At 35.5% G+C, this 144,179-nt stretch overlaps 5 protein-coding genes across 7 annotated transcripts; 2 read left to right on the plus strand and 3 right to left on the minus strand.

Annotated features, from left to right (window-relative positions):
• Positions 1–36,956: 36,956 nt before the first annotated feature.
• On the minus strand, positions 36,957–80,305 carry LOC137404377 (serine/threonine-protein phosphatase 6 regulatory subunit 3-like). Of its 3 annotated transcripts, none has more exons than XM_068090576.1 (22): positions 80,284–80,305; positions 77,989–78,108; positions 77,755–77,834; positions 75,123–75,209; positions 71,418–71,604; positions 71,197–71,334; positions 70,940–71,112; positions 66,209–66,325; positions 64,652–64,678; positions 59,509–59,638; positions 58,126–58,281; positions 57,844–58,023; positions 52,865–53,045; positions 52,248–52,423; positions 49,612–49,661; positions 46,024–46,078; positions 45,440–45,543; positions 45,199–45,341; positions 42,301–42,719; positions 39,188–39,261; positions 38,997–39,056; positions 36,957–37,681 (listed from the first exon to the last, which is right to left on the minus strand). In XM_068090576.1, the coding sequence occupies exons 2-22, from the start codon at positions 78,043–78,045 to the stop codon at positions 37,615–37,617; spliced, it is 2,661 nt and encodes an 886-aa protein (XP_067946677.1). In that variant the 5' UTR covers positions 78,046–78,108; positions 80,284–80,305; the 3' UTR covers positions 36,957–37,614. The 3 variants fall into 3 exon arrangements, with proteins under 3 accessions (XP_067946677.1, XP_067946675.1, XP_067946676.1); XM_068090574.1 differs by having other exon boundaries at positions 49,612–49,712; XM_068090575.1 differs by lacking the exon at positions 64,652–64,678 and having other exon boundaries at positions 49,612–49,712.
• A 109-nt stretch (positions 80,306–80,414) lies between these two features.
• LOC137404124 (SIN3-HDAC complex-associated factor-like) lies at positions 80,415–95,544 on the plus strand. Its single transcript, XM_068090278.1, has 6 exons — positions 80,415–80,460; positions 86,138–86,297; positions 87,231–87,319; positions 87,413–87,587; positions 88,142–88,265; positions 94,231–95,544. Exons 2-6 carry the CDS (start codon positions 86,159–86,161, stop codon positions 94,415–94,417), a joined length of 714 nt encoding a protein of 237 aa, XP_067946379.1. The 5' UTR covers positions 80,415–80,460; positions 86,138–86,158; the 3' UTR covers positions 94,418–95,544.
• On the plus strand, positions 89,437–90,449 carry LOC137404114 (uncharacterized). The gene is made up of 3 exons (XM_068090268.1): positions 89,437–89,522; positions 89,972–90,043; positions 90,359–90,449. Exons 1-3 carry the CDS (start codon positions 89,437–89,439, stop codon positions 90,447–90,449), a joined length of 249 nt encoding a protein of 82 aa, XP_067946369.1.
• Positions 95,545–95,875: 331 nt separating the features above from the next.
• On the minus strand, positions 95,876–104,898 carry LOC137404313 (polycystin-2-like). The gene is made up of 12 exons (XM_068090502.1): positions 104,885–104,898; positions 104,614–104,779; positions 103,942–104,058; positions 102,284–102,403; positions 102,009–102,170; positions 100,648–100,811; positions 99,679–99,837; positions 99,456–99,567; positions 98,825–98,968; positions 97,532–97,671; positions 97,242–97,374; positions 95,876–96,315 (listed from the first exon to the last, which is right to left on the minus strand). The coding sequence occupies exons 1-12, from the start codon at positions 104,891–104,893 to the stop codon at positions 96,149–96,151; spliced, it is 1,593 nt and encodes a 530-aa protein (XP_067946603.1). The 5' UTR covers positions 104,894–104,898; the 3' UTR covers positions 95,876–96,148.
• A 288-nt stretch (positions 104,899–105,186) lies between these two features.
• Positions 105,187–110,375, minus strand: LOC137405266 (polycystin-1-like protein 2). The gene is made up of 5 exons (XM_068091492.1): positions 109,454–110,375; positions 109,200–109,332; positions 107,385–107,541; positions 106,693–106,907; positions 105,187–105,292 (listed from the first exon to the last, which is right to left on the minus strand). The coding sequence occupies exons 1-5, from the start codon at positions 110,373–110,375 to the stop codon at positions 105,187–105,189; spliced, it is 1,533 nt and encodes a 510-aa protein (XP_067947593.1).
• Between the last annotated feature and the right edge of the window lie 33,804 nt (positions 110,376–144,179).

The raw sequence follows: 144,179 nt of genomic DNA on the forward strand, positions 1-144,179 counted from the left end.
TGACCCACCTACAGCATATCCTAATATTTCAATCTTATCACTGAACTATCATCTTAGCAGCTTATCACAAAAAAACTGCATGGGAATTAAAATCCAAGCTTCATATAGCAAACTAGTTGCAATATAGCAACAGAATTGCAAACAGTGCTGGCTAAGAACTTGAAACACTGAGGTTTACCCCTTGCCACAAGTTCTAGTATGTACAAAAAAGAAGAGTAAGAAAACGCCTTTCAAATTAGCTGAATCCAATATTGTAAGATAGATCAGATAAGCTACCAAATTTGCATAAGTGACATGGTAATCAGCTATTCTGCATTACACATACATGTAGTTTCTTCCAGCACAACATAAAAATAAAACTGAGCACAATAAGTGAATTTTTATCTGACAATCACAAGTAAGAATGGCATCAACTTGATGTTAGTCCTATCAATACTCTAAAAGATGTCTCACACAGAAACCCAAGAGTTCAACACAATCATTTACTAATTATTTGCATCTATAAAATATTTTGCCTTCTAGTTAAAATCTGTTAGGCTATATTCATTTGGCAAAAATAATGGCAGTTCTATATTTTCTCAGTATTCCGTTCAAATTGTGTTTTAATACAACCGCAATGTATTACTACAATACAAAGTTCTAATATCGTTTTACATTAACTAAAAACAAATTGCCAGTAAATAGCGCCAAAAAAGCTGTAACCGTCAAACGTAAATTATAAAATTGAAGAATGCTTATACGCAGCAAAAGACCTGCTTGACCGACGGAAGTTTGCACACCGTTTAATGAAGGATGCGGCAGGTATCCTTCATCATTACTTTCCTCACCTCATCCTGTTATGTCTGGAGTGCCTCAAGGTTCATTCTGGGGGCCCCTACTTTTTCTTATATTTATTAACGATTTGCCTAACTCAATATTCAAGGATAGTCAGCTTAGTTTATTTGCTGAAGATGCACTACTGTACAGAATAATACGAAACAACAGAAATAGTCTTGCTCTTCACACTGATCTAAACAATATTGTCTCATGGGCTAGTGACTGGCAAATGAGTTTCAATCCTAGTAAATGCCAAGCTATGCGGATCTCCAATGAATCTACATTAGCTTGCAAATACTATATAAATCAAATTTGTCTCGAATCTGTTCAAAGTTTTACATGCTTGGGCGTTCTGATCAGCTCAAACCTTGCACCAGACCTTCATATTAACCATATTTGTGCTAAAGCCAATAGCACACTCCACATGCTCATGCGATCCTTGAAATCAGCTGCTACTAAAACAAAATCTGTTGCCTATTTTACTATTTGCCGTCCCATTGTTGAATACAGCTCAGTAGTGTGGTCGCCATACATTCAAAAGCATATAAAACAACTTGAAACGATAAACCGTAAAGCATATCGTTGGGCCTTCCGCAAAAGAAAATATGATAAAATAACTGATCAAATGTATATGGATGGCTGGCCTTCTCTTGAATGGCGTCGGAGACTTACTGACATAACAGTAAGAGAAACAATTCTAAGTAAATCTGTTTCAGTGGATACTGAAGTTTCTGCACAGCATGTGAGGCATATCCGTCTACTCTAGTAGGTGGAATTAAATCCCACATAAGTACAGAGATTAAGAGAAACTTCTTCTTTCATCGAACTGCACGCTTATAACGTATTGTCTTGTTTTACAGTCTTTAACCACTTGTATACTAGTCACTAACACCATCTGGCAATCTAAAGTTTTGAAAAAAACTATTGACCCCAATTTCTAGTTCTATAGGATATCACAATAAGGCTTCTGCACAGGAGCGGATGTGATTAGTGAGAAGAGGTAAAAAAATATAATAGTATATATATAATAGTTAACATTTGACAACTCACAAGTACAAGAGTAAAACTAAAGTCAGTCATTTTACAAATAGTTCGTTAATAAGGACTCACAACAAAATAAGAATATCAATTGAAAAAATATTATTACGTTACTGGATTCGCTAAATATTAATAGCCTTCGTTTTGTCGAGATGCAGTCAGTCGGGTTTTGGCAAGAAAATGGGGTATGTATTTTGCAGACGATACGCTTAATCGAAAGTCGTACTTACCTATTTAGTAAAGGTAAAAGAGAAAATGCATTTCTACTCAATGTATAAATAAAGATTATAATATTGCTGTAAGATATACATTAGAGTTACTGCTGGCTGCAAATAGTAAATGGTTTAATAAAGCTCACTTGACACTATGTTAAATCATCTTAATGAAAGGTTATTTTCCTAAAAGTTTGTTATGATTGTAAAATGCTGTAACTAACTGTTTATTAAATTATTGGTTCGTAACTTTCTCTTTATATCAAACACTTGTATTTTAGCATGTCAAAAGTAGATTTATTTATGTATTTGTAGATTATCAGTATTTGGACTCAGGTTTCCACTTTCCAATGACTTGTATGCCGCTTTTTATTTTTTGTAATTCATGAATGTCCACCACATTGTAAGAGGCAACCGATTATTACGGTACCTTTTGTAGTACAGTGCAAGTAGTAATCGATAACTCTCACCTCTAGTTGGGTTATACGTTAGTTCCTTCACTGGTCGCTCACGAGTACCTTAAAAGCCCATAAACTACATAATTTTTTATTGTATATTGCAATACATCAGAGTCTTGGCTTTTGAATGAGCTATTGTTTGCCATGGTGAGACAGACATTGGTTGGTGTTATAGGATTTCCCCAGAGCTCTACAGCAAAAAGTTAACTGGCATAATCTCAAAAATTGTGACGTCACAATTCTCATATTCGTTGTTGTGTGCTCTTACCGCTGCTTATTTATCAACCACGATAATAACGCTAGTTGCAGGCGAAGGTAAGACAACTCCAGAGAATCAATGAAGATGACAAAGGAATCAGTGTCATTAGTTCTCCATGTACAGATTATTTCTATGATAAATAACTTAGATTCCAAGCATCATACTATGTTTTCCCGATGATATTATGCACTAGCCCTCTCATTTTATTGTGATGTTGAGGGTCGCGACTGAGATTAATTAGTTTCAAGCATTGCGTTATCTCGCGAAAGTGCGATTTACATGTAGTCTTAGGGCCACGCAACCAGAGGTGACAATTTAATCGATGTGCTTTCATTACCTTTATCAACGACAGTACATTTATTGAAGCATAATTAATTAACCCAGAACATGTGTTTGTATTGGTCGGGCGTTAGCGCGATCCCGGGCATTGTTGATTATCTAGAATCCTAGTTTATTATTAGCGCTCTCCGGGTTTAACAGCACTGATCGTCACAGAAAAACGCAGCCTCAATGGCAGCGAAAGGGATCGACGACCTAAGGCTAAATGAAAATTATGACATCGCATTTTGAGTACCTGAACCGAGTGTTTTTTTTGCAGGACATACTTTTAATAACCCGTTTTTCATAGTTTATTGTTTTTTGTGTATTGAATATAGGCTCATTCGAAAGCCAAGACTGATGTATTGAAATATATAATAAAAAAATTATGTAATTCATATGCTTTTAATTGGAAGCGAATTAGGCGAAGCTGTAGCGGCCGAGTCGTCAAACGAATGTTACTTCAGAGCACACTTGGTGCGATATCTTAGCTTTATCCTTTGTTCATCGCCCTAGACTGCCCTTCTCGAGGTCACTTCTCGGTCACGGCTGTCAAGGCTACGCCCATTACACCACATCTCCCTCGAAGTGTACAACTCCATTGTTCATGACAAGTGCAGTCTCCACGGTTGATACTCCCTCAAAAGGCCTATTAGGCTCGGCCCAAAATCTTGTTTTAGGAGGGGGTTCAGGCCATGGGGCACTGTCAGTGAATTTGCTACTTTAGTGGGTGTTTCCACAGCCAAGCCAGTGAAAGGGCCCATGTTTCTCATAGCTAAATAAAATTTACTAAGTTTTACTGAACAATTTCTCTAGAAAGTGCATCTGCCAGGACTAACTTCTCACCCGGTGTGTACAAAATCGTATAATCATATGCCAGCAGCCCAAGTTTGAATCTCTGCACCATTATTGAAAGTCCAGCCAGCTCTTTAGTTTCTAATATAGAAATCAGTGGTTTATGATCTGTTTCGATGCTAAATTTCCTCCTTGCTAGGAAATGATGAAACTTGTTACACGCCCATGCTATCGCAAGAGCTTCCTTCTCAATTTGAGTTTACTTGCTTTCAGTTGGTGACATCGTTCTAGAATCAAAGGCCAAAGGCTTCCAGTCTGATCCTGATCAGTGCTTAACATTGCTTCGGCCTTTAGCCTGTATGGTATTAAGGTAATGTAGCTGGCGATGACAGCTTATTCTTGAAGTTTTGGAATTGCTGTATCTGTGATGCTTCCCAGACCCATTCTCTATCTTTCCTGAGTAGTTCTTTAAAGGCCGAGGTATGTTCGGCTACTGAGGGTGAGAATTCGCCGACATAGTTTATGATCCCAAAGAACCTTCTGAGCTCTTTCCTGTTTTTCGGTGCTGGGTACTCTAGGATGGCTCTGGTTTTCTCAGGATCTACATGTATTCCGTCTTTGTCGATGACATGTTCAAGAAACTTGACAGAGTGTATGCCGAACTCACATTTATCTGGATTAAGCAATATCCCAGCTGCTTGAACCGTCTGTAGCACCCATGATAGAATTGCATCATGTCCTTTTTTAGTAGGTGCACATACCAAGATGTCATCCATCTGACAAATGACACCAGATATCCTAGCTAAGACCTTTTCCATTTCTCTCTGAAAAATCTCAGGCGCTGATGAGATACCGAAGAGTACACGCTTGCAGTAGTACCTACTAGAAGGCGTGATGAAAGTTGTCAACGCTTATGCTGACTCGCTAGGTTTCATCTGGAAATAGCCACTGTTAGCATCTATCTTACTAAAGTATCTTGCATTTGCCAGTTCACTTAATGTTTCATCAGTGGTCGTCAATGGATGATATTCTCTCAGTACTGACTCATTCAACTTGGTAAAATCAATGTAGACTTTCATCTTTTCATTTTTCTTGGGGACCACAATACATGGTGCACACCATTCAGTTGGAGATTCTTTCTTTTCAATTACTCCTAACACCTCCATTCTATTCAATTCTTCTCTCATCGGCTCTCTTCTAGCTGCCGCTACTCTTCTTGGTACAGCTTGTGCAAACAGTTTGGCGTCTGGCTTTTGGGTGATGTTCGCAACTGTTTCCATTGTGTCAAGTCCTTGAAACAGTTTTGGAAATCCTTGGATCCATGGTAACGTAGCGATCTCATCTGTAAACTTGACTAATTGAAGGCTTGAGATTGCTAGTTTTCCGAGTGGTGGCGTGAATAAACCCTCAATGGAATATGCCATCTTTTCAACGTGTCTTCCTTTATACTGGAGATTAGCCATGGCATACCTTCTCACATCCAAGTCTTGATTACCAGCAGCCTTGAGAGTTTTAGCTGGCTTCTGTAACTTTAACCCAAGTCCTTTGACTAATGTTGATGGGAGGGCAGTGGCTGACGCACCCCTATCGAGTTTGAATCTCACCTTCGAGGTGTTCACTTGAATTTCACAGTACCATGCCTTTGACGTCTCTGTTATGCCGTCAATATTGTCTTTGCAGTGGCCATATATGTAGTCACAAGGAGTCTGACCCCAAATAACGCCGTCAGCAAACTCTGTGTTGAAGGCTCCTTCAGATTCATCAACTTCATTTACAGGTTTTGCACTCTTCTTACATACCACGGATCTGGCCCAATGGCCTTTCTCCTAGCCTGTCTTGACAAACTGTTGTTTTTGCAGAGTTGTCCCCCGTTGAGCGGGTGAGCAACACAACAGCTTGTCACAAGACGTACTGCACCTGATGCATCAGCTGCACTGAAAGGGAGTTGTTCTCTTCTGTCTATGCGGCTGGCTGCGATGTTATGGCGATCGCTCCATTGGTAATCATAACGGATTTGGCGCATAAATTTATGTAGAAAAAAATTAAATAACAACGTTTAACCAAAAACCAGTCTCTGTTGTAAACTTTAGTAGAACTTAAGTATCAAATAAATTGAAAATAAAATCCATAAGAACAAATAAAACTGACTGATACAAAAATATAAATAAAACTGATTGAGCGCACAAATAACGACATGTTTAGTCGCTGTTGTTGCCTAAGTTCTCAAGTTCTACTAAAGTTTACCGCAGAGACTGGTCGCTAGTTAAACGTTGTAATCTTATTTTTTTCTACATAAATTTTTGCACGAAATTCGTTATGATTACCAATGGAGCGACCGACATAACATCGCAACCAAGCCGCATAGACGGAAGAGAACAACTCAGTATAAGTGCAGCTGATGCATCAGGTGCAGTACGTCTTGTGACAAGCTGTTGTGTTGCTTGCCCGCTCGACGGGAGACAACTCAGCAAAAACAACAGTTTGTCAAGACAGGCTACCTTTCCCCCCACAGGCTTTACAAGTCAAAGTCTTTGCTGGGCACTTCCCAAATTTATAGAAAGCACCTAAACAAGCTTTACATAGCTGGCTAACTGAGGGGAACTTGTTTTTCTTTGCTGACCAGTGGCCTTTTTTGGAAGAGTGTCGGAGCATATCAAGATTATCAGTGAATGCCGCTGGCTCACTGAATTTAGGAGTCGGCATGTGACTCGCCACCCACTGCTTTGCTTTTTGGATACACTTGTTGAGGTCCAAGTCCTCCAATACTCATAAGGTAATCTTTCAGCTTTGGCTCCTCGACTCTCACCACTATAGGATCACAAATCAAGTAGTCTTTTACAGCACCATAATTGTAAAAGGCTGCCTGCACCTGGAGATCTACAATGAACTGGTTAATACTCAACCCACCCTGCCTCATCGTATTAAATTTGGCCCTTTCATAAATGATGTTCTTCACGGGTTCGAAATAATTTTTGAACATCCTGATAGTGTTATCCAATGTCTTTTGCCTTCCATCCTCGTCTTCGTCATACACGAACTAAGAGTAAATGGGTACGCTTTCCGCGCTCACCTGTACAGCATGCTTGCTATTTGTTGTTTCTCAGACATCTTTCTGTAGTCTTTTGCAAGCTTGTAAACATTAAATCGCATTTTAAAATTTTTCCATTGTATCGCTAAATTTCCAGTGGAAAAATCAAATCCCTTGACAAATCTGCCATCTTTGGTGTTACCTTGACTATTACCCATATCGAATATTTATTAGAAAGGTAAATACGCACACTACCGTTCACTGTATCAGTCAATGACACCGACAAATAATGTTAATTTCCTTTCCCTAGATAGTGTCTGTGTTATTGTTCTGTAGGCTGTTTTGCTTCGTTCAGTATGTAGAATTTAGTTTATTCTGACACTAAGTAGTACAATAACAAGTAGTAATTAATAACTCTCACTTCTAGTTGAGTTATACATTAGTTCCTTCACTGACCGCTCACGAGTACCTCTAGCTTTATTCTTTGTTTGTCCCTCGCTCTAGCCTGCCCCTCTCTAGGTCACTTCCGGGTCACGGCTGTCAAGGTGTTACACCACACCTTTGATTAGTGTAATAATACATGTAGGTGTATTAAAATAGTATTAAGTGCACTTGATACAGTTAGGAGTGCAGAAATTATGTTATACATAACCAATCCGAATCCACATGTTGTATAGAAGTCTTAGCAAAAGCAGATAGCGTAATGGAGAAAGGCCTAAACATCAAAGACACATGCAATATTACAATGAACATGACACCTAATACATTAGAGAACCATCAATAAAGACAGTCATCATATACTCATCTACGAGCAGTTTAGAAACATTATGGAAGTAACCCATGAGGAAAGAGACATCAATTGACATGCCAGGAAACCATTACAAATACCAGACCTGTACCAGACACGACCAAAACAATTAGAGTTAGTGATCATTTCAAATCATTATACTCCCATGACATACTTAAGAAGACAAATTCACTCAATTGCTAACCCTGTGCAGCATAAAGAACTGAACCTGAGCACCTAAACACCTCACAGGCTAACAGGGACATCTATAAAAGAGAACAGCTTCAATGACTCAGCTTTTAACGACTTCTCAAGGACCTGCTGAGGCTCTCTCTGCCTCTCTGCTTCTGGAGCCTCCCTCTCTTTTCCATCTGCTTCTAGAGCCTCCCTCTAACTTTTCTCTGCCTCTGGAGCCTCTCTCTCTTCCTCTATCTATGGAGCCTTATTCTCCATCATCAGCTGATCCTTTTCCACTTCCCTATCTCAACTACCGAGCCTCTATATAATGTACAAAGACTGCCATGACTCTCGTTTGACTGTTAAAACTCGCAGCCGTATGGACCGAGCAAGCAAACATGGATGACCATTCAAGTAACAGTGTAACTTTTATTGGCTGTGTTAACCTTTTTTCATTAATATTATTGTTTAGAATTTTGTTAGTTGTGTATTTTAATTGTTGGACTTATAGAATAAAAAAGTATCTTTTACTGGTAAATATCAGTATTGCTTACAATAGCTTAACACCTTCTCTTGTATCTGCACCAGTAATAATCGAATTAGTTCCTACATGATAAAGCAAAAGTACACAAACTGAACATAATCAAAATAGAATAAAATGACAAAGCAAATTCAACACAGATGTCGTGTGTGAATTCGGATTAGTTATGCATAAGATAATTTCTTCACATCCACCCACACACACACAGACACACACACACACAACATCAGTGTTGAGTTTACTTAGAAATCTAATTCTATTTTGACTATGTTTAGTTTGTACACTTTTGCTTTGCTTGTGGGAACTGAATTGATTATAACCGATTCAAGTACTAGTTAAAGTGTTGTTATTGCAAGCAATACTGTATTTTGTAGTTTTGTTGTGTGTCGTAAATGTGTTACTTGACACGCTAATTTAATATTGTAAAATTGGGTTTCTGGTATACTTTGTGCGGCTGTTTATTATTACATGTTATACATGTACCTTACATGCATAAAGCTTTATCGAGTGACATCTTGTAGTAAACCTAAAAATCAAGCGAGATATTCTAAAGAACAAACTCTATAAAAAGGGTGGTGGCCATGGGAAGAATAACTCCAAAAAATTGCCCTATTTGAATGCTATCGGTACCAGAGACGTTAAGCTTAATGAGACCGAGAGGATTTTGGGAAAACTCGGCAACTATCCTGGAAGCTACTTCTCTCAACGGAGTGGGCGTTGTCCTAAGCGAGTTGGACGGGCGCCACACCGGTCTCTTGGCAGAGGCCTTGGAGAGGGTGCTCTTCTTTCTTTCGGTCTACTAGTACACAATGGCTTTGTGGGCGATGTCTGTGTGACCCTGGATCGCCGTGCACTCCTTCTGTATGTTGGACTAACATCGCCCCGGTGGCGAAGACCCTCTCGCAAAAGGGACACTTGAGCTTTCTGATGTGGCGCCTTTCATGGCGTCGCAGCTCTCTGAGTGAGGCGAAACGCTTCGGACACTCGGCGCAGAAAAGCATGGTGAACCGATCAAAGGAAAAGGTGACCTAGCCGATTTATATATAGAAAAAGGACTTTTGAGACAGTGGTTGACCTAGAAAAGATAACAGACACCATGTATCACAATTTTTACGCAATGAACAATCTTTAATACTTTTATCACTTATCACTTTATCACTTATTACTTATATCTTTCATAATAATCCAAGTATCTGTTCTAATTAAGTATTAGTTGTTTATGTCATTTAAATAATACTGTTTCTGTTTTTGCTGATACGTTTTCTCGAGATAAGATTTTGTAATTAGTCCTTTTTATTACCAAAATATGTCTTATTGTTTTTCTACGAGTACTTTCCTCTCCTAGTATAGGTAAAATTTTATCGACTTTTTGTTAGTGTTTAGATTGTTACACTGCAATGGCTCATTGTCACTCAATAATTTTTTATTGTTACGAATGTGACGATTTTTCGAAAGTCAGCAGTCAGCAAGCCGATATGATTGGTCGGTTTGAATGATACCCGGCAATCGCTTATGCATTATAAATACTGACACAATTTTTTAGGCAAGTCAGCTTGTGTTTTGCTCTGTAAATAGACACATGATATTATAATAAAATTGTTTATTCTTTGAAGAAATATCATTTCTGATTGTTATTAACAGACTAGCAGCAAGCTCTGACAAAATCGCAAGAAATAATTAGATAACTAAAAAGTTATTATTCTTACAAAAATTGTGTTCTCTCCTGTTGGTTTCAGCAAGTTGTATAGTCGGCAGCATTGGTTCAATGCACTCTGTTGGTTTCAGCAGAGCACAAATGAGTTGGGTTCAGCTTCCTCCTGTTGGTGTCAGCAGGTTGTATCCTCGGCAGCGTTGGTTTCAGCGTACTCTGTTGGTATCAGTACAGCGCAAGTAAGTTGACTTCAGCTCCCTTCTGTTATTTCAGCAGGTTGTATCGTTGGCAGCGTTCGGTTCAGCGCACTCTGTTGGGCTCAGCAGAGCACAAGAGAGTTGCTTTCAGCTTCCTCCTGTTAGTTACAACAGGTTGTATTATCAGCAGCGTTGGGTTCAGCGCACTCTGTTGGGCTCAGCAGAGCACAAGTGAGTTGGTTTCGTCTCCCTCCTGTTAGTTTCAGCGGTTGTATCATCTGCAATGTTGGGTTCAGCACAGATACACTAGAAGTAAGGGTTGTCTCCACCCTACTCTTACAAGTTTTCTTCAATCTGCTACACAAACCATGACATGACGTCGTAGGGAGGATTGATTGAATGCCGTCAAAGAAGGATTAAAGACAAACAAACTTTTAATAAATTGAGTTGTTGTTTTAGTACTAAATAGAAATTTAAGTAATCGCCGTGCCTGACTTCAAACTACCTGATCAACTAGACTTCTCTCACAGTCAGGAAGCTTTGATGTGACTAGATTAAAAGGTTTCAACGGCACCGCTGCGCATGAGGATTGGATGAGAAAAATGTTTAATGTTAAGTGAACACATTAATTTATATTATGGAAAAAAGGCTGAGAAAGTTTACGCACAATTACAAATCTAAAGGTGACGTTATTACATTTCTAAATATGTTATGTGATAGAACAGTCAAGGCATTTGAGAATTACTTCAACCCAACCAATAATACATTGCATCATAGAATCATATTGATTAGATATTGGCGGCAGATTTACCAAGTAAATGAGCAGTTTATCGCAAGCTGCACGAAATGAGTGAAAAATACTAGTTTGATGATCAGACCAAGTCTATGATGAACAAGATGCGGCTACTGGCTGCAATGCGAAACAAGATTTATCTAGAGACTTTTGGTTAAACTCAACAATCACTGTGGAAGCCATGAAGGCCAAGATGTGTGCAAAGGAAATAGTTCTGAAGAATAAAAACTCGCAATATATGGAGAAGAGGCCATAGCAACTATAACTGGGTGTGAGTTTCATGCCACCACTGCAAAACCATGCTGATATTTAGAGGCTAACTTGGCTAGCCAAAAGTCCTTGGTCAGGAGTGGGGGAAGCAGGTCAAAGCACAGCTGAAGGAAGAAATATAACTAACTGCACATATTGCGGTGGCAGTCATTTATATAAACAGTGTTCTGCATATGGTAAGCGATACAGCAACTGCAAGATTTTAACCATTTTTCTAGAGTGTGCCGACTGAAGCAGAAACCTGTCAGCACCAAGTTTAGTGGTACACGCATTTTGAATGCTTGTTCAATCGTAGCTAATAGATCTGGTGATATGTTTTGAAACTGGTAGTTCTGAATTTTTTATTGGTACTGTAAATGACAGCACATGGCACAAAAATCTTTTGGTTACTGGCAAATACGCCTCAGTTAAAGTTGACAATGGAGCAAAAGTAAATGTGGTATTTAGGTCTGTGCTAAAATTTGTTTGTCAGCAAGTTACAATGAAGTCCAATAAGTGGCTAGTGAGATTTACAGGGCATAAGGTTCCAGTTGTAGATAAGTTCACTCTTACTGTTGCCAACCCCCAAACTTATTGCTTAGGTCACTGTCTCTTCTACATTGCGCCTGATAATAATTTGGCTGCCAAGTGCACAATTTTGGGTTTGCTGGCCACTCGGCAACTGGGCATAATCGATAGCAGTGTGTTTGAGATTTCTGTAAACTTTGAAGAAGTATACGCAATTGTTAAGAAATTTGGCAATATTTTTGAGGGAATGGGGAAGTATACTACTCCTGTTTCACTGAAATTGAGGTCTACTGCTGTTCGTAATGGGGTTCTTTTTTTATCAGTTCCACATTGTAAGCGGGCACATTTGAAAGTTGAGTTAGACAATCATGAATCTCAAGGATTTATTGTAAGGGATGACAAGCAACTTGAGTGGTTGTGCCCAGTAGTTTTGACAGAAAAGCAAGATGACTCTTTAAGGATTTGTTTAGACCCCAGGTATTTGAACACACAGATAGTTCGTTCTCATTGTCATATTCCAACCACAACAGAAATTTTTGCTGGTATTTGTGGGAGTTAATTTTTCTGTTGTCTAAATGCAAGAAAATATTTTTATCAAGTAGTGCTAGAGGAGGAAACTTCAAGGCTCTTTTGCTTTGTAACTCCATTTGGAAAGTGCAGATATATGCGTTATGCGCCCATGGGATTTGTAATGCTCCTGAGATGTTTCACCAGATCATGTCTGAAGCTTTGGAAGGAGTTTTGTTCAAGAACACCCCAGACGTTGCAGTCTTGTGCTAGAGCGCTTGCAGGCAGCTGGTTTGACAATGAACCATGGCGAAAGTGTATTTTTGAAGGAATCTGTAGAATTCTTGGGTCCAAAGCTCACAGAGACTGGTGTGCAGCCTCAGTGGTCTAAGGTTGAGTCTTTGAAGAAGATGGTTCCTGGTGATAAAGAGGCTGTACAAAAATATCTTTGTTACATACCTGCGCAGGTTTATTCCCAAGTTGTCGGAGTTGGCATTTTCCCTTTGAGAAGTTTACAAGAAAAGCAAAGAGTTTATATGGGAGGTTTTACAGGCTGAGGCATTTAATAGAGTTCGGCAGGTTGTGGTTCATTCTCAATAGTTGGCATATTACAATGCGTCTGCTTCAGTGGTAATACAATGTGATGCTAGTGCTCATGCTTTGGGACTAGTACTCATGCAGAATGTTCACCCAATCGAGTTTGCGACAAAGTCATTAACCGACAGTCACATGGTTGGCATAGTATTTCCCATGGCAGTTATTACCGCCAGTTTATACCGGTTTTTACCACTTCAGAAAAACTCATTTTTGTCCAAAAGTGGGAAACACTAAAAAACCTTTTTTTAACAAGTTGACTAATGCTTAAGCAAAGAATAACAATACACTTATACCATTAGCTGTCATAGAGCTTCTTTATGGCTCTTTAACAGTACACAGGCTAAAAAAGCGCATAACATTTATAATTGGTTTATTTATTAAATACTGAATAAAAAACCAGATCACAAGATAATATTCGTTCATTTATATACATTAAATAATAATATTGAATGAAAAGCAAAATTGGTATGTGTGAAACATGACAGTAAGCATAATACAACAATTAGAAAATAATTGAAAAATGAAAACATGAGAAGATAATGCCAAGTAGTTGAGACCGGTGAACTGAACAAACGGATTAGAGTATTGAGAATTGACTGTCTAAGAAAAGTTAATCCTTGTATTCAGCTGAATCATACCCTAAAGAAATTGTTTTTAGGTTTTGGTATCAAGCTACCAGTTTGGACGCTTTTTCCACTCCAAACCTATTGCACAGCTTGGTCTGCACTAAGGAAAGAGTTAAACATATGAAGTTAAAAAGTTGTTTGACAAAGTTTGAAAACCTTTACAGTTGTTTTTTAGGTAGAATGGCAAATGTTGTTATATGTTAAATACAAATCAATTTTCTGTTCACAGACTTTTTTACTACCTAGGCAACGCTGGGTTGTACAGCTAGATGTATTAGCTTACACATATTTCCTTTTAAACCTAACCAGTTCGTATTTCGTAATTAGTTTCACATTTTACAACAAACATTTGTAAGATTACTGTAAGATTTAGTGTGTAAGATTGCAAGTATCAGTTATTCCTCACTCTCTTATATTTACATACATTTACATACTTTGAGAAATAGATATATAAATTTACATTCTGTTTACATTCTCTTATTACATTTATAAACTTCTTACAACTTTTGAAGTTTACAATATAAGGTCTTTAAAGTTTGTTTCAATCGTCGTTATTATTTCAGTAATTTGAGTAATTTCAGTAATTCAGTTAATTTGAGTATCGTGTTTGAAGTTTAAACATGATTCATTTTCCTATCACTGTTATTATTACTTGATTAGTTTCCAATCTTTATTATTAATAGTATTCCTTTATTCAACCATTTTTGGCAGACATTGTTCTAATAAAATTTCAACTACAAAATACTACCGTATTCTGTCATATTTTTTAGTATCGTCGTATTCAAAGAATTGATAGATAGCTTCTGATGGAACAGTAACCTTTTTATACCCACACACTTTTATGCAAAAATTGCACTTATTAATTCAACATATTCACGAATTTTATTTTGTTTTCTCAGTTTTATTAATTGTATCATTACTGTATCATCTTTTATTGTCATTGTTGCAAAACCGACTTAATTTAGCTATTACTTGCTAATTATTTTACATTTACATCTAATTCCTTTTACAATTGTTTTACTTTTTTTAATCTATTAGACCGGCAAAAAAAATTTTCCTCATAATATCAAGTTTGAAGGTTACAGTTTTTTGACAAAGTTTGAAAAACTTTACAGTTGTTTTTATTTTCTGTCAAATTATTTTAACTACACAAAACACTTTTCTCATGACATGTAGTTTGAAAGTTAGAATGGCAAATGTTGTTATATATGTTAAATACAAATAAATTTTCTGTGCAAAAACTTTTTTATTACCCTGCAATGCCCGGGTACAAGTAGGCCTACAGCTTATGGTGTAAAATAGCAACTACAAGTACAAGCTTAGCAAGTACAGCTTATGGTGTAAAATGTTGAAAAAATACTTGACCGAAGCTGTTTTCTCGCTTTGGAGCAGATAAAAATTTACATATTACAATTTACATTTCACATCGCCAATGGCTAATTTGAGTGAGTTTACTAATAAAAGCCAAACACTTGCTCTCATTAGTTGAGCACGCATAAAATTACTCTTCCGCTCTCCATGACGTTGCGCCATCGTGTTGCGCCGTAACGGAGAGGGGTAGCGTATTTGCACCCATATAACTACATATATTGCCTGATGAATCCATCTAGAATCTAGATCGTGTGGCTTATTTAGTAAGGGCTTGGTCTGGCAATTGGGAGGGTCTGAGGTCAAATCTTCTGCCATATGTATTCTTTATTCCAAGGTTTTAGTAGCTATAGCTGGACAAACACAATTTTGTAGATATACGGTATATATATATAAATTGACCCACCAGGTCACATCAAGGTAATAAACAAATCTTTTTTTAATTCTTAATAGGTACCATTATCTGTAACTTATTTCTTTACCATATCCAACAAATTGTATTGTATCTAAAGCTTCAACAACCATTACCTGTTCTACCAGAAAGTTAGTTTTTTCTGGCTGGCAGAACAGTAATTTCAGCGAGCAGGTGTTATCTTTCTATTATATAGCCTATTTAGTATAATTTTATACTTTTTGGGATTTCAATAAAACTACCATTTAAATTTTTCTTAAATTGAAGGTAAGAATCATTAGACTGATTATTTATCTTTTCTAGCTTTAGTGTAAAAAATGCCTTTTTCGCTTAGCCTATGAACATACTTCATGGTTGTATTCTTTATTCCATGATGTATTTTATAAAGGATATAAAGACTCACCATCATTGTGAGAATGACTTCTTCAAGCCGAAAATTATCTTCCAAATCCTGTGGAGGTGGAACAAGTGCTTCATATATCAACAGTTCACTACGAGCATCTGATGTTTCTGGCAGAGTTGTCAGTTCACTTTTCAACCAGAGCATTTGCAGTACCGCTTCATGGACAACTGCCACCGAGATCAATCGTTCTACTAGTGTCTTATGTAAGAAAACTCTCGACAAAGAGATTTAAAATAGCTCAACAGACAACCTATGAGATATAGGACAGTCTACTTTAATGTTGTATTTCCAGTTCTATTTGTTTGTTAGTGGCACTTAGCCTCCAGTGAGTTTCCTACTTTGAAGATACACCCAAGATGGTCTATTGCTTCACTTGTTGTTTTAGGTCTGGCAAAAGGCAGAGGCAAAGCCATCTCAGAAACAGGTGTTGCTAGTATGGATCTAAGGCGCAACATCCTTAGAATATCTCAATTCTGTGATGACCAGTTGTTTAGTCGGCTTATGACTCAAGTTCACATGGTGGAGCCAGCAGAGGTAACATTTTTGCAGATCAAAGTAGCTAGCTCATTTGTATGTCTGTATTTTTGTTGAGTTTAATGAATTCTTGTATTCCAAGTAATAATCTCCAAAATTTGCTGCTTTGCCAATTCCCACTAAAAATAGTATAAGCATTCTTCATATGTTCTGCATGTTTTTCAATTTATTTCGCATTGTGCTGATGTTGAAATGACACTCTTACTCAGATTGTGGTGGCATCAACTTTAAAGGAGAGTTCAGCACTGGATGATATGTTTGAGAAATTAAATCGAAATTTTTCTACTGCAAAAGTGCAAAGCGTGCCGAGAAGGTACATGAATGAGATACGGGGCAAAGAGTTTGTAAAGATGCTTTGCAGTAAAGATTCATCTGGTGTCGAGGTGGCTTTGCACTCAAAAGTCTATGCACTGCTTGCTGTTTCTGGACTACTCAACTACATAGAAGAGTCTCTGAGTGTATACCTCGCTCCTCATACCCTCAGAATGGTCTACCATAGCGGTGCAAATTGCATGCTTATGGGTGTGTAACCTTTATCCTTTCACTCTTTTTTCTCTAGTCTCATTATATTATTTGGTTTAAAAGTTTTTTTTGGGCTGTTGCTCAACCAGGTTGTGACTTAATGCTGCCAATGCAAACTTTATAGTGAATAGCTTTAGGGTTTTGCACATTTTTTTAGATCATGGAACTGCGGTGAACCTCGAGTTATTGAAAAGCACAGCCTCATGTATCGGAAACCGAGTGTCTCAATCTCTATATAGTGTCATTAACCACACAAATACCCATACTGGGAGCCTCACTCTTCGATCCAATCTCCTTGAGCCTCCCACAGGTAACATTTAAAAATTTTTGTACCTTACCTTTTTATTAGCCTTACTAAATTGTTTCTGTTTGACATCATTTTACCCATATTACATTTTGGCGACCTTATACTTCCTCAAATAATATTACTAAATGTTGCAGACAAAAACCTCATAGAAGCCCGTTATGATGCAGTCGAAGAGCTGACAGAAGATGTTGAGATGTTCACTTCTCTACAGAGTGCGCTTAACCGATTTCCTGATCTTGAAAGAGTCATTTCTTTAGCTATCCAAATACCAAGGTAGTGATGCAATGCACTGCACACACATCTGATGACTTGACCAGATCTGTATGAATTTATTTTAAACTTGGCAGCATACATTTGGCATCTTTGCTACAGGCAGGAAAATCGAATTTCATCTGAAGCAAAGATTAGAAACTGTTTGTGTCTTAAGACAGCGCTTGATTTAGTGCCTTGTATAGCTGAAGTTCTCAGGCCAGCTAGCTCAACCCTTTTGAAGAATTTCAGACAGGTAAGTTAACACACGTGAACACATGTCTACAGTAAAAATCAATGCAGCGGTACCAAACCAATATAATTTATCTGGTATGAGGAAAGTGAAATATACATGTTCAGTTGTTTTTTGTGTACTTTTTCATGCTACTTTATTATTATGCAATCCGATGACCTGGTAATCTTGCATGTTTTTGCTTTGCTAGTGGCATGTTTTGCATTGTAAAAAAAGCAATAGTTTTTAGCCATACAACCAATGACTAACATTAATAAATGATTAAAAATCAAGTTGTTTAAACAGAAAATCAATGCTGATGAAGGCATATCATTAAGTAGAAATACATGTGCTAATAAATGGTAGATGTATGGGCACTTGTTCGTGTCCAATTTTATAGCATTCCTCTCGAATACTTTCACAAGTTAATACACATCAGCAGCCAGTAATACGTAGTTTTAATTTTTATACCATTTTGTATCCTGTAGCTATTATACATGTGTATATGAGCATACAAAGAGGCTTTAGTAACAAAACTGTTTATGCATAGTTGACATGTTCATTAACTTTATTTGCCATTATTGTTTCTGTGTGAGGATAAATAATAGTCTTTGTGTGTATACTTATTTTTAAAGCATCTGTAAACTGATTTTTTTAGAAAACAGTAAACAATATTTTTAGAACCTATTAAATGATGGCTTGGAGAGGGTGCTTCAGATCATTATGGAAAAGCTTAACTCAAATGCTTCTATCAGCACTGGCACTCTAAGTATGAAAGGACAAATAGTATTTGCTGTTAAGACTGGCCTTGACGGTTTGTTATTAACATTATAAATTGTATAATAACTTTGATATTGTCTTGATATATTTATTGAACCTTTGTTTTCTAGCTATTGTATTCCCTTTGCTCAGGTGCTTATATTTAGGGGCTCTCAGATTCCCTGCTCATACATTACAAAAATACCCGATAAGCATTCAGTTAGTCCAAAATATACCGATAAAATTGGAATAAGCCTTCACAGTGATATCTGACTGACACAGTAGTTGTTATTAGCAAGTGTTCAGTTATGGTACCCTTAAACATTAAAATATTTATAAAGATCTCCGCACTTAACTTACCTGTATTGTCCCTAGTGTATCCTTGCGTAACTCAATCAAGGCATAAACTATCATGTTTCTATGAAAATTGTGAGGAATGTGCAGTTGTAATTCTAACACCTCACTTGTGCCTCGAACCATTACCCGTGTGCATGGAGAATCTAAAATAATATTTAGCTATGGATGTGTTTGATTCAACATTAGATTTAGTGTTGAACTGTGATGGGTCAAAAAATAGAAGCCAGTTTTGAAGCCGGTTTTGTGGGTTTTTTAAAGGTCACATAGTTATCCACTAGCTGTGTGAATGCTTTATTCTAGAGCCTCAACAATCCCTTACAACTCTACCATAAGGGTTGTTCTGAACCTGCATTACTTTTTGAGTAGGAACCATTTGCCATGTTTTACCATGTATGCACTTTATAAAATTATAAAATCAGAACCTTTATTTATCTGGCAAACAAAAATTCTATTTTACTACCTCACAAGTTGTATATTTCCGCTTATAAAACTTTATTTTGGATGAATATAGTCTTGGTCAAAAAGCATAAATAAACTCTGGCAATACTGAATCATTGTTTAATCGTTGGATCTGTTTAAAGCCTTTTACTTGAAGTACGGTTTTGCTTATTTGCTAATATCAATTCTTTTACAAAATATAGCGTTATCTTGAAGTTCTAAAATAGTGTAGTTGTCTGTTTTCAAATCTTTGTGGAGTTTGTACCAAAATCTCATGTTTATGGTTGAATAGTTTGCTGGAAAGTCAATGTCTTTCTTTATGAGGCTTAATTATTACCTTTTTGGTTTATCAGGCTGACTGTAAGCTGGACAGTGGAATAAGGGTGCTTTAAATATGGTCTCTAAATTTATGCTGAATACCAAATCCAAGATAGTTACTGTCATCCATTTTACTGTATAATGCTATCATTATAGCTACAAACACATATATTCTTCTTGATTATTCTCTTTTTATATTATTTACTTTGCTATCAAATTTTGAGAAAATGCATTTGCACCTTCTATTTTCGGTACTGCCATCAGGTACAATATAACATTATTTGCACTTGTGACTTTGAAACCTCTTTGTTAGAGTTTTTATGAATGAGTACTGATGGTAATGCAATGAAAAGTACAATTCAACAAATACAAAGTATAGTGATGATTTTGGATGGCGTCCTATAATTGTTAATGCAGAAATTATTTTATGAGTAATTTACAAAACAGTTTTTAAAGCCCGAATTCATTGTTAGTTTTTTTAACCACAATTAGTGGGACAATTCTTATTCTTTGGTTTCAAGTACCTACTGTCATCAAGTAGAATAAAAATATGCATTTTCAGGGACGAACTAGATTTGGTATAAAATCAATGCTTTTATAAGTAGTTCTTTATCGTTAAGAATATTTCAATAAAACTGACAAACATGCACTTCTAGATTTCACATCTGCGTTTTACTGGCAATGCTGATTAAAAATTCTGTAAGTCAACCCTTTCCCCACATTTTGATGCGTTATTTTTTGCAAATTTCATATAGCTTTGACAGTTGTATTTGCTATAATGATTTGAGAGTTACATGTGTGTAAAAAATTCTTTTGATGCACATAGCATTGTGTATGCTCTTGAAAATATGAATATTCTTTCTTTTAATAATGGTGAGTTTTATACTTAACTGGTTATTGCACCACAAAAACACAAGACTAATATGCTTAACTGCATTTGAGAGTCAATTGGCGCCATCTTGCAACACTGGCAGATTGCTGTGTTGCGAACTCAGGATTGTCGGTAATCGCATTTGCAAAACAAAATGAAGTTGATGACATTGATATGAAAAAGCCTAGTCAAGAACATTGTCCAGAATGTTTTTATCCCAAACTTTCTCTGTGTTTACTACATTTCTTCATAATCCCACACAATAACTTGAAGTTATGTTTTGCAGATAGTCAATCATCATATACCCTAATAATGGTTACATCATGCACATATGGGTCATATGCCTATTTTTCATCTATGTGTATGAACCTGGTATTACAATTTTTAATTTATCATTTTATCGCAATGATGACATCTTTGCATACTATCATCGCTATATACATATATGTTAGGTGTACGGTCAACTTTTAGTGTTACACTGCGCTATCAAATGATCATATCATCCTCAGCGTCATTGTCATCCTAAAGTTTTAAACTGTGTTATGTAGAAAAATATTTTGCCGGATGTATAAAGAAAAATCGTTATTGGATGTTATCTTTGTAAAATTCATTAGAGAAACAGGCAGCTACTGAGTAAAACAGTGAGTGGTGCTCTGTCAGTATGTCAAAATCACTTTAATTGTGTATTAAATTTCATCTATTTCATTGACTTTCATTTTTTGCCATAGCTATTAAGTTACAGGTTGATCTGCTAATGTAGGTTTATGACAGATAATTATATTTTAAAGAATTCAGTCAGCATCTAAACTGACCTAGCTGCTAGTAAGTAATTGACTTGCCATCTCCTGCATTGGTGCAATTCGCTTCTTGTTTATCAGACAATTTTGATGTCATTGTACAATTTTCTAGCCAACTTACTCGTCATGTATATATTAATACCTAAATTTTTATTGTCTCCCTAAACATTATCTCAACTATTTGTTGCTATCATTTTAGGTAAATTGGATGCAATGCGTGAAGTTTATAACAATCTCATAGATCAAACTGAAGGTAATCCTATCATTCTATGATTTTGATCTTATAGTGTTGTTTGTGATTAACCAAAGTATTTGAGTTACTGAGCTTGTTTTCTTATTTCCTAGTGGTTAAACAATAATTTGGTTTCTCTAATATTCTTGCATAAAATAGTATCCATAAAAAGAGCACTCGAGTTATTCTGTAAATGTTTTCATACGCTACTAAAGCCACAATGATATTAGCTTCTGAAAAAGGTAGAGTTCCATAACCAGATATTTTATTATTCTGTCAGTTGAAAAAAGAGAAAATCCAATTCGATTTGACAGACAGTACGTTTTGTAATGGCCTAAAGTAATTTTCAAAGATAATCACTCAAAATGCTCTACCTGCTCACATGTTGGAAATCATCACCATCCATTCAGTCTATATATACCTCAGAGGTGCACTATAAACATTGCTACAATCACACATTGACATATGAAGTATACTATGTTAAAGCACATATTCTAATAAGATTACACTGTATTTTAATTAATTCAATCCATAACACTAAAACATATAAATTAATTCTTTAGATACACACAATCTATATAACATCAAAACAAATGTATTCTCACGGTATGTAAAGAAATAGCCATAAAAACTAAATTTTAGGTTAGAAACTGATCAAATAAAGTAATAACAAATAAGGAGGTTTCTGTTGTCGCTTTATTATTTTTTTAAAGCGTGCTGACAAGGATGTAGCTTTGGGATATATGCAATGCTGTGTAGCATTGCATATATAAAGATGCTGATAGAGCTTCAGTACTAGTCTAGCTTAGATTACATTAACTACAAAATCACCATTTTTTTCGTTTATTTTATTCGATATTTCTCCCATATTATTTTTAATTATCACGTTGAGCTTCTTCACTTCTATTGTTGTTTTGCTCCACTTTTTTGGTATGAATAGATGCTAGATGGCTGCATAAATTTTTTAAATAATTGATCCAAAGATACTCGCTCATGTTTTTCTACAATTTCTTAATATAAATTTAAGGAAAGCATTATCTTCTTCCTTTTGTCATTACTTCTGCTACCACTTGTGCTAATCTTGGAATATAAAATTTAAAAACAAAACAAGGAGAACTTTCGGCGTTGCATGATTATTAAAAATCAGCTTATAAACAGTGATAGCAATGCCACCTTTATAAACTCAGCTTATAAACAATGCCACATGCCATTAGCCTGGCACATTTTCAATGGCTAATTTAAATAAGTTATCTCCGGCTCTTACTAATTTATAGAATGACGTTGCGCCGTAATGTAACGTATATCGCTCAAAGAATCCATCGATCTCGTCTAGCTAAATTGGTAAAGCATTTCCCTGGCAAACGTGATGTTTCGAGATCATATCTTCTGCGAAATGGTTTCTTCATTCCAAGATATTAATAGCTATAACTGGACATACCGAACTACGCAACTACAAACAGACAAATTTAAGATATATATATATAGATTAGGAGAGTATGAAATGCAGTTTACTATTATTCAAAGACTGTAGAACCAAACGCTGTGAAAAAGAACAGTAAGCATATGTATTGATTTACCAAACTGGTGGGCGAAACAAATGTTTGGAAAAATTTTTTGTCTCATGTCGAGAATTTGGGATCATACGTAAAGGTTTGACTTGCTATTGGCTTGACAGATTTTTGTTTGCAATGTACATTTTGTGAAGTTAGCATTTAACTATACCCAAAACTATATGACTAGTGTCTGTTTTTCTCTTTCATTCTGTAATTTATTTGCTCATGGGAAATCAACATTCGTTAATTGTCAGACTTCAAATGTTTCTGTTAGAAACAAACTGTACCAAGTATAAAGACCTTTTTTACAACTATGATTTTGTACAACACGTAACTGTAAAAAGCACAATAGCCATGCAGGCAATAACAGCATGCCTCCTATTTATTGATCAGCTGGTTAGGGACAGGTAGATACTGTATCGGATGGTCTAAAAAATTTTTGGACTTGTAAGAAAGCTAATGATAATTTATTGTAATGCACTGAGAGTAACAAGCTATTGTCATTGTGTTACAGAAATACTACAGTTTCTAGCCGAAACCTATCAGCTAGCTGTGAAGTTGACTTACACGCAACAAAGAGGCTTTCATTGTACTATGAAGATACCTAAGAATAGCGAAACACCCGTTCTGCCTGGCGAGTTCATTAAAATCTCTAAAAATCGTGGAATGTACAGTATGACTACAGACAAGTTGGTATGTGCCAGATTTGGTTCTCTAGAAGTCAATGCGTGTCTACTAGCCTTCAGTATCACATGGTTGAGGCTCCTCTACTTTGAGCTGCCATATGTTATCACGCTGTTGCCAGTCATTGAATGTTGGTCACTGTGCTGATTGCCATGTTTATTTTGTGTGTAGATCACGTAGGCTGTGTGTACACTTTTACACAGTATGAATGATTCTTTCCCATCAGGCCTGATCTTCCATATTTTTAAAATGAACAAATTATCAACAACAAAATCTTGCCGCAGCTGGTTCAAAGCTAATGGTTAAGAAGCATTTTCCGAATAGTTATTGATGTTTCGTGCAGTACTTGTGTGAAAGCAGTTGTAGTTACAATCCCTAGCGTTAGCTTTTTAGTTTCGTTGTGTATTTAATGGAATTCATGATGGTTTAAGGCAAAATTCATGATTTGATGACAAGTTATGACAATCAAAAAGCTTATCCAGTGAGCGAAAAACTTAAAAGCAATCTAAAAACTCTTTATGCGCTAGAATTGGTAGAAAAATCAATTAATTTTACTTCAAGGTCAGGTTTGCTGTGATTGAGTTCGTTAATATTCAAATATTTATATTATACCAGGTTGTTTTAAATGGTAAGTTTTCTTCAAATTGTGCTTTCTTATATATATTCTCTATATGTTGAATTCTTATTTGGTTGTTCAAATTTGGCAGCTAGGATTTTTACATCAGTGAAACACCTTGCAACACAGTATGTCTTTTGTTGGCTGTCACGGAGTTATCCATTGAACAACCTTGTGACATCATGTTAAGCTCATTTATTTCATTTGTTTATTTTTATGTTTCATTATGTCATAGATCGTATACTAATTTGTGTCATACGCAGAGCATTATAGATTTGTGTTTGAACAAACTTGATGACTAACTCTTACTATGGGCCCTACGGAATTTTTACAAGGCAATAAAAATGCTATGTTGGTTGCTTACAGCAAGAATTACTGACTGCATGGATTCCATATACAATCTTTCTAACAGGTATGAGTGTTATTTTGCGTATTTGGTGAGCTAATTTGCGGTCATATGTAGAATGTTTACTAATCCCCATTAACTGCGCTATATCTTAGAGAAAATATAATAATTGACTGCCCATAGTATGTGTTTACATACACCTTGCATATATTATCTTTTCATACAATCACAACACATTTCTTGAGCAAAAATATATTTATTCCATACAGGATTGTTTCACAGCTTCTCTCCGATGTACACAAAGAGATTACATGTTTGAACTCCCTTATTCATGCTATTGGCCACTTAGACATGCTAGTGGCTCTTGCTGCTGTTTCTCGACAGCCAGAATACAGTGAGTAACAATTGATTATCAATCCAACCTGTTACATGTACAGTCAGACCTCGACTTATGATCACTTGTACATACGAGTTTATGACCTCCAACTTAAAATCTGAGCAGATACTCATTACAACATTAAAGTCATTTCCAAGATACCATAGAAAAAAATATTCATATCCAAAAAATAGTACGGTTCTGTAAATGAAAGGAAAAAGCTGGTAAAAAATGAAACACGAAAATATGGAAAGTAAGTTGATTCAAACAATATTTAGAGTAAGTTGCACCGAGTATTTTAATTACACACTCTATCACTGAACGTATGCGTTACCGAGCATATACTTCCATTCATGTGTTTCTGATACAAATCAGCAAAACAAAAACTACCTGCTAATTATTACTCTATTCCATTAGCTTTTTACTTACAATTTAGTTTTTTTACATTTAGTTTTTAGATATTTGTTTTAGTGCTATATAATGTATAATTCCTAGTAATTATCTTTTGTTGGGCTACAGAATGAGTTAAGCAACAATGCAATGTGTTCTTATAAAAATATTTTTCCAAGATATGACGGCTTCAACATACGAAGCAATTATCAGATTGAATTAACTTTCTCTGTCACGGTTTGACTATATTATTTTTGCTACAAAACCTTGCTTTGGCAATAGAAACGGTTGAAGTATTCTTGCTCCAAAACAACCATGATAAATTCGGTAGCATTATGTAAGTTCACACAGGCAGCTTGTATGTAGAATTGTGTTACAGCGAGACCAGAGCTTGGTGATCTCCTTGCCATCAAGACAGCCAAACACCCAGTGGCCGAAGTGAAAGGAGGTCAACCTATCGTTCCTAATGATATTGTAAGTAATAAGATGATTTTCTTTACGTTTGCGCTACTTTTACCCTATTGTTTTAACACTTGTTACTAAACGCTGTTAGCAAAGCCAAGTGTTACTTTTCAATAATTATAAGTTAACTGTGTTGCTAAAAGAAGTGTCAGCTGATCCAAGTGGCTCATAAGCCCAATCAGCACGATTATGAAATGGATAACCATTGAAATTTCCATTTTAAACTTTATGCATTGCAATCAATTACAAGCCCATGAAAAAAGTTAATAAACATCTCCAATGTTAGTTTTAAGACAGCTATAAGCTCTTTCTCAACCATTTAATCAGTACGATGCTTGGTTTCTATGATGATGAGTGAATGAGTTTTCAACTCCTTCAAGGCTTTCTAGGCTGATAGTGAAAGTAGCCTACATGATCTCAGATATTGTGGTTAGAGTGAACCTGCACTTAAACCATAACTGCCACGAACAACTTTTATCGTATTTACTAGGTAAATCAGACACGCTGATTCCGATTTTGTAATCAAAATAAAGATTAGGCCACTAACTTTCAGAGTAATGAAGGATTTTTTATAGCGTTTTAATATCGGTCTCGAAAACAACACGATCCGGCATAACAAGCTCCGCCCATAAATACGTGACGTAACCTAGCTTTTTAGGAAAAGAAGTTACGTAGGGATGTTTAGACCAATTTAGAATAATAGAGATGGGTGTTTTAAAATCCAATTATATCTAAATTCAGCCTTAAAAATAATATCAGTCTTTTCTGAAAGGTAGATAAGCTATTTAGTATTGCATATTTAAAAAACGCGATAACAACGCTTGCTTGTGATAAAACCGTGCTTTTTGAGCTCATTTTTCTCGGCGTCCAGCCCATTTAAACGTCATGTAACAAGATCCGAGCAATTTTAAATAGTTTATATCCCTTTCATAAAAAACTGAAATTATTTTACAGGCTGGATTTAGATAATAATGGGTTTTAAGACACCCATCTCTATTATTCTAAATCGGACAAAACATTTTTAACTTCCGTTTCTGAAAAAAGCTAAGTTTCGTCACATATTTATGGACGGAACTTGTAATGCCGATTGTGTTGTTTTCGAAACGGATATTGAAACGCTTTAAAAAAGCCTAAATGACTTTGAAGGTTAGTGGACTAATCTTTATTTTGAGTACAAAATCGGAATCAGCGTGTCTGATTTACCTAGTAAATACGATAAAAGTTGTTCGTGGCAGTTATGGTTTAATGTCTTCATGCTACCTTGCAAGCAAGCTTGCACCCATTACAAACCGTGCAACAGCGCTAATCAAACAAGCAAAAGATCACTGAGCTGCTCACCTACCTTGAACAAACTATCTGCATGGGAAGTCTCTTCCTTTTGACAAGCAGCTCTCCATCGGCTTTTCAACAAGATGGGACCGTTGTTGCAGCTGTCAAAATTATATCCTCTCAAACTATTTCAAGACTGTACAGTAACTGTCTGGGAAGAAATGTACTGTGGATATCTGATTCTCTGCATTCCACATACGATTTAACCAAAATTAGCATGTTGGTAGACCATACCTATTTTACTAGAAAACAACAATCCATCACAGTTTTGGATTTTTTTTCATTTAATTAGATTATACCCAACAGCTATTGAAATTAAGAGCTTATCAATGCCCTCAAGATGTGTCATCCCATGGTACTTTCTTTACAGTATCTCACACCTGAGTCCAACTTTATGGTTATAACTGGAGCAAACAATGTAAGTACGATTGCAGCATTTGAGTCCAAATTGTTCTATTTATTTATATTTTTGTATGTGTATGCATACCCTATATACTCTCCCATTTTTTATGCATTTTGTCTCATTGTAAAACTCTCACCGGTGTTACTATAGAATAAGGCCAACCAGACCATAGCACAAGATCTAGCTCCCGTTAGTACTACACCTTGTCTACTGCTTAATTATTCATCACTCATTGATAAAACACATTTCATACATTTGTTAAATAAACAAATATAGCAACAAACACTTAATTTGTACATATATTAGAAATGGCCTGTAAAAATTATTGGATTCCCAATTACATTAAAAAAAGGAATAAAGGTACAAACAAACATGTTATCATGTATTTCAATACATTTGTTCTAGGAAAGACCCTTTGTACATCAACTCTGTACATGAACTGTATCCAAGAGATTGTGCTCTCTTAAAAATGAGCACTACATCTTCTATCAGAAACTGACTCTTTGTTAAAACTCCAACAACATTTTCAGTGCCATTAATCGATGATATCTTTTTCGGCTGATGGCAAAACTGATTTAGGAGCTCCATTTGCTTCCATTTATATGGACAGGTTCACATTTTTGATTGATTTGTGCTGTAATGGTGTGCCAGTTCGCCATAAAATTTTCCAACCTCCTTTCAATCAAGTAACTTGTTTGATTTTGCCCGTCACTATTCTGCTGGCCTTTTCATACATTTGACATTTGACTTTCATACATTAGTATCCCATTAAATCTGTTTCCAGATGAATGTGGTAACGAATGCTGGTCACGCGGTAGACCTCACCCTTTACCTGGGTCAACTACATTTGGCGGTAGATCTTGCTATTATAGTAGCACATTGGAGCTATGCCAAAATACAAATTAACTGTGTAAGCCTAGTGTATATGACATAAATACATATATCATATGACATATAGATAGACTTGAAAAAGGAAAAGCGATAAAGAGTAACATTACCCAGTCAGCACACATTTTTTCAGGTAGTGTTAGATTTAAATGAGTATAACAATGAGTTTGTACAACCTGTAATTGCCCTAAATAGAAATGTCAACAACTTAGGTGGGGATCTTACATCATTGGTTTTCCTACATTGTAGAGTGGAAAATCGTTTTACTTGCGTACTATAGGAGTGCTGCAAGTGATGGCGCAAATAGGTTGCTTTGTTCCCGCTTCCTTTGCGATGATTCGTGTTTGTGATCAGTTATTCTCTAGAATTGGAAGCGACAACACTACCAGCAACTTAGAATCTTCCTTTACAGTAGAGGTCTGTATGTGTTACTAAGTAGGCTTAGCATCAGCAAATAGATGCCTATCACGTACATGTACATTTAAATAGAGCCTTTAGCATTGACTATTGTCTTGTTTGATAATTGTTACTGCAAACATACATGTATGGGAGTGTAAAAAGGATGATGCTCTAGCATTACTTAGTAGCACTATGATGCTGTAGTGTTACCTGGTAGTACTAAACATTTCTTTTATGAGTTTTTTAGGTTAAAGAATGATCATGGCCTCACCTACAGAATTTATTTTGGAAAGATATATTGCTTACAGAACTACTGGAATCTCAATAGACAATCAATTCACCCAGTCATATTAGCCAAAGTTGATAATGGATCCTTGAACGAATCTACATTGTATTTTTAGTTATTCAGACTTCAGTTAAACCCTTTCTCGCGAAAATATTTGAAAATTCATTAAAGTCGTTTTCAAATTGTGGAGAAATAATTTAGGTTGTTCTTCGAGAGCCAATGGATGTTCGATTTAAGCTAATTCATTAGAGGCTTTTGTAGTATGATGCTAGGCTAGCTTAGAAGAAAAGCATTATAACAGGTGTTATACGCTGCAGTTGATTTTCTTTAGTACACTTTTCTATATAAAAACAGTCGGTAAATTTTTGGAAACATTTCTATCGGGAGATAACCTTGACAAGTTTCCTAAATCAGGGTAGATGGAAGTGAGAATGTCATAGAACAATAACGGTATTACTGGTCTATACTAAATGAGTAGCCATGATGACAACATTCCACATCCTTAAAAATATTGGATTTCAAAAGTAATGGAGGAGTTATTGAAATAACTGCTCAATTAGGTGATTTTCATTCTTAAAAAAGCATGAGAAGCACTTTGTGTATGAGAAGAGTGACTCCAATGATGCTCTTGTTATTGGCAACACTACTTACCACCCCTTCTGTGAAGAAGAAACTTTTTGGTGATCAATAACTTAATTGACTTTTCTTAATTATGATCAATAACGAGCTAACGTTTAACAGTCGCATAAAGGTTCTAACAGACAAAATAAACTCGCATATTCCTTGCAAGACCTAGAATATAAAAAAAATATTGCATTGTATGAACTAGCACAATGTAAAGAAAGTTGTACTTACAAGTCAGTGATACATCCAAATTTGATGTTCCTACGGCCTCATAACAGTCAGCATAGTTCCACAGCATGAGAGTTTATTTATGATTTCGACTTAGGCCTATTATCTAGCTTACTGATTAGCATAATGATGAATTGTTGTTTTTACCAAGTCTTGCTATCTCGATCAATTTTAAAATAGGTGTTCATTATATTCTACGACATTTGTTTACGTTGTTGTCTTAGATTCTTTTGATATATGGTGTAACCAAACGGTATGATAGATAACATTCAAGATTCAATGGAATAAGTTAGGCTGGATATCACATAAAATTTACATGAACACAAAGCAGTGTGAGATTCTGGAGCAGATTGCCATTCAGCTTGCTTGCTCTTACCAAATCATACATTGATTTGATAAGAGCATATTTTTTATATTTATATATACAGCATGTATTAATTTATTTCTGGCCGATTTCAGCACTTCCTATAGTGCTTATTGGATGGATGGTATTGCCTCATAAATAACAAGTTAACCAAAAAATCAATTTTGTAAGGTAAATCTAGTAATTTGATTTTTTCAATCTCAATGTGTAGCCCTATATTACAGTTAATTTTTTAATCCTTATATCCAATTAATCTACATGTACAATTAACTCTATCTGAAACAATTTTTCTATGCTAACACTTTCGTATGTTGGTACAAATCTTGCTATAAAACAAATTTCAATTCGCGCCACTCCTAAAAACATATGATGGCTCATTAACTACTGCGGCTGAATACACTCAAGTTTGAAAATAGAGATGAAATTAAAGATAAGCGGAGTAACTTACTCTGACTTTGATTTGGTAACTTAGCTCATATAGTTTTAATTATTTTATGCATACTAGTTTTAATTGTTTAAATCCTTGTCACTTCAAGTTATGAAGTTGTAATGTTTTGAAAAGAGACAATTGGACGAAATTACTTCAGGTGGAGAATAAAATAGATATGTGCTTAAATTTTACATTGTATATGGGGTAGTCATTAATAGTTTGAGAACTTATGTTATGAATAGGTAATTTATTAACTGCTTTATTAATTTAGTGAATGGTAGCTTATTATAGAATTTGTAAATTAATATAGGCTTAACTAATATTGAGTTTCTTGTTCAAAAATATTCAACTATTCAATTTTCAAGGCTGCATCGATTGAATTCGATAGCTGGATAAAGCCTTTTAGCAGTGCCAAATCTTAGTCTGGATTGAGCCAATAAGGCAACATATACCTACATTTACGTTTTGCTCACCATCTAGTTTTCCAAGTTGGCTTTTCTACTTTTGCATTATACAATAGGAAAGTACAATAAGAATTATACAATACAAAATTCATACTATATTTCCTAATACAACAATTAAGCTGTATAGTAATTGTTATGTAACATTAGAAAGGCAATCTGAGTACTTTTGGTACCTTTTCTTTGCGTAACATTTGTCCACTTGTTGTAGATGAAGGAGGTAGCTTTTGTATTGAAGCACAAAACACCTACAGCCTTAATAATACTTGATGAAATGTGCAGAGGAACCTCCACTCTTGAAGCGATTGACATTTGCTTCACCATCTGCCAGCAACTACTCAAGATATCTGTATGTATGCCTGAGATTCATCCTCCTTGATTCAGATCTCTGACAATGGGGGAATCAACTGCTGGCATCGCTACTTTTTGTCTCAAAGTCTATTTTCAAAGACTCCCAACACACCACCCCACGAGGCATTTTATAGCAACATGTTAAAAATCATCACCCATATGAAAAACTTGCCTTTTGCGTTTTGTCACAACACCCGACCTTTTCCCAAGCATCGAAAGGGCTGTCAGTAGCCATGCTGACAGCGCAAAATTAGCTGATGGCTATTTTTCTTAGGGGAGTACAGTATAAACAATCCAAGCAACTATCTCGCATACACACCAAGTCTAAAACTACCTCACACCATTCCAACTTGTCTCAATTTCTGTCACTTCACTAAACTGTCTAAAGTCAATGCCGGCTCTGAAAGTCATGGCCACAAAATTACTTTGAAGACTGATGTTAAAGAATGTTATATTTTTTCTAGGCCACAACTTTGGTAGCCCCATGTATACATTTACTACTTTTCACAAACTCACTGTAACAAAAAGATTGTGATGCACATGCAATTTTGATGGTGACTAGGTAGTTGGCTAGCTTTTGCTGTAACATGATTAACATCGAAGTAGGTTCAACAGTAGATCACTGGTGCTTTAGCTCATGCAGCAGCTCATTGATTTTTTGTTTTCCCACCTTGATAATCAAGTTGTCATATTTGTGGTTATGCCAAATTGTGATGGCATTTGTTATTGAAATTTTTAAAACAGAATCACTTATTTCACACTAACCAAACATCGGATCATTCTTCCTGTAGGATCCAATTATCTAACTTACTGCTTTTCACTTTTCAATGGGTATCTTCTTTTTACAATTAGGATATGACGAGCTGAAGTAATTGAGCAACGGGCTCCACAGTAGAATCCTTAAACAGCACTTCTCTCCTAAGGAAATGATAAACTGAAATTTGATCAAAACAGCCACGGATTGGTTGAGCAATTTTTGAGCCAGTTGTTACTAAGAAGCTCTTTCAATGTCTTTGCCATAGATGACTCTTTTAAAAACATCATGGTGCTACTTTACTCTAGCACATTTGCAACGCACATTCGCTCGTTGATATGAATGATAAAGATTTCACTATAATGCTTCATTCTCATTTTGCAGACTCAGTTTTGTTTTAGGCCTTCACACTTTTTGCAACTCACTTCAAGGACCTTTGCCAACTGGAGGCCATTCACAACAACTGCAGCAAGTAGGCGCCTTATTATCATAAGATATTTTCCATTAGATTTTTATACTTACTACTAATGAGTTTCCTTTTTCATGGACTGATGTGTGGCTATCGCTGGGTTTTACAGCTTTTGTTTCATCACTAAATATGAAGACATCGAAACAGACAATGTGGCACAGCGTGTTTTCAATGATCACAAACTAAGGAGAGGAATAGCTAAAGGCACTCGTTACGGTATGTAGTTGCATAGCTACAGGGATTGAACACAGAATGGGATATGGCTTTTCATGTAGATGACTAAAGATTGCACTTTCCATTTTCTTTTTTTTGAAGTAGCTAAGATTCCATAAATATTTTCATGGGAATAATTCAATCACAGACTGGTTGCTGAGACTTTGTCGTGAGAGAATATCTTATGTAGCAATTCTACAAAGACTAAGGTGAGCTTAGGCTACAACAAATTCTGACATTTTCAAAATGCGAAAAAAGTTGTACTATTTTAAATGCTAAAACATTAACAATCCATCGGCAGCATGTGAAAGTGGCAAAGTTTAGCACTCATTTGTTAGACTACGTTGAAAGCCAGTGTTTGCCTATTTTATTGAACATGTAAAAAAACTGTAAAACATTGACCTTGTAACCCGCGGTGCATCCGTATTAAATGTTTTTACAGAAAACCAAACCTCTGTACAGTTTAATCTATAACAAAGCTTTAGAAACCCCACTTGGACATTACCTGTACAAAATTCCTGCTGCTTGAAAATAATTGCACAGGTTTGCACGGGTGTTACAATTGGGTCAGATTTTTATTGCCACTACTTGGACAGTTTTACTATTGCTTTATTCCACTTTTGTGGTAATTTTTTAGTAGGTAATCTTTATGACATTGGTTGTAGGACTCAGACTTGCAGCTACAATGAATTTTCCCAAGGCGGTGTTAACCCATGCCTACAAAATAGCAGATGCATTAGATGGTGTTCAAAATGCAGTGAGTATCACTCCTTCACCTTATCTGAAAGTAAACTAATATAGTCCAAGTGCAAAGTTAACAGAATTGTCAATTGTAGTCATGGACTGATTCAGTGTGCCGAAGTGTGACATCTTCAGTGAGCGATGACCGTGAGAGACTAGTAAGCAAAATTTATGAAGAAATACTGCTCATCGCTCGGCATGGCGCCAGTTTACACGAAAAGACAAGACTACTTCTAACACTTAAGAAAAAATACAGCGGTCAAGTACAGTTATTGCAACCTAATGAGGTATGCCGCTATATGTTTAAAAGTTCATATGGCAATGTTCAGGTTTTCGGGAAATGCAATATCTTCGATTTAGTGGTTGTTTCTTGTGACTACCATTTCAGCCGTGGCTATTGTTTTAGGTAAAACAAGGCCTTGTCCAGAGGGAACAGCCGGGACAAGTTGAAACGAGGGCTGAAGAAATGATGGTGGAGGAACCGGGAATGAAAAAACAAATGAAATTAAACAAAGGAATGATGAGAAAATCAAAGAAAGTTAACCCAAATAGTGTGGAGCAACTGGATGAGGGAGAAAGGAACGAAAATCGAGTTAGAGAAAAAGGCAGGATGGAATCAAAAAATGAACCGATAGATGACATTTCTAAATTGGTTTCGATTAATGATACTAGTGAGATCAGTTCTGGTTTTGCTAGCATTGTTGGAACAGCACCAACTTCAGCTATTAGTGGCACCAGTGAACCATGCCACTTGCAAAAGACAACTTTAAATAAGCATAACGGTCTGTACGTTGGAAATGCGTGTACTAAAATCGATGGTGTGGATGGAAGCAGCATGATGTTGACGAATTCAACTTCTATGCTCGGTTTTTCTCATGTTAATGACAGCAGTCATATTCAAGCACTTCCTAACTACAGTGCATCTTCCATCAACATGTCTGGTTCTGTTGCGAACCATCCACACAGTGAAATTGTTTCAAATGGACATATGCCATATCGTGCATCAACTCGCAAGTCAATGGAGCTAATATCGCCAGTCCAAAGTCTTGCTTTCACTGGTACTGACTGCAGTATACCACAAATAACTGAATCTGATGGGGAACGCGTTGTTCCTTTCAACTTTGCCATTCCATCTAAAAGTTCTCAATCATTTACAGAAACTTTCGCTGGTAGCAGTAAGTTGGAGACTGATGGGCTCTCTTTGAGTGAAGAAGATCCATTTTTCACAGCTAATAAACAATTAGTAAAGACAAGAACTAATGGTTCAGTAACTAAATATTCAAAAGGCTTCTCCATTACCCCTCACTCGTTCGTGCTTGCTAGTCAATCATCAAGTTTAGAGAGTCACTTGCCTACTCTTGTTTCTACTTCATCATTTGGACTAGACAATGAAAACCAAACCTTGAAACCCAACCCATCTAATGTCATGATGCAGTCCAGTGACAATCATCAACAAAAAAATACTGTTAAAGCATCAAGTTCAGTGAATGACTTGCCAGCCAAGTCAATTGTAAAGACGCCTAAAAGCAATAGCAACAGCCCAACAGATATTCAGCAAGTGGCGGATTTCTCTAGAAAGGAGGAACTGATGGATATTCCTCATAATACCGAGAATAAAGGAGAGCATAACATTGACATTGCCAATATCTCACCCATTTTAGCGTCTAGTCATAATTTGCTAAGCCACTTTCAAGTATCTAGTGTGGATTCCTTGCTCATGGGAAATGTTGGTTGCTCAAATGCCTCTCCCCGATCAGCTTTAAATGAAAATAGTTGTCCTCCTCTAAACAAGTGCAAAGAGCCATCAACATTGAACAAATCCATCCATCTGAGAGTTCCTATGCAACAAGCAGATCGGTTTGCTGAAGCTGAAAACACAAAAGTTTTGATTTGTCAGTCAATTGAAAAAACGCCTATGGATACATTGGAGACTATAAAATCAATTTCAGATGTTGAAACAGAGCAGAGAGCTACCTCTACAACATTAAAAGTTCATTTTGCATCTAAAAGATCTAGCTTACATCAACAACATTCATTTTCCATTGTGCCGAACGTTAGCGGGGCCTCACTTAATAAATTAGAACATCCTGGTCAGGCTGGAAAAGGCAGTCAATCACTCGGGTCTAAAATTTACACTTACGATGATAAAGTAATTCATTCTGCTTGTAGCCATCGAACCATCATTTCTGGCACAAAGCGGAAAGATAAGCTTTGTGATACCAGATGTGTTTTTACCAAACAAGACCAAAGGAGCTACCAAGAAACATCTCTGAACCCAAAAGAAGCTATCGTTGACACCAGCGAGAAATCCACATCTGGTCAATTTAGTAATGAAAATGAGTCAAAGGGAGATCTTTTAGAAGATCTGTTACAAGCTTCTCGCCCAACACAAGCTTTAGGTGGTAAATTTAAGCCAGATTGTTACTCATCAGTAAAAGTGGAACCCAAGGTTTAAATGTTTAACTACGTTAAATATTAAAAGCACATTGGCTAGTTGTGCAAATCTTACAATTATAAAATTTTAGGTCAAGAATAGTTGCCCATTGCAGATTAACATCTTGCAAGTTTTGTAAAGTTAAAAAATCTTATTAAGTACCAATTTATAATGACTGCTATACAAGTCAAATTGGATTGCTAAAACATCAACAGATATAATAGCTATATAGCATGCTGTGCTGAGTCTTGACCTTTGTTGTGTTGCTAATGAGTTGCTGCTGTCAATTACCTTTTTATTGATCAAATGTGAACCTTTACATGTCATCTTTGGCTATATCATTTTAAGTTATTTCTTACATTTTATTGCCTAAAGCATATCCAGGTACTGACACTCATAAAGCCATGTTGTATCAGCGCTGTGGTATAAACAATCACCTAAGTCATGCTAAATCATAGCTTCTTCATTTTGTTTACTAACTTTTGACATTTAAATGTTATCCACAGTCTTATTTCAACATTAAATAAAGAATATTTTAATAGATGTTTAAATATTTCATACATTAGTCAGCTAGCAAAAATTAGACGAAACACATGTGAATTTGTGTGGTACATAACTTATTATCATTCGTTTGGTGCTTGCAATGCAATTTACGTCATTATTGTTGCAATTTAGGGTGATCTGATCTTGCACATGGAGATTTCTATCTATTGATCACACTGTTCTAGCCTCTATTTTTTGTTTGCACTTTAAGTACACTGCTTGGATGAGGTCAGATGTTCCAGGTCCTAAACATTGTATTTATTATTGTTCACAGTATTGACAGTAAATAGCAAAATATAAATAACCTGTTGCTGCAGCAAATGAGCAACAATTTTGTAGAGGTAATAAATATAGATGCAAAGAATTATTATTATAGTTGTTATAGAGAAACCCATGGATATGCAACAGTGCGCATATATGTAGTCAAGAAATGAGTAGCACTTGCTATCACTGTATTTCCTAAGTATCTATTCAAATTCTAGAAGTGATAAATGTTTGTACGCACCAGAGGAAGGAAATTCCACACCTCATGTGGATACAACTCCGCAATGCCCTACTAGGCACCACATCTTACTGCCACATTAAATATTTTATACAATTTTACATCAAACTGACACTGTACAATATCAACGAGTTCACAAACTAATCGAAGGAGACAATCTAAACTGCATAATCATTGTCTTGGCTAACCCAATCATGAGCACCAGCAAGCCATAGTAGCAAGGAATTTATGGTAGATAGTAGCGAGAAGAGCGTATATAGCCACCATGAGTGATGGAAATTAACCGTAAATACATTCTGTTGGTCATTAAAGCCTCCAGCAATAAGTGTAAAGCTCGAGTCGTGGAAACCCTCCCGTGGAATGATGCATTAACAGTAGCTGAACAGCTGCTTCTAAATAGGACCATTGCTTTGTTGCTCCTCTTCATTATCCTTCACGCATAGACCGTTTATTTCATTCCTATAAATATGCAAAGCCCATCCAACCTTTACTCAATTTTGCTTGAATAAAAGTTCAAGCAAAAGTTGCTTCGCCTACACTTTGGCTGCTGACGCATAGGCCTACTGACTGTTCAACCACAAAATGTTTAGGTAGAGACTCATCTAATCATATTTTGTGTATTCCTTATACAGTAGATGCTCCTAAAACGTAAACAATCCGTTCCGGAAATGTTTACGTTATAGGGATTTTACATTACATGAACAGTAAAACGCATGTAAACTGCCTAATCCGTTCTAAGATCTTCCCAAACTTATATATTTGGCCTTTCAAAAAGGAAAAAAAACTAGACTTAACTTTTTAGTTTAATGACTAGGGTAACTATAGTATTATTGGTTTGCATCTACAACTTTTCTCCTTCACTTAATTTTACAATAAGTTAGGGGAAGCACACCTTCAATGTCAATTTACATTGATCATTCCGTTTCTTCTAAAAATCAAGGTCTATTTTGCAAAGACAAAATGATAATAAATGTTTTGTATGTTTAAAAGTAAAACAAAAACATATCATTACAATACGTAAAAAAAGTGATGTCTGTCTGACTGTGCGCCTGCCAGTTGCCAGGATTGGACGTTAGTATGAAATATAGTTTTCGACAAGACTACAACTCGTAATATTCAGCTTGGCATTCCGACACTCTAACGCCTGCACAAATCAATCGCGTTTAAGCATTTTTGAATAATTGTGTAGCTACTTATTCTCCCTGCTTTATCGACACACTTGACGATCTCTCACCACTTACTAAATCGCCAGGTGATTTGTATATACAAATAGGGATGACTGTATACATCGTTTTCTCTCCCAAGTGTGGCAAGAGAGAAAGTGATATCTTAAGGCTAACTATAATACTCTCGTTATTCAAATCGAATTTGAGAATTTATCACAACTTGATACTTCATGTTAAGAATTTTTTTACGTGGTCCGAAGCAAAAACTTTACATAAAATAATTTACATTATGCCGAATTTACGTTATATGAATGTCTACTGTATTACATATTCTATCCAACATTCAACCTGGATAGCCCACAATCCCCACTCAGAAACTTTCAACCGCTTTATAATTGTTTAGCAAACGAGGTGACAGAAACTTAATTGGGAACACTCATTTGTAAAAGAACAGTAATTTCTTGTATCCGCAATAAGTAGCCGCAGTCCCTAATTTTAATGCGCGAGACACAAACCACGATGCTATTCAAAAATTGAAGCGACAAATGTTTATCAGTTACAAAAAAGTTAACAATAATCACTACTATAAATATTCTAAAGGCACTAACCTTTCGCTCCGGCTGCTGTCACCACCACCACTTTCCTCTGCTCCAGGCAAGGGTACTTCACTACAACGGTGTCATCAAATGTTTGAATATATATATTACACTAGTCAGATCTACAGTAACTGAACAAATACAATTCGGAGTGATGCTTTTATACTGCTGAACTTGTGATTTGAAAAATAATTTCTACTAACATTTCGGAGGACGGTGCAGGGGCTGGGGAGGCTAATTTACCGCTGGACAAGTCCGGTTCCATTGCCATTTCATCCTATAGCATAAAAGAATATACAAATATAGGATACATTGAATCCTGATAAAATAAGTAATGTAAAATTGTGTACTGAAGATGACAGGCTAAAAATAGAGGATAATATAGGTACTAGGCAGGGTTCTCCCCACCTAGGGTAGGAAGCGGACTGCCCCCATCATTTCTTGCCTGCTCCATCTAGCTTACCCTTTTATGACTGGCAAACGGCAGCGAATGTACTGTAAAGATGATTATATTCAGCATCGCAATTTGTATCTTGGACAGTCAATAAATGTTTATTGAAAGGCTGCAAAATTCCTCTATAAATGGATAATTTTGCTAGTAGCTAAAATATGCAGATCTTATATAGTTGCAATTTTTGGAGCTGTGAAAAATTCTTTTAATATTCTAAATTTAAATGCATTTTTAAATTTTATCAATATAGTAGATGAATGCCCGGGTAGTAAAGAAGTCTTGCACAGAAAACTCATTTTTAATTAACATATACAACATTTACTATTCTAACTTTTAAACTTCATATCATTAAAAAGTGTTTTTGTGCAGTTCAAATAAATTACGAGACGAATAAACAATGATCACATAGAAGTGCATGTATAAAAAAAGGTTACTGTTGCAGTAGAAGCTCGTTGTATTCAAAGTTTTGATGGATGATGCTGGTAACTCTTGATACTGGTACAAACTAGAAAAATGAGATGTCAGGCTTTCTTTGTCTAATACTTTGTCTGACCGAACAGAGAGAATGTTGAGGCAATCCCTACTCCAGATAATATAACTGTGAAAAGCATTCAACTTTTCAAATTTACTGAAACCGAAAATATGAGTGTAACGGCACATTTAGAATTGAAACGGCACATTTAAAAATTACAAATTAAAAAAAGAGCATGGTAATAAAAACGCTTTTAAACAAATTTCCAAAAATAACCAATGCAAAATGTAATATTAATAATAAAAAGAGCACATTTAGCGAAATCACGAATCACAATCACGAAAAGAATATACAGTATATAAGAGCAATGGGAATGATAAAAATGGCTTAGCCTAGTGGTTACGTGCGGTTGTTTGTTGATTTGCAATTTGAATGTCGCAAGTTTAAATTCTCAATAAAACAGATTTTTTCTTACTAAAACTTTCCCGCTATAACTGTACAGACAAATGACAACAGACACTCACACTTATATATAGACTAGCTGTACTAGTAAGTACTACGACCGGGTAATAAAAAAGTCTTTGGACAGAAAATTTATTTGTATTTAACATATAACAACATTTGCCATTGCTAGCTGTGCTACCCGACGTTGCTCGAGTATTTAAAATCAATTTATAAACAATGAGAGGTAATAAAAGTTGCCTGCCACTTGCTATTAGCCTGGCACATTGCCGATGGATAATTTGAGTACGCTTACTAATAAGATCTATCGCTTCTCATGTTGTTACGGAAAGCAGTATTGCCTAGCATATCTACCAAGCTCGTGTGACTTAATTAGTCAGGTGTCGGACTGGCAAACGGGAGGTTCTGAGATCAAATATTTTGCGATACGGGTTCTTTATTCCAAGATTTGAATAGCTATAGTTGGACAATGACGATAAATACACACACGACCAACTTTGAGAAGTATATATATAGATGTAACAGCGTTCTATGAATGTTGAGTGCACGGACTCATGTAGCAAAAACTAGATTTTTACATACACTGAAAATTATATATTCATTGCAAACCCAGTTTATATAATGACAGGGTTATTAAGCAGTATGTTACATATCCGCAAATTTATAAAATAAACAATAATCTATCACATGTCAAATAATAATTTATGCCGAGAAATATATAAAAGAAAGCGACATAAAGATCAATGTTTATATTAATTGCAAGATCTAAAATATAACCACTTGAATAAATTTATTTAGCATCATTAGCTTCTGCGCTGCCGCTGCAAGTTTCAGTCTCATTGTCACTTTCACTACTTCACCTTCTTTGGGTTTTCCAAGTTCACTTTCACGGTTTTTAAAAATCTTTTTATACTGCTGAACCAGTTCATCTCAGCGTCAAAGTCTTTTATTTTAACGGAGCTAGCATTTATTTTGGCCATCTCGAATAGTTTTAGAGAAATGAAAACGAAGCCTTAGAAGTGGTCACTGCTTGCACACGCCTACTAAGCACAAATAATGGCTCTATAATAGTCATACAGACTATATTGGTCACTGCTTGCACACGCCTACTATGCACAAATAATGGCTCTATAATAGTCGTACAAACTATATTGGTCATTGCTTGCACACGCCTACTATGCACAAATAATGGCTCTATAATAGTCGTACAAACTATATTGGTCATTGCTTGCACACGCGTACTATGCACAAAGAATGGCTCTATAATAGTTGTACAAACTATATTGGGGTAACCTAAGCTGAAAGTCGGTGGATATAATGAGAATTTGTAAACATTTAAAAAAAATCTAATAAGGTCTATATAATCCCAAATGTGTTGGGATTCGTCTTGAGGGCACGAGAGGACAACCCAAAATCCTGCGCCAGTCTTGAACTTTCCTCTCCTAGAATAAAATTCCTAGAGAGAACTTTGATGCCAGGATTAATTACAGTCAAATGTCAACTTAAAGTACTTCTGTCTACAAAACTTTCTGACATTCGAACAAACTCCTGTCTCAACATACAAAGTAGTTTGTATTATTATTTTTGAAATGTGGTTTGACTACATTTCCTATGAGCAATTTAGGAAGAAAAATGTTTCACCTAAAGGATTTTGGTGACTTTGGGTAAACCCCAAAATGCGTGCTTATGTAGAGATGCTTGCACTGTTGCACATATGCTTGTATTCTTAATTTTCATCTTTAAAAATAGCTATTACACAAATAACAGATAAAAAACTAAAAGGAATAGGTGAGCATGACCAAACTGGTGCAAGAAGTTATCTCGTAATGCTTAATGTGACAGCTGGAACAACTGTGAAATTACAGTTTATCAGACTGATATACAAGACAAGATCTGCATGCACGATTTCCAATATGCAATGATGTACCTACCACCTCCATGCTGACAGCACTGGCATCTTTAGTGGTAACAATTTGATCATTGGGCTGTATTACGCTGTCATTGCCTTGGCTAGTAGATGGAACTGTATTTTCATCTTGAGAGCACGAATCTGATGATTGGGGCAATTTGTCACTTTTAGATCCAGCCAGCTCTTCTTTCGCTACATTAGTCTGAGTTTCTGTGTTGGCACTAATCTCATTGCTGAGGGCATCCGGTGAGCTGACACGCGGGCCACCATCCAAAGCAGGCGCGCTATCGAGATTGCTAAAGTCCGCCCACCCTGTGCTATCACTACTGTTATTATCATCAGCACCTTCAAATGCAGTCCATTCTTCATCCTCGCCCCCGGCTTTGGTAGCCACCGTCTCCCACGGTGATGTGTCCATTGCCACAGGAGCTATGACTGAATCTGTAAAAAATACGACCTAAGCGTAACAATTGTTTCACATGTAGTTAGAAAACAAGATCCTTCCCATATCCGGCTTGATTAACCTTGACAAATCATTAGTTGACTTCATCTCAGAATTGAAGTCATCTTGGATTTAAAAATTGGGCGCTGCGTTGGTGCATAAACGTGCATTTACGTTAGGTTAGTATTAATCAGTCTTGGTTAATAATTGGAAAGTTTAACCCATGGCAACCATAAAAAAGCTGGTCTCAATTGAACTACATTAGCATTAGGACATAACTCAAACCTTTGAGATCTGTCTGATATTACTAACTCTATGCTATTCAATAAAAAGGAGGAAGAAACTAGATGAAAATTGTTATTGGCTCTTCTGTCTTCTTTTTGTTCTTTTTAATGAACAAGATATAAACTTGTACAGCAACTTTACAGCAGAAAATTACACACTTAAGCAAGCTGCCATGAAAAAAGAAAAAAACTTTTACTGCGATGAATGCAATAAGTACATGACACGCGCACACCTACACCGAGGAATAATTTCTAGCAAAAATTGCTGTTGCACTCTCGTTTGAATAACAATTTATTCAACGCCATCGCTGACTGAGAGAAATTCTCACGATGGACGCTAACCTATTTTCAGCTCCATCTCATACAGCTCTATACATTTAGATAGACTCCGTTCTAAATTCAGTAGATTATCACAGTGCTATTACTTCTCGCATGCAATTTTGATATTCATATTCCATGTAAAGTTTTGTTTATTTCTATAAAACTGTTTAAACCTTTCGTTGCCAATTAAATCGGCCGTAACTTCTGTAACACTACGAGAAAAATTTGATAGCTTTCGAAGCATTTTATTTGACTAGATATTTAATAATTTAGTGCATCCAACTATTTTAAAGTAATGCTCTAGCTTTCTAAACACTTACAAGTGACAAATAACAGATAACTCCAAATTATCCTCATGTAAGTCAAATAGCATGCTAACAATTTAAAGTAATGCTCTAGCTTTCTAAACACTTACAAGTGACAAATAACAGATAACTCCAAATTATCCTCATGTAAGTCAAATAGCATGCTAACAATCTGATTAGAAAATGGATGTCACATTAGTAATTTACAAAAATGGCTACAACACAAAAGTGCTTCCTATTTTCATAATCCTCTAAATTGCGAGTCAAAGTCATCACAAACTGTTTATCAATTATGTAGGTAAGTATAACATTCTATAGCAGCCGCTACGATCAAATTCAAGGCTCATAAATAAAAATGTAACAATAAATGACAGTGATGTAAAAAAAACGATTTTGATATGCAGTAACTTGCCATATTACTTTAGTAGCTGATAGAATTTCATAAAAAACTATTTGCAATAAACCTCGGACAATCAGCCAAAGACAGATATATTACATTTTAACTGCCTCTACTCTACAAGAAAACCAGACCAAATCGATCGACATGAACTAAGGCACAATTTGCGTTACTAATGACTGACAAAAACACTTGGCCTAAAGATTTATTTTATAGGAGAGCAAATCTAAAGTTTTTTTTATTAGGTTTTGGAAAATTAGGATTTTTTTCCTCTCACTAGGAGTAAGAAAAATAGAATCATCATAAATTTAACACGAACTTAGTCTGGTGAAAGCTTCAAAAATTTTTTTTCAATTTATGAAAATTGTAAGCATCATCAGATTTAGATGAAAAGTGAAAGATGAGTCGGTACATTATTATATAAAAATGATAGAGCTTTGTCCACAATTGGAGTAGCTAGCTTTACTGATACATAAAAGTGACAGCGGCAGTCTGTGACAATGGCGAGGAAACTCCAAATTTCGAGTAACACTGTGTGTGGCATAGAAAGGAACAAAATTCATTTTAGACCACTGAAATATAGCTTGGACACAACTGCTTCACCATTGCAGCTGTTTAACTAGGTTTTAGGCCCAAAAAGGCGAGTGGAAATTTACAGCAATTTGTGTGGAATGTATACTATTTATAAAGGGAATCAAAAGATCACTTATACATTGTTAATCTGTTTCTTATTTCTAAAAAATAATGATAATACAAAACTGAAAGATTTTAAAACTAGTTTTAATTTTTCCAAGACTGGTGAAGAGCTAATTATTAACCTGAAATTTTGACTTGTAATACAGGACAATTCACTCGTAACTTTCTGGAAACTATTCAACTGCGTTTCTAAGTAGTTTGGTGACAAAACAATTCTTGTTTCAAAATTTAGTATATGTAAGGCTTTGAACAATTTCACTTGTTTCCCACCAGCTGTCTACACATTCTAGCTACATTATGTGTATCAAAGACAACTTGCTACTGCTAATGAAATGATAAGACAGCCAGCGCAATTTGCTAGCAACGCACAATGCAATCACCACCTTTTAATCATGAAAATTAGGAGACATTCATGCAGTGAAGATGAGAGGCGTGTAGAAGAATCTAAATGTCTACATGACACGAAGAGACCGACCTGCATTGATGCTATCTATCTCCATTGAAGGCTCATTTTTACTCTTGATGAGCGCGGGGGAAGACACAAGTTCATCATCACTACTGTCACTGTCAGAACTAGGAAGTGCTGCTGAACTGCTTGGTGCAGAACCTACGCTTGCGCTGAAATAGAAGAATGAGTAATGGTACGAATCTGTGTGATGTAAGATGAAAAACATAAAAAAGATATTGACCTGACTGACACAGAGGTAGATACGTACTCAGCTCTGTTGAACACAACTTCCTTATCCTTCCACATGTCCTCATCTTCATCAGAATTGCTACCAACCATATCACATCGTGCCATGTATTCCTTGGGTTCCTTCTGCAGAGCAAAAAGCGCAGATGAGAATAAGTAGGAAATTACATGAGACATCATTGGACCACCAATATGAGACATCATTGGACCAACAATATTAGACATCATTGGACCACCAATACGAGACATCATTGGACCACCAATATGAGACATCATTGAACCAACAATATGAGACATCATTGAACCAACAATATGAGAAATCATTGGACCAACAATATGAGACATCATTGGACCACCAATATGAGACATCATTGGACCAACAATACAAGACATCATTGGACCAACAATACGAGACATCATTGGACCACCAATATGAGAAATCATTGGACCAACAATATGAGACATCATTGGACCAACAATACAAGACATCATTGGACCAACAATATTAGACATCATTGAACCACCAATATGAGACATCACTGGACCAACAATGTGGACCAACAATGGTCAAACGCAATTGAGAGAAGGTTATAAGCGAAGACTCACCGTTGAGGTATCAGGTGACCAATCCAATGAGAAGAGGGGCTGGTTGAATTGAGCTCTGCAACATGGAAGGCAATTAGTAATTTTGTGCTCAAGACTCAGCGCTTATTTGACATCGAGAACAATAACACGACAAAGCAAAAGCACAATGAATGAATCCTATGAGTTTGGGACTGATAAACCAAGTAAATCAAAACCCGGATGGCAGTAAAGTCTAGTTTTGCAAGAAGGATTACAAGATAAAGAACTTAATTTGTATCAGAGCACTTTTCTAATGACATGCAGTCGACTACCACTCAGCTATGTAAATAACCTTTTGTTACGGGAATGCAAAATTGTTATTTTGTTTATTCATTTCAAGGCATTTATAGAACTACATGTAAGACAGTCTAGTATTAGATGTAAGACAGTCTAGTATTAGATGTAAGACAGTCTAGTATTAGATGTAAGACAGTCTAGTATTAGATGTAAGACAGTATAGAACTACATGTAAGACAGTCTAGTATTAGATGTAAGACAGTCTAGTATTAGATGTAAGACAGTCTAGTATTAGATGTAAGACAGTCTAGTATTAGATGTAAGACAGTATAGAACTACATGTAAGACAGTCTAGTATTAGACACAAAAACGATTAATGTAAAAAATATAATTACGCGTTGCTCTGAGATTCAGGTCTACTATGTGCTAGTGTATGATCAATATTATATTGCCTTATTTTAAAAGTGAGCAATGTTTAATAATACTTGACTTTTGATTTTTTTCAGATTTGTTGCGTAAGCTGAGGAAGGTAAATCTATATATAGTTTGCAAATAAATAGATTAAAAGGTGATACTACAAGAAGTTTGTCAAGGTGCGACATCAACAAAAACTTGTTGTAAAAATGATCTTGAAGCAGACTTAATTTTAAAGAGTATTTTCAACTGCGCGATGAAACATTGACTTATGATTAGTACTAGATACGAACCGCGTAGCATTATGAGCCATGCTATATCGGTATTGTAACATTTCCAACATAAGCATATTTTGTATACAACTTTGGAAACATGAAAAAGCTCAATAATTAATAACTTCATTACATACGCTTGTGCTTGTACGAGTTAGCGCGTAAGCAGCTTTGAAAACTTATTTGATGTCATTTGGGCTGTCACGCCAAAGATCAGTCAATTGAATCGTAGACGTATCTCAAACTTTCAAAAAATCACGAGTTGCGCTTTTATATTAACTCAAAGTAAACACCACAAACAATAATAATAATAGACACCATTTTCACCCTCAACCATAAACCAGTTCAACCTTAAGAAAACAAGGCAAGCTTGTTAGTGTGTAGATTAGATGGGATTTGCAAATGGTAAAATAATGGTACATAAGTGGGCAAGGAAGGTGAGATGCATTAGGAAGACGATATGTTAGAATGGAGATGGATTAAAGACAAAAGACATCATAAACTATGTAATACAATAAGATCAATATTGGAAAGTGAGTAAATCTTCAACTAATAAACCTTCATATTTGAGTTGCGCAATAAAATTTATACTAATAAACAAGATTATTACTGGAAAAAGAAAATTTAGCAAACAATGTAAAGTTAAACTTTTAAACCCTTGAAAACAACAATGAAAAGACAAAGCTAGTTTCGTTGGTCTGAATTTAAAATATCTGCAGTGTAGGAGAAATTCAACCCCGGGCAAATTTCAAATAACGGTTACTGCTTATTTATTGGCTTGTGATTTACAGATTACACACCTGAGAGATGCTTTTCTTTCCTTAATGACCCCAAAATTAAAAGAACGATTTTGAAAATATTGTGATTATTTTAGACATAAAGTATGTTTATTTTTGGTTCAAAATACACTTTGTAACAACTTTCAAGTTCAAGTCTGTCAGCCTTAGTTTTCGGCATCAACATAGACCTCTACTAGGGATATCTCATGAAGTGTATTGCGTTGTGTGTATCTATCAAAAGAATGATTTGCCCGGGTACAAGAATTCTATGCATTTAAAAAACTGCTATTCGCATCAAATACTTGTAGGTTTAACCTACTATTGATTGTTCTGTTCATCCGATGACATTCATTTATCACTGAGACAAGTTAATATAAACAATATAGTTAAACATAAATACGACATGAGAATAATACCGATAAATAATGCCACATAAAACCAATATAACAACTAGTTTAGGGGGTAAAAGGTGTAAAAGGAAGCATTAGATTTTTTCTTATTATTAATAATAATTTTGTGCTTCCTATATCTTTTTATAGCAAGTTTATTTATCATATTAAGGTATTTCTTTTAGCAGTTACGCATGACCACCTTTGCTTACAGGAAAATTGCACAGTAAGTTATCTAGTCAAAAGCTTCTTTTCGCGTGTAACGGCTACAGACTTCTATGTTCAATGACTTCTTTTTAGGTGATCAATAAAATTTATTAACCTCAAGCTCCAGCGTTACGAAATCAGTACTGTAAATTGTAATCCCATTAAAGCATACTAACAAACCAGAAAACCACTAACACAATTTGTAAATAACGCGATAGATGGCGTTGGGAGTTAAAATGTCACGTCTCGTGTTGTCATCGAATCAATACTCATGTTTAGAGCTTACAATAGAGCTGGGACACACAAACCAGATGTATATTTTATCGTACTTCATGAGAATAATAATTACAATAGCGACTAGCAAAATCATGACAAACATGTAAACCATATAAGAGCATGACTACTCCGTACATATCAGTGCATTATGTGACAGAAGCGAACAAGGGCTATGAAAGAGAAGTACATATATTTTAGGAATACGTAGGGACATATATATATATATATAAGACATGACAAACAGCAAAATAACGGGTTTTTTAATTATCTGTTTCTGTAAAAACTTGCGCAACCTGTGTTTATATTTTAGAAAATGACATAGAATTAATTAAAATGCTATAGATAAAGGGACTAGGTAGAGACTGAAGACTGGAGTTACTGAAGACTGATAACAGGTGTCAAGACACTCGCAGTAATTGCTCAATATCAAGTTAGTTTCTTAGTCATCTTGTATTGCTCCAATCACTACGGAGCGCTTAATCTTTAGTAATGTTATCAACATATAATTACACAACTATTAGCTAACTTATAGTCTTTTACTTAAACAAATAAATGAATATATGTATTTGTACACAAGAACGATAATTTTGATTAAGTTTACAAGATGTTTCATTCCTTTTAGTATCTAGTGAGTGTAAAGGAATGAAACCATTTATAGTGTGAATCAACATCTCTTTTAGTTTAACCCCGTGTCCGTCTACGTGCATTGAATAGCCTGCTTTGAACACTATTGCCTGTGGTTTAGTTGCCCATACATAGAGTTACATACATGAAGTTAAATAAATATAAATACATATACATGTGTGTATAAACAAATATACAAATACATGTAGGTATATAAATTCTGTATTACATACATGTACATATAAGAGATACAGACTAACGTAAACAAAAATGCGGGACACCAGAGAAAATTAGGCGGACATGCATATAAACACAGAGATACATATAAAATAGACAGAGAGCTAGGTGAATAATGGACAGACATCTACTCACTCGATTCTGCTGTCAGTGGATGGTGCGAATTCTTTATCACTCAGGCCAAACTGGTCAATAAAAGTACTGGTCAGTTGTTGTATCTGATAATCAGAGAAAGCCTGGCAGTCCAGGCAGACAAGAGCACTGAGTCAACTGTTCGATTTAATGTTTTCATTTAAAGCATTCAAAGTATTTACACATTAGTCGTGACACGACATCTCTGTCACCATTTCTACTTAGTGACGCAGCCTGCAGGTGAGTGCACTTTACTACTAGAACAAGTCTAAAAGCTTGCAAGAGAGGATGAATCATCAATTAAATAATGCCTCTTGAACTTCCTAGCCCCATTTTTAGTGGTCTATCAAATAGTGTACTTTAAGCCTCAATTTATCAATATCATATCTATGTAAATTTATGATGACAACTACTTTTATAGAAGTTGGCAGTGAACCCACTTTGTCACATTTCACTATTTTAACTTGAGCAATGCATAGTTGAACATTTCTAATGATGTAAGCAAGAATGCAGTGCAAAAGAGACTACTTCCATACAGCGCAATTTAGGTCCTGAGAAACATCCCAAAATATGCAATCCCATGACTCAGTTTTGATAATTTAATTTTTAGACAAAAACATATTTGAGATGAAACAAAAAACTGCATAACCTAGTTAAAATAATTTCAAAGTCAAACATGGAACGGCTAAATAATAAGGGAGACTTTATGAATACTTGAATCACACTGTTTATTGTATGAGTAGCGTGAAAGTCCAGCTCAAGCTTATCGACAGCTATAAGATGAGAAGAGCTGTTGCTCTCATGTTTTCTATCCTATTAATGAAAGCAAACACCGGAGAGGCGTAGACAAACAGATAAAAATAGTTCAATTGTAAACGCGTCAAGGCGTTTATAGCTCTAAAGAAGTAAGGATGATATCTGACGTATTTCTATTTACAATTCACTTCACGAGGTACCTGTGGTAACTGAAAAACCGTTTGCCTGCTAACTTACAGCGAACCAGAATGCCGCAACAGCTAGTACACACGAGGTGTACCCTATTGAGTTAATCAGCACCTCAAGGGAGGAAGGTACTTGCATCTTAAAAGAAAGCTACTTATTGTTGAGTTAATCCAGCTGCTTCTGGGACAAAGGAAATAACTTGAAGACAAAAGTACTGCATGCCAAAGCTCGACATATGTAGCTTATCTTTCTTGACTTTGTCTCAAACTCATTGTATGTTGGACCAAATATTCAGATAAGAATTAACAGTATTTCATTTAATTCGTCCCTCAACTGAAAAATATTATAAATACTTCAGGCACAAAACAAATCCGCTATATTTAATCATGTAAAAGACTTCTTATGGATGATGCATAGGTAGGCGTACCGATAGAAATACGCAGCTAGCCTAACTTGGACTATACAAACCTTAAACTAACGTTACTTTTTGTCAAATATCAAATACTTTTGTACTATATGTTTCAAGTCAACCTTTAAAGAATTGAGTCGATTTCCACTGATGTTTTAATGCTAAAACAGCATAGATTGCCTTCTTCCTTGGTTTTCATCACTACTACTACTACCACTACCACTACTACAGTCATGCCTTGACATACAAGTGCCCCAACATACAAAAAATTGAGATTTGAGCAAATTTCTGCCTTGAGATATGAGATAACTTTAAAATACGAGCGGGTTCTCGATGCGGCTACTGAGTGACAAAGTATGCAAAAGGCCACTTTCAAATGTGTTTGAAAAAAGTTTTAAAAAGGCCAGCTAAAAGTGAAAACGAGACAAAAAGCGCCAAGCTGGAAAAAGATAATAAAGAGGTAAGTTTTATAAAAGATTAAAACTTGGCTTTAAGTGCTTGATAAGCTAAATTCATTTAAGTTAAATTCAAAGTTCCTGTTGTGTTACATAGTGTCACAAAGGTCTAGTGTGGCAAATGCGATGCTCTCGGGTCTCTCTCACACTACGTGTCTCCAAGGTAAGAACTTCATACAGTACTGTACATAATAATAGGAAATTTTATTGCAAATCATAACCACTAAATACGTATTTGTTACTTTGTGAGTGTAGGCAGTGAGCGAATTGTAATTAAAAACATGTTTTTCCACCGTAATATTCTGTTTTTGGAAATCTTTTATAATATGGGAACAAATTAATTTGTATTTAGTTATGTTGTATAAGAAATATTGCTCTGAGATACGAGAAGATTGACATGCAAGCTCAGTCCAAGAACAAATTAAGCTGGTATGTTGAGGTATGACTGTACTCAAGATGCCTTCTTGTAATTCATGACTAGAAACTAAAGAGAAGGAATGTAAGAAGCAGTAACTGCTAATTATCAAGTATTGCAGAGCTGAACAGTGTGATGGAGAGCTGTAGCGGCAAATAGCGGTCGAGCTGTAGCGGTCGAGTTCTGTCTCATGTCAAAAGATTTGTAGATTGAGGTGAGCAAAACCGAGGTTCGACTTTACTCGTTTACACAGGCATTGTGGCAGAGAGCTAGGTTGCAAGATAAAAAGATTGGCTTTCAGATGGGAAGTAGGCAGTTTTGAGAGAGGTGTATCCCCATATCCCCATATCATAGACAAACACTGCCTGTTCTCTCAACCAACTGTTTAAAAAGTACAACAGGACTAGAAAAAGCCTACCTGCTGCATTGCATCATCCTGAGGAAAGGGGATATCCTTGAAATCTGAATCTGACTCGCTACCACTGCTGGAATTGAGGGGATGTGCGCCCACGAGGTCTGATGTATTTTTCTTGTTTGTTTCTGCAAGCTGTGTGGTAATCAGCTCGGACCACACCCCTCCACTATCCTCCATATCTGCAGTGCATTGTCTCCAAATTTAGGAACAAAAAGCAGATGCCATCAGTTTTTCAGGATCATTCTAAACTTATATTTGTCGCACTGCCAATTTATTGGTCAACTGTCAAAAACAATGACTCGCAAGGCTAGGCAAACATTGCCAGATGGCTGCTAGAAATCGTATGTTTTTACTCGTGGCCAAACGTAGCACATTTTAGCCAGTTACGAGTAGTCATGCAGGCATGCGAGTGTTAATCACAAAAGCTAGCAACAGAATTGGAAGTTTTTATATATACAGTATATATATTTATCTGAGTAAGTTATTTTACACTAGCATGTTGGGCTATATATTAATCTATTTGAAAGCTAATACCTTGCAATATTTTCTTTTGTAATGGTGAGTATACGTGGCAGACCAGCGATAATACATGTAATTTGAAATAACAAGATACGACGCACCTTGTAGAAGAGTTGTAATTAGACTAGAGTGAGCACCCTTTTCTGACGCCGACACAATAGTGTTGCAGACTTTTGTCACGTGTCCCATATAACCTCGTCGCTGCGATCCAGCCGCAACTGCCTCCTCATTTTCTCGCCAGGCATCAACCATTCGACTGATAATTTTACAGTCTTTGAATAACTGTGAATGTAGCAGCAATAGAGTAAACTCAACATATAATGTGATGCATTGCATCTGAAAATAAAGTTACCAAAAGTCGCATTTAAGATGTGCAAATACTGTTTGTTGCGCAGTGTATTCATGGACCTATAGGAGAAACTAGGCTGGAGATCAGTCCAAATCAATGGCGATTTTAACATCCGAGTACTGAATTATTTCATTTGTTTTGAACAAATGTAATATGGCATTGGATTTGGAAGATAAATTAAGTGGTATGAGATTTGGATGTAATAAACAGATAAAATAAAGGAGCCTAATTTATTCGTTATAAAATGGAAATGAGAGTTAGCCCAACTGTTAAACTTCATTATTGGAAAATTACCATCAAAGGTACTTAGGAATACCTACATGCAACTGTCAGAACAACAACCAAACCAAATGATAGCGATTGTAATAAAAGAGCAATTGCCATTATATGACATCAGTGCATCACTATGACATGACTATGCTTCTAGCAGCAGTTGAAAACAGACAATACATAGAGAACTCATTAAATATTTGGACGAAAAAAATTACAAATTAGATTTAAAAATGTTTACCATACAATTATTTTCATTAAATTTTTTTCATATATATATAATATATATAGTGTATATATATTATATATAGTACACCTAGAAGGGTAATCACACTTTTAGGTGTGTGATCACACTCATATATATATTATACATGTATATATAGTGTATATAAAAGTGTAATCACACTTCTAGGTGTGTGATTTCACTCATACATATATATATATATATATACATCAGTCCAAACTATATTATATATTAGATAACTATATCAGATAACTATATTATATATATATATATAATACATGTATATATAGTGCATATATGAGTGTAATCACACTTCTAGGTGTGTGATTACACTCATATATATATATATATATATATATATATATATATATATATATATATATATATATATATATATATATATATATATATATATATATATATATATGAGTGTAATCACACACCTAGAAGTGTGATTACACTCATATATGCACTATATATACATGTATTATATATATATATATATATATATATATATATATATACAGTGAAACATGGATAACTCGCCCTTGGATATAGCGAACACATGGTTAGCTCGACTGGATTTGCTTGGTCCGCTCCCACGCAATGATAAATGGCTCTATATAACTCGAATTCAACACTGTTATAACGAACTGTTTTTTGCCCAACGGCTACCGAAACGGTTGCTATCGCTTTAGAAAATCACTTTATTCCAAGCCATAGAGGTAAACCTCAACTTTTCGTAATTCATAAGCGTCGTTATTACCTCCATCGGCAAAATATTTTTGTCAACGACTGTTCTAAAGGTTTGGTGAAATTTTATTTATACTGCTATACGATGAATAGAACGGGCTAGCCGGGTCACGGGCGCAAGGATTTTCGCCACGCACATACAAAACAAAAACAGCATGTTGTTTTTGTTTTGTATTTGCGTGGCGAAAATCCTTGAGTGCGTGACCCGGCTAGCCCGTGATGAATAGTTTTCCGACGTTGATTCCGTGTTGAATTAACGTCGGAATGTTGAATGTTTAAAACGTCTTAAAAATTGTTGAAATCAAACGTATACTTTGTCTTAGCTAAAAAAACCTATTCATCGTTTGACCTAAACACAAAATACGTGTGTACATTCAATAAGTATCCATTCAAAAAGCGTGAGTGATATACAATGTACCGTAAAACCTCGTAAAACTTTTAATTGAACTGCCTCGGAGTGTTGCTCTTAACGAATCCCAGGTAAAGTAAGGTAATCTTTCCATAAACTTCAAGAAAGATAGGCAAAATTGATCGTGGGTAAAACGCTCAAAAGAAAAAGATGTCTTTTCTTTGAGCATTTCAGCAACGATCAAGTTTTGCCAATGTCAATCTAAAAACGTCCTGGCAATAACATCACCTCAAACAACAAACCAATCTCAAGTGATAGAAAAATCTCTATACTTTTTGATAAAAACGTTTTAAACTTTACATTAGAAGCATTTAATTTGAAACAAGCCATTTGTGCTTTTGATTTATATTATAGTTTGTATATGTTCATGTATCTACTAATAAATAAGTAAATACATGGACTTATGACAGTACTCTGATAACTTGAACACTCTGATAATTCGAACACTTTTGCTCGGTCCCTTGAAGTTTGAGTTATCCGAGTTTCACTGTATATATATATATATATAATACATGTATATATAGTGCATATATGAGTGTAATCACACTTCTAGGTGTGTGATTACACTCATATATATATTATACATGTATATATAGTGTATATATGAGTGTAATCACACTTCTAGGTGTGTGATTACACTCATATATATATTATACATGTATATATAGTGTATATATGAGTGTAATCACACTTCTAGATGTGTGATTACACTCATATATATATTATACATGTATATATAGTGTATATATGAGTGTAATCACACTTCTAGGTGTGTGATTACACTCATATATATATTATACATGTATATATAGTGTATATAAGAGTGTGATCACACACCAAAAAGTGTAACTGCGGACCTATGAGTGTAACCAGATAACCTCAGCACTGTCAGAAATTGTAAGACCACCCAAATATTTTGCTTTTATTTTTGCACTGATGCTGAAGCCATGTTAATTCATTTAGTTACCACATAGCGCACATCATTTGATGCGGACCTTGTTCCTTATTCTAGCATATCAAAACCAGTCTTTCATTCTCCTTTCAAAGCAGAGGTGATAAAATTAATGACATAACTTATCTTTTCAGTGTCTGATAACAAATATTGTTATTAGCAAAACATGATGTCATCATTTTGGGTTCAATGTTCTGCAATTGTCCAGGGTCATGCAGTTTGTTAACGGGGTTAATTCTGCTCATTTGCCTTTTTTGTTACAAAAATTTGTATATAAACTCAGCAAATTGCTGGCAACATCATATGCATCGAAATGGCGCAACCCCCACATCAGAACAGTGATATTTGGTTATCCATTTTCATAAGAATAGACTTTCCCAGTGAAATACTGCCTCAAAGGTTGGATATTCCAAAAGCAAATGTCAAAATTATTAGTAAATGAAGCCTGGAAACCAAAAGACTGGATAAGAGATCTGGAAGAGGAAGCAAACAATCAACTACTAAACACCAGCATCTAACTCTGGTGTGATCTCTCCTCAGACGCTGTCATTCGACAAGCCCTGACTCACGGAGAGTTGAAAGAGTCAGCAGACGTTCATGCGGCTCATTCAAAATCAGAACAATGCTGCTGAAACAAAGCAAGGCAAACAAGAAACTAAAGGTTAACGAGTGATAGAGGAACACAAAACTGAACTAGACAAACCGCAAGTGACATGAACCAAGGAGAAGTAGGAAAAGGTCTGGTATAATGACCAAAGCGCGTTCACAATCCAGAACCACACGGGTAAGATTTATACCTGAAGAAAACCATCTGGAAAATTCAGCCCACAGTGCTTGGTGTCCACTATCCAACAACTGAATAATGTGGCTTAGAAATCCATCGCAACAGGTTGAATCGGTCACCTCAAAATTTGCGAATGAATGATGAATGCTACCTAAAATAAGGATGTGCTGCAGACAAAGATGCTGTCAATTGCCAGAACACTGTTTCAAGTAGATGACTGGGTGTTTCCTTGAGGATAAAGCACCTTGTACATTCATCAGGGATGCAGTGTCAATCATAAGTTGGCCAGCTTAATCTCCAGACCTAGTCCCTATAGAAAACTGTAAGCAAAGGATGTGCTTCATCATGGTAAAAAAAAGTCAACCAGCAAAAGAACGCTGACATACAGGATAATTAGAGCGTGGCACCATATTGCGATCATTAATAATGCGACATCCACTCATCAGCATGCTAAGACATTGTTGTCATCAGCAAGAACAAAGGCTGGCCTACCATCGTTTGATAGCTATGCAGGAACCCTGGTAACACCCAATGACCCTTTCAAGACCTCAAATTATCTCCCATTTTAATTTTGTGGCAGAACTATCACAAAATTAAAATGAAATAGTTAAAAGCATTGCTACACATTGGAAACTTTCTCCATATTATTCGCTAAACAATTCTGCTTCTAATGGTCTACAGTTCATAGTAGCTCCTAGCAAAACTAAGATAGTAAATCATTGCTACCAACAATCGTCTCCTAAAATGTGAAATGGTCTCACAATTTCCAACAGCGCTGTAACCAGATACCTAAGAGCGTAACCATATGAGTAACACAAGTAGCTACGTATCTAGGGGTGCAACCAAATAAATAGGAGCTAGCCAGATAACTAGGTGTGAAACTACAACACTAGGAGTGTAACCACACACTTTTGAGTGTAACCACACACTTTTGAGTGTAACCACACACATTTGAGTGTAACCACACACTTTTGAGTGTAACCACACACTTTTGAGTGTAACCACACACATTTGAGTGTAACCACACATTTATGAGTGTAACCACACACTTTTGAGTGTAACCACACACTTTTGAGTGTAACCACACACTTTTGAGTGTAACCACACACTTTTGAGTGTAACCACACACTTTTGAGTGTAACCATATGTGGGTACCTATGAATGTAATTAGATACCTATGAGTGTAGCCGCAAACTTAGGAGGGTAGCCAGATACCTAGGACAGTTATCACATAGCTAACAGAGAAACCACATACCTGAACGTGTAATCACATATTAACAATGTAGCAACACACAAGCAGAAATAATATAGATACTCACATGTGTAACTAGTGGTGTATCCTCTTCTTGAGTTACTGTAGTAGGAGTGAACTTTCCATTTTCATCATCAGACGATTTAGGACCAGCATCCATTCTAGCAGCCCTATTTAGCACATTGCTAATAGATAACTCCACCTGAGCATGAAGGAAGTTATTCCAAGTGTACTGGAAGAACAAGTCCTGTAAGAGAAGGACAGATGACTACCACGGGCACAAATAAGGAGAGAACTAAAAACTGTTAACACGCGTGACGAGGAAAGTGGTGATTAAAAAATGACCCACCAGTAACCGGTTCATTACATTGTTTTCTATTAGACAAATTTGGAGGTCCTCATCATCCACTGAGAAGAGTGTAGCGAATAGTCTGCAGACCTGTAGCCTCGTGTTTCCTAGCGGAGGGTCTAGCACCCCAATAGTAGTTAGCATCGGTGTCTGACTCTGCAACAAACAAATCAAGGATGTACATCAGTTCACTGGGAGAAACACCATCATCTACAGCTACAGAGACTATCAAAAGGCATCAGCGTTTGATTTGGCTGTCTAGGTAGTCATAGCAACTGAGAATGTCTAATTGATTATAATGGTTCACATCTTTCTGAGCATGACCACGGTTAACAACTTGACACCATGAGATATGGGACACCTGATCAAATAAACCCTTTACTACTTTTACAGCGATATAGTATTCCAAGCATTTTCTAATTTGCCAATCTATTATAGTAAGAGCATTCATTTTACTGACACGTTTGTCCGCTAATAAGATCAATAACGATGATGATGCATCATAGTTGAAATTACTTCATGTCTTGGAATGAATTGTTACAAAACATTTCCACTTATATGAAAGTTACTCATAGATAACATTTACATATGTTTTCTACGAGTCGAACTCCCAGTTTGTTCCCTTTGAGTATCAGTCCATAGATACACTACCATAATGAACTTTAGCGCTTACAAGTTATAGCAGTATTAAGAAGTAAACCATCGCATGAGGTTATATTATTTCAAGTACTAATAGAAATATAGACTCACTGATCATATAAAATTCTATTCACGTCTTTAGGATAATTGGTACACTTTGGACTTTGGTACAATGAACATAACTGATGGCAGTCTGGCGTTAACAAACTAGCACAAACGGTTGAAATAAAACACATCTTCATTTCCTGCTTTAGGTATAAAAGGAAATAACTGCAGAAATGAAATTCAAATAGCATCTCCTGTGAAAACACAGAATGCAGCAATAAAAATATGCATAAGTTAAGACAAGAAAAGCTTTGATTTGTGTCGCATTCTTAAAACCACCTAGTAGTTAGCAGCCGCTCTGCTGCCGAGTCTGGACGAAATTGATGCTTGCAAAAACTACAATAATATTTTAACCCCTCAAAGTAATAAAAAGTAGTCTACTAATCTTCAAGGGCATCAATGAGTCGATTCTCTCCATTTCAGGTATTTCAGGTATAACAGTTACTTTAAAAAGTATGTTAATAAACTTAAGAGTCATAACATCTTTTTACAAAACAACATCTAGACCAAGTTTTTATCCAATTCACAAATTGTAGGAATTAAAACAAGAAATGAGTTCAAAATGCTTTGAACTCACTTTGAACTTTTGAACTGATAGACACGAATGTGAGCGGAGAATGTTTGGAAAACGTGTCATACCTGAGGTGGCTTGCTAAGAATGGCCGCTAACTGAGCGATCCGAGGTTTGACAGCACTCAATACGTGCATGGTTGCCTTCCCCATTCTCTCTAATTCAACTTGAGGTAAAGGCTCAATACAGCCTTCAGGCCTGCAGCAGAAGCACGCATTTGTGAAAAATTTCTCTTCCCGATCTCTCTCTCTTAATTATGTGATAAATAACATACGCAATACAATACTCATGACATACGCTTCCTATGGTTTTATATATAGGTTTTGTACTCCATTGCTCAGTGCTATTTTCGGCTTGCATAGCGTGGAGGCATCACAATCTTGGTTTGCAAATTACTCTGAACACGCAGGTATAGATATGACTTATGAATGGCAAGAAATGGCAGCGATATCCAAGTTGTCTGTGATGCAATAAACTAGTGACCGATATCATCTACACAAGCCTCGATGCCTCATCCTATCACACATAAATGCTAAAGGAAATCTGTAAAAGCGAATCCTTTATTGGCTCAACTGGCACCAGAATTGGTAACATATTTTTTCTACATGTTGTTATCAAGGAAAACTGCTAGATGTATAGGACAAGTCTAAAAACTGATTTTCATGGACAGCTATCTAAACATTAGAAATTGTCAGTCTCGATAAAATGATTTATTTACAGAAGACACACCTCTCTCTGGATAAGAGCCAAGACCACATATTTTGAAACCGTTGACTAATAAATTTTTAGAATTGACAAATTCAAATGAATAATTGCAAATCATTGCAACCTTACAGAAATTGGTAGAAATAATTGTTATTTAAAAATATATTAACTAAGATTAGAGATTAGAAAGAGGACTGAATGAACTCTCCAGAGAGAATGTGATGGGGCTAATCATCGATTTACTACCATTTCCCTTTCGTCGAGCCAACCAATCAAACATGACTTTAGGGAAGGAATTGTTCTGCTAGGACTATTATTTATAGTATCATTATACATGAAAATCCAAGGCTAGAAAATCATGGTCAAACAACCTTTAAATTTGGTGCAACAAATAGACTTTCACTCTCGAACGTTTAAATGGTGACATGGTTCAAGAAAGAAGCACATTCTAAGTATCATTTATCATGTAGCTAATACAGAATTATTACATGATTACAAGAGATCTTTTGTTTGATAGATTCACTAAGGATTTTCCATATGTACATGTATAGGATCTTTAAGGAAACAATGAGACCCTGTACGCCAAGGAGAGGTACAGGACAGTAATTCAAAAGTTCACAGTGCCTATGATATACACGGGACATCAGAAACCATTGACATTTCAATAAGGGTTCCTTTGACTATTCTGCATGTACCCCAGAGGGGTACATGCAGAATAGCCTGGGGTACAGATATATTTATCTGTACAGATAAATATATCTTCATATATTATACATATTTCTTTGATGTATTCATCTATACCCCTAGAGGGGTACAGATGAATACATCAAAGAAATATCTCTCAATGGGTGATGGCATTATGTTTGCGAGTTGCTTTAAACGATTTGCAATCTACATGGTAATTACTTTATCAATTGAGGGACCACCGACGGACAAATCCAATAGTAACATTTTTTAGCAATCACCTAACATGTTGGTTATAAAGCAAATGTTGGATTACTATAGCCTTCAAACATTTACTATTTATAATCTACTCGGTCACGGTCTTTAATGATGGATCGAGAGGTATGGGCATATTCCCTGTCAACAATGCCTTCCCAACTCTGTTATCACAGACCTATGTACAATCTTGTAGCTCAATCAACACAAAAACTAATGTAACTCTTTTTCAATTGGGCTTACACACATACCCCATTCCATATAATAAGAGAATCTGAAACAACTCTCAGGGCTGCTTCAAGGTTCCCCGCGTGCGTGTGTTTGAATTCAAACCGCAAACCCTTTGCAAATGTGAGAGAATTGTGGTAGGTTTTTGCTACAGTTGGGGTAGACGAGGTAAGACAATAACTTAATCGGTAGGTCTGTCGACAGCGGATACAATCAGAAGGGACAATACGTCATTATAAGCTGAGACCCTAATAATAATATGTTAATGTTTGTAGGCTTTCCATATAACAGACATGCTAAGCGTAACCAATAGAGCAATTCATGTACCAGAGTGATGCGTATCACCCAACTCATTCAACGATATGTTTTAATACTTTGTCATTCTGACTCCTCTGAGGTCGGCGCAAGAAATCCAAAAGCACCGAACGTTCAAAAGTATTGCAAATGTCTTAAGGGCGCAATTAAATAACAAAGTCCACAATATACAAGAATGCTACAATATGCAATAAGAACAGACAATTCAACAAGAAAACATAACTCAGGTCATGGATGTGGTGCATATCAAAGCAAACACCATAAAGCAGTTTTTGATAGTGAGAGTTTACTAGGAGCTCATATTAGTCAAGGAAAGAACAGATGAGACAAGAGAAAAGTGCGGGTACAAAACAGGAAGTATGAGGAGGCGGTATAGAATATATAAGATGGTTTACACTCTCTACTGCTAAAACTACAAGCACCCTTCTCAATAGCAACCGTATTCAAAATGGATAAATCCTGGTACATACTAACTGTTCAAAATTAGATCCCGGGACTATGCATGGGCACACACAGATTGTTGATTACACACATTCAATATAGGTAAGATATATTTTTATACATGTACATGTGTATATCATTACAAGCCATACAAGCCATAATCTAGACAGTGAGCATGAATGTAGCGTGTTATCTCTCCAGCCCGTATACAGCGGACCCTCGACATACGATTTTAAATTCGTTCCAGTGTTGGCATCGTAAGACGAAAATGTAGAGATAGGTATAGAAACCCCTCTATAATACTACTTTAATTATCTAATGCAAAAAACCTGGTAAAAATCATCACAATTTTATAGACATACAGTACATATTAAAAACAGTAACAAAATAATATGTTAACCTTAGTAACTATAGTTAGCTAAAGTAACTTTAGTGTATTTAGTGGTTATGATCTGTAATAAAATGTAACATTGCAATGTACTATGTTCAGTTAGTACCGTAGGGAGCTCTTACCTTCGAGACAGACATATCACATATGTTTTGAATTTAACTTAAATGAATTTAGCTTACTAAATACAGTTTAGTAAGCTAAATTCATTCATTACAGTATTATAATACTAAAGCTAAGTTTTAGTATATAATTTTAATTATTTTACTAAACTTCAACATTGCCATCGGCTAAAAGTTTATCCGGTTTCGTTTTCATTATAACTAATAACAATAATAATAACATAAGGAATAATAAGTAATAATAATTATAACTAATAACGAATAAAGCTGAATTGAGAGATTTCGAGAATCGCGTCTCTTTCATGCATTGTGAGAGAGATTTCGATGAATAGCATATCGGCATATTCGTTATTCCGACATATTCAGCACACCGACTGCCAAATTTGAACTTTGAGAGAAATTTAGGTTGATATCTTATGGACGAAAAATATTTCGTATGGCGAGGGTGAAAGACATCATGCTCAACATCGTAAGGCGAAAAAATCGTATAACAGGGCCATCTTAACCTGAGGGTACACTGTATATTTTGATGTATATGTTAACACCTCTAAAAATACATGGTGCAATGCTCTGAACATACCCATACCATACCCATACCATACATATACGGAACATGTATTCTTTATTAGACAACTAAATCTTTTATCAGACAAGATAATATTAGCAGGCAGAATATTATGTACATAATGCATTTGTAAATATAGGTAAACACAATACGTGCATTTATACATAATGAAATATATGCGCACTGCACACCTACATTATAATCTGTATATTATGTATATACGCGTATAATACATTTAAGTACATACTAAGTTTATTAGCAATATATATGACGAATTAAACTAAGAACATAATACACACATTGTGTGCACACATGTAATGTACATACCGTAAATTCCGGCGCGCATTAGTCGAGGTCTAAAGTTTAGTTCAAAATCCTTGTTTTGATATGTACCTGCTGTATAAGTCGACCCTTCTCTGGCTCAAATCTCTTGATCGCTAATAGTTCAGCTGGCATAAAAGTAGGGCGATGTGTAGCTGAGGAAATGGCATTAAAAACGCCAATGTTTTTGGTACCATTGGCAATACAACCATTACCAAAAGAACGAGAGAAGGGATATCTAGTGAAGACTACAAAGCAGGAAAGACAGCACTTAACCATCGTACTGGCCCGCTTCACCAATAGAATGAAACTGCCGTCTCTGATAATACGCATTTGAGAGAAAAGCAATCTCGCAAAACAGATTTCTGTAGAAAATCATGATTTATGTACAAGTAAAAGGATGGTTGGATGATAGTGGTAGTGTCAAACAAATTACGAAAATGTGGGCTTGTTAGCAGATACTACGAAAAAAAGCATTAAATTAGAACACGTTATTTCAGAAGAAAATCCTAGCGATGATAATTTGAATGGTGAAGAATAGGACTTTGTGTTTGATTCATCTCATGATAATCAGGATTACTAGTATGTTACTATTTTATAAATAAATTCCCGTGTCATTTCATGTAATTTTTAGTTGCGGTTTTTTGAAGTTGAATTTTACTAGAATTCCTGACATAAAAAACGTTACCACTGTACAATTCGAATATGGATTTTTGGGCTTGAAATTTGGTATTAAATTTTCGCCTTCTCGATACACTAGAATTTACGGTATTTTTAGACACCAACAATATAATAACAAATGTGTAGTGTGAAAATATAATAATGGAAGCACATATAAGATCTATTATATAATGTATAGGAGTATATAATACATACATAGCGGGTGTGTAATGCACATACAGTCACACGAGCACACAATAACGCGAGCACACACAATTAAATGAGCACGCCTCAATGCGTGCATAAGCAATAATATGATAACACACAATTGGAGCCATACATAACGACAAGCACACACAATAATGTGAGCACACACACACCAACCTGGACACACACACACACACGTACGCACGCACACACACAACGCAAGCATGTATGAAGATGCATATTACAAGCGCATGAGGATTGAAGCGACTTATAGTGGAGAGGAGAAAGGCTTGGCATGGTGACTAGGTAGGAGCACTTACAGGGGTCGCCAGTCGTCAAATGAAGATCTGGAAATAGACAAGTGAGACACTCTCGAATGCAACAAGGAATACAGGTTTGGTGCAAGGTGACATGCAACAGGAAGTAGATAGCATATAGGGCACATCATGTGACAGCAATGTCTTATTACTAGTATAAAGAATAACAAACAGGGTGCAAGTGAGCAAATATCGGAGAATATCTAACATTGCATTAGCTGAACAAATCTAAATTGGGGGAAGATTAGACTCCACAGAAGCTCAGCTAATTATTTGGTAAAATATCCAAAATCAATATAAACTTTGCAATTGCCTAAACAGTCACACATCTACACATCTTACGTATATTTTACGTATATTTTACGTATATTTTACGTATATTTTACGTATATACACCATATGGTGATTGTTGAGACTAAATGTGACGTGAAACTGTTTTTATAGAAATGATAAAAAAGCAGGCATACTTAGACTAGTTCACTCATTTTCAGTTTCTGATTAGTTAAATTTTGACAAAATCCTTATAATGACCCTCAACTGAAAAAATGTGAATTTTTTAATGATCGTCACTGATTTTGAAAAGAATGTTTCCTCGTAATTATTGATTGTTAACGATCTACTTATAACTGTATTTCAGCGAGATAACTATTCTTCGATAACAAGGTGAATGCGTTGAACCGAAAAATTTTAAAGCTTGGTTTTTACACATCTCCAATGGCTTACAGTATCATAGTGATGGTATGGCGCAATGTTCATAAAATCCATTCTTATTAATTGCATACACAATATGTTCTCCTACGTGTCAACAAACCAACTGCTTCACTCACTCCACATTATTACCATGCTAAGATATTATCCTGTTTTCCATAATTGTTGCCACTGCTTGTTGCGTGTATAACCTTGACCGACACTAAGTTTGGATATAAGAATACGATTACAATGTAAACTCGATCGAATGAGAGGCATAGCCCTTGTTTCCTTTCCAGAAATGTTCAACTAATCAAACCCCCTTTTAAAAATACTGTGTTCCAAGTATGGCAGCCTAGGAGATGCCTAAACCCAGGCTTGTGTTAGAATGAGAATGCTTTTATATTCCAAAACATTCCTCGATGCAATGGTGGGTATAGCACATGAATATGTGACATGTTTGATGGTTTTATATTAGTATATTCCGTGGCATCAACTCGCAAGTTGAGAAAATATGTCGCGAATAAAAAAGAAATGTAGAAAAGCGATATTTACAGTCACCTGTTACCAAATACTGTACAAGTTTACTTCTTATTAAATATACATATACTAACAGAAGAAAGTACTGCATTACAACGACACTCGGGATCTCCCAAAATTTATTATAGACAGGTTCACGAGGACTAAAATATTTTGGGAGATGTTGGGATCTCGCATCTATTTAACACATACGAGATAACTAATACAGAATGAACAACTCTAGGCAAAGGAACTTACTCACTAGCACTGACCGGAGACAATAAATTTTGATGATAAACAGATAATATGACGGTCTGACAGAAAGTCTTACAATAATGTAAATAAAATACATACATTTGCCTCCTATACTCCAATATGGTCTGTATGACAAGTAGTCCATTTGTGATGACAGACTCGCTAGATGGTGTGTGTTCTAGCATATTACTAAGAAGGTCTCCGATCAACCTCTCACTAAAATATATCGCGCAAGCTAATTGCCAGTGTTTGGGAACCTGCTACCAGCAACATTCCAAAGAGCAAAGCGCGATAGAGGCCACAATACTGTTGAAAATGCAACCAGCTTCATGGATTTCCTACCGGAGAGTCAAACGTAACTTGTTGCTACAGCTTCAAAGTTGCTTCAAACACGCTACTACAGCTTGTTGCCATGTGTTGGTTTGTTAGGCAAAGAAAAAACTGTGCCTGTGGAGTAAAAAGGAGAGACAAGAGTGTTAAGTAGTAAGGAGGACTTGAGAGTATGGGAATATGGAAGGCTTTTATATTGGCAGTACAGTCATACTTCTAGATATGAATGCCCAACGTGCGAGAAACTCGAGATACGAGCTGACTTTTTAGCAAGTTTTTTCCATGAGATTCGAGTAATTTGTGAGCTACGAGCTGGTTCTCGATGGCCAATAACGACACTACATGGCCGAGCGTGGGAGAGCAGCATAGGCCCGTCTTTCTCCTCAAATTGGTTAAAAAAGTTTTTAAAAGGTTGGCTAAGAACTATAGTGAATGTGAGAGAGGCAAAAGCACCTAACCGGAAACATACTAAAAAATATGATGGCAAAATCAAAGTAAGTTTTGTGAAAGATTAAAACTTGGCTTTAATTGTGTGTTTAGTAGAATAAATTCGCTGAGGATAAATTCAAAGTATCTTTAATGTGAAGTCACAAAAGTTTCATGCACCGAACGCATTGCTTTCAAGTCTCTCAGACCGCCGTTATCCACAACGTCTGTCTCGAAGGTAAAAACTCCATACAGTAGTGTACATAGTGATGTTACATTTTATTGCAGATCATAATAACTAAATAAGCATTTGTTACTTTGCTATCGTAGGTATTGAATTAGAAGCACATTTTTTCACGGGAATAACCTGTTTAGTTTGCTTTTCATCATACGGTAATTGATTAATTTGTACTCAGTTATTTTATATAGGAAATAGTGCCTCGAGATACGAGTAAATTGGCATACGAGCTCAGTTCTAAAACACATTAAGCTCATGTCAAGGTATGACTGTACTGTATTCGTTTTGAAATTATTGACGGCAATTTTAAATTTATGAATGTTGATTTTAGCTGCTGCAGATTTATACAAATGCTGAGCCAGCACATAATGGATTACAGCAGATATAGCGTAAGTAAACGTTTTACATAATTCCACTTGATGTAAAGAATTTATGTAAAGTCATTGCTTCGTATTACATAAGAAATTCCAGGTAACAAAGCACCAAGTCGGTACATGTTCCCGTATTCCATTTGAATAATAATAAAAATATTGTTTACTCTCTTGCTGCCCTTGGGTTGCTGCCCTTGGGTTGCTGCCCTTGGGTTGCTGCCCTTGGGAGAGAAACGGCGAGTACGGATATCTCTGTTGTATATTCTAGTACCCTGGCTCTAGTGTGCTGTCATAGATCGTAGAGGCATGCCAATAAAGCTATGAGAATAAGTAGGTGCACAATTATTCAGAAATAAAGTGAACCCTCACCATATGATTTTAATTTGTTCCAGTGTTGGCATCGTAAGGCGAAGATTTCGTAAAGTGTGGCATAGAAACCCATAGTAAATATTTAATGCAAACACCCCTAGGTGAAAATCGTCAAAATTTTATACACATACTGTACACACTAAAAATAAGTAACAAAATAATATGTTAACCTTCGTAACTATAGTTTCCTACAGTAACTTTAGTCTATTAGTGGTTATGATCTGCAATAACAAGTAACATCAATGTACTATGTGCAGTACATACCTTAGGAAGTTCTTACCTTCAAGGTAAACGTATAGAACAAACGTTGAATTTAACTTAAATGAATTTAACTTACTAAACACATACTTAACGCTAAGTTTTAGTATATATTTTTAACTATTTTACTGAACCTCAACTTTTTCATCGCTAAAATTTTATCACCTATCATCGGTTTGTGGTTTCGTTTTCACAATAACTAATAACGCCGAAATGAGCGAAATCGAACATTGTGTCTCTTTCAGCCTTTGTTAGAGGGATTTTGGCGAATAGCATTTGTGTCATGATCACAGAAACCATGGTCAAGTCGTTATTAATAGATTTAGAGTTATCTGCATTAACAGAAGTAGAAAATTCTCAGTTATTTTGCAAAGAGAACTTTGATTCTAGCTTAAATACAGCAGATTTTATGGTCAATAAACTGCATGCACGTTTACCATCAGTGCGAAAACATAGTTCCGAGAAAACTGGTGTTAAAGTCTGAGAAACGAGAACCGATGCACAGTTTTGTTTACATTTCAAAACGTCATAGCAACCAATATTAAGAGGTTGTGATATTCATCTAGATTTCTGTCTTTATATCAAAAACATTATGCTGAATTAATAAATCTAAACAGATTTTGGCTGGTTGTCATAGAAATGGCTGTATATCTATAAGAAAATGTATTACCTAATTTTGCAGATATTAAAAACGGCTTGGCAGTGCCGCGATATTGAGTACAACCGTAGTATGATCAACAAAATGTTAAAACAATAATAACAGTAACATATTGCCCATCATCGGTCACTCTATACTTTGATCTTGCAAATTCGAATAATTTTCTTATAATCAAATCTTATAAAATCGAATAATTATTCTTATAACTAAATATTGTAAAAATCTTATAAGAATGGTTAGGAATATACCACGGTCATTCCCTTTATTTACACTGCTTTTGGTATTAGTGGGAATACCCAAGTACTCATTATAAGTGTTCAAAATGTCAGAATTATCCTTCAAATCGGCAAAAAAGAAACGATTACGTTTTTCAGACGCCATTTTTTAGTACTTCCTGTTTAGCATAGCAACGGTTTTAAGGGTTTTTTTCTGAGGTTTTAAGACATTTATTATCTAAACCGACTTCAGATACAAAAAGATCACGCTTTGATTGGTCCAGAAGCACGTGCTACAAAAATCCTTTCCAAATTTATAAATTCAGTTAGTGGAACTTTAAAGTCGAATAACTCAACTTCGTGATTTGCGACTTAACCATGGTTTTTGTGACCGCGACCCATATAGGCATATTTCTTATTTCGGTGTAATCACCAAACCGACTGCCAAATTTGAATTCCGGATAAATTTGTGTCGATTTCGCATGGCGAAAAATATTTCGTATGGAGGTGAAAAATCAGCTTGTTCTACATCACATAGCGACAAAATTGTATTTTAGACAAATTCTATTTTTTTGCATCATATACTTTGTTTAAAAAAGTGAACAAAAAATTGCTTTAGATTGACATCAAGGCATGTGGGTCCCTTGAATTTACTGTGAAATTACTGTAGACATGGATCCTAAAGCAAGTGAAGTGATAACAAAAAAGTGGTCCATACAAACCAATAATACCACAGTTACTGTAAAGTAATTAAATAAAAAAGGTAAACTTAGTTTTTCCCTTTTTGATGAGCCAAAGTGGTAAGCTTGGGAAGCTCTTGCAACGGATTAGGCAATTTATATGTACTTATATAAAAAGGATTACTCACATCATGGGGATGTCTACTATATATAGGAAGTTTGTGCTGATTCGCAGCTTAAAAGACCTTGCTGGAATGCTACACAAATTAAATGAAACCTCATTAACCATTTGAATGAAGCATCCTAAAGGCGTGGTCACACGAGCACCGAACCGACGTAGGATCAGTTCGGAGGCTGGTTCGGTTCGTGGCACATGTCACACGGCCACCGAAGTAACTTCGCTTCTTAGATCCAATACGTATAGAGACAGGACACGGTTTCATTAGTAGTTTTTATGTATTTGAGTTAAATATTTCTATTGTAAACAAAAAACTTTGAGGAACTATTATAAATCATAATTACACAGCAGATTTATCAGAAGATCGTTCAGCTGCTCAAAATAAATCACTCGATACAAAGATTTTGCTAACCCTTCCCATCAACATAATTATATTTTTTTAATAACATATGAATGTTTTTCTATGCTGAGTACATAACAAACAAAAACAGTCTTTATCATAGTACTGTGGTTTTACATAAATAAATCAGTCAACGATAGTTCATCAGGATGAATATGACTCATTACTTATATTCTACACGAAAGAAAATCACAACCATTCCCTTACATTTATGCAAAACTTAAGTGCAACATCTTACATTTATGCAACCCAATCACAAGTCCGGGTGAACCTTGTCGTAAATTGCTTCATGTTGTTTATTTAACGAAATAAAAGTATCGTCCCATTTCTTTTTTAACTTTACTCACACGCACGTAAGAAGAAATGTGACGCGTGCTCGCTAGAATTCTAGAATTTTAACCAGCCAATAAGAGCAAGGGTTCGGCACGAAATTTCGAGCAGTGCCGAAATAGTTCGTTTCGGCCAGAAATGTCCTCAGCCGAACTTTTTAGAGCTGAAAACGACGTCGTTTTGCGTCATTTAGTTCGGTTCGGTGCCCGTGTGACCACGGCTTTAGTTGACCGGCTTTGTGTTGTGTAATGCCCTAGCGGTCTCCTGGTCAAGGAGACGTACACAGCAATGTCTTGTGAATACATTTTGTAATGGTTGTGTCTGCCTTTTATAAAGATACAAGGAGAGTCCGCAGTAGCCAAAGAAAATGCAAATACCTTTCGATGATGTCAAGTAGAGGGTCTGCCTGAGGTACTTCACTGCCAAGTTGCTCCCTGCCGAACCTGACAATATCACATAGAACACTCGCAGCGTTGTAGTGATCCTCATCATCCTTATCTTTATGAATAAGTCCAACTAACTTTGGTACGAGCGCCTGTTCATCCATCCACTAGAAAACGCACTATAAGTGCACATGTTGGTGAGAAAAAGGTGTGGAGATTTGCAAATAAAAGCGGGTCTCAATAATACTTACTTTGAGTATTTTAGCCTTAGTTTCATACATGGGTTCATAGGTGACGAGCCGCATAAGCAAGTCCATGATAGCAGAAGTGCCAATGTGTGAAAGAAGATTGCCAAGGAAATCATCTTTAGAGGTGAGATAGTCAAAAAGCTGCAAAAGAAAGACTACTTAATCAGGAAAGCGCTGTAGATCTGTAGGATGAAACTTAGGAAAAAGATTTCAATCGGACTTACATAGTCTGCTTTTCGAAGAAGCAATAGTCCGAGTACTTTGGTGAAGAAGCTGGCTAGGAGAGGATTGAGTTGTTCATTGCGCAACATAAACGCATAGATTTTGTCTATGAGAATGTTATCTTCTACAAGTTTATCTAAGATCTGTGATACGTCGGATGTCAGCAGTTCACAGGCAATATTTGGATATCTGCAATACAAGTCACCAGCCATGACTCGCACTGGGCAAGTGCCAATGATCAAAGGTGAGAGAGATATATATACAGTGTATATACAGACAAACTTAACGCACAGGGCAATAAGAGAGATAGATATAGCATAGAAGGAATAGAGACAGGAAATCCCAATAATGAATCAATAAAGAGCTACTACAAATGCATTAGTAAAAAAAAACTAGGGAACTACTGAAGAAGTCTTTCTACTCCACAGCCCCAAGGTGATTGTACAAGTAACCTACAGTTACTTGTTCAACGAAATAGTGTAAGTAACTCTTTCGCTGTGATAAAACTGGTACTACACAAAGAATGATGTATGACAACTGAACAATTTTCACCGATGACCAGAACTGCGATGTCATTGAAAAAAAATGACATTCAAATGACAAGTGTTTTATGCTGAACCAATTATAGATTGATGTTTTAGATATGCCATAATTTGCGAAGCAGATGAAAATTCATTTTTGGCAATTTATTATTTGCTCTGGGTAATCATTTCAAAAAGTAAAAAACACACTATCCAGCATAAAGCCTTTATGAATGGTTGCCATGTAAACACACCTTTAGCAATTGATCGCACCAATTCAACGTACTACCAAAAATTTAAGTAAAACTCACCGAAAAACTATTTTATCATTTAGTTTTACATTTCAGAATGAGCAAACAACTGGATAATGAATCCGGTTTGAAATCATAATAACTCCAGACAAGCTGGTGCGTGTGCATGGAACATACACAGAAGGCGGTGGTCTTTTTGTATGTACATGTAAAATTGGCATTAATAATTTCAAACTACAGTCATACCTTGACATTCGAGTGTGCCAACATATGAGAAAACTGAGAGGCGAGGATAACTTTGAGCAGTTTTGTTGCTTGGAGATGCAAGACAAATTTGAGATACAAGTATACGAGACGGTTCTCGATGCGATCGCTAGGTAGTCGAGTATGGAAGAAGCCGCTTACAAGAACAGCATCACTCAGGTATTCTTGTCTAGATCAGTTTGAAGAGTCTTAAAAAGACCGGCTAGGCGTAAAGACAAAAGTGAGTATAAAAGCGAGACAAAAAGAGTATGGTGAGAAAAAGACGAAACATACGAAATGAAAATAAAAACTAAATTAGAATCAAGTTAAGAGTAGTGTAAGGTTAACACTTATTTTCAAATATGTGTATAGTATGTGTATAGTAAGTATGTGTATAGTAAGTATGCGTATAGCAAGTATGCGTATAGTAAGTATGCGTATAGTATGTGTATAGTAAGTATGTGTATAGTATGTGTATAGTAAGTATGTGTATAGTATGTGTATAGTAAGTATGTGTATAGTATGCATATAGTAAGTATGCGTATAGTAAGTATGCATATAGTAAGTATGTGTATAGTAAGTATGTGTATAGTATGTGTATAGTAAGTATGCGTATAGTATGTGTATAGTAAGTATGTGTATAGTATGCGTATAGTAAGTATGTGTATAGTAAGTATGTGTATAGTATGTGTATAGTATGTGTATAGTATGTGTATAGTAAGTATGTGTATAGCAAGTATGCATATAGCAAGTATGTGTATAGTAAGTATGTGTATAGTATGTGTATAGTAAGTATGCGTATAGTAAGTATGTGTATAGTAAGTATGTGTATAGTAAGTATGTGTATAGTATGTGTATAGTAAGTATGCGTATAGTAAGTATGCATATAGCAAGTATGCATATAGCAAGTATGCGTATAGTAAGTATGTGTATAGTATGCATATAGTAAGTATGCGTATAGTAAGTATGCATATAGCAAGTATGCATATAGTAAGTATGCGTATAGTAAGTATGCATATAGCAAGTATGCGTATAGTAAGTATGTGTATAGTATGTGTATAGTAAGTATGCGTATAGTAAGTATGCATATAGCAAGTATGCGTATAGTAAGTATGCATATAGCAAGTATGCATATAGCAAGTATGCGTATAGTAAGTATGTGTATAGTATGTGTATAGTAAGTATGCGTATAGTAAGTATGCATATAGTAAGTATGCATATAGTAAGTATGCGTATAGTAAGTATGCATATAGTAAGTATGCGTATAGTAAGTATGCATATAGTAAGTATGCATATAGTAAGTATGCGTATAGTAAGTATGCATATAGCAAGTATGTGTATTAATAGTAAGTATGTGTATAGTATGTGTATAGTATGCGTATAGTAAGTATGCGTATAGCAAGTATGCGTATAGTAAGTATGCGTATAGCAAGTATGCTTATAGTATGTGTATAGTAAGTATGTGTATAGTAAGTATGCATATAGTAAGTATGCGTATAGTAAGTATGTGTATAGTAAGTATGTGTATAATATGTGTATAGTAAGCTAAGTTTATTTAAGTAAAATTTTAAGTTTAGGTAATCTTATGCAATGCCCCTAAAGTGTAGGGTATCGCACGTGTTGCCATCAAGTCTCTCTCACACCGCTGTTAACCGCTACCGTTTGTCTCTAAGGTAGAACTCCATAAAGTACTGTACATAATTTTACATTTTATTGTGGACCATAACCATTAGATACACAACTGCTACTTTTAGAGCGTAGGTGTGAATTAGAACAATTAAAAACACATTTTTTCATTGTAATATCATGTTTTATAGCAATTCTTCAGAGGGTGGAAACAGAATAATTTGAATCAAGTTATTTTATATAGGAAAGATTGATTGGAGATATGAGAAAATTGACATACAAGCTCGGCCCGGGAAAGTATTAAGATCGTATGTTGAGGCATGACTGTAAGACTTGATGCTTTTGATTAGATTGAATCATACCGAACCCATTAACTAGTCTCCTTGTGATCGTGAAAACTATTTTGGTGGAATTATCCGTTGTGGATTTTAAATTAGACATAATTATTACAGGTATGTTAACAATGCATCGCATTCATTTAAAAAATCCTTCAATGATCAAAATAACATTCAACCATACTGTTGCTGCAAGATTTGCTCTAAATGAGAACTAATTCGACATGCAATAGGCTATAATATTTGATCCCGTTATGAAAACAATGCTCACCTAGCAACTTAGTGGTAGGTCAGCCTGCTGGAGCATCAACATTACATAACTTTAATAAGATTACATATGAACAAACATAATATATGCTGATTTTTGTCAGTTTAAAAATGTATACGTGTTTTTCATTACACTCTGATATGAAATTGAAGAGCCTAATGCTCCCAAGTGTACAAGTCATATTACAGAAAAAGTAGAGTTACCAAATGTAAAAACCATTTAAGATATTACAAAACTCATGAAGTTGAATGTGATCAGGCCTACTACGCACATCCAACAAAAACGTATATGTTAAAAATTAATGTCGGCATGCCGAAAACGTTATTTACATTTTGCAATTCCTTTTTTCTAAAACATGCCTTTGCTTCGTTTGGCACAGAGCCCTTCATTGTACAATTGATATTATTTGGTAACATGATGCATAGCATTACTTTGCCTTGTTCATAGCAAAAAAGAAACTAACTTGTATCGAACTTTATCCTCGACCTCTTCGCTTGGCTCACATGTGATGAGTTGTACCAATTCTTCCATTACCTCCGGTGTAATGAGACTATAAGAAATAAAAGGAATGTCATAACAAATCAGCTATTATCAAACCTAAAATATTGGAACATAACTCCCCAAATAGCTACCGTAAAACCTGTATTCGAATGCCACCTTTAACTGAATGCCACCTCTATTTGAACGCCATCGCTATTTGAACACCACTGCTATTTGGCTAGCACTATTTGACACTCTTAATCTTTATAAACCTATAATAACAATAACAATTAGTTCATTGTTTCTGTTCAGAACAAAGTCTGTCTTCCAACTCCTAGTTGTTACGATTTTCTAAAACTGTGAATGCAACACCATAAACATAATTAGTAACTGTATCAGGCTAATAGCACTTGCTCTTTTTACTCCGGTCTTGTTACCTCAATGTATGTGAAAAAGGTCTCGCACTTACGATTGAATCTGTGCTACTACATATTTTGAGGCTGAAAATGTGAAGCCCTTTTGATTACATGAGGTTTCTCTTTATTTGCGCGAGAAGTGTATACAGTAGATGCTCTTATAACGTATACCTCCTATAACAGAAATTCCAGATAACGTAAAAAATTTATGTGAAGTTTTTGTTTCGTACTACTTAAAAAATTCCATAAAGCATCAAGTGTCAAGTCGGGCGAGTTTTCAAAATCAATTTGAATGGTAGTTTAACTCGCTGCGCTTGTGGAAGAAAAACGACGTAAGTATAACACATAGCGTATTACCGTATATATAACTTTCGTGACATTCTAGTTCATCATAATAGATCGTCAAATGTGTCGACAAAACAGAGCATAGGATAGATGCGCTATTGTTCATAAATCCTTGAAAGCGATCGATTGGTGCAGGTGTTACAGCATGGGTGTACCAATCTGAATGTCACGAGTTGGAGTATCGTCGAAAGTTATCTGTTATCCTAACCTTGACTCCTGGATACAGATAGACGAATACAAGTAGAACCGCTTTTTATAGTAAAAAGAGTTTGTTGTCTAGCCTTATTGTAGAAGTACAAAATATTTGTTACTAGGTTTACTTTACAAAACAGACTTTAGAAAAAATAAGCAAATTGTTGTAAATGAACGTTGAAAATGTGCAGTACCCATGTACTTGTAAATTTACCGCAATCATGGTCTATGATACAACAAGTGAGATTGATTGATCATATAAAGGAGAAAGTTGTTGAGGCAAACCAATAATACTGCACTTACGGTACAGCATACAAATTAAAAGGCTCAAGTCAAGTTTTTGCATGGCCAAAGGGTTGAGTTTGGAAACATCTTGGAACGGATTAGGCAATTTACATGTATTTTACTGTTCTTATAACATAAATTCCCTATAACGCAGATGTCCCTGGAACGGATTATTTACGACGTAGAAGCGCCTACGGTACATGCATTTTAAAGTACATTGCATAAAAGTTTTGCTCTGCTAAAAAAATGTTTGGATGCTAATATCAACTAGCTCAGCTGTGCAGAGTAGGAGTTGAGGTCAGAAGACACTGTGGAAGGTATTGAACAGTCAGAATAATATGAAACGGTTCCAAACGGAAGCAACAATCAGAACGCAACTGGCTGAGAAAATGGTAAATTTTTGCTTTGACATTGTCAGCTTTTGTTTTAAAATGTTAATTTCTGTTTTTGAATGTATTATAAATACGGTTTCTTGATGTGACTTGTTCTTGAATATATATTTGCAGCATTTGATAGATTATTATTACATGAATAGAAATTATGAACTTGCAGATTTTTAGCGTATTATTTCCTAGTATTATTGCGCTAGTCTAAAGTTGGCTTACAATGGATCCTAACTTCATCTAGGTTCATAACTTCTCTTGGTACTATGCAACCTCGTTAAATATAGTTATAAATGAAAACATGCCTTTAAATTTAGAACAGAATAAAAAACTTGAAAGCTCTAACAAATTGCAACGCAGGCTATAAGATCATGGTAGGTTAATTAAAGGTTTTACGATATATTAAACTTGTTCATACTTGAAGGTTGACTGGCAACAGAGTTCACATTACAGTTATTTAGTATCAAAAGTTTCACCATGACTTATTCCGCTGGGTTGTAGGTGCAAAATATGTGGAAATGTGATTACAAGCTCTTAAAAGCTCAAAAATGAACAGCTAATCGTCGCCATCACGAAACTGCCGCAGATTGGAGATCGTAGATCTCTAAATTAATATGCATTGGGGATGAAATAAATTGGATTGGCAATAAAATGCAACAAACATATTCAAAAACAAGTGACATAAACCATAATTACAATGCATGCAAAAACCAAAATTAACATTTTTGGAACAAAAATATTTGCATCACTTGCTGGGCAGATTGCGCTCTGATTGTTGCTTTTCTATGAAATCCCTCCCACAGTGTCATCTGACCTCAACTCTTCTTCTGCATTACTGAACTAGTCAATATTAGCGCCCAAAAAATTTTTTAGCAGATCAGAACTTTAAAAAAAGTATTTTATTATTTAAAAACCTTTCACGAAAATAATGATAAACTTTTTATTGTTGCTATATGTTATCTTATTTTCTAAAAACTTCAAGTATTATACTTACAAATCTATAAGTTTGTGATTTTGCCCCTTGCACTCCTGCAATATGTCATCTTCATCCATTAACTCATGTAGAGTTACGCTCTACGAAACAACATAGTGTGAGAACTACTTTCACACGTATTCATACATCATTCAGTAAAAGATTAGAAATGTAATCAATGAGATAGCTAATGTTCACAAGCATGTCGTGAGCATGTAGTAGAGGAACACAGATAAAAGCAAGAGCGATAAATACCTCTTTCTCTAGCAGGGTATCGATATGAGAGGTAAGGGCGTTGTACCTCCAAAACATTCTGAATAATTCTTTTTATAGCAAGTAATCCACCATGAACTGTTCGAGGGCATACACCCTGCCCTACAAAACACAGCAATAGTTGATGCAGTAAGTTATTTTCTAAAAGCTACTTAGCAAAAGAACACGGGTGTCTAACTATTCGAACCACACTACTCCTATTGAACTTGTATTACAAATACAACAAATTTTGGTGAGAAAAAGTAATAAAAAGCTCCATTACATAAAGATTGCAATATTCATCTAACAACTCTTACTATTTGTTCATCATGTCTTTTCTACAGATAAACGTAACACAACAGCACCAAAAATTTGAGCTAAATCTTCATGGATAATTTGTTTATAAATTATACTTTCTGTTTGTAAACGTAAAATACTTCATGATTTTAAGCAATTACTAGCTCACAAGCTGGCATTGAGCAAACTTCGTAAATACAATCGGTTAAGGATAAAACAATCTGAGCATCCACATTAAACTCTCGACTCGCTACCTCTATATACAAATCTTTAACAAATATTTGTCTGGTAATAGATAATAACATCCATCCTGCATGATAAAAAATTTCTTGAAACATTGCTGTTTCATAAATCAATCCGTAGTCCTATGTACCAAGTTTTCGTTCAGTTAGTTTAGAGTCTAAACTTTTATAGATGTATCTGTTAGCCTGTAAGAAAGTGTCTAGGTGCTCAGGTTCTGTACTTTATTGCTTTAATAATTACCACAATGCTCAAATTTATTGCTCCAACTTATTACCATATTGCTCCAATGACATTAAACAGTGCATGATCCTTTTTTTAGTTTTAAAATTTATAGATCTGATATAAAATTTTTATACTTGTGCATGCAGTAATAGTTATGAAAAAGGGAAAGCACTACAAAATACTTGTGCTAAAACAAAAAATAAGTTATTAAAAAAAAGTCCAGTCATCTAACAGTTGACACGGAGAAAACAATAGTAATAAAAAGAACAGAATAGCGCAGAAAAGTACAAATAGAAAAGCTGATTATGTTTATAATATAATTTGAACTTAGCCAATCTAAAAACAAAAACATGTATAAGTTATGCCATATTATCAAATTTGTAGTCTAATTATACGAGCTCCTTAGCTTTAATGTGACCTCTACCTATGTCTCCGCGTCTCCTGCATGGCCAAGACCATAACTACATTCGCCCGTCCATAATGGGGAGGCGATGAGACAAGCAAAGCTTGTTATTAACTAATGCATAATTTATATATGGTTCTGTACCTATAAAATGCTTTTAAGCTTTTTTACGTAGTTTACTATAACACATTTGTTATGAAACTGTTTGCATTTACCCAAAATAGTTATCAGGTTTGTTGGGTTAAAGAGACATTAAAAAATACCCTTCATTTTTTTAAATGATGGTCTTGACAGGTATTCGTATGTCAGTTAGACTACAGTTTATCTGAGCAAATCTTTATAACACTAGCTTACTAGTCTTAAACATTAAAGTAATTGTGGAACAAAACCAACGAAATTATTTCAACTTGAGCGATAATTTTTCGTTTCCCTTAATTTTTAATAGTGATATCATCGACAAAGCCAAGCGAAAAAGTATTTGGTAATAATAGATGAGAATTAATGGCTTGCAAACAAAATTATAAAAGGTAGCCTAACATTATAAAGTACAATAATAAAACGCAAAGTATCGGATAGGGTATGTTTCTGTAGCAAAACGCATACTATGATTTCGCTTATTGTACTCACTTTATCCAGCAGAATTAGGAACAATCTGGAAGTTAACACCTACACAGTGTAGTTGATATTAATCTCAATAATTCATACCTTCTGTTTATCGGTTTTTGATGCAATACTAGTTCAGATTGCTAAAACTACCCACACATAAATATTGGCTAATAACTACACAACGTCTTCGGAAAAATATGCCCATGAGGTAGTATCACATATTTGACGTCTATAAAATTATTGATTGATCTACATTCACAAGCACTTGCAGAAATAAAGAACTTCAAATAAAATAAAACTACACATCATATCGTAGCTATGCTAGTACCTAAATTTCAATGCAATTTCCCATATGGTGCAGCTGCAAAAATTTGGTCATGACAATGTTCGATTATGCAACGAGCAATTTTTATTTCACCACAGAGCAAGCTAAGCAAAAGCTAGTTATTCAAAGCGCATCGCTTATAATATTGTTCAGTTTATGCGTCGTCATGTGACAAGTAAATAATAAATGTCTCATAAAATACCCGACAAAGTCTCACAAAATGGCGAGAAGTTTCGTTTCCTACTAACGTACGCATGCGCGGCTTTAATGGGCCAGCTAAAGTTCGCGTCATCAACACCGATCAGCTGTTCCATTTGTTTTGTTGGTTTCGCTTCGAGCGTGCGTGCTTATACAAAATTATTGTCAAAGCTTTCTACAAGTTGGTGTTGTCGCTATTGAACTGGCTAAAACTAATTAGAAAACTAATATTTCATAGAAAATTGATCTAACATTGATAGGTATAAGTAATGTTCTCTAACAATAGACAGTTACTCGTAAACCGTTATAGATTTTAAATTGATTCATTTGGCACACTGACAACTATGATACTATTTTATTTGTTACATTGTAGTAGTACACATTTAGTTTGTAAGCAACCAACTCGCTAAATGTTAAGTCTATTCAAATCTGCTGTAAGTTTTTTTCATTAAATTCGGTGTTCAAAGTAATGGCGTGGAAAATCTTCAGTTCTTTGTGTTGCAAAACTTTAAAAAAGTGCAATGCTGAGCGCTTTGGGTTTTGCCGTAAATAGATTTTTTTGTGCTGATTAAATGGAATATGCCGTTAGCTGCATTATCATTCACCGTATCAAATAAAAGCTTGCGCTATCATTTTTAGCAATACAACTGTCATAAATAAAAAATGCATCAATAACTCTATGGGGTTAATAACAGCTTTGTTTAGGGCTAATTAATGTAACATTTTAACAAAGTTAGGTTAGTTTTTAATAATCATCTATTCATTAGATAACATAAGGATAGAACACTTGTGTGGTGTTACAGAAGGTTCATCATGGTCAACAATTGTTAACCAGATTTGAATCGTGTCAATTTGTCATGTGTGTTTAAGGAGAAATTATGTAATGCATAATTAATTCAAATCTGCACACAACATCAGTGTTGAATCTACTTTGTTAACTTATTCTGTTTTGATTATGTTCAGTTTGTGCACTTTGCTTTGCTTGTCCGATCTAAATTGATAATTACTGGTTCAGGTACTTGTGAAGGTGTAAGGAATACTGATATTTACCGGCAAAAGTTACCTTCTTATTCTATAAATCAAACAATTAAAATACACAACTTATAAAATTTTATACAACAGTATTAATGACAAATGGTTAAAATAGCCAATAAAAGTTACACTTTTACTCGAATGGTCATCCATGTTCGCTTTCTTCGTCCTGTACGGTTATGGGTTTTGACGGTCAAACAAATGATATGACAGTTCATAGATATAGAGGCTCAGCTGATGATGTAAGAAGCTAGTTTATGACCAACACTTCCGGTCCTACCGAAAAACCCGTATCAAATATAGGTACTCGCTGCTTTGCAGTTTTGTTTCGGCTTAGTCTAATCGTCTAGTCGTAATCTGATCATGTGACTCATATGTCCTGCTAAACAGCACGAATATTTTCAGCAGCATTTTTCTACTATCACAGGTAACCAATAGGCTTGTCATGTTTATCAGAGGATGATATGAAAACCTTCAAGCTAACGTTAAAAAATTAAACGAATTTGTACGGTAAGTTTTGAGATATCAGTGCTCAAAGTGACAGCATTAAAATGATGATGAAATAGACGCGTGAAGACAATAAACATGGTTTTATTGAATGTGTAAAGTATACTTGTGAAAATATATTGACGAATGAGGTTGCATGAAAGTGTAAACAGATGCCATCATGTTCAACTACGTCCCATTTGAGCCGTTTTGGAAAGGGATTCTGATCTACAGTGTTTTTGTGATGGCTGCGATGAACTGTTCGTGTTTGCGCTTTTAAGAGCTTGTAATCACATTTTCGCATCTTTGTCACCCACAACACAGCAAAGTAAGACATGGTGAATCTTTTGGTACCAAATAACTGTAATGTGAATTTTGTTGCAAGTCAACCTTAAACCAATTAGAATATATGTGCAGGTTGATTCAAGTTGAAAATTTGCAAGGCTTGCTACTGAATGCCTCTTATGTTTATGCTACTGGTAGTATCTATGAAGTGCTGTTTATTTTAACTAAGCGCAAAATATGTCATGAGTTGATACTACCAATAGGTATAGAATAATAGTTCTATCATCTTAGAAAGGTAGAGGGCTGGAAGTATGTATCAAGTCTAAATAGTGTATGATGGCTTTGGGCAAGATAATATAAGTTTGCATATATCTCTGGTCTAGTAAAAGCCATGATAATCGCACAGATCAAAAGAAAAATGTTCAAAAATTGAGTTCCAACATTCTAATAACAAGAATACCGCAGGGGCAGTGCATAAGTATATGTATATTAAGGGCCAAGTGCAAAAAGAGCCTGTCACATTTTTAAATAGTTTGAGCGACAAAAGGTAAACACAATTTAAAACATGGCTAAGTCAATTTTTGTGAAACTGCAATGTTTTCGAAAAACACTGATATTGATATCGCATGTTCGAAATTACTCAGTATGTTAAGAGACATTTTATGTTGTTAAAAACAGGTATGTTAAGTCAAGGTCATGTATGAGTCAAGGTTTGTCTGTACTCTGTTGTTTTTGGCTGTATTCTATTTTTGGCTCTATTCTGTTGTTTTTGTCTTTTGCAGCATCTAAATAAAACTTGAATAGGTATGTGTAAGGTGTATGTGCATGTAGTTTTTAAGAAGTATAGCATGGAAGCTTGGTTGGCATTTGAAAATGGAACAATTTTATTTCAAAATTGTGTAAGTCTGAATTCTAACTACAAAAATATGAGAAAGTTATATTGGGCAAAAGTCATTTGATTTAATATTTTTTAGCCCTGTGTATTAGAATCAAAGATATATTAGCCCTGTTACACAGTATGCTAATATCTGCTAAAGTGACAATCGCTTAAATACCTTTAAATCGCTTAAATACTAATGATTACATCAACTATAATTTCAATTTATGATATTTACAGTTGATTTTAAAACCGCTTGTGTGTGTTTGTTACTTTGAGTGTAATTGTGCTAGTAACCTAAAACTCAAGTGTTATGACTGTGAAAATGATACACAACTGGTTGTATTACTAATTCTTGAATGCCATAACACTTGTGTAGCTTTCTGCTGACTAACCCTTTGTCATCTTTGGTGCTTGTTTAAACTAGCTGCAGAAAGCTCCACTGGAAAAAGAGGGCAAAATATAGGCGACATTCACTCCGGCCCGCCGTAAAAGGGCTAAATTTAGTTTCTCAACATTCTGACGAACAATTTGAAAAATACACTGCCAGCCTCTATTTAAACATTACCTTCACTTGACCGCCACTATAGAGGACGAAGTTGAAAAATAGAGCGCCATGGCATTAAGTTAGAGGTTTTACAATATTCAATGCTTCATGACAAGCCTTTTCCTTCAGTACTAGATGAATGCCCGGAAATGCATAATGAAATAAACCCAATGAATTTTAGTAACTTAAGCTAGTCTAAATCTTTACTATAATAAGATCCATGTCTGTCCCTCTGAAGCCAGATTGGGCTTATAAGTGTGCTTATAATCGTTACGTGTCATGATCTCTGACACAATCATGATCTTCAAGGGTGTTAATAGTAACCAGTAGTGTTTTCACCGGGCCTGTATAAGTATGTGCACAATTATTATATAGCATAATAAGGACAGCATTGTAGATAGCTTGCCTGTCTGCAGAACTGATAGCTCCGAGGTCAATTCCAATGCGAGGTGGATTTTTGTTCCTAGATATTAATCGCTTTAGCAGGACACACGAACGACAGACAAACAAACACTGAGATTTATATATGTACTAGCTGTACTGCCCGGATAATAAAAAAGTCTTTGGACAGAAAACTGATCTGTATCTAACATATAACAACATTTGCCATTCTAACTTTCAAACTACATATCAAGAGAACTACATATCATATCATGTGTGTTGTGTAGTTGAAATAAACTAAGAGGAAAATAAAAACAACTGTAAAGGATTTCAAACTTTGTCAAACACCTGTAACTTTTAAACTTCTTATCATGAAGAAAATGTTTTGTGCAGGTCAAATAAATTGGAAAAAATAAAACGACTATAAAAATGTTTAAATGTAAATGTTAAATAATTAGCAATTAATAGCCAAATTAAGTCTGTTTTTTCTACGATTACAATAAAAGATGATTTGGTAATGATACAATTAGTACGAACTGAGAAAACAAAATAAAAATCCTGAATATGTTGAATTAATAATAACAATTCTTGCAGAGAAGTGTGTTTATAGAAAAGGTTACTGTTCCACCAAAAAGCTCTTCATCAAAACTCTTAATACAACGATACTGGTACCTCTCAATACTGGTGCAAATGTAAAAATGAGATATTGTACTGTTTTTGTCTGACCGAACATAGAGAGAATGTCGAGGCTCTTCCTACGGAGATAATACAATTGTCCGCATGAAAAGAATTGACCTTGACCGCGGTTATAGCAATTGAACCTTACGAAAAACCGAAAATAGAAATTCAAGAAAACACGAAAAAACGTCGTGTTTCATAGAATTTCAAATAATACGCCATTTAGCGTGTGCATACGGTATATGATAGTTTCTTTGACCAATATGCCTTGCATAGCTCAGTGGTAGATAGCGCCGATTTAAAACTCGAGGTCGCAATATACGTGATTTCGAATCCATCAAAATGCAGAGTTTTCATTTCCAAGATTGTAATATCTATAACTGGACATATCGAAGAACAGTAAGATGACAAACTTTGAGAAATAAATATAGATACATAAGGATTAGGTGGCTTTTACAAACCTTCTGTGCATGTTATGTCACACTCATTCTGGTTTACTCCCGCTAGATCCTTTCTATTGGCAATCTTTACTAATAGTAGCCTTCTGTGAGCAACAAAGGTCGTTGATTTCTCATAAGGACTGCTTTTCCGTTTGTTCAACTCATATCAAGTATACAAGCTTAAGCATGGCTATTCACTAAAGGTCACGAGTTAAGCTCACCTACAGATTTCAGAGTTTAAACTTGGCATGCTGGGAAAATAATCTTATGTATTTTCAAGTTAAAATTACAGTTCGTGCGTAGATGCTGAGACTTGGCGATTTATATCATGAATTCATTGGTCTTTTTAGTGGGTTCACTAGTTTGCTAGCGGTTGGTATACATCGAGCCTTTCTGATTTTTTTCATTTTACATAAACGTTCAAATTATTTACAAAAATTATAACCATTTATTATATTTCATGCTAGGTTACCTTGCTACACCTAGCTTTACTAGATTATTCTGATTATAACTTTATACTGTTACCATAATATTAGCTGATCTAGTTTATTTTTCATGGTGTATTAGAGGCTTATTTTATAAATTATTCAGACTTCATGGGGAGGAATTCTCTCTTTTTTTCTTGCAGTTGGTTGTTTCGACGATGACTGTCTTATGGTTTAGGGGAGGAATTATCGATGTTTTATAGCATTACTTTAGGCTATTTTGTTTATCGCTTATTGTATTCTATAGAATTATCTTGTTGATCAACTCAATATACTACGTAGAACTATTTACTTATTTGATAAAATACTACGTATTTAATCAATTCCTTATATTAGAGTTATCCTCCTAACCCCTCATAGTAAATCATAGAATTTTATCATTGATAGCTCATAGTATTCCGTAGAATTATTTTATGGATAACATATGATGTTACATGAAGCCATCTTACTAATACCTTAAAGAATATCTAATGAGTTATCCTACTAACCATCCTAGTAATACATAGAGTTACTTCGCTGATAACTCTATGATAATTTGTTGATGTTTTATAGTGAGCTCATATACTGAGTCTTGCTAAATACACGTATAGTTAGTTTACTAATACGCATAATGTACAGAAGATTTCTCATGCACTTTCTTATTGCAGTTACACTGGTCCAACTTTAGTATGTCAAATTACCACAAACCGCGCACCTTCAGAAGTCTTCTAGGCTGCTGTATCTGCAAGGCGAAGTCATCAACCTCACGGTTTACCGACAGCGATAAATATAAACTAAATTTCAGAAAGTGCTTCAGAGTGTATGACGGTTGGTACAGTTCTCCATTACTTTGAGTTTTAGTGTTTCAAAATTTTGTATATTAAAAACCTTTTGAATTATTTTGTACTACCTACATTTTTGTTTAGACCAGTGGATATTCTTCCCCTGTCAGATATGTTAACTTATTAAATCGAATAGCTGGACTTCTTCAAACATTATGGTAACGGTGCATCTTAGGTCGGTACCATGGGTGTACAATGCATGCGCAACGGACATACAAGGCACATGCAACACACAAATACTGTTGATACAACGCGCATACACTATCATCGCAACGCACATACAACGTTCAATAGAAAATAAATAGAATACTTTGTGTAATGTTTTAAACTTGTTTTATTAACAGACTATAAATAGAATATTGAATAATATAAAATTATTACTACTATTATTATTTTTACACATTAATATTATTAATAATATTAATGTGTTAACAGTGTCACGTTGTGGCGCATGCGTTTTTAATTACTTGTGTCGGCATTGTATCCACAATGTTTTTGTGTTGCAAGTGCCTTGTACGTCCGTTGCGCATGCGTTGTATGCACGTTGTCCTGACGTAAGATGCACCGTTACCAACATTACTGATATGTTTCAATTATCAAGTGCAAATATCCATGGCGGGATAACTCGATTTGGTATTTACTCAAAGATGCACTCAACAATTGGATTGCTAATTGTTTTAATCTACTTTCAGTGAAATAAGATGCATATCTACACTTAGTAATTTCAGGTTTTCCTGTATAAATTTTTTTGTTGCGTTTATGACACCACACCGCAATACCTTTTTATTTATATAGTAAAATATTTACACATATAACATGCTTTACACATAGTTTGTGTAAACATGGTTTGTGTAAATCATTTTTTTTATAAAAATGATTATGAACTGCCCAAAAAAAGTATATCTATATATATTCCCAGACCGCACAGGAGACATCTGTAATGCTTGTGTCTTACTGATCAAAAGATGGAAAAAGCTCCCTCGTGGATCTAAGAAGAGCTGGAGTCACGTGAGTCGTTCTCTCTCTAATACTTATAATTATGTTAGTAATTGGTTTAGTGCCACAACCATGTGAAGCTTATGAGCTGCTGAACTCTATTAGGTGGTGGATGCTCGAGCGGTTCCTGGAACGAGTCACAAGAATGCCACAGCCCTGGTTCGGCAGCGAAGCAAGACGCATGCAAACAAGGAAGATCCTGATCTGAAGATAAGGAAGATTATTAAATCAAGAGCAACGTCTGCTGCTAGCTTCAGCCAATCAAAGACCTCTTCTAGTAGTATGTTACACTAAGGCCCTATCTTTGTGTTTTGTGGGAACTTTTGATAACTAGTTTAGAATATAGGATTGGTTCTTAACTATCATACAATTCTATAACCTAGTTTTTAGAATTGCAGATTTTATTTTACATTCTTACTCCAAACCCAAAACGAAATAAACTCGTTGGTCTGAGGTGAATGAAACTAGGGTAGATGACCATAACAAGAGGATAACTCCAACATATGATCATATACATATGGAAGGGCAACTGTCAAGTAAAGTTACAATTACATTGATTATTAAAATTACAATTGAGTGGAGCTGGTTTAATTAATATCAAATACTTCAGTCAAACCGTACCAACCGATGTAAAAGATCCGGCATGATAATGGCATATTCAAGGGGTGTGAGCTGAATATTGGGAAAACCACAATGAAGAATGCGAGTTGTTTCTATTTTCGGGTGAAATAATATATAAACTGTAACTATCTATTGTCAAGCGCTGTCAGGTAGTAAGAAGCTAAGACTTGTTAGTTTATACCAAGTTAAACTAACTATGCGATGATGTTGCAGGAGAGAGCCGTACAAGTCATCCAGGTGCTTGTGAGAGTCCTACAATAACTGAAACATCTGAAGACGTGACGGATAACGACTCCCAGGCTGTCAGCTCTTTTTTAGATCTGGCCTATTGGAAACGGTAACACCGATCAGCGTTTTAGGATTGAATGTTACTTGCATGTTGTACCTGGAGAGAGACTAAATGTTACTTGAATGTTGTACCTGGAGAGAGACTAAATGTTACTTGCATGTTGTCCCTGGAGAGAGACTAAATGTTACTTGTATGTTGTACCCGGAGAGAGACTAAATGTTACCTGCATGTTGTACCTGGAGAGAGACTAAATGTTACTTGTATGTTGTACCTGGAGAGACTAAATGTTACTTGCATGTTATACCTGGAGAGAGACTAAATGTTACTTGTATGTTGTCCCGGAGAGAGACTAAATGTTACTTGCATGTTGTACTTGGAGAGAGACTAAATGTTACCTGCATGTTGTACTTGAAGAAAGACTAAATGTTACTTGCATGTTGTCCCTGGAGAGAGACCAAATGTTACTTGCATGTTGTACCTGGAGAGAGACTAAATGTTACTTGTATGTTGTACCCGGAGAGAGACTAAATGTTACCTGCATGTTGTACCTGGAGAGAGACTAAATGTTACTTGTATGTTGTACCTGGAGAGACTAAATGTTACTTGCATGTTATACCTGGAGAGAGACTAAATGTTACTTGCATGTTGTCCCGGAGAGAGACTAAATGTTACTTGCATGTTGTACTTGGAGAGAGACTAAATGTTACCTGCATGTTGTACTTGGAGAAAGACTAAATTTTACTTGCATGTTGTCCCTGGAGAGAGACCAAATGTTACTTGCATGTTGTACCTGGAGAGAGGCTAAATGTTACTTGTATGTTGTACTCGGAGAGAGACTAAATGTTACCTGCATGTTGTACCTGGAGAGAGACTAAATGTTACTTGCATGTTGTACCTGGAAAGAGGCTAAATGTTACTTGTATGTTGTACTCGGAGAGAGACTAAATGTTACTTGCATGTTGTACTTGGAGAGAGACTAAATGTTACCTGCATGTTGTACCTGGAGAGAGACTGAATGTTACTTGCATGTTGTACCTGGAGAGACTAAATGTTACTTGCATGTTGTACCTGGAGAGAGACTAAATGTTACTTGCATGTTGTCCCTGGAGAGAGTCTAAATGTTACTTGCATGTTGTCCCTGGAGAGACTAAATGTTACTTGAATATTGTACCTTTGGAGAGACTAAATGTTACTTGAATGTTGTACCTGGAGAGACCAAATGTTACTTGCATGTTGTACCTGGAGAGAGACTAAATGTTACCTGCATGTTGTACCTGGAGAGAGACTGAATGTTACTTGCATGTTGTACCTGGAGAGACTAAATGTTACTTGCATGTTGTACCTGGAGAGAGACTAAATGTTACTTGCATGTTGTCCCTGGAGAGAGTCTAAATGTTACTTGTATGTTGTACTCGGAGAGAGACTAAATGTTACTTGCATGTTGTACTTGGAGAGAGACTAAATGTTACCTGCATGTTGTACCTGGAGAGAGACTGAATGTTACTTGCATGTTGTTCCTGGAGAGAGACTAAATGTTACTTGTCTGTTGTACCCGGAGAGAGACTAAATGTTACTTGTCTGTTGTACCCGGAGAGAGACTAAATGTTACTTGTATGTTGTACCTAGAGAGACTAAATGTTACTTGCATGTTGTACCTGGAGAGAGACTAAATGTTACTTGCATGTTGTCCCTGGAGAGAGACTAAATGTTACATGCATGTTGTACTTGGAGAGAGACTAAATGTTACCTGCATGTTGTACCTGGAGAGAGACTAAATGTTACTTGCATGTTGTACCTGGAGAGAGACTAAATGTTACTTGCATGTTGTACCTGGAGAGAGACTAAATGTTACTTTAGTACCTGTTGTACCTGGAGAGAGACTAATTGTTACTTGCATGTTGTCCCTGGAGAGAGACTAAATTTTACTTGTATGTTGTACCCGGAGAGAGACTAACTGTTACTTGCATGTTGTACCTGGAGAGAGACTAAATGTTACTTGCATGTTGTCCCTAGAGAGAGTCTAAATGTTACTTGCATGTTGTCCCTGGAGAGACTAAATGTTACTTGAATATTGTACCTTTGGAGAGACTAAATGTTACTTGAATGTTGTACCTGGAGAGACCCTAAATGTTACTTGCATGTTGTCCCTGGAGAGAGACTAAATGTTACTTGTATGTTGTACCCGGAGAGAGACTAACTGTTACTTGCATGTTGTCCCTAGAGAGAGTCTGAATGTTACTTGAATGTTGTCCCTGGAGAGACTAAATGTTACTTGAATACTGTACCTTTGGAGAGACTAAATGTTACTTGAATGTTGTACCTGGAGAGACCCTAAATGTTACTTGCTTGTTGTACCCGGAGAGAGACTAAATACTTTTAAAAAACCTTTAGTCAGAACCCTATCGCATGTATATCTACTGTCCAACACCTTTTAAAATTGCTTAACTCAATCTAGTATTTCACTACTTGTGTGAACCTTCTCGTCTCTGTGTTATTATGCAATATTTATTTTGCATTGTATTTTATATTTATTCAAACGCCGCCACTCCTTCGAATGGCGCCACTCCTTCGAACGGCGCCACTTCTTCGAACACACCGTTTCATTCAAACCTCCTAAAACTATGTTTTAATTCTCTCGAAAAATTTAGAAATTGAACTTATATTAAGCGTTGTACATTTACACCTAAATAGATTTTACAAGTAATAAAGGTGTTCAGTGACTTATATTTTACCTCAACCTGCCAAAAGTCAGGACCTGCCAAAAGTCAGGACCTGCCAAAAGTCAGGACCTGCCAAAAGTCAGGACCTGCCAAAAGTCAGGACCTGCGTTTACCTACCGAAACATTATCCTCTTTACAGTTTGCCGAACCGATCTAAATTCAGCAGTTACGGGTCTCAGAGAAAACAATCTAACAAGTTCAATGACTGCTTGTAACTTACCTAATGTCAAACAACCTTGGCCATTAAGTCAAGGGTGTTTGACCTTAGGTCAACATGTGCCTAAGCTTTTTAAAACCCTTTTGAACCCTTTCAAAGGTTAAGCTTGCTGTCACTTAATGTGTAGATCACAGTCGACAAATACAGCTGCCTCAGCTCGGCTATACTCGATAAGTTAGTCTTCGATCTCTTCCATACATACACCTCAGCTTCCATTAACTTTTGACTACATTCTATTTGAACAGCTTTCACCTTTACCTCACTACCATCAGCTGCCACTAAAGCATTCAATTACCTTTCTAATCTTTCGACTGTATTTTGTGGTTTGTCTCAAAACTTCAATCCCAGCATCAAACATGAACTCAGCATTCTTAATTACTCGCAAACCGTACACCATTTTACAGTCTAGTCATTTATCTTCACCATATTTGCTCGTGAATCTCACGTTTTTTATTTTTAGTGCTGTACTCACTGTTCTTACACCCTGTGCACTCAACAAATGCATTCTCAACCACTGCATAGTCGCTGCACCTCTCAATACTGTCCCTTCAATGTTCCTTACTGCGCTAATTCTTTCTTTCATCATTATAGTTGCCCCCCATTATTGTATTATTTTTCTATCCATACTATTGTATTATTGTTCTATCCATATTACTGTATTATTCTTTTATTCAAATTATTGTATTGTTCTTTTATCCATATTATTATCTCCTGCTCTATAGAACCACCTTTGATTCTTGTCAGTTGTCCCACTCATGTATCTATCAGTGCTGTTATTATTCGTTCTACAGAACTTTTCGCTGCTGCTTTCTCAACTACTGTATCTCTCATAACCGCTGTAGTGGCTGCTGCCTTGCCTAACGCTACCATTTCCTTTGCTCTGACTGTGCCTATTCCAATTTTTTTTCATGGTTTTCACTATAATTCAAATTTTGGTAGTTATCCAGCAATCATGAGATACATGGCCTTGTTTGCAACAAAAAACACATATAATGATAAAAAACTTCCAATGTCTGCAACTTCAGTACATCTGTGAACGCTCTCCTTATTATCGCTTTCTCCACTTCTTTGCCAGTTCACAAGCATTTATTTGGTCAATATCATCTGTAAATTTTATTCTGTCATCTCCTGGACTACCTGATGAAGAATGCTGGTTTCTTTCACTATCCCTCCTGGACTACCTGATGAAGAATGCTGGTTTCTTTCACTATCCCTCCTGGACTACCTGATGAAGAATGCTGGTTTCTTTCATGATCCCTCCTGGACTACCTGATGAAGAATGCTGGTTTCTTTCACTATCCCTCCTGGACTACCTGATGAAGAATGCTGGTTTCTTTCACTATCCCTCCTGGACTACCTGATGAAGAATGCTGGTTTCTTTCACTATCCCTCCTGGACTACCTGATGAAGAATGCTGGTTTCTTTCACTATCTCTCCTGGACTACCTGATGAAGAATGCTGGTTTCTTTCACTATCCCTCCTGGACTACTTGATGAAGAATGCTGGTTTCTTTCACTATCCCTCCTGGACTACCTGATGAAGAATGCTGGTTTCTTTTGCCATCCCTCCTGGACTATTACACATGACTTTTTTCTGGCACCCAAGATAGCCACTGTTTTAATCATTCTTTTGGCTGCATCTTCGTTGCTTCCGGTGCTTGAAATTCTTTTTGAACTGATAGCCCTGTCACAGGCCTGCACACTTTCAGTTAGGATGTTATATGCCAAATTTGCACATTTTGTCAACTCTTCTCTTACTTCTCTATCTTTCTAGCAATTGGCAGCCGCAACTAAACCAAACCTACCTCTATTACTCTTGGTCAGCATATTTACTCAAGCTTTCAACCCTTCTTAATCATTATTGCTTTCAACAACACTGGCCTAGGAGTATATAATTTATGCTCTTTTTAAAACATGCCTTCTCTCCCATAGATACAATAAATAATAATACGGTTTATTATATCTACATGTATGTTCACTCCTATAATTTGCCCGCAAAGCATCTACAGCATCAATTGCCATCGCTATTCTCTATTGCATCTCAGTGAAGCAATAGCGATGGCAACTAGTAGGTGACCAGCTGCCATCACCACTCGCTATTGCATCTCAGTGAAGCAATAGCAATGGCAACTGGTAGGTGACCAGCTGCCATTGCCACTCGCTATTGCATCGCGGTGAAGCAATAGCGATGGCAATTGGTAGGTGATCAGCTGCCATCGTCACCCGCTGTTGCATCTCAGTGAAGCTATAGCGATGGCAACTGGTAGGTGACCAGCTGCCATCGCCACTCGCTATTGCATCTTAGTGAAGTAATAGCGATGGCAACTGGTAGGTGACCAGCTGCCATCGCTATTCGCTGTTCCTTCGCTGGCACCAATTCTTCACAAGCTCTTCCTTTGTTAATTTTCTTTTCATGTCCATAAAATTAAATTTAATGTGAAAAAACCTACCATCTTTGCAACTGCACCAATGCATCTGCACTTTCTCCACTCCTGCACCTCACTTGCACCTCATCTACACTTCATGTCTGTCACCTGCCCATCATCTCACTTACATCTTACTTTCATCTTACTTACATCTTACTTCCATTAATTCTTACTTTTGAAACTATCAGTAGTTTAAAGATTGGCGATTTACCATTACGCATAAAATTGAGGTTTCATCAACTAGATATTATTATACGATTGAATGCTAGTTACTTGCATGTTGAGTGTTTTATCCACACTTGCGTATTGACCCTATAGTAATACCTATGATGACCACAACTTCCCTAGCTCTCACCAAATGTCAGTGATATTAACCCTATACTAATACCTACGTTGACCACAACTTTCCTGGCTCTCACCAAATGTAGTTGATATTAACCCTATATCAATACCTACGTTGACCACAACTTCCCTAGCTCTCACCAAATGTCATTGACCCGAACATCAATACTGCGTAAACTGCAGCGACCTCGATAATACAGTATTAAGCTATCCACACTCCGTCACTCCATACTTCAGTGTTGGTCTGTATCAGCTATCTCCCCTTTTAAGATTATCACCCTACAGCTAATATCTTTAATGTTCCTACAGGACCAAAGTTTGTTGCGGAGTAGTGTTCATTGGTCAGAACAATGACCTAGCTATTGATGTAAACCTGTACAGGCCTTGTTCTCTGCACGGAAAGAAGATGCCTCCTATGCCTCTATGTCGAGCGAATAGCAACAGTAGCGCAGTTAGCTCAGCTTCAAACTCAGTTGGAGCAGAAAGCATCTCATAAAGCTAGTCTCGCTGAATTACCTTGCCCTACAGTATGAGACAAGAGTCCCATAAAGGTCTGATGAAGTTGTGCACTTTATGATCATTATGGAATTATAGTCATCAGATTTATTCATCGAGAATTTAATTTTGCTCACCAATGATATCATTGAAGATGACAAAATACAAATTATTAATTTATTTAAATTATTTTTAAGGTAGTTTATAGGTTTTTAGTTTGATATATTTTGAGATCTCCATTTGGCAATATGTATTTATTTTTTTTAAATGCATAGTAAGAGCTATATGCAGTCTGGCTTTCAGCATTGACAGCCATCTTTTACTCGCTGACCTCAACTTAACAATCTTCATGCATTTCACTTCTTGATTTTTATTTTGAAATGTAAGGGTGCTACATTATGCACTGGCAAAGTTTGTTTAGCCATTGAACCAAAGCCACTTACCGACATGCTTAGCAAAAGTATGTCCTTTGATATTGGATTGCATCATATTTAATATCACGATCCATAGACTTATACCTATGTGTATTTGTTGCTATAGGTTTTAATGCAACAACATTCTTTTATGGGAATTATTCAGTCAGTACTGGTGAGAAAAAATTTTTTATAAAAAGTGTGCAAGTCCTAACATTAATATTTTTATGCCTCGTCTGTCTAACACTAGTGTATGAACATGTATTGTTTATTCTGATCTACTTGTGCTGGCTTATTATCTACAAGGGTGAGACAGACCTTGCTCATGTGCCTGTTTTACAGACAAATTTAAGATCTCAGCAATTCCCTTCATATTATAACATAGTATTAAAGTCGAATTTGGAAAAATTAAAATTTAACATATTTTAGATAAAAAATGTTTATATTTTTTTGCCAAGTGTTAAAAACATTTAAAACGTTCAAGCGCAATTATCAGTTTTCAATACCTAATTATATTAATTCATATACAAAGCTGATTTTTCTAGTTCCCCAGTTAAACTAGTCTATTGGCACAAAATATGCTCATGAGCAAGGTCCTTTTTGTCCCTTGAGTATTATTTCCTGTTGTTAGACATATTTTATTTGAGACTTCACTCAAAAGATTAACCTGAGATTCTGTATAGCCTATAAAATATATTATTAAAGAAATGTAGCTATAAAATGATATCTAATTTACTTCTCAGCTTGGATCTGTTAGAGAGGCTAAGATTGAGCTTCATTGAACCCAGGCATGGCCTTAGAGTTATCAGCTCTTCTTCATGAGCTTTAACATCTTATGGACAACATTTGCTTTAAGATTTTGATAAGGCAGTAGATATTGACATTATGTACATATTGATGATGTCAGTAGGATTCATTACTAGAATTGTAACATGTAAAAAGTTCAATATGTACTATAGAATTTTGTTTTTGGTAGCTTTACAGAAAGCTAGTAAGCGATTAGCATGAAACACTAAACATTAAAGCACAGAAACACCGCATGCGGAGACAGTTTACACACATTTATTAAACGATATAATAATTAGGCAAATGACAAGTCATTTTTGTCAAAAGAGAAGCAAAGGTCAAGGTTAAATGAAAATAATGACAGTTTTTATGATATGTGATTCATTTGTCAGAATAATGGTTTAGATCGCTTGCAGAACAAATAGATTCTATTCTGCTGGGTAGTTTAATAAAGCTGAGTTAGTTTGCATAGTGTAAGTGACAGGGGTAAAGAGAACACAGAAAGAAGGCGGGATTAGGATGCGTAAGTAGAATTAGTTAGTAGCATAAATGGTTCTGTTCTTTGACATCTTCTTGGCAGCCATTATCTCCTTCTCATACTTGGCAACGAGTGGCTCTTCACCTCGAGTCTCGTCCATGCAAAACTCTCGGAACATCTCCTCAAAGTCTTCAAATCTTTCCATCAGCTCCGCGTGTGTCTCTGCAGGAAAGCCATAAATAACTATAAACACCGAGTAAATGGCTGATTAGATGTTTCCAAAATGAGTGAAATTGTAGTTGGACTTTTTACAAAATGACGGAAAGATTTCATGTTTGATGTATAATTACATCTTATGGCTAATGTGTAGACTTAGATTCTAGTTAACCACTTGTGGTATCAATCAACCTTTGTTGCGGCACTTCTGCATTGACATGTTAAAAACTGTTGAAAATGTACGGAATTATAGATTTGTAATCGAGGAGCTGAAATTTTTTTTCTAAACATGCTTGTAATAGTAGTCATAGTCGAGTGTAAGAAGATAGATGTTGGCGCCACCAACTAAAAAAATTGTGAGCATGTATACACTAAGTATTTTTGTAGCTGCCTCTGTTTGATTTAGTAAGAGGCGCTAGTATCAGCTATTTACGGTTTTGACTGTTTGACCAGTTTTGCTCTGGAGAGCAGTCTTGATAAGAAATGAGTCTATAGTCAGTGATATTCAAATGGAAGAGAAAACTTTATATACAAACAATAAAATAAACCGATAAGCTTAACTATGAACTAATATAATCTAGAAAATAGAGAAAAGATCCATAAAAAATTATTGATATGTACCATTAAAGTCTGAGCCACCTACAATTTCATACACAAATGCTTACAAGTACATAAATGCTCACAGGTAAATGCTTGCAGGAAAATGCTCATAGGTACAGTAAGCCCTTACAGGCAATGCTTACTGGCAAATTCTTGCAGGCAAGTGCTTACAGGCAAATACTTACAGGTAAGTGCTTCCAGGCAAACGCTCACAGGCAAATACTTACAGACAAGAAGCAAATGCTTACAGGCAAATGCTTACAGGCAAATGTTTCCTTAAATTTCACTAACAATCTTACATGGTAATACTGCCATGCAAGCATTTCACTCACCGCTGACCATTCCACCAGGTTCCTTATTCATCGGTGGTAGTGAAGGGCCCGTGCCAAAGCCTATCGCTCCTTTGAACTTACAGACGATGAAGTCTACTATTTCATACTGATTTTCCTTTGCCTTGAGTTCTTCCTGCACATTCAAACACATACATGTAGCAAACATGTAGTATAACCGTAGTATACATGTAGTATAACTGTAGTAAAACTAGTATAACTGCATCAAAACAGGTGAACACATAATCAATGCTTGTATGCTTTCAAAGTGTGCGCTATGGCGGATGACTCACCGTAACAGCTGTAAAGCCTTCGAGGATGATTGTGACCATAAAGCTTAGCAGAAGGAAGGAAACAAGGATTGTAAATGATAGAAAGATGATTGGAGCGAATATTGGGTTGGCATCTTGCAACTCCTTGTAGTCGAATTTGTCTGCAAACAAAACGTGTAAATTGAATACACAGAAGAAAACTCCAGTATTATATATAGAGCTAATGATTGACACGCAACTACTAATGCTGGGAATAGCCTTAGAAAACTGCAGTGCAATGAATGACCAGCAAGGGTAGACATATAACCACTATTGCTGAATTGTAGCAGGTGATCATGTATGCTATAAAACCGCTGTAATGTTCAGCGGGCGATCACTATTCTTCTAAAATCGCATCTTTCCAATACATATTCCAAACAAATATGAAACCCATCTTTTGTAACTGATGAAATAAGGAACCGCTTTACACCTTTGGAAACTTTTGAAAGACAACTGTTTTCTTTTCAAATATCGTTAATTGGGGGTTTTTTAATATGTACTGAAAGGCCTTGATTACAGTAGATTCCGCAAGCCAGTCTTAGGTTTATCAGCATAAAATTTTACATGGAGAACACAACTCTAAATTAGGAATTGTTTTCATAAAATTTTTTTTGTATAAGTTTAGTTAGGCAGCAGCTGTAATTATAGGTAATTTAAACTTGTGAAATTTGTTTGTGAAATTTTCATTTAATAAGCATTTGTGAGCAGTTTTCTCTTTAGAACACAAACTCAAAGTTCATCATCAAATTTGCCTCGACCTATCTTCAGCTATTCCATCAGATGGATGTCAACACTAAAAGAGGCTTTTTCATTTCCACCACGTTAGTAAGAGGAAAATGCGTACATACATTATATGCTGATATTGTTAATTCTAAAATTGCCATGCCGCTATTTAGTTATGTGCAATAACATTAACTATACTGTAATATAATTATTAAAATATCAGTAACTTATTTCATGCCTGTTAAGTAATAGCCCTGCATGAAAATCTAATAGTTGTATGAATCAAGTCAAATCACACTTCGGTGCACTTTCAGCAAGCGCACCTTCACACAATGAGATGTTGAGAGACCCTCACTCTGCGAAGGGGCGTATTTTGATGCATAAAAGGGCAACTTTATCCATTTATAAATAAAACTAGTGCTAGCAATTGATTCGAAACGTACAGTAGAAAGTGTGCAGACCACTTCAGCGATCTGTTTACAGATATGAACAGCATTGATTTCCTCGCATGAAACACAATTTTGTATGCCATATACTGTCTTGGTAACTTACTTAACATGAGGGTGAACAGGGTTTCAGACGCCTTGAAAAATGTGCTGAAGGAAAGGAGGAGTCGGCAGTAGACTAGGAAGGCCAACTGGGCAAAAGCTAAGAAGACGATTCCCAATGTGAAGAGGAATGACATTAGAGGCTTTCCTACAAGCATAAACAGGGCAGATATTGCGCTGACATTCATAATGAATTAGCTTACAATTATAGATAAGACCAACAGATAATAAATAGCTATAAATAAGAAATAATAATAATAAATGATACCAATATTTTTATGAAATATTTATTATTATAATTGTTATTATTATAATAATTATATAATTATAATTATTATAAGCATTATTGTAATTATATAATTATTATATATTATTTTATAAATAGTTATTGTAAGTATTATTATAATTACATAGTTATTATATATTATTTTATAAATAATAATTATAAATATAAATAAATAAACTTCATACAAAAATTATAACCAATAGATAATAGATAATAATTACAATTATATAACTATTGTATATTATTATGTAAGTAGTTGTTTTAAATAAATCAATTTTATATAAATAAAATAATAACAAATATGTAATAAATAATATATAGAGAATGAAATACAGACATAGCCTCTTACCAATGTAGGCAAGTGTGAGTCCAAGCATGGTCATCTTTTTGTTGAAACGTAAAAGTTTCAGGAACTTGACAGTTGCCATAAAGACAATGAAGGAAAGTATGTAGTTATAGATCTACAAGTAGCAAGTAGCAAGTAACTTTCAAGGACACTATAGAAGAAGTGAATTCATTTTATATGCAACAAAATATGTTGGACATTGAGGTCAAGGCTAGTTTGTACTGACCTCTTCCCAGGTTGTTGCGAACTGGAAGCTAACAAAGCTTGTAGGATTTGCCCGGAATTCTTTAGCTGTCTTGGCGATGAGCGCAAACCTCATGAAGAACATAACAATGGCAACGACACAGAGTAGGAGTGTCGCTACCTCCATACAGTTCCAAAAGCTCTGGAACATTTTAGAGATGATGTCAGCCTACCATACTAGCGGGATTCTACTAATTCTATTATACAAAAGCAACTGTAATTAATATGCTCTGACTCAGTTTTGTAAAGGTGATGTTCAAGTCTTTTATGTTGTGACTATGTTTGCTACCTTTAATCTATCAATGATACCGTTATAAAGTAAATATAAGTAAATATTGATTATCCAGTTGCATGGCAAGCAGATTGAGCTGTCGTGACTGAATTACTTCAAGATATGAATTGGTAAAGAAGCAAGCTTTTAGAGGAAAAAGTTGATAAATATTCTTTTGCTACCCACACCGCAGGAAGCGTATTGCAAAGGCGTCGTGGTTCAAAAACAGCTTGCTTCTTCTAAATATTATAGTGCTTTGTAAGCTGCATGCCAAAGTTATCATTGAAATTTAAAACCAGTGCTGAAGAGTTACTCCAGTCCACTTTAGAAAAGATAGTGTTCATAATTCATTCAAGTTGAACTTTGCAACTACTCAAAAACAGAAATCATCATCAACAAACCGGTTACATTTTAGTTTAAATGTTTATGGTGAGTCATTTTCTTTTTAAAGTTTACTCGTGAATTGAGAATAATTTGAGTTGCAAAATGAAATAATAATAAAATAAGATTTGAGCACTCAGTTTGCTTCAGGAATAATAAAAATGAAAAGAGTGTCTCATATTTTCATAAAGTTTACTTGAAAGTACTTCTTTTTAAGCTTTTTATAAAATTTGTTCCCCAAGCAATCTCACTTACAAGACTTGTTATATTACTTACACTGAAATAGACTTATAGACTTACACTGAAATACTCCTTCTTTAGCTTTTTCAAAAGCTTTGCCTCTCTAACAATGAAGTAGATAACATAGAGGAAGGTAAGTATCTCGGTGACGAGCACAGTGATCATGTAAGTGCCAATGTATCTGTCGAGTTTGATCAGGTTCATTTTGAACACGGGAATAACCGCTAAAACGGTGAAATCATCAACATGAAAGAGCCATGAATAAGACAAAATTTTGTACTCACAAAATTTTAAGAGCACTGTCCTCAGTTGTGACATTCAACTCTTTTGCTGCGAAAAGCCTTCAAAACGGCTCACCTTAAAATCTATACAAATACATCGATGACAGAGTTAATAGATCCACCCAAAAGATTGGCACAATAAATTTAGGATTAATATTTTGCTAAAAAAAATTTACCAGTTTTCTTTTTGCTCAAAAGTCTCAGCATAAAATCGTGGTTTCAATTTTCTTTAACTTTCGGTTTAAGATGGACGAAAAGGAAAATGGTTACCAGTGACCTAAACATACTTCTGCGAGTGAAATTCTTCAACGGTAGATCTAAAATATTAATGATAGCTACACTTCTTATATTAAAGAATAGAGGTGTGCGTTTTGGTCACACTGCGACAATGATAGCGTTTTTCTTTTGCGGTCAGTTTTGCAAAACTAAATAAATATTAAACATGGCTTCTTGTTTGTCAAATGCATCGATTCTTGTGCCAAATTTTCTGATAATTCTAAAAAGCCTCAAATTAAAGCTCTATGGCAACAACTCTTGTTTTTGCAACCAAAATATAAGTGTACGCTAGCAAAGAATTTTCAGCATAAAATAATTTCTTCAGAATAAACTAAACAATCCGTAGTAAAAAAGTTAAGGAAATATAAACAAGCATCAGATCAACAGTAACTAGCATTCATCGTTTGACTCTGTCAACTTAAATACGATAGATCACAGACTTAGATCTAACGAGGGGAACTTTAACAAACTACTCATTTAATATGACTTACATTCCATATGACTTACATTCCATATGACTTACATTCCATATGACTTACATTCCATATGACTTACATTCCATATGACTTACATTCCATATGACTTACATTCCATATGACTAGCATTCCATATGACTTACATTCCATATGACTTACATTCCATATGACTTACATTCCATATGACTTACATTCCATATGACTTACATTCCATATGACTTACATTCCATATGACTTACATTCCATATGACTTACATTCCATATGACTTACATTCCATATGACTTACATTCCATATGACTTACATTCCATATGACTTACATTCCATATGACTTACATTCCATAAGTAGAGACTCAAATGTGATACACTCAACAGTGAACAATACTTACCTCCGGTAGGAAGAAACTCGAATGTGATAGAGGAGACTGAGAAGAGGTTGATGTTTGAGTTGTAAAGAACAAACTCTACAACGACTGCTCTGGTCTCTGGAGTTAACCATTCTAGCTCCTTCAGCTCAGCGATGGTTCTCATTGCAATCTCATGCGTATGTCCTGCAACAGCGAGTATCTATCCGTATATCTTTCTATAGAGTTTTATGATTTATAACTCATTATATTCACAGATACAGACGTTTATCTACACATGAAATAGAAGCGATATAAACCTAGTTCTATGTTGAATCCTCCACCACCGTATGTTGCTTCTTGTCCGCTGAACGGAAAGCCAGAAAGTTCTGAGCCGCTTTGCCAATACCATCCTGGGTAAGGCCCTTCATAGGCTGGCTCTGTAAGAGAAATACATGTATGTACATGCTGTGTACTGAAAAAACTAACATATGATATAATAGTGTAATGATGCTCTTAGTATAGCATAGAATATACTGGTACGTTATTATATGTATATGTATAGCGTGAAGCACAATAGCAGCCAGCATATTATCTATGACAGCGTATATGGTGCTTGAAGACTCGTTTCTGCAAATCTGAAGATACATTTAAGCTTAGAAAAGGTTTCATTCATAAGAATCATGACACTAATGTTCAGAAGTTGTCTGCTCACAGAAAAACTGTCCATACACTTATTTGACGAAAGTGGTATTCTTTGGGGGCACACAATTTCTAAAGGCACAGTGTATGTATGCTCCCATAGACATTAAATATTTTAATCATTGGGTAATATAGTTAGTTGAACAGTAATTTCTAAAATGTTCTACTTCTCTGATGCTTTCTATCGCAGACATAAACCGCTTGGCAGCAATGTCAGATCATATTGTCATATATCATTCTGTAATTATTCTCTGTAAAGCATACCTTGCTTTTTTGCTGATTTTCCTATTAGCCAAAGACTAAAACCACCAGTAGAAATTAGGACTACACTACCCCCCTCTTTAATTAACCCTATGTCCTCAGATTTTGGAAGCAGATATCAGTTAGAGGAAGTTCTGAACAAGTATAAACGAGCTATTGATGTCAAATTTTAACGCAGTGCAATTTCGTATTTTAAAGCAGTTTTGATATTCAAAGAGCTACTATTTCTCTATATGCAAAAAATAATTAAAAATGGAGTTAACATATGTATTCTTGAAAGGTACGCTAAAGAAATTTTCACACAAAGAATAGCAGTAACAAGCTTCTGGTTGCACGCCTTGTAAGCTAAACCAGCTGAGCTGGTATTCTGCAAAGTCCAAAATTTATTGGTTCACTGGCCAATCAAATTTAAACATTTTATAAATATATGGTCTTAGTTTCTAACAGACTAAAAATGTATTCTGCATATATAAAATTCATGTTACTATTTGTTGCTAAAAACTACAATTTACTATCCTGATTTTTCAGCTTCGCTATTACATTAGATTACCAACTTTTAAACACTTTTGTTCAACTCACTCAAAAATTCCTGATTCTGTCTTCTCATTTTTGTTTTCGCGTGTAACGAAAAACATCATTTCGTTGACGATTACCGATGCCGATAAAAGGTTATGTAATACGTACTATATTTATACATTAATTCTGTTAATGCTGCATTGTGGTTGGTTGTCACAAGAGAGTCCGTCACTCTAACTGGTCAGTGCTGTGTTTTTAGAGACTCTTGCCAGTAATTTTTTTGGTTTCTTAAAGTTTTAACAGTCACCCTAAACGATCTTTTCCAAGTTCTTAAACATGAATAATTCCTTTCAAAGGATGCAAGGAACTACCATTGCATAAGTGCGATTATGAATAGCTCATCAAATGTGGTTTAGTTTACAAAAAAGTAGTGAATACCATGCCTGTTTTTGTAAAACAACATTTGCCCGAGTATAAAATCAGAATAAGAAGTGAATACCTGAAGTGTTTGCCACAGGAACCCAGCCTGGATAGTAGATTCCCTCATCTTCTCCAAAAAGGCTGTATCCTAGATTACATTCCTTGGTGTATTTGTAGAGGGGCATCTCACACTCAACTGCAGCAAATTATATTACTTATAGCATTTATCTTTAATCTATAAATCTCCAATTTTGTGTCTGTCCTTCGGTATGTCCGGTTATCTTTAAAAGTTATCAGTTATCAGTTAAAATCTCGATATGAAAAATCCATTTCGCGGAAGATTTGATCTCAGAACCACCCATTCTCCAGAAGATATGCTAAACCATTGCTGCATGTGAGATTGTTAGATTTCTTGGTCGATATATGTCGCTGTGTGGGTAAAAATAGGCTACCGGTCTCCGTTACAGCGCAACATAATTCTATATATTAGTAAGAGCCGTACATAACTAGCTTACTAAAATAACCATTGGCAATGTGCCAGGCTAATGGCAAGTGGCATTGTTTATAAGCTGAGTTTATAAGTGTGACATTGCTATCACTGTTTATAAGCTGATTTCTAATACCCGTGCAACACCGGGCATCCTGCTAGTTTACAGATAATAGAAAACTTGCTAAATAATGAACAATTTGCATCTCAAGTTTACTAATAAACTCATATAATGAGCATTTACTTATACTCTTATATGCTCACCACTTGGCATACGGAGTTGTCTTAGCCTTGGTACTCCCACCCGATAACTGTTTCTATCAGCGGCGAACATTGGATCTCTAGCGACCCCGTCATACCATGGCTCTGGCCAGAGAGAAGGTACAAGGGTGTTCTCACAATATGACCAGAATGACCTGTATTCTGTGACCTAAAATACAGAGCCCATGTTGCTATAGTATGTATATATTATAGTATATTTTAAAAATTATATTAAATAAAGATATAGAGAATACGCTGGAGAGTGTGATCTCACCGAATCCATGTTGACTCCATTGTCGGGGAGATAAACTGCCCCATGGAACTCATCGTACAGAGATTTGTAGAGGGTGTGCGAAGCTGCATCTCGGTTGCCAAGGCTTACCATGAAGATAAGAGTAAGGAAGATGACATAGAGGAATACTTCCCATAGCACATCCATCATCTTCAACTCCTTTTGCCTGTAAGTACAGTGAGTTCAACTTACTAGCTGACTTTGCTTCATGTTCTATAGCCTAGTATTTGAATTATTCACCTGTCTGTTCATCTGTCTGTTCATCTGTCAACTAACTCCGAGTTTTAGAACTGAATTTTAGCGGTAAGCGCGGTGATGCCGGGAATATCTTTTATTTTTAACCAGATAGCCCGCAGTTGAGTTTTAAAGAAATCTGATTCCCAATCAAATCTGTTTAAAAAAACCTTCCATCTGATTCTCAGAAACCAGATAGAAATTTGAAACCAAATATGTTTAGTGACCCGGTGAAAAGTATAGAGCATATGCGTGTGAATTTTAGATGAAATCAGTCATAAATTGTAGAAACGGATAACACTTATGCATACCATACATACAATAAACAAGTATGATTTATTAATATAGATGCCTATTATAGCCATATATGTATTCTGAAATCCAGCATCGCTAGCTAATACAGTCATACCTCGACATCGAGCTTAACGCGTTATGGTACTATTTCTTATATAAGAAACTCAAGTACAAATTAATCCGTTAGCCCACTATGAAAAAAACACTCAAACAGGATATAAGGTAGAAAAACGTGCTTTTAATTATAGTAATTACGTACAAGCACTAAAAAGTGACAAATACTTATTTAGTTGTTATAATCTGCAATAAAATGTAACATCACTATGTAAACAAATTTATGGAGTTTTTACCTTCGAGACAGACGTTTTGGATAACAGCTGTCGGAGGGAGACTTGAGAGCAACGCATTCAATACACTAAACTTTGGTTTGAAACTTTGAATTTAACTCGAATTAATTTAACTTACTAAACACACATTTGAAGCTAAGTTTTAATCTTTCACAAAACTTACGGTTTACAAAACATTTCCGGTTTACAGCACTTTGTCTCGCACTAACTGTAACTTTTAGCCAACCTTTCAAAAACTCTTTTCAAACTGTTTCGAGGAAAAAGACTGAGCGATGCTGTTTTCGAAAAGGGCTTCTCGCATACTTGAGCCTATAGTGGCCATCGAGAACCTGTTTGTATGCTCGTATCTCAAAGATTACTCATATCTCAAAGAAGAAACTTGCTCGAAAGTCATATCGTATCTCGAGTTTTTCGAATGTTGAGGCATTCGAATGTAGAGGTATTACTGTAGTTCTGTAGTGCAATAAATCTGGATTATACAATCGTGACTGCCACTGAAAGCTAATGAGTCTCAAAACCCTTGGTAGCTTCTGATCCATATAGCAAAACTCATTCCAGTTTCGTAATGATCTCCCTTTTAGCTTTCTTATCCTGTAGACACCCGACGATATTGCATAGCGTTAACTCTATTACTAGAAAAAATAGCTCTTGCACTATTACTACCTTGTTATAGTACTAATGCAATCATGCTCAAGACCCATTATCACAAAAACACTACTTCCCTTGTTCACCTGCTATGATTCTCTCGCTATTCTACAGCCGTGACTGCATTAGTTTTTCTAGCCTTAGATTTATCATAACCCTAATTTATCACTTAGCCACTTGTCTATTACTGCATAGACTTATATTTACTGTTGCTCTAATAGCACATAATCTCATATCCATTATACACTCTCAATTGAGAGCTGGAGTTACCTGAGAGCTCGTGCAGCAGTAAGGTACTCCTCGGAGGGAGGGATGGGCACGTTCTTGTACTTGTTTAGTCGCTTTCTTACTTGCTGATCGAGTTTCTGACACTGTTTCTCATGCTTGTGCATGTACTCCTCGCCCTTCTCTAGCCCTGGATCCACATCATCATCATTTGTCGGCTTTCTGATGACCAGCGCCCAGAAGAGAGCAATACCGACAACCTAGATATTGTCAACAAAACAGTCATGAGTCCTGTATATAAGTTATAATACCAGTTTGGAACTCACACGCTCTAAACCTTGGTTAACTACCGTATATCCACGCATGCAAGCTGATTCTAGAACGTGCAAGTGTTTTTGCGCAACGAAACTATGGTCAGCGTAAAATGCAAACATGTTTCCCAATGGCCCAACGCAAACAGATGATTGTTCTCTTTTGATTAATTGGAGACACAATATGCTAGTTATACAACTAACTACTCACCGATCAGAAATGTTTTGTACTAAGCCTACAAAAGCCGCTCTATTTCCGAAGCCATTTGCTCTGATAGATATGTAGGCCTACAGAGTGTCAAAACTTATATGGTTGGCTTATATATAAATATGTAAATTCTTAAATAAATTCCGTGATTTCAGGGCTGTTTTTCTAGTGTTGGCATATATGCGAGGACATACAGTAACTATAGCTAAAATATTTACCTTGATAGGTTGTGACATAAAGATGCTTTCAATAATCGAAGTACAAAAGGCGGCAGTCCATCCAGCAGACTTCTTGGGTCCAAAAGTACCAGCGACTTCAACCGTGTAATAAAATGCTCCCCCCACAACAGCCAGAGCCAGTATATATGCAACGAATCTAAAAAAGAAATTCATTAAATGAAACTTTTAAAGTCTTTATACCTACAAAGTGTCAAATCGGTGTTTTATCAGTTTTGTAGGGAAGAAATCAATTTGCTGAGTAGATTAGATATATATATATACGGTATATATATATACGGTATATATACGGTATATATACATACCGTATATACCGTATATATATATATATATATACGGTATATATATATACGGTATATATATATACCGTATATACCGTATATACCGTATATACCGTATATACCGTATATACCGTATATATATATATACGGTATATATATGGTATATATATATCGTATATATATGGTATATATATACCGTATATATACCGTATATATATACCGTATATATATAATATTACCTTTTGCATTTGTTATTTTTTGAAATTGTTTAAAAAATAATCTTTTCCTACTATCACCTATTGTCTTTATTTGTAATTTTTAAATGTGTCATTTCAATTTTAAATGTGCCGTTACACTTCCATTTCCAGTTTCCCGCAAGGTTTGAATGTCAAAGTGGTAAAGGCTACTAATTTTCACGTGAAAAATTGTATTATCTCGAGTAGGAATAACCTCTACATTCTCTCCATTTGGTCAAAGACAGTTCGATATTTCATTTTTACATTTGTACCAGTATCGAGAGGTACCAGTATTGTCGTATTCAAAGTTTCGATGGATAGCTTCTGCTGGAACAGTAACCTTTTTTACACACGCATGCACGCACACCACATACACACATCTATGAACAAATTGTTATTATTAATTCAACATATTCAGGATTTTTTCTTTGTTTTCTCATTTAGTATTAGTTGTATAATTACCAAATCATCTTTTATTGTAATCGTAGCAGAACAGAATTTAGCTACTACTTTCTAATTATTTCACATTTACATTCCAACACTTTAGCTGTTTTATTTTGTTTCTCAATTTATTTGATCTGCACAAAAAATTTTCCTCATGACATGAAGTTTGAAAGTTGCTGTTGTTTGACGAAGTTTGAAAACCTTTTCCACTTGTTTTATTTTTTTCTCTTAATTTATTTAAACTGCACAAAACAATTTTCTCATAATATGAAGTTTTAAAATTAAAATGGTAACTGTTGTTATATGTTAAATAAAAATAAATTTGCTGTGCAAAGACTTATTACCTAGGCATTCATCTAGTATATACAATGTATATATACTAGTGGAAATCCCGGCATTACACGGGTATTAAAAATCAGCTTTTAAACAGTGACAGGTAATATAGTTGCCTGCCTGGCACAATGCCAATGGATAATTTGAGTAAGCCAATATCCATACAGCTAAACTTACTAAAAGAGCCGTGAGAGCAAGATTTAGCGGCGTTGTGTAACGCAAAATGCTACGCGTGCTTTAATCGAAATTACGCCTAATGAATCCATTGCATCTCGTGTAGCTTGATTTGTTAGGTTATCATCTAGTGAACAGGAGGTTTTGAGATGAAATCCAGCATGAAGCGGATCTTTCATTCCTAAATTTTAAGAGCTATAACTGGGCAAGCTGAATGACATAGTTTGATATTTATATAGATAAATTTTAATTAATAAATAATGTAGAATAATGCACGTATTCTGCTTACACTGCTGACTCGTTCATAATGTGACTAGCTTGCAACTTACAGAAAGCCCCAGGGTAGTTTGTACTTTTTGTTACGCTGCTTGGTTTCCTCTGTAACATACTCATTGATAGCCTCATTTTGCCCATTCATAGAAGTTAGGCTGGCAAAGCTAGCCGCCCTTGATCCAGTGAAGCCTGTAAAAGTGAGTCAGCATTTTGATATAAAAGTTCTTTTATGGTGTTCAGGATGGCCGCTATGAGAACTTCCAATAATGCAAATTTGCATATTATAAAATGACAGAAGGGTAGGACGCACCATCATCCAAGATCTTGGCCTGTTGAGCGAGCTCATCCGCAGCAAACGTGCCATCATGTTTTTTCTTTTTGCCTTTCTTGCAGGGTGCACAACACCTCTTACCAAGATCATATGGTGGCTCTTTAGTGTTCTTATAGATGAGCACTATAAGCAGGTTGACAGGAAAAGCGACAAGACTTGAGAGAATGCCTGTGAGCACTTGTTGGTAGGTGAGACTGATTGGCCCGAGACGGAACGACTTGATATTTTCATCAGCTTCAGAAGGATCTCGGTAGAACATAATATTAGCTGCCATGCTAGCAAAAAGCAATGAGATGCAGCAGGTCAGCCTTTGAACTCTTGTGAAATTGCTTTTGTGAGGCTTTCCAAATATAGAGAACCAGATGTGCCCATCCATTAGATCCTTCCGTGCTTTGGTGAAGAAGAGATGAGAGAATCCTGTGAGCTCATCTTTTCCTGCTAGAGGAACGATTCGATCGATAATCCCATCGTCTTCTCCAGCTGATAGCCAACGGTCGAGAATGAAAAAGTATTTCTCGAGTGTTTGCATATCTACTACCTGCATTCGACTGAAAAACCAGCCAGGGCTCTTTCCTGAATTGTCATGCCACATCCTTACGTGACTAAGTGAGCCGAGACATCGGGGAGTGGCCATTACGAAGCCATCAACACCTCCGGCTTGAAGAATGGGTCGCTTGTCATCGTAGATGAGCCGAGGAGGAGTCTCGTCCTCTTCGCCGGAAAAGATAATACTCACTTTGGCTGTCGTGCTTGCACCCGTGCGAGTTCCTGTGTAGACAGTCACTTCGTACAGATATCTATCACGAGGATCGTTGTCTAGTAGTGGAGAAACGCCAGCCTTGATGGCATCCTTTTTGTCTTGCGCTGAAGCCCAGATGAGGGAACAGAGATAGAGGGCCATGATGGAGACCATTATAGAAAAGACAAGCGGATTCTCGCCAAGATTGTTAAAAGCGGAGTTTGCAGGATCTATGGTGTTGAATGGCACAGAAACCCCGGATGCAAATGATATTCCTGGAGTTTTCTTGCCCAGCTCAATCTTTCTTTCGTATTCTTCTATAGTTGTAGATTCATCATTCTCATCATACTCAGGAACAGGGGGTGCAAGCAGCCCACACATGCAATGCGTGACATTGGGCTCAGTTAGTGGACCAACTTCACACCTAGCAAACATATAAATTTTAAAACTAACTATCCAGTCGACACAGTACCTCATTTTTCTTATATTAATATGAGCAAAGTAGCTCTTCCCATTGCATGCATGTAAAGCTAAATCCAACCATGAGATCTAACCCTGAGATCCAACCATGAGAAGCAGAGGAGAGTATCTAAAGATATCTTGTGCTGTAGGTAGAAAACTATGATCTAAAATAGCAGCCCATGAAGCTGCATGGCAAAGGGGCAGTAAACTTGGACCCTACTAAAACATAAATATAATGGGACTTGTCTACTCGTTAAGCACATCTGTAGGCTACACAAGTTATACAAGATCAACAAAGAAGTCACCAGTAAGCATAATCTAGATGTATGTACAGAATCTAGATGTATGTACAGAATCTAGATGTATATACAGAATCTAGATGTATGTACAGAATTTAGATGCATGTACAGAATCTACATGTATGTACAGAATTTAGATGTATGTACATAATCTAGATGTATGAACAGAATCTAGATGTATGTACAGAATCTAGATGTATGTACAGAATCTAGATGTATGTACAGAATCTAGATGTATGTACAGAATCTAGATGTATGTACAGAATCTAGATGTATGTACAGAATCTAGATGTATGTACAGAATCTAGATGTATGTACAGAATCTAGATGTATGTACAGAATCTAGATGCAAGTGCAGAATTGAGAGAGAGAAAGATTTACCCGTCACTGACGTAAGCCTCATAGAATGGTGACCAGTATCGGCAGCTCGCAGCAGATACTTCCATGTCATAGTAGATCTTCTCATAGAATTCGTCTGGTATCTCGATCTCTTCATAGGTTGGCATGAGACCGCGCGAAAACTGAGTGAAGGTCGTGTTATGGAGGTCCAAGTAGGCTGAAGTGTTGACGAAAAGGTAAGACACGCCGATGTACAGTTTCACTTCGGCATCATGACTGTAACACAGAAACAGAGTAAACATGAAGGTACTTAGGTTGATTGACAAAAAAAAAGAAAGTCAGCATATATATATATAAAAAAGTTATATTTATACACATTAGTAAAAAGAGTGCTCAATGTTAAGAGTAAAAACAGAGCTGATATAAAACTATGTGTACTAAAAAACTACAAGTTTAGGTAAAACATTTTATTACTTAAAGTTTTGTGCGGTAGGCTTGCACTCTTCAGATAAATGAACATTTTATCTGAAGAGTGCAAGCCTACCGCACAAAACTTTAAGTAATAAAATGTTTTACCTAAACTTGTAGTTTTTTAGTACACATAGTTTTATATATATATATATCTATATATAAAATCAATAAAACAGACTATAACTTAAATAAAACACTTTATTACTATTAGTTTCATGCTTGGTGAGAGCAGATCTGAAGATTGCTCTCACCAAGCATGAAACTAATAGTAATAAAGTGTTTTATCTAAAGTTATAGTCTGTTTTACTGATTTTAACTTGCTCTGATTTTATCATTGAGCACTCTGCTCGGATCTCACGCTTTTACTTATGTATATATCTCTATATATATATATATATATATATATATATATATATATATATATATATATATACATGCATACATGTATATATAGATATATACTGACTTATCTTTTATATATATCTTTTTTATATATATAAAAAAGACATATATATATACATGAATTTAATATATATATATTAATTATTTTCAACAATTATTATAAATAAACTTTTCAAGTTTTAAGTTTACTCTTAAAAATTCAAAACAATGAAAAGACAATTCAAATGTAAATGTTGAATACGTAACATAGGAAGAACTCACTCTAACTGGATTAGGATTAGAGGATTAGGATTACTGGATTAGGATTAGTGAGCATACCATAATGAAATACTAAAACTGGATTTGGGCTAATTTAGCAAGTAGCCTAACCCTATCCATCTGCAAATAGGTCAGTTAAGGTAAGCCAAAATTATGATCCTAATATGGCAAAGAAATGTTACATAGGTATGGTCAAGAGCGACAACCATACAAATGAGCGAGTTATTGCACAAAATGGAGAACTGACTTGTTAAGCCAGGTGTTTGGAATGTAACAGGTCATGTCATCATTTTCCACAATGTCTCTATTAGGTGGGTAGACATGTCGGTTGAGTGTATGCGTCTCACAGGTAGCGTTTTCATTCTCAGCCAGTATATCGTCACATGATTCCACCTTCATCGCACCACCTATACGTATTCCAAAATGGAAAGCAAGTAGTTGAAAGTTGACGAAGTATTCATATTAACAATTTACTAATTTGATATTAACGGATATTAACATTACTCCTTATGTTATAAAATCCGGTGTGAAGTACGATTGGGTGAAATATCTTCAATTGCTGACAGCAAGTAAGAAAAGGGGGATATAAAAACTAACAAAACCTAATTTGTTATAATAATAATAATCTCTACCTAATAGGTTAGCAAGTATTCTATAATATATATAATATATATAAAATATATATAATTTATCAACAGTACATTTGAAACCCAGTAACAAGTCAGCTCTCACCTAAAGCTACAGTTGTATTCTCATCTACACTAAAGTAGGTGATAGGAAGGGTGCAGTTGAAGTCATGGTTATCACTGGTTGGACGAGTGTCCAATCTGAAGAAGAGGACAAAGACAAGACCCAGATCTTCGAAGAACATGTTTGTTTTGTTTTCAATGTTGGCAGCCTCGACTGGATCAACTAAAACAAAACAATGGCAACTCCTGAGTGTCGTGAGCTGAGGCTATGTAACTAAACTAGCTGTACTACCAGGAGTTGCTCGGGTAATAAAAAGGTCGTTGGACAGAAAATTTATTTGTATTTAACATATAACAACATTTACCATTTTATTTTGCAAACTACATATCATGAAAAAATATGTTTTGTCTAATTGAAATAAATTAAGAGAGAAAATAAAAACAACTGTAAAGGTTTTTAAACTTTATCAAACAATTGTAACTTTTAAACATCATATCATGAGGAAAATTTTTCGTGCTGGTCAAATAAATTAAAAAAAATAAAACGACTATAAAAAGGTTTAAATGTAAATGTGAAATAATTAGCTATTAATAGCTAAATTAACTCTGTTTTTTCTACGATTACAATAAAAGATGATTTGATAATGATATATATTAATGATATATACATATTAATTGTATACAATTAATATGAAATGAGAAAACCAAATAAAAACCCTGAACACAATGGATTAATAATAACAATTCTTACATAGAAGTGTGTGTATAAAAAAGGTTACTGCTCCACCAGAAGCTCTCCATCAAAACCCTGACTACGACAATACTGGTACCTCTCAATACTGGTACAAATGTAAAAATGAGATATCGTACTGTCTTTGTCTGACCGGACAGTGAGAGAATGTAGAGGCCATTCCTATGCGAGATAATACAATAGTCCGCGTGAAAAGTATTGACCTTCACCGCAATTTAGCAATTGAACCGGCTATTGTAATTTTGGCTTTTACGAAAAGCCTGAAATAGAAGTTCAAGAAAGCGCAGAAAAGCATGGTGTTTCATATAGTTAATAGAACTCAGAGTTTCAAATAATACGTCACTTAGTGTGTGCATACGCTATACGGTATACGCTATATGATAATGTGTTAGATAAAAAAGCATTTCATAGCTCAGTGGTAGATCTTGTGGTTATAAAAACTTGCGGATGCAATCTTCAGGAGTTCAAATTCATCAGGACACAGAATTTTAATTCCAAGATTTTAATAGCTATAGCTGGACTTACCGAAGGACAGATGACAAACTGTGAGAAATATATATAGGCCTATAGATATGACAAACTCGATACTGACAAGTAGAGCTATATAGATACTCTTGCTCGAGGAATATTGGAAGAAGTGACCGTTAAACTCGCATCAATATCTTAATTAAAGTAATAAAGGGTGAAAGATTTACCAGTTGTAGCTGAACTGTCAAGTATATCGGTAGCATTAGTTCCATTCACAGAAGACTCGGTTATGTTAGGAAGATTATAGGAACGTCTCATCTTAACATGGATTGAACTTTGCTTAGGCAACATTATCTATAAAAAATAACGCTATAAAGAAACACATATAGCATATTCACTGTAGTTACCAATGAAAAAATTAGATGGCTACAATCTTAGTTTCTTAACAATGGATAGAAGATAAATTCAAAATGAAATAAGTACAAAATTCAAACGCCCATTATAGTATCAAAAGTTGAGTATAAACTAATCTGTAGTGAATTAGTAAAGAAACTAGGAACAAATCAAATGTAAGACCAAAGGCTAAGATACCAACTTGGTTAAGGAGAAACATTTCAAACTGGCTGTCTGCTTTACAACGGGGAGAACAAAAACCCAAGCGTCCAAACGAACCTTATGAGGCACCATGGAATTTCCGAATCTAGCCGCAGTGCTTTTCGACACAATTGGATTGGGAGGATTATCTCGGCTCATAAAGATGTGCGTTATAGCGGGTGTGCTGTTGTCACGCGTGTTATTCAGTGGAATTCCATTTTCATCCTTAAGTACTATCTGAAGTATTTGACCCGATGGCTGCACTCCGCTAGAAGTCTCATTGGTAGCGGCCGGTGAAAAGGGCAGAGAGTTGTAGTTGTTTATCTGAAAGTCATAAAAGTCTGGCTACATATCAATCACAGACTTTTTCTAAAATCAAGAAATCTATTATTATGATACTTTATCTATTATTATTAATCGAAGGGATTCGATTGGCTTGCTAACTAAAAATACCACCAATGATTTTATTATATCGAAAACTAAACCATCAACTCATGTGCTTATTTAGCTTGGAAAAATAAGTATAAAAGTAATTTTTTGTAAGCCTCTGTAAGATTTTATAAACCTATCATTCTTTTACCAGAATCGTATATTGTCTATCTTGTCTTACGCTGCTTCAAGCTAGTATCCCTTTGTGTTGAAAACTAATAAAGAAAAATTGAAACGCTTTCAAAAATAATGCTTTAGGGTTACGCTACCTGACATGGAAAGTTACTACCAGCGTCTAATTGCCTTTAATGCTGGGAAGCTAAATGCGTTTTTAGATATTTGCTGTTTGAAATACTCAAATCATATCTCCAATCCGCACTATCTATAACATTCCTACTTCTCTATAAAATCTACTACACCTTATACCAGACACCAACACCTTACCAATTTACATTATATAACAGTGCTATGCATAAACAGCTTTTTCTTTTAATACACAATAATTTACTTTACTATTTTTTGTGGTTTTTCATCTCATAGTCTAATTTGCTCTAAACAGCATTGACCGGTATGAATAGAGTTATGAATAGAGTTATGAATAGAGTTATGAATAGAGTTATGAATAGAGGTATGAATAGAGTTATGAATAGAGTTATGAATAGAGGTATGAATAGAGTTATGAATAGAGGTATGAATAGAGTTATGAATAGAGGTATGAATAGAGTTATGAATAGAGGTATGAATAGAGTTATGAATAGAGTTATGAATAGAGTTATGAATAGAGGTATGAATAGAGTTATGAATAGAGTTATGAATCGAGGTATGAATAGAGTTATGAATAGAGTTATGAATAGAGGTATGAATAGAGTTATGAATAGAGTTATGAATAGAGTTATGAATAGAGTTATGAATAGAGGTATGAATAGAGTTATGAATAGAGGTATGAATAGAGTTATGAATAGAGGTATGAATAGAGTTATGAATAGAGTTATGAATAGAGTTATGAATAGAGGTATGAATAGAGTTATGAATAGAGTTATGAATCGAGGTATGAATAGAGTTATGAATAGAGTTATGAATAGAGGTATGAATAGAGTTATGAATAGAGTTATGAATAGAGTTATGAATAGAGTTATGAATAGAGTTAATATCTATCAAAGCGACGAGTAAAGAAAATTTAAAAAACATCCTTCAACAAGTATGCAGCGGTAGCATGGAGTTGTAAGTCCAAGTAGAAAAGACAAGATTGCTTGTTAGAAATTTAACATAGTTGACAATTTTTGTTCAAGTTGAGATATTTTTGTTCAAGTTGAGATGTATGCATAACTTTTAATTGTTAATCATAAAAATGATGTTAATCATTAAATGCTAAAAGGAAAAAAGAACAAACAGATATAAAAAAAATGATAAGCGAGTCAAACAAACGTCTTTTGAAAGTAGGTAATCTAATAGCATTGCGGAGGAGTCGAAAGATGATTAAGGAAATAGCTGCCTTATCATCTGATTGCAATTGTTACTTTTGGTGACCGTGTAAAAGTTTCTAGCATCGCTAAATTAAATTGTTGCATGAGACGATAAAATGTTGTTGAGGATTAATTCTTGAGTACGTTTTTAAAATTGAGAAAGAAGGATTAAAATGAGCCTGACAAAGGCAGCTTTCTTTATAGTGCATTTATGTATCTTTTATCTCTAGGTTTAGCTGTACCGCCTAATAGTCCATCAGCCAGGCATGGGCTAATATTTAAAAACTGGCCTGATACAATTAGATCTAATACTTTCACTTTGTGTTCCAATACTTTCACTTTGTGCTCCAATACTTTCACTTTGTGTTCCAATACTTTCACTTTGTGTTCCAATACTTTCACTTTGTGTTCCAATACTTTCACTTTGTGTTCCAATACTTTCACTTTGTATTCCAATACTTTCACTTTGTGTTCCAATACTTTCACTTTGTGTTCCAATACTTTCACTTTGTGTTCCAATACTCAATGTGAATATCCAATACTCAATATGCATTGCCAATACTCAATATAAATATCCAATACTCAATATAAATATCCAATACCCTATTTGACAATACTCACGCTGACAATATCCAATACTCAATACCAATACCCAACACTTTCTCAGACAACATCCAGTATTCAATATCTAATATAGTGAGCCTTTCTATTTTACATACCCACTATCAATATTAAATAGTTCCACACAATTAGTTAACACCAAGTTCCAATAGAGTTTACAATATTCAATAGCATTGGGTAATGTATGTCCAATAATAATGAAAAATAGTGATCATCCCATGCCTGTCATGAGCCATGAAAACATATAAAACTAGTAACTAAAACTGACTAAAACTATTGTTGGTTCTGTACTTGTACGAGTAAAATCAAACCTGAGAAGTTACAGAAGAAGCTGAGTCATTGCCTGTGCCAAGAAGTGCATCCCCCGGAGGCAGTGAAAGGCCATTGTTGGGATCTCCACCGCCCGCTAGCTTTCCTTCAGCAAATGCGGAAGCAAACTGCTTCATAACTACCATCTTCATTTCCTCAGTGTCAAGGACTGTATCACCTGTATGTATTCACATAAGCGTGACCAAAGCTGGAGACATACCACTATTTTCACAATACTTACAAATACTTTTCTGATTTTATCAGAAAGCATTGGCATTTTTCTATCATTTTTTATGTTTAAAGTGATCTGACTGCCAGGGTGTTTCAAGATTAAAATCAACCAAACTTGATTGCGGTTAAAACAATCAAATCAAGCAAAATTGTGATTGTGACGTCTGTCGTTGCAAAGAGACCAACTGAATAGAGACGGGTAACACTGCAATTTGAATGGAATAGTCAATATCAACTATAGTAGTTGGTGGAGTCATTTTGCACAAATTTTTTTTCTGAGCCTGTTAACCAGGTTATTTCCTGTTAACCAGGTTATTTCCTGTTAACCATGGTTATTTCCTGTTAACCATGGTTATTTCCTGTTAACCATGGTTATTTCCTGTTAACCATGGTTATTTCCTGTTAACCATGGTTATTTCCTGTTAACCAGGTTGTTTCATGTTAATCATGGTTAATTTTTGTCAATCTTGAAACATCCTGGCAGTCAGATCAACTCAAACATCAAAAACAATCGCAAACGATAGAAAAATACTGACACTTTCTGATAAAATCAACTAGAACTTCATGCAAGGTCATCTTTAAATGTGATTTCAAGTGTGATATTAATGCAGTAACACAAATGATCTGCTACTAAGTAGATGAAAAAGCCAATGCGTTAACAACAAGGTCACATCTATATTTTGATGTAAAGAAAACAACTCTAACAATCTGTGGAAGTAGAATGATGCTGACCATAATAACCACTGCAATTCATGCTTTGAACTGGTTCAAAGTTGCTGCCACTCCAAATTATACAAGTAGAAACAATAAAATCCGAATGCCTTCACGACGTTTCGCTTTGCTGAATTTGTGCGAAGCTATTCGCTGTGAGAGTATTTTGACATATATAAAAATGCTCATTGTTGGTGGATCTGAATTGAAAGTATTCTTGGCTAAGCTCTCTTCAGCACACAACCATGCGGGTCTCTGCTACGAAAACGTTCGACTGCTACTCGCTATCGTTTCTACTTGACTTTTTGTCTTTACATTACGATTTACATACCTGGGTTGCTCGTAGGAAGATAGCGATATAATATTGGCCAATAAAGTAATATATATACAATGACTTTTAGTGCAACTCGTTGCCTACACACAAATTGAAAAGCGACCTTGACCCAAAAGTGAGCCTACTTTAAAGATGTATCCTAACTACTCTCGATGTATCCCTCAAAACAAAATAAGTTTGGTTTTGAGGGATATACCACGAGTCTTGGAGCGATCTATGCAACTCTGAAACACGAATGCAAGATGCAACTCCATATCGTTAAAACAGTTGGATGCAAACTCATCCTCATCGCGCAACTCCGAACCCATTCTAAGCATGCAAACACAGTGAATGTATCATCATCATACATATGGAGAAATTCTGACCATTATTACAGTACCGAAATTTTTCTGATCCACCCAAACTACTGTTAGAGTGAATGAACTCTGACCTTCTCCAGCAACTTTGAGAGTGCCAACCAAGCCAGCGAGTTTGCCCAAGGTTCCTTGCACGCTAGCTCCTATATCGTCTGAGGTAGGTTCACCAGCTGCCCTCCTTTTCCTCTTTCGTTCAGCCAGCACTGGATCAGCAGCCTACAATTAAATGTATTGCAATATAAACTGGTTGTAACAATTAAGGCAAACGGCTTAGCGATCCTTGCCATTCGCAGCAAAACATAAAAGGAAGACACAGAACTATCTGTGTCTTCCTTGTAATAGCCATATTTTTCAAGAAATGGCTATAACAAGAAAAGATTGCAACGTTAAAAACGGATACCAGTTAGCTTGTGCACTTTGTATCTATAAAATATTCTCTCAACTCTAATAAGGCTGAGTATAAATACCATCACATAACTACATCTGTTTTTCAATTGACAAAAAACAATACGTAACCGTAAAAGGGATCAGTTCATCAAAACAAGTAGAAAAGTAGATGAAACAAAATCTTAAAACCACAAAAAGGAGGTAAATAGATGAGAGGTTATTATATTGGATATATATAGAGGTCATTAGATAAGATGTTATTATGCTAGCTTATATGGACCAGACCGTGCAGACACCAACCTCAGCAGCTTGTTGAGCTGCTACTCCTCGTTGGGCTCGAGCACACGAGTCAGCAACTAACTGCACATTCTCATTCACCGTTTCAGAGTCCAAACTCGCAGATTCTGCTTCTATACGGTCTGTAGATGTTGTTGTGATTGTAGCAATTTTGTCCAAAGTTTCCTCATTCATCTACCATTAATAAATGATTACGTGTTAATGCAATAGAAATATTATATATTATAATATGTTATAATACGTGTTAATGTAATAGAAATATTATATATTATAATATGTTATAATACGTGTTAATGCAATAGAAATATTATATATTATAATATGTTATAATACGTGTTAATGTAATAGAAATATTATATATTATAATATGTTATAATACGTGTTAATGCAATAGAAATATTATATATTATAATATGTTATAATACGTGTTAATGCAATAGAAATATTATATATTATATATTATAATACGTTATAATACGTGTTAATGTAATAGAAATATTATATATTATAATATGTTATAATACGTGTTAATGCAATAGAAATATTATATATTATAATATGTTATAATACGTGTTAATGCAATAGAAATATTATATATTATAATATGTTATAATACGTGTTAATGCAATAGAAATATTATATATTATAATATGTTATAATACGTGTTAATGTAATAGAAATATTATATATTATAATATGTTATAATACGTGTTAATGCAATAGAATTATTATATATTATAATATGTTATAATACGTGTTAATGCAATAGAAATATTATATATTATATATTATAATATGTTATAATACGTGTTAATGCAATAGAAATATTATATATTATAATATGTTATAATACGTGTTAATGCAATAGAAATATTATGACGGTTGTTTACAAAAGATAAGAAGCACACGGGCACAAACCTCTTTGGGATTACTGCCAAGGCTGCTAGCGGCCTGCGCAATGGCTTGCACGTTGTCTAATGTTTTCATTTCTAATGTACTTAGAGTACTGGCGACTCGACTTTTTAATTCAATCGCTTGTTCTTGTTTTTGAAGTATTTTCTCTTCGCTTTCCCGTAGTTGCTCTTCACTATCCTGAGAATACAACGAGAACATTTGAAGAAAATTTCGAGAAAGCTACAGCACAATTTGTATTACTGAAAATCATAAGTCATAAATCATTCAATCATAAGTCAAACTATGGCTAACCACACTCTCCACTGCGCTAATATCCTCTGTGATAACTAATTCATCTGTGAGAGGTTCTTCAGCCTGTTCCTCTTGAGCCTGGTCATTATCTACACTCTGCATCAAAGCCTCCATGCTATTGGCCGCCTTGTTAACATCTCCCATGGCCATTTCGGTGACGTCGATAGAGTCATACACAATTGGCTTTGGCATCACCTAAATTTAAACATTGTAGAAAGTTGAAATAATTTGAACATTTAGCAAATGTTTGGCTTAGTGTTTCTTCGTAATATATAGACATGTAGTATATATCATGAGAATCCTACCGTTACGGTCATAGGTTCAGACATAGTTTTTCCACCAATTGCGTCTCTAGCTCGAACAAAAATTTCATATTCATAGTTGTATTCAGGTGATCCTGGGCCAAGCACCATTCCACCTGATGCATCTGTAGCAGAGGGGCGGTATGGTGCCCAACCAATCCGAGTAGTGCCTTTACGCCTTTTGCCGATCTATTGCAGAAGATAACATCACAACCGATCAACTACATGGCTGTCAATTATTTATAAAATTTATTAAACAGAGAGGTGTCAGGGTACAAATAAACTACAGTTATACCTCGATATGTGAGCTTAAATTGTTCCAAGACCGAGCTCGCATGTTAATTGTCTTGTATCTCAAATCAATTTTTTCTACATAAAATAACTCAATACAAATCGAATCACTCTCACCATCTGTAAAAACTACATAAAACAGGATTTTACAGGAAAACATGTTTTTAATTGTTCTAGTTTACTACCTACCCTCACAAAGTAACAGGTACTTATCTAGTGGATATGGTCTGCAATAAAATGTAACATAATGTAATGTAATAAAATGTAATATAATGTATAGAGTTCTACCTTAGAGACAGATGTTAGTGGCTAACGGTGTGTGAAAGAGACTTGATGGCAACATGTTAGGTAAGCTAGACTTCGTGACCTACATGTAGGCCAAATAAAATAAACTTCACTTAAATGAACTGAGTTTACTAAACACACACGTAAAAAATAAGTTGATTTTATGTTGCACGAACTTAATTCTAACTTGATTTTCATTTTACTTTTTCTTTTTGCTTTTTCTCTTTTTATTTTTGCTTTTTACCTAGCGGAAGCATCGAATGCATCAGCAGCATCAAGCATCACCTCGTACGCTTGTATCTCAACATTGTCTTGGAGCTCAAGGCAAAAAATTGCTCGAACTTCTCATATCTCAAACTTCTCATTAGTTGGGACACTCACAATGTCGAGGCATGACAGTATTCGGTATCGCAGAACATTTCGGTTTTTAGCAAAGGCAAATCTTGAATTTTTTGTTTTATATATGTTAAACACCGTGGATATAATCTGTTTATTGTTGCAAAATGTATTGTACATGTATATAAACTGAAAAGGATAATAGCTTCTCACTGTAGACAAAGAGCGCAAGGTGTTCTCTTCATGGTTTTATAGATTCAAATGCCAAAAAGAAGCTTGCATAAAGTTTACCTGATAGAAAACAGGTTTGTGTTGATCTATAAACTCAGTGCAGTTCACATTGTATAAAGTTTCTCTAGCTGTACCATTCAAAGGAAATGCGGTGCAGTTGCCTTGCTCTGGAGGTTCGTTCACTTGAAAAGCATTTACCGCAATTCCAAAATTATGACGATCATTTCCTCTCCAAACCTTTACAGCCACGAAATAACTGTAACAGATTAATAATGCTTTTAAGTATTTCATGTCTGCAGGTATGACCCGAAATACTTCAGCTGTGTTTTAAAACTCAGCTGAATCTAAAACTCAGCTGAATCTAAAACATGGAGCAAGACTTCTTTGAATACCCGTCTCCTTAGTATAATTCTTTTCTGTATTGAAACTTGAAAACATGCCAAGCACTCCAAAATAATGACAAAAAAATTGACAGAACAGATAAGTTCACAAATCACTAATGTGAGGTGGGCTTTACCAAGAGCTTACAACTCCCAATAGTTTGCAAGAAATATCGTTTAATGCTTACTATAAATCAACACTGTCAAAAGAGAAGAATCCTGGTTCCAAAGCAAATGACTGCTGTCTGTTCCCAGTTGCCACCATTGTTAGTTTATTAGCTGGTCGATTCTTTTCCCATCTGTAAAAATATCAAGGTACATGCATGTAATCTATTATTTTGCAGACCGCATAGCGACTTACTGCCCGCTGCTGGCATCTACCAAAACTCCTTTGAACTCTAGCGGCTTCAACTATCAAAGTTCTTACTCTGATGGAAGAATTTCTCGAAGAAGCGGGTCAGCAAAGTCATTCACTGGACTTTCATAGAGCTCCCATGTATAGCTGTAATCGCCTTTCTTGGCTACGTGAGCATTCATAGAGAAGATAGTCTCATAGTTGACCTTGTCCTATATGCAATCAACAATTCTCAGTTAGAAACGGAACAAGGGTTTTCTGAAGTTAAAACATAAAGTAGATACGTGAGAAGCTCTTGGGTGAGCAAGTTCACTCAAGTTCACTCAAGTTCACTCAAGTTCATCAACAAATTAACTTGGATATACCGCTTGAAGATAAACTTACACAAAAATCAAATAGATTCAATCAGAAAATATTGGTATGTTTTATCAATTATGATTAGTTTTTTATATTTGAAGATGATCTGACTGCCTGACGATCTGACTGCCTGATGATCTGACTGCCTGATGATCTGACTGCCTGACGATCTGACTGCCTGACGATCTGACTGCCTGACGATCTGACTGCCTGATGATCTGACTGCCTGATGATCTGACTGCCTGACGATCTGACTGCCTGACGATCTGACTGCCTGACGATCTGACTGCCTGATGATCTGACTGCCTGACGATCTGACTGCCTGATGATCTGACTGCCTGACGATCTGACTGCCTGACGATCTGACTGCCTGACGATCTGACTGCCTGACGATCTGACTGCCTGACGATCTGACTGCCTGACGATCTGACTGCCTGACGATCTGACTGCCTGATGATCTGACTGCCTGACGATCTGACTGCCTGATGATCTGACTGCCTGATGATCTGACTGCCTGATGATCTGACTGCCTGATGATCTGACTGCCTGATGATCTGACTGCCTGATGATCTGACTGCCTGACGATCTGACTGCCTGACGATCTGACTGCCTGACGATCTGACTGCCTGATGATCTGACTGCCTGACGATCTGACTGCCTGACGATCTGACTGCCTGATGATCTGACTGCCTGACGATCTGACTGCCTGACGATCTGACTGCCTGACGATCTGACTGCCTGACGATCTGACTGCCTGATGATCTGACTGCCTGACGATCTGACTGCCTGACGATCTGACTGCCTGACGATCTGACTGCCTGACGATCTGACTGCCTGACGATCTGACTGCCTGACGATCTGACTGCCTGACGATCTGACTGCCTGACGATCTGACTGCCTGACGATCTGACTGCCTGACGATCTGACTGCCTGACGATCTGACTGCCTGACGATCTGACTGCCTGACGATCTGACTGCCTGACGATCTGACTGCCTGACGATCTGACTGCCTGACGATCTGACTGCCTGACGATCTGACTGCCTGACGATCTGACTGCCTGACGATCTGACTGCCTGATGATCTGACTGCCCGGGTGTTTTTGACGGTGCGTTGAAAATAAAATCAACTAAACTTGATCGCTGTTAAAATGCTCGGAAAGAAATAGTGGCTCTCACTAGTTGCTATCGTTGCAATAGTTGATATCGACTTTTGTGTTGAAATTAAGCATTACGCATCTCTATTCTGTTGGTCTGTTTGCAATTATAGCCATCATGATCGCACTTTCTCTTGATCTGAGAGTTTTAACCGTAATCAAGTTTTGTTGATTTTAATCTTGAAGCACCCTGGCAGTCAGATCACCTCAAACATCAAAATCAATCGAAAATAGTAGAAGAATATCGACAATTTCTGATAAAATCTACTGAAATTTTGTGTAAGTTTATCTTTAAATTAAGATCAAATATATTTGTGAGAAAGGATTAAAAGCAGATTGAAGACAGTTGCAACAGACAGAAAGTACAATAGAATACTCTGATATCTTATAACAACACCTTAAAAAAATACTATAGCTACAACCTAATAACCTTTTTGTCTCATGACTTTTGCTAATCTAATCTTAGACAATAAGATATCTACTTTTATCTATTTATATATCTATTTACTGAAAAACTGATTATAAAGTCACGCTTTGCTGTACCAACAACTGTAAATTTTTCTTCACCTAAAATATATATGTATCGCTACTGAAGGCCCGGCGTTGCACGGGTAATAAAAAAAGTTTTTGCAAAGAAAATTTATTTTTAATCAACATATACAGTATCTACCAGGTGAAGGTGTTCGTTTATTTTTGCGTACTGTGTTAATTTCTGTGGTCTGTGTTTATTATTTTGTCTATTTCTGTGTAATCCATATCATATTGGCAGCGCCTATGACAAATTTATACTAATTGTAATAGTACCAAGTTGGCAATGGGTTAAAGCATTTTCTTCACGTATGAACATGCGTTTTTCTTCTAGAATGGCTTCATGCATTTTATTCCAGTATGGCTTCTCGCATAACGCTAGCTGCCATATTTAATGTGAAGCATGAAAGACTGGCATGTTTACTATGTACGTGCCAAATTTGTTCCATAGTTTATCCAGTTAGACAGCATAGTCTCATAGTGTATTGGATAAATACTGCTCCGCAAAACTAGAGGTTATGAGTTTAAAACCAGTCAGCAGCAGATTTGTAATTTTAAAACTATATCGCTATCAGCGAACAGACAAATATTGAAATATATAAATTTAAAGTAAATAATAAAATAAATATAGCTTGCATAGAAACTGCCAAAGACATCCAATAATATTTGATAACCAACCAACAATGTTATAGTTTCATAAGAAAATGTAGTAATATTACAAATAAAGTCTATATTATTTATTGCTAATGTGATGTACTTAACCTATCCCTAATTGTTCAAAGCCTGCCAAGAAATGCATTCTAAACTTCACTGTTGTTCACAATATGAATAATATCAGTGCATTTTAACGTATGCCTTGCCAAAAAATTTCCAACGCACCTCCAACTAAACTATAAACAATAAAACCTTATAAATAATCAAACCAATTATAGATCAGTATATTATAGATGAGTATATTATAGATCAGTATATTGTAGATCAGTATATTATAGATGAGTATATTATAGATCAGTATATTGTAGATCAGTATATTATAGATCAGTATATTATAGATGAGTATATTATAGATCAGTATATTGTAGATGAGTATATTATAGATCAGTATATTATAGATGAGTATATTATAGATGAGTATATTATAGATCAGTATATTGTAGATGAGTATATTATAGATCAGTATATTGTAGATGAGTATATTATAGATCAGTATATTGTAGATGAGTATATTATAGATCAGTATATTATAGATCAGTATATTATAGATGAGTATATTATAGATCAGTATATTATAGATGAGTATATTATAGATCAGTATATTGTAGATGAGTATATTATAGATCAGTATATTATAGATGAGTATATTATAGATGAGTATATTATAGATCAGTATATTATAGATGAGTATATTATAGATCAGTATATTATAGATGAGTATATTATAAATCAGAATATTATAGATCAGTATATTATAGATCAGTATATTATAGATCAGTAAGGCTCTCATACATGTACTAGCGAGAACTTTACTAACATATTAGTTTTTTGTTTTAAATATTATAAATACAAACCTGCCTAACCAATAATTTAGCTATATATTATTGATTAAATTAACTATTAATTACTATTATTAATTTAATTATTAATAATAACAAGAAAAATTCAAAAGGAAGCCCCACCCAGACTCTCTAAACATGAAAATGATATGCCCAATAGTATAATGGTCAGCCATAGCGCGACTGGAACTTCAAAACAAAAATATTGCAAGAATACTTGGGATAAAACTGATACTGAATGAATTTTATTTGTTACACTTGAGGAGCTGGTTACACCTCACCTTGCAATTGGAAACGCATAGGTCTGGGTGAATTTGAGGTGGCATGCCTTCAGTCACCTCGAGGTATATGCTTGCGTTGCTTGTTCTGTTACCCTGATAGACCATGATTGTTATTTCTAACAACTCCCTTTCATAAGTTTTACTCAAATCAAGAGTAACTATTCCTCCATTTGTTTCCGTGAACAGTCCTGTAAAAGATTGGCTTAGTTTTAATCATTCTATGTATTAAAGGTTCGTACTGGTGACCTGCAAGCAAAGGCCAATGCCATGCCATAAAGGAGTAACGGTAGGAGTAACGGTAGGAGTAACGGTAGGTAAGACCTCTTGCCATTTATTGTCATTTAAATTACTTTTAAATAACTTTTGCTCATTTGCATTAACAAAACTAACTTAAAAGCTCAGGGCGCATATATATACATACAACTATGAACAGAAACAACATGACGCACACACATATACATATAACAATAAACAGAAACAACATGACGCACACACGTATACATATAACAATAAACAGAAACAACATGACGCAAACACACACATATACGTATAACTATGAACAGACACAAAATGATGCACACACGTATACATATAGCATTAAACAGAAACAACATGACGCAAACACACACATATACATATAACTATGAACAGAAGCAACATGATGCACACACACACACACATATACATATAACTATGAACAGAAACAACATGACGCACACACGTATATATATATCAATAAACAGAAACAACATGACGCACACACGTATACATATAACAATGAACAGGAACAAAATGATGCACACATGTATACATATAACTATAATTGTGGAGTGTGTGCATTTCTGCGAAGTGTGTACATTTTACTTTGAGTTGCTTTTGCTTTACTATTTCAAACCGACTAATGATTGTTTTTTCTTAATACAATGTGTTTTTATTTATTACTTAAATTTAATTAATTAATTAAATTTTCATACATTTAAAGTTATTTAAAATTGCTAAAACATTTCTAAATAACTTTGCTCATTTACATTATCATTTAATATCATTTAAATCATTATCATATATTTAATCATGTACCTGATTGAAGGTAGCCATCCTCAAAAAAGCAGCCATGATCTTCGACTTCAGAAGACAATACGTGTGTTTCGTTACATGCACTGGTCATGTTTCTCACTATTGTCCAATCCTCATCATATTCTGGATACTCTTCACAAACTCTCCGACAAAGCCACGTGAATGAAAAGTCTATAAAAATTAACCGAATGAAAGTCTAAGAACAGAGACTGAGGTTGTTACAGAATAATGTTTCAGTAAGAACAGTCCTCTAGCTACAATGGAACATCGTCTAAAGTGACAATGCTTGTAGGATTTTTATGCTGTGTTTTGTATGCCTTTGTTGCACAATAATTCATATCTAACTACATATGCTAATCTACAGCCACATATATTACTCCATAGCTGCCAATGCTAATCTATAACTTCTGCATATGCTTAGCTATAACTACAATTCCATCTATAACCTCACATGCTCATCTAGAATTATGTGTAAAAGCTAATCTACAACTAGACACGCTAATCTAAAACTAAACATGCTAATCTATACCTAAGCATGTTAATCTAAAACTAGACACGCTAATCTATAATTAGACATGTTAATTTACAACTAGATATGCTAATCTATAACTAGACATGCTGAACTGTAAACGAAGTAGTAGCTAGTCTGGTATAGAGTCTAGAATGAGAAATGACGAAAACTGAAGCTGAAAAAGATGGATCACCGTCTCTGTCTTCCGGATTGTCTGGATCATAGGTGAAGCTTTCTACATCCATTGTACAATTTGTATCCCACTGCCATCTGAACCAGAGCATCTTATAAGGTGAATTGACCGAAATATGGAGAGGGGTTTGCTCTGCAATATTAATGCAATGTGTTTTTATGCTGACACGGAGTTATGGAGAATGAACAGAAAACAAATAAATGTAGTAGACAGCATGAGGGAATTAGTTTTGCTTCGCAAAGTCTTTATTAATTATGTTAAAATTTCATTACATTAAATTCTTTCCAGCCTGGCATTTCTTTATCAGTCTGCCAATCTAATATGATAAAGCCGTGCGTTGCGTAGCAAATTAAAGCGCTACGACCATCTTCCAACAAGAATTTTTTTTGTAATATTTCGTGAAAAGTCATGCAAACAAATGTTTCGGCAGTACTTGGTTGGTTGATTACAAATGATGTTAAACTGCAGAAATGCAAATTCGACTCCGATTGCGTTAGAGGAGAGTAACACAATTGATTTACGCTCATTGCTTAAGTAGTCATAGAGGTCCTTTCGGATTGGCAGACCACTAAAAGCAAACAATTTTTCATGACAAATGAGAGCTAATCAAAAAGTTCAGCTCTGAAAAAATATGAACGAGGTTTCCACTGTCCAAACTCAGAGCATGCCACTGAGTCACAGTCATACCTGCTGACATTGTCATCACCTGCTGACATTGTCATCACCTGCTGACATTGTCATCACCTGCTGACATTATCATCACCTGCTGAAATGCTAATAATTGTCCCCGAAGCTAAGTCAACCTTTTTTAAATTCATTATACAGGAGCAGTCATTTGAAATATACATTTGTACTGCAAAAGTTGTCCTCTCGTGGCAACAGCAGATAAATCTAAGAAATTTTACAAATTTGTTAACGCCGGTCAACTATTTTTTGAGCAATTCTTACTCTTTAGGAATCCAGTAAAAAGTGCCTTGCAATGACTAAAAACATTAAAAAGTTTTAAAAACTGAAGTAAGCGCTTCTATAATAGCCACAGGTGAGGAAGTAAATGCTAATTAGCGGTGAGAGACGCTAAGCTTACCTATGCGGAAATACATGGCGTCCATTGCCCAGATATATTCGTCTTCCATTGTCACATTCAGCGTCACCTTGTATCTGCCATAATTGAGCAGTAATGGTGGAATCACTAGTATGTCCAGAGGAACGTCATAGAAGGCGGAAAAGAAGGTTACATTTTCGAGGGGGAGCTAAGGAGAAATAATGCCACTAGTTTAGTGTGCAACTTAGGGCATCCAAATCGTAACTTGAAGCAAATCGTAACATATGTCGCAACTTGAGGCATCCAAATTGCGTGGTGATATCTAAGGCAGCCAAGACACATCTCGCGACTTGAGGCAGCCAAATCACTCGCGCAACTCAAAGCAGTCAAGACTAATGGTGTAACCTGATAAAGCAATGATGAATGGTCCATTTTAATTGCATATAACTTTGTAAAACTAACCACAAAAACGATGAAGAATGAATCATATGCATGCAATGTAAGCCTACTAGACATCTGTGTATTTGTGTAATCTAGTCTAGTAGATCGTTTTTATATGATCACCTTTTCATCGCTTTCTTGGTTAGTTTTACAAATAGTTTTATGGTAGTCTGTGCATTTGTGTAACCTATACAGTAACAAAATTCACTTACCCACTCCTCAAAGCCATCCTCGTCTACTGAATACAAGATCCACTTGTAATCTGCTAACCTCGTAGTCGTGCAGTTGAGACCGATGCCCGACAAGATTGAGATATATTGAGACTTGTAGAAGACCTAAACAAGATGATGAAATAATTCTAAACATTGTTAACTACACTAAAAAATTGAACTAAAACCATGAGAAGAAAACTTCGTAAAGCATCAACGAAAGAACCTGAAGTGATACGATTATTCTAGAAGCCTTCTGAATAAGCTTTGTCAGCTTCCTATACAACAAACATACGAATTTTTCCTAGTGAAATATTTGTTCTATAGATAAATGAGATTGGTCTGCGTATCAGGTGAAATTCTCACATTTTAATTTTACCCTGGAATACACCTCCAAGGCTGTAATGTCATGCTGTTTCTATAAGAATCAGTCTTACTTGTTGAGTGCTCACACAAAAAAACACAAGGACTGTAGATAGAGGAGCTATGAGCTACACCGCTGTTATTGTCAGCACGAAATTTGCGACAGAAAGAATTGAAGTTCAACTGACTGACCTTCTCTCCGTCTCGGCATAGCGGTTCACACGGGTTCGTAGAGTGCACGTTCACTTCTGGACTGAAGCATGGTCCTTTCGTGATAGCAACATGCAGTTTTACAACATCTACTGAGACACGGTTTATCCCCGTCAAAGCCAACCTCTGGGTACTCTTTGTGCCAAACTTGAAAACTCGATCGACACAAAATTCACCATTGTTTTTCTTTTCGTCTTCAAGGTGCTTCATAGTGTAGGCAGTGAAATTAAGAGGTATTTCCGCCATCTCCAACTTGAAGTAGTCGATACAGGCTAAAAATTGTCAACGAGGATTATAGTTACACAATAACAATATTATGTTCGACTAATTATTCTCAGAAAATCTGCTTTGTAAGTGTTTGAACAAAACTTATATATAACGTTTTTAACTTTTCAAAAACTCACAAAAACATCTTAATAAATGAAACACTGCTTTAAAGGTAAACTTGCACCAATTTTAGTAGATTTTATCAGAAAGTATCTGTATTTTTATCATTTGTGATTATTTTTGATGTTTGAGGTGATCTGACTGTCAGGATGTTTTAAGATTAAAATCGACAAAGCTTGATCGGGGTTAAACGCCCAGATCAAGTAAAAGTACGATTACGACGTCTATAGTTGAACCTATGTATAGAACCCAGTAACCAATATCAACGATAGCGACACTGACAGTTAGTGACGTCATGTTCCACGTTATTTTTTCTGAAGCTGTTAACCATGGTCAAGTTTTGTCGATGTTAATCTTGAAACATCCTGGCAGTCAGATACCCTCAAGCATCAAAAATTGTATGCAAATGATAGAGAAATACCGACATTTTCTGATAAAATCTACACAAACTTTGTGTAAGTGCATCCTTAGTTACAATGAATTATGCCTGTAATTTGTGTTTCTGTATTACCAGGAATATACATACAAACAAACCTACTCGCAAACATAAAAAAAATTGTGAAATATCACTCACTATCCTTGTTGCCAAGGAAAACATATCGGTTGCCAACAGGAAACTCTTCCGTGCCCGTATCCCTGAAGTCGATCTGTAACAGATGAAATTGATGACTACGGAGAGCAAGTTTATTTCAGCTATAAAACTAAAGGATAAGACAATGATAAAGACTGGCATACCATGTAACAAGCGTCTGTTCCTAGACTTCCGAGGCAGACTGTGTACGACCAAGTCATGTTTCTAGACACCTGTGTGAAGCCATCCATAGTCAGGTTAGCAACAGAACGCTGAATGTTGACTGCATGTTTCTCTGTTTCCTGACTGACGGAGTTGAAACCAGTAACTTTCATGTTATAGACACCTGTGACAACAATGAGCAGTTGATTTCATGCTATAGACACCTGTGACAACAATGAGCAGTTGATTTCATGCTATAGACACCTGTGACAACAATGAGCAGTTGATTTCATGCTCATAGTTTTAATCAATCAATAAATATTTTAATGGCAAGATGAACTCACCGGGATCCGTGTATCTATGGTTAGCGTATGGAAGGACTGTCACCTCAGATTCCTCATCTCCCCATTCCCACAGGAAGTGCAAATGAGTGCCCCTTGCAAATTCCAAATGAAATTCAACCTGGAAGCAAAATAAATATTTGGAATAAAATTGAAAGAGCGTATGGTCAAATTCACAGCAATGGCAGTAGTAGTAGTAGTAGTAGTAGTAGTAGTAGTAGCAGTAGTAGTAGCAGTAGTAGTAGCAGTAGTAGTAGCAGTAGTAGTAGTAGCAGCAGTAGCAGCAGTAGCAGTAGTAGTATTATTAGTGGTAGTAGTAGTAGTAGTAGTAGCAGTAGTAGTAGTAGTATTAGTAGTAGTAGCAGTAGTAATAGTAGTAGTAGTAGCAGTAGTAGTAGCAGCAGTAGTAGTAGTAGCAGTAGGAATAGTAGTAGTAGTAGTAATAACTGTAGTAATAGTGGCCGTAACAGTAGTAGTTTTTTAATTATATACACATATTCACGTATATACAAATTCACATATTACATATCTTGAGATTGTTCGATGCAAAATACCATTTTTCTGAGCGCACAAATTCAGCTACTCAAGTGAAACAGGAAAAAGATGCCAGCTGTATTTCTCAATAACAATTATTAGCCATATAAAATCCAAAAGCATGTACTTGCGCAAAAGTTTGTACCTGTGCAAGAAAGTACAAACTCAATAAATTAAAGATGTAAAAAAATGTGCAAGAACAGATAAATCAGTGATATTGCCAAGTTGGAGAAAAGCATCAATGACTCATGCTGGTACTGTCAACTGGTACTGTCGACTGGTACTGTCGACTGGTACTGTCGAATGGTACTGTTGAGTGAACTGTGTGTGACTGCCTAATGATTAAAATATAGTAATGGAACAATGATTATAGAAAAAAATGACCAAGGAGACAGTCATGCAAAATACTGTTACAAAAAACTTGCAGTATATTCGAGGGGGTAGCTGAATTTGCTGTCTCCTGCAAGGATGTGTCCAGGCTTGGCGACTTCCTCAATGGTTTCCCGATTGTGCGCCCACATCTGCCTCACCTTCCAGTCATGCAACTTGATTTCATTCACAATATCGGATGGTATTAAATCCTCAGCTTCGGCTACCGTCAGAGGCGGATTGACACGCATGTTCCTGGATAAGATTAACAAACTGATTAAATTTCTATGAAATTAGATAAATGTTGAGTTTTTAGCTTATTTTTATGCAACCTTTAAGAAATCTTCGTAAAAGGTTTTCTAAAAAGTTTAACAAAAAATATCTAATGAACGAACTAGACTTGAAAAATATTTATAAAATTGAAGTTTGAAGGATTTTTACATGACAAATCTATGTCTTAGTTGTTCTCAATTTTAGATGAATCGGTGATAAATCCTTTTTTGCTTTTTGTCAAATCTGTTTAAGAATAATGTCATTTACAGCATTACTATACAGAATGTACTGTAATTTCCGCATGTGTTGTTTTAGTATGTACATTATATTACCACGCATAAAAGTGCATATAAAATAAATATCACATGATGAATGTGCTATTTAAATGACAATACAACGCCCTAGGTAAAGCGAGACATCTAAACACAATATTAATAAAATACTGAACATAAAACCAACAGGAGAAATCCAAGAAAATTAACAGAAAGAGTGCTTTAACAAAGCATATTGAAATAACAGTAAGAGTGAAATAACAGTAAGAGTGAAATAACAGTAAGAGTGAAATAACAGTAAGAGTGAAATAACAGTAAGAGTGAAATAACAGTAAGAGTGAAATAACAGTAAAAGTGAAATAACAGTAAGAGTGAAATAACAGTAAGAGTGAAATAACAGTAAGAGTGAAATAACAGTAAGAGTGAGATAACAGTAAGAGTGAAATAACAGTAAGAGTGAGATAACAGTAAGAGTGAAATAACAGTAAGAGTGAGATAACAGTAAGAGTGAAATAACAGTAAGAGTGAAATAACAGTAAGAGTGAAATAACAGTAAGAGTGAAATAACAGTAAGAGTGAAATAACAGTAAGAGTGAAATAACAGTAAGAGTGAGATAACAGTAAGAGTGAAATAACAGTAAGAGTGAGATAACAGTAAGAGTGAAATAACAGCAAGAGTGAAATAACAGTAAGAGTGAGATAACAGTAAGAGTGAGATAACAGTAAGAGTGAAATAACAGTAAGAGTGAGATAACAGTAAGAGTGAGATAACAGTAAGAGTGAAATAACAGTAAGAGTGAGATAACAGTAAGAGTGAGATAACAGTAAGAGTGAGATAACAGTAAGAGTGAGATAACAGTAAGAGTGAGATAACAGTAAGAGTGAGATAACAGTAAGAGTGAGATAACAGTAAGAGTGAAATAACAGTAAGAGTGAAATAACAGTAAGAGTGAGATAACAGTAAGAGTGAAATAACAGTAAGAGTGAAATAACAGTAAGAGTGAAATAACAGTAAGAGTGAGATAACAGTAAGAGTGAGATAACAGTAAGAGTGAGATAACAGTAAGAGTGAGATAACAGTAAGAGTGAAATAACAGTAAGAGTGAAATAACAGTAAGAGTGAGATAACAGTAAGAGTGAGATAACAGTAAGAGTGAGATAACAGTAAGAGTGAAATAACAGTAAGAGTGAGATAACAGTAAGAGTGAAATAACAGTAAGAGTGAAATAACAGTAAGAGTGAAATAACAGTAAGAGTGAGATAACAGTAAGAGTGAGATAACAGTAAGAGTGAGATAACAGTAAGAGTGAGATAACAGTAAGAGTGAAATAACAGTAAGAGTGAGATAACAGTAAGAGTGAGATAACAGTAAGAGTGAAATAACAGTAAGAGTGAGATAACAGTAAGAGTGAAATAACAGTAAGAGTGAGATAACAGTAAGAGTGAAATAACAGTAAGAGTGAGATAACAGTAAGAGTGAAATAACAGTAAGAGTGAGATAGGAAAAAAGCAGTAAGATAACACAAGTGTAACGTATTAATGCACCCAAAGAGAACAACATTTAATATATGTATTCTACGAGTAATAATCCATAGAGCAAAAACATAGACTCTACCGAGTAACGTGAAAAAAAGCTGCAGATAGCCAAAAAAATAATGGGAAGAGTCATGTTAGGCATAACATATGAGGATAGAAAAACAAATGAACTGGTGCGATCAGAAACTCTCACAGATGGAACATCTGGAACGCAGATTGGACACCAAAATATGAAAGAAGAACAAAACAAGAGAAAGGCCAGACCAAAGATGAAAAGATGAAATCGACCAGTTTTGAAAAAAGACAACCTGGGAAAGAGAGGCGAAAGACAGGATATATTGAAAGAACAATGTTGAGGACTGTCCAACAATGGAAAAGTCGACTTTGTCCAACAATGGAAAAGTCGACTTTTTATTTATTATATTATCGACGGTATTTGGTGTTGATTTTGTGAAAGTGTATTTACCAGAGCAACAAGTTTCACAAAAGTCTCTGTTTTGTAAGAAGTTGCTTGAGTTTAAAGAGTTTAACTTTAGCTTAGATTTCAAAGAACTTGAGTTTTATTTTCACTTAAGTTTCAAAGAACATGAGCTCAAAGAGTTTTATTGCGTTTGAGCAATTAAACCACAACCTTCAATAGAGCTGTCAATAGAGTTGCTAAATGTTTTTATTGCTTTTTTAAGTCTTTTTGTATATCCCAAAGATGTCTTGAGTGTAAAGTACTCACTCAATATGATCAACAACTAAAACTAATAGCTTCAGCTACCCCTAGAGTTAGATGCTGATTTAAAGGTAAAATGTTGAACACCTAACAGCTTAACAGCTCTCGTTGAACAGTCCTCTCACTAACACCTACAGCAAAAATCTGTCGAATGCAACTCTTTCATCTCCAAGTAATGCCCCACGAATGCTGCCTGCGTGTTTTTGGAGAATCCTCAGCTGTTCCGTTGTCAAGACAATCAAACCATTGAGTGCATCGAGGAAATGCTCGTAGTTAACCGGTGGATTTACTGAAATTAGAAGAGTAAATTCTAAAAAGACCAATCAAGCGGATAAGATGAGATGAAGCTCGTTGTCCTTACCTAGTGTACAGATGTCATGACTGGTGAGACAGTGGACCATAGATAACACATACCACTACATATGTGCGGTATGCGTTATCTACGGTCCAAGGTATGTGCTATTCGAGTAGATATAAGTTATTGAAACAGGTGGTTTGTTCAAAATTGAATTTTGACTATGGCCACATGCTGGCCGTCTAGTTGCTGTTGGTAACAAGAATCCATTAAAAGTTGGCCAAATTTGTTTGTTGAAAATTATAAACAAAACTAAAACATAACGAATAATATTTATGAAGGTATTTACATGTATAGAGAGTTATGAAGCAATAGTTCTCACTTGCATATTAGACGCTGACTGTGGGTGGTGACGGTACAAAACCTATTCTCAAAGGAACTTGTCAGCTCAAACAAAATACGGAGAAGCCCGCAAATAACTACTGATTCTTTCATCACAGCTAGGTTGCATTTACTATCTATGTGATTGTTGCACAGTAATGAACATCATGCCTATTGGAGTAGTAGCAGTGCACCCCGGCGTTGCCCAGGTATTATAAATCAGCTTATAAACAATGAGAGCTAATGGGAGTTGCCTGTCACTTGCTATTAGCCTGGCAAATTGCCAATGGATAATTTGAGTACGCTTACTAATAGGAGCTACCGCTTTTCATGGCGTAACGTGGAGTGATGCGCGAGTAACGATTCATGGAGTAACGTTTTCATGGCGTAACGAGAGTGGTAGCCTATTTGCTCCCATATATGTAGCAACATATATCCCTTGATGAATACTGCAAGCTTGTGTGGCTGAATCGGTAAAGCGATGGACTGGTGAACCGAAGGGCCCGAGATCAAGTCTTCTGTGATACGGACTCTTTAATCTAAGATCGCTGTAGCAGAATCTACACACTAAATGCCAATTTTGAAAAATAAATGCATAGAACGCATGAACTGTTAGCAATTGGCAACGCGATGGGAGACGACAAGTTGTGGTTGATTAAATAGTTACTAGGGTCTGTCCAGTTTTGACTGCAATTTTTTACTACAACCATGGAGGAGTTGTTTCGGATATTTCAGGTTTGGTTCAAAAGTTAATTTTTCTTTAAGAAAAGCAACTATTTTTAATTGACTCGCAATGATAGCTGTATTTATACGTAAGGAGGTTTTTAACTCCTGAGTACAAATCGACGCGGTGTATAAGTCGCAGTCTATAAGTTAAATTTTAAAATACTGGTTTTGGCACTTGCCAAATAAGTCGACCCCTTCTCAGGCTCAAAGCGCTTAATCGCTAGTAGTTCAGTCAGTATCAAAGGCGGGCGATACATAGCTAAGAAGGGCGATACGTAGCTAAGAAGGGCGATACGTAGCTAAGAAAATGGCATTCAAATATGCCATCAGCAAAAAATGCCCATGTTTTGGGTACTGTCAGCAGTACAAAAAATTAACAAAAAAATGAGGGAAGACAGTTTTAGTGATGACCACAGAGGAACAGAGCGACCATTCACCATGGTTTGGCCCGCCTCGCCAATAGAACAAATCTGCCACCAGGGATAATACAGATTTAACATAAAATCATGGCTGCAAGACAGATTTCTGTCAGAAATCGTGATTCGTGTGCAAGAAAAAGGATGAATGTACGATACTGGGCGATATTAGAAAACAGTGAACGCATCAAATGGATTACTGAAGTGTGGGATTGTAGGCAGATACAACGAAAAAAGCATCAAATTCAAAAAAAAACATTCTAGAAGAGAATCCTAGCGATGACAATTTGGTTGATGAAAAATGGGATTTGCGTTTGATCCATCTCATTTTGAGTAGGATTACTAGCATTTTACTATTATATAAACTAGAAATATATAAAATATATATAAATAAATCCTTATATATAATTTTGATTTGCGATGGCTTTTGAAATTTGAATTTTACATATTTGTACCTCACTAGTAATTTGTGTCATTACTTACACTTATCACTGCAACTTGCATGTCACTGCAGTGTAAGTCGAAGATGGATTTTTATTTTAAAACTTGGTGTCAAATTTTCGACTCACACATTAGAACTCATGGTAGATTTTGTAGGAAAAAATTGACAACCTTTTTGACTGGAATAATTAGTGATTAGTGTGTTTAATTCATCGCAGTCATTTGTTTTATGTGGACAGTTAAGAACAACTTGCTAGAGAAAACGAGTCTGCATGTATGTTCAGTGTCATACTACATTATTTGTAGCCTGTACTGAACATGCTGTAGGTAGATATAAACGCTGCCCCTAAATGTTGCCTGTACTGAAAACGCTGTAGGTAGATATAAACGTTGCCCCTAAATGTAGCCTATAGTGAACATGTTGTAGGTAGATATAAATGTTGCCCCTAAATGTAGCCTGTACTGAACATGCCGTAGGTAGATATAAACGTTGCCCCTAAATGTAGCCTGTACTGAACATGTCGTAGGTAGATATAAACATTGAACCTAAATGTAGCCTGTACTGAACATGCTGTAGGTAGAATTGAACATTGTTTCTAAATGCCAACTCACACTCATAATTGGTTGGAATGCTCTCCTCGTAGGTAAATTCATGTGAGTCAAAATCTGCTGTCATCGAGCTTGTGTCATTCCAGCGACCAACAAGCATGCGCAGGGCATCAAAGCAAAACTGGCCAGGGTACAATGGCTTCAGGAGTTCACAGTACACAAAGTCATGCATCATGTGTGTTCCATCAATCTCTCCTTCTTCACCTCGAGGAGTTGGCTCCTCTGGCAAGTAGTTTACGACTAGCCTATGAAAGCAAGGCTTTACCTTAATGATTTACGCAAAAAAGTGTGTATTTTAAAAGAACACATCTGTCTCTCATAGTACATTTGATCATATATATTATCTATTATATATATGTCATGTATATATATGACATATATATATGTTCATATATATATATATATATATATATATATATATATATATATATATATATATATATATATATATATATATATATATATATATATATATATATACAGTCAAACATGGATAACTCGTCCACGGATAGCTCGAACACATGGTTAATTCGAACGGTTTCTTTGGTCCGTTCCCACGTAATGATAAATTGCTATAGATAACTCGAAATCAACACTGTTAATTCGAACTGTTTTTTTGCCCAACGGCTACCGAAACGGTTGTTATCGCTTTAGAAAATCATTTTATTCAAAGCCATAGAGGTAAACTTCATCTTTTCGTAATTCATAAGCGTCGTTATTACTACCATCGGCAAAATATTTTTGTCAATGACGTTTCTAAAGGTTTGGTGAAATTTGATTTATACTGCTATACGATGAATAGCACGGGCTAGCCCGGTCACGCGCGCAAGGATTTTCGCCACGCACATACAAAACAAAAATCGCATGTTGTTTTTGTTTTGTATGTGCGGGGCGAAAATCCTTGAGTGCGTGACCCAGCTAGCCCGTGATGAATAGTTTTCCGACGTTGATTCCGTGTTGAATCAATGTCGGAATGTTGAATGTTTAAAACGTCTTAAAAATTGTTGTAATTAAACGTATACGTTGTCTTAGCTACAAAAACTATTCATCGTTTGACCTAAACACAGAATACGTGTGTACATTCAATAAGTATCCATTCAAAAAGCGTGAGTGATATAGAATGTACCGTAAAACCTCGTAAAACTTCTAATTGAACTGCCTCGGAGTGTTGCTCTTAACGAATCCCAGGTAAAGTAAGATAATCTTTGCATAAACTTCAAGAAAAAAACGGCAAAATTGATCGTGGGTAAAACCCCAAAAGAAAAAAATGTCTTTTCTTTTGAGCATTTCAACAACGACCAAGTTTTGCCAATGTCAATCTGAAAAACGTCATGGCAATAACATCACCTCAAACAACAAACCAATCTCAAGTGATAGAAAAATCTCTATACTTTTTCATAAAAACGTTTTAAACTTTACATTAGAAGCATTTAATTTGAAACAAGCCATTTGTGCTTTTGATTTATATTATAGTTTGTATATGTACATGTATCTACTAATAAATAAGTAAATATATGGACTTGTGACAGTGCTCTGATAACTTGAACGCTCTGATAATTCGAACACTTTTGCTCGGTCCCATGAAGTTCGAGTTATCCATGTTTGACTGTATATATATATATATATATATATATAATATATATTAACTAAAAGCAGGTGCAAAAGCATATAAAAAGAGAACTCTACACTAAAAACCTAAAAGATAATTAGTGGAGTATGAAATATTTGAAACATTATTACGAAGAAAGTAAATTTTTAGTATTTGCGCTACAAATTTGTTTCGTGCGAAGCACTCATCAGATACGGTTGTACTATCAGGCGCAGAGTACAACCGTGTCTGATGAGTGCTTCGCACGAAACAAATCTGTAGCGCAAATACTAAAAGTTTACTTTCTTCGTAACAATGTTTCAAATATAGATATATATATATCTATATAAATTAAAAAAAAAAATATATAAAATATATATATATTAATAAATATAAATATATATTAAATATATATATATATGTATATATATGAACTCATATAGAATATGACTTACTCTAGAGGCGATATCTCCTCCATAGCATGAAACTCAAAGTATATTGATAAGGAGCTGACCCAATTGATAAAGTCTATAGTGACATTGTACGTGTCTCCAACCACATAATCATGGCTGAAGGTCCACACGTGCCGGTCTCCATTTTTATCCTTGCTTTCATTGAACTGCGCGACATCTACATACACGTATTAAATTATGGCTTATTGTGCTCTGTTTACTGTAGTGTAAACTTGATTTGCCTCCGTGATGGTCAGCAAATAGGATAAACTGCATGCTCTTGATATCATACATACATGTATATGTGTTAATGTAGAGTGGCTGCAACAGCATAGCTACCGATAGCTTACATATAGCAAGTATGAAGTTTGCTTACTGTATGGCAATTAAAACTGTTAGCTTTCTTACGATAGGTATGACAGATGACTTATATATGATAGGTATGACAGATGACTTATATATGATAGGTATGACAGATGACTTATATATGATAGGTATGACAGATATTTTACATAGAATAAGTATAGCAATTATCTTATATATGGTAAGAATGACAGATAGCTAACTTATGGTAAGTATGGCAGATAACTTATATATGGTGGGTATGACAAATAGCTTACATATGGCAAGTATGGCAGACAGCTTATGCATGACAATATGACAGATAGTTTAGATATCCATGTAGTAAGTATGAAATACAGCTTGGAAGTGGTAAGTATCACAGATAGCCTACATAAAGCAGGTATGACAAATAGCTTACACATTACAAGTACATCAAATAGTTAACATATTTGTTAGGATATTGAGAAGAACTACACATATTAATACTTAACGAGTCTAATTTACTAAGATGATAGTCTCAACACGTTACACAAGCTATATGGAAATATCATACACGCCTTTTAGTTCATTATCCCTTACGTATACATATAACAACATTTGCCATTCTAAATTACAAACTATACAAAGTTATACAAAAATGGAAGTGAAAGTATGACAACCAGTAAGCATGATGTAAGTAATGTAGATGTAAGTAATAGCCTGGCATGCTGCGCAGGTGTGAGCAAGACTCTGGCATGTTAAGCAAGTGCCACAGTAAATCTGTAGCAAAGTCACATTTAAATACCTAAAGCTTACATAGTTCACAGCATAATTGGTATAATATGGGTGTAAAAATATACGATTATTAGCTGTACCACCCGGCGTTGCCCGGGTAATAAAAAGTCTTTGGACAGAAAAATGATTTGTTTTTAACATATTACAATGTTTCCCATTCTTACTTTCAAACTACATATCATGAGAAATGTGTTTCGCGTAATTGAAATAAATTAAGATAGAAAATAAAAACAACTGCAAAGGTTTTCAAACTTTGTCAAACAACTTTTAAACATCATATCATAAGGAAAAATGTTTCGTGCAGGTCAAATAAATCTAAAAAAAATAAAACAACTATAAAAAGGTTTAGATGTAAATGTGAAGTAATTAGCAAGTAATAGCTAAATTAAGTCGGTTTTGCAACGATTATAATAGAAGATGATTTGGTAATGACACAAAAATACGAAGTGAGAAAACAAAATAAAAATCCTGAATATGTTGAATTATTAATAACAATTCGTTACATAGAAGTGTGTATAAAAAAGATTACTGTTACAGCAGAACCTATCCATCAAAACCTTGAATACGATGATACTGGTACCTCTCGATACTGATACAAATGTAAAAATGAGATATCGGACTGTTTTTGTCAGACCAAATGGAGAGATAATGCCGAGCTTATTCCTACTCGAGATAATATAATTTTCTGCATAAGAAGAATTGGCCTCGACCCCAGATATAGTAATTGAACCTTACGAAAAATATTTCTTAACAGGGGCGTCGTAACGCGTGGCCGCATTGGTAAAATAATCAGCGTGCGCTATAGCCGGAATGACAGACATACTTTGAGAAATATACATGTATATATACTAGCTGTGCTGCCCGGTGTTGCCTGGGTAATACAAAAGTCTTTAGACAGAAAATTTGTTTGTATTTAACATATAACATGTGCCATTCTAACTTTCAAACTACATATCATGAGAAAAGTGCTTTGTCTTATAAACAATAAGAAGTAATGAGAGTTGCTTGCTATTAGCCTGGCACATTGCCAATGGAAAATTTGAGTGCGATTAATAATGTGAGCCAACAGCTTCTCGTGACGTTATGCTATGACCCTGTGTCGTACGCAAAGCCGTTGGGTATTTTGCTCCAATATAGCGACATATATGGCAAGCTAGTCTATCAATCTCTGCGGTCTATTGAGTAGGGTGTCAGACTGGCAAACGGTGGGGTCCGAGGTCAAATCTTCATCGGACCTGATTCATTATTCCAAGATTTAAGTTCTATACTCGGAATGCATACAGACATGATATGATGACAGACATACTTTGAGAAATATATAATACTAGCTGTGCCTCTCTGTGTAAAAATGCTAGCTGTGTAAAAATTACTTTATAAACAATGAGAAGTGATGAGATTTGCCTACCACTCGCTTGCAGGCAACTCTCCAGCAAATAGCAGGCCATTGCCAAGTGGTCTAGCTAGTTAGTCTAAGCTAGTTAATAAGCACTAATGCCATGACATTGCGTCAGCATTGTTGTCCCGCTACCTATCCTAATAATAGCTATAGCTGGACATGCCGAAAACAGACATACTTTGAGAAATATATATAGAACAGATCAGT

The sequence above is a fragment of the Watersipora subatra genome, chromosome 9 (assembly GCF_963576615.1).
Source record: "Watersipora subatra chromosome 9, tzWatSuba1.1, whole genome shotgun sequence".
NCBI lineage: Eukaryota > Metazoa > Bryozoa > Gymnolaemata > Cheilostomatida > Watersiporidae > Watersipora > Watersipora subatra.

Coding starts and splice junctions, on each gene's coding strand:
- LOC137404377 (XM_068090574.1), bottom strand. CDS start 78,045: ATGTTTTGGAGGTACAACGCCCTTACCTCTCATATCGATACCCTGCTA. Junction 59,639..64,651: donor TTTGACGACTGGCGACCCCT/GTAAGTGCTCCT, acceptor CTTCTGCTGCAG/GCCTGAAGGCTGTATTGAGC. Junction 39,262..42,300: donor GTGCTGTCAGCATGGAGGTG/GTAGGTACATCA, acceptor TTTATGCTATAG/GATGAAATGGCAATGGAACC.
- LOC137404124 (XM_068090278.1), top strand. CDS start 86,159: ATGTCAAATTACCACAAACCGCGCACCTTCAGAAGTCTTCTAGGCTGC. Junction 86,298..87,230: donor GTGCTTCAGAGTGTATGACG/GTTGGTACAGTT, acceptor ATATATTCCCAG/ACCGCACAGGAGACATCTGT. Junction 87,588..88,141: donor ATCAAAGACCTCTTCTAGTA/GTATGTTACACT, acceptor ATGATGTTGCAG/GAGAGAGCCGTACAAGTCAT.
- LOC137404114 (XM_068090268.1), top strand. CDS start 89,437: ATGTTACTTGCATGTTGTACCTGGAGAGAGACTAAATGTTACCTGCAT. Junction 89,523..89,971: donor CTGAATGTTACTTGCATGTT/GTACCTGGAGAG, acceptor GTTACCTGCATG/TTGTACCTGGAGAGAGACTA. Junction 90,044..90,358: donor CTAAATGTTACTTGCATGTT/GTACCTGGAGAG, acceptor GTTACTTGCATG/TTGTCCCTGGAGAGAGACTA.
- LOC137404313 (XM_068090502.1), bottom strand. Junction 102,404..103,941: donor TCCTGTGGCAAACACTTCAG/GTATTCACTTCT, acceptor TTTCTCTTACAG/AGCCAGCCTATGAAGGGCCT. Junction 96,316..97,241: donor ACCTGGTGGAATGGTCAGCG/GTGAGTGAAATG, acceptor GCTTTCCTGCAG/AGACACACGCGGAGCTGATG.
- LOC137405266 (XM_068091492.1), bottom strand. CDS start 110,375: ATGGCCCTCTATCTCTGTTCCCTCATCTGGGCTTCAGCGCAAGACAAA. Junction 109,333..109,453: donor GGCCAAGATCTTGGATGATG/GTGCGTCCTACC, acceptor TCACTTTTACAG/GCTTCACTGGATCAAGGGCG. Junction 106,908..107,384: donor TTATGTCACAACCTATCAAG/GTAAATATTTTA, acceptor GACAATATCTAG/GTTGTCGGTATTGCTCTCTT.